The sequence below is a fragment of the Mustela nigripes genome, chromosome 13 (assembly GCF_022355385.1).
Source record: "Mustela nigripes isolate SB6536 chromosome 13, MUSNIG.SB6536, whole genome shotgun sequence".
Lineage (NCBI taxonomy): Eukaryota > Metazoa > Chordata > Mammalia > Carnivora > Mustelidae > Mustela > Mustela nigripes.
Window position 1 is genome coordinate 115,489,285 of NC_081569.1, and position 144,179 is coordinate 115,633,463.

The 144,179-nt window shown below is 40.8% G+C and overlaps 3 protein-coding genes across 6 annotated transcripts in view; all 3 read left to right on the top strand.

Moving 5' to 3' along the window:
* Positions 1-19,289, top strand: part of ATXN3 (ataxin 3) — a 36,327-nt gene extending 17,038 nt beyond the window's left edge. For both annotated transcript variants that reach the window (XM_059373499.1, XM_059373500.1), the window contains exons 7-11: positions 573-705; positions 1,582-1,748; positions 3,307-3,403; positions 9,517-9,623; positions 15,043-19,289. In XM_059373499.1, coding sequence (XP_059229482.1) covers positions 573-705; positions 1,582-1,748; positions 3,307-3,403; positions 9,517-9,623; positions 15,043-15,137 — 599 coding nt within the window. In that variant the 3' untranslated portion in view covers positions 15,138-19,289. The remainder of the gene's footprint in view (positions 1-572; positions 706-1,581; positions 1,749-3,306; positions 3,404-9,516; positions 9,624-15,042) is intronic.
* A 5,229-nt stretch (positions 19,290-24,518) lies between these two features.
* Positions 24,519-88,333, top strand: TRIP11 (thyroid hormone receptor interactor 11). Of its 2 annotated transcripts, none has more exons than XM_059373501.1 (21): positions 24,519-25,057; positions 28,958-29,019; positions 33,474-33,584; positions 36,710-36,988; positions 38,760-38,828; positions 41,386-41,551; positions 43,634-43,999; positions 47,029-47,069; positions 47,622-47,708; positions 50,913-51,125; positions 51,930-54,950; positions 55,858-55,998; positions 57,216-57,409; positions 60,723-60,886; positions 62,003-62,106; positions 66,245-66,344; positions 78,454-78,535; positions 79,353-79,467; positions 79,947-80,063; positions 82,037-82,181; positions 84,885-88,333. In XM_059373501.1, the coding sequence occupies exons 1-21, from the start codon at positions 24,922-24,924 to the stop codon at positions 85,103-85,105; spliced, it is 5,934 nt and encodes a 1,977-aa protein (XP_059229484.1). In that variant the 5' UTR covers positions 24,519-24,921; the 3' UTR covers positions 85,106-88,333. The 2 variants fall into 2 exon arrangements, with proteins under 2 accessions (XP_059229484.1, XP_059229486.1); XM_059373503.1 differs by having other exon boundaries at positions 28,961-29,019.
* Positions 88,334-99,575: 11,242 nt separating this feature from the next.
* Positions 99,576-144,179, top strand: part of FBLN5 (fibulin 5) — a 74,001-nt gene continuing 29,397 nt past the window's right edge. The window contains exons 1-5 of one of the 2 annotated variants that reach the window (XM_059373505.1): positions 99,576-99,633; positions 100,244-100,440; positions 104,546-104,600; positions 106,468-106,519; positions 108,383-108,637. In XM_059373505.1, coding sequence (XP_059229488.1) covers positions 100,424-100,440; positions 104,546-104,600; positions 106,468-106,519; positions 108,383-108,637 — 379 coding nt within the window. In that variant the 5' untranslated portion in view covers positions 99,576-99,633; positions 100,244-100,423. Of the gene's footprint in view, positions 99,634-99,954; positions 100,441-104,545; positions 104,601-106,467; positions 106,520-108,382; positions 108,638-144,179 lie in introns of those variants that run through there. The other variant, XM_059373504.1, reaches the window with a different exon arrangement.

Consider the following 144,179-nt stretch of genomic DNA (forward strand, 5'->3'; position numbering starts at 1 on the left):
GTTTCTACAGATGATTCATTTTACCCGTATTTCACATTATTACACACATTATCTGGCTGTATCCTTACAACAGCCCTCTGAGGAAGGTACCAGTATCATCAGTTTAACAGTGGCAAAAACTGAGATGTAGCGGATTACACTGATTCACCAAAGACCATGCTCAGTCTTGGAATTGGAAGAGCTAGGACCAAAACCCTGGCCATCTGATTCCAAATTCCTTGCTCTTACCCACTCCTTTACCTGCCTATTTGTTAGCATTTAGTGAGTAGTCTCCTTGGTCACACGTTCTCTTGGTAGGGCCCTTTGCATACATTATTTCATTTATTCCTCAGTCGCTCTATGAGATGGCTATCCCATCTTACAGATGAAGAAAGTGGGGCTTAGAAACTTTCAGTAGTTTGTCCTAGATCACCCTGCCAGTAAGTGTAAGAACCATTATTTGAACCCAGGTCTTTACCACCGTCAGCTTGTATTCTTTCCACTCTACTGTGCTGCCTTTCCATCTGCTGTCATTTTAAACCTATTTTTAATCTCTTACTAGCTGTTTTAGTGTATTTTTGCCTTTTTTTTAGGTTATTCTATATTTGTTGTTAAGGGTGATCTGCCAGATTGTGAAGCTGACCAACTTCTACAGATGATCAGGGTCCAACAGATGCAGAGACCAAAACTCATCGGAGAAGAATTAGCACAACTGAAAGAACAGAGGTAAAAGTAGGCCTGCGGTATGGAGTATACGATAGTATTTCATCACAAGAATTACACTTTCTTTCTTTTTCTTTAAAGATTTTGTTTTTTAAGTAATCTCTATATCCAGTATGAGGCTTGTACTCACAAGGCCGAGATCAAAAGCTGAATGCTCTAATGACTAAGTCAGCCAGGGGCCCCAAGAATTACATTTTCATGCTTACTTTGGGTGTGTGGTTCTTTTATTGTTGGTGATTTTTTTTCTTTTTAGACTTATTATATTTTTAGTGAAGTTTTTTGGTTCAAACTTGAATCGATTCTTTGAATTACTTAGTTAGCTTAGATCCAAATCACAGCATGATCTTTTTATTTAAAAAAAAAAAAAATTATTTATTTATTTGACAGAGAGAGAGAGAGAGATCACAAGCAGGCAGAAAGGCAGGCAGAGAGAGAGAGAAAGGGAAGCAGGCCCCCTGCCAAGCAGAGAGCCCGATTCAGGGCTCTATCCCAGGACCCTGAGACCATGACCCAAGCCGAAGGCAGAGGCCTAACACACTGAGCTACCCAGGTGCCCCAGCATGATCTTTATATTATGAGATGCTCTACCAGAAAACGTGTAATTCTTGACTTACATAGACTCTTTGGGGGGCAACTGGCTGGCTCAGTCAGTGGATCATGTAACTCTCCATCTCGGCGTTGTGAGTTCAAACCCCACATTGGATGTAGAGATTACTTAAAAAAACCAAAGGTAAGTGCGAGCCCCATGTTGTATGTAGAGATTATTTAAAATAAAATCTTAAAAAAATTATTTTAAAAAATTTTTCATTTATAAGTGTCTCTATTGTTCATCCAAAACAGAAGACTGATCTGCAGTTACTCTCTGTTTTTGTTCTTCAGAGTCCAGAAAACAGATCTGGAACGAGTCTTAGAAGCAAATGACGGGTCGGCCACGTTAGACGAAGATGAGGAAGATTTGCAGAGGGCTTTGGCACTAAGTCGCCAAGAAATTGACATGGAAGATGAAGAAGCAGATCTCCGCAGGGCTATTCAGCTCAGTATGCAAGGTCGCGATGTTTGGATGTGTACTTCATTTGTTGTTAAAGGGCTGATTCAGATCATTCTTTGTTCCCCTGGCAGTAAACGTACTGTTGGTAAAAGTTCTTTGAAAATTACTGCAAGAGCAGTAACTATGTGCATACAGTCAGCTAGCTTTCTTTTAGCTTTCTTATAATATAAATAACTTTTTACAACCTAGTTATGTTTTTATGCTGGTTTTTCCATTTGGTTATAACAAATGGAAGCACAACAATAGCACAACAATAAATGGAGCTTATTTAGCACAACTAGCACAACAATAAATGGAGCTTAATCTCTTTGGGCAAAAAGCAGGGAGGCCCTTCCTAGACCAGCTATTCTGTAAATGTATGCTGTTGGATACAAAGGAAGGCCTGGGCAGAAATATTTAAAAAGTCTAATTTAGGGGCTGTGCAACTTAACAACTTAAGCCCACTTGGATGGGTCCACCTTGACAGTGACATAAGGAGAATGAAGATGTATCCCCCAGGGAGTCCAGGCAGAGGGAATTGTCTGGGATATAGTTCAGAGAAGCTTCCTGAAAGGTGTGCTTGGTTTTTTTTGGCTGTTTTGTTTTCATCCAATTAATGTGAATTTGCCTTCTGCTTAATGAGATTACTCAATGGAATTTCTTAAATATCTAAACAAAATTGAAATTATGTTACTATGAAGATTATCCTTTCTATCCTGAATTCTCCTGCCTCCTGGCACATCTTGGAGTGCTTCATATGTGTGCAATCCCATTTTTGATTAGTAGAGCCCTGCTCGATTAGCCCAACAGTGAACAGACAGCAGCTTTTATAATTTTAGATATTTTGGGGACCTCCACTTTTCTTCCTGCTTTATTTCACCATCTTAGCAGGATCTCTGCTTGGTGCAGTTATTAAGTGAGAACAGGGACACACACTTCCTTGACTTGGTATACATAGCGTGTGAGTATTTTAGGTCAGAGGAATACATAGAATGGGTTTCCAGTCAACCACTTCAAGTTGTTTCTAGTTGCAAGGGCCCATTCGTTTCTGGTAAGTTAAAGAGGGCGCACACATGTGATGTTAATGACTCTTCCTTCCAGGTTGGCTGTTGGACTTACATCCTCACATCCGCTGTGTCACAGACAGGTGTGGACATGGATTATATTTGAACTGCCTTATTCAGATTTGTCCTTGAAAGTTTCAGAGCCTTTCTTATATTTATAGAATAGTAGCACAATATTTTAAGAGGAGAACTTTTCAAAAACTTGCTCAAATAAGTATAAACATAGGGTTGCTTAAATTGGTAAATAAAGGGTTGCCTGGGTGGCTCATTTGTTTAACTGACTGCTTTCGGCTCAGGTCATGATCCTGGAGTCCTGGGATCGAGTGCCACATCAGCTCCCTGCTCAGCGGGGAGTCTGCTTCTCCCTCTCACCCTCCCCTTTCTCATGCTCTCTTTCTCTCTCATTCTCTCTCTCTCTTTCTCAAATAAATAAATAGAATCTTTTAAAAAAATTCTTAGTTTTTAATCTTTTTAAAAAAATTGGTTTTGTATTCTGTTTTCTTTTGTTTTCAGGTAGTTCCAGAAGCATATCTCAAGATACTCCACACACCTCAGATACACATCTGACTTCAGAAGAGCTCCGGAAGAGAAGAGAAGCCTACTTTGAAAAGTAAAGTAGTTGGTACAATATTAAAATTGCATATTTAATGTGTGCTTTGTCTGTTGTGTCTACAGTTTATACGTGTAGAGCTTTGGTTTAAACTATTTTATTTGGATTCTCGCCTTTCAAAAGATTGGTTATACCCTGAACCCTGTGAACATCTGAGTGTATTTTTTTTTTAATTTATGATGAATGAACTGAAATGATAACTAGTTTTAGGGAAAACCTTTGCCTTGATACCAATTAAGTTTATATGAAATAAGGTGAAGGAAACCCATTTGAATTTCAGTCATCAAAAGAAAATGGACCAAAGCAAGAACAATGCCTGGTGATCCTCTGGATATGCTTCTTGGTTATCTGACCAATCCTGCAAAGTTCTTCTGTCACTTAACAGGAAAAAGAGCATTGTAGTCAGGAAACACACTCCCATCTCAGATAGAGGTGGTGGTTCATTGTTCTGATGGTCACTTGAGGGGTTATTGCAGGCCTATTGGCAGAGGGACATGGGGGAAAACTGTAAATTTGAATCATCAGCTCCCAAAATCCAACTGCTTAAGTGCTCTCAAATTAGAAAATAAAAATGTCATCCTTCCCAGTAATTACCATGCACAAGTTGTCTTCCCTTTTTCTTCTTTTAAGGATAAAACTTTATTTTTAAAGGTTACATAGTAAAGTAAAGGCTACACAGATAGGTAGATACTCAGATCCTCTGATCCCAGACCAGAAACCAGAAGTCCAGTGGCTGAATCTGGCCTGTTCACTGTGTTTCATCAATTCTGAGATGTATGTATTTTCACATTTCAACATAAGCATCTCACAGTCATAATTGGCAGTATTAGATGAATCTAAAATATTGGCACATTTTACATGATGGTGTAATGAAGATAATATTTACCTTGTTTTCTGTTTTGTTTTGTTTTTTTAAGTCACAGCTCAGAAGTATATGAAGGAAAGTTCTGATCAGCTGACAGCCTCTTACTGTGAGATATTTCTAGTCTTTATTCAGTGATAGATTAATGGATTTAATTATATAAAATTTCAAAATAGTGTTTATTAGTGTTTCACTTCCCTTCAAATTTTTAATTTTCTTACTTTTTAATTTTGATAAATTTCAGATATCTATAAAAGTAGGGAAACCAGCATAATGAACCCCTGTTTACTTAACGTTGCCCAGCTTTAACCAATGTCAGGCACATGGCCAGTGTAGTTTTCTGTGCCCCCATCGCCTCTGCTTTCCCCTCTCCTACCACCAAGCTAGGATTATTTTGTGACATCTAAATTATTTTATCCTTTCATCCCGTTTTTTTGGAATATAGTGAAATGTTATTGTCACACTATAATATTAATAATTACCACATGATAATTGTTAGTAATTCTACAGTATCATCAAACGTCTAGTTAGTGTTAAAAATAAGGGGTGCCTGTCTGGCTTAGTCAGTGAAGCAGGTAACTCTTGACCTTGGAGTTAAGTTTGAGTCCCACATTGGGTATGCATATTATTTATAAAATCTTTTTTTTTTTTTAAGATTTTATTTATTTATTTGACAGACACCGAGATCACAAGTAGGCAGAGAGGCAGGCAGAAAGGGAGAGGAAAGCAGGCTCCCTGCTGAGCAGAGAGCCCAATGCAGGGCTTGATCCCAGGACCCTGAGACGATGACCTGAGCTGAAGGTAGAGGCTTAACCCACTGAGCCACCCAGGTGCCCCAAACAGATATACTTTTATAGCAAAACTACGAAATTCACAAGTAGACCTAAGAAAAAGAAGATTTTTTATACTTTAAAAAACAAATCCCTTTTTTATTTTTTTTTAAAAATTTTCTTTTAGTTTTTTTGTTTTGTTTTTTTGTGGCAGTTGGGCGGGTTGAAAATGTGGAACTTTAAGATATTTCATCTTTATCATGGAGAGGATTTAAAATGTTTGAGAGTCATTGCAGCTCCTTCCAGCTTGGAGGTTAGCTGACTGGGTAGGAAGATGTGCAGTGATGGTTTCCAGCTTCAGTTTCATCATCTGCCTCCTGGTCTGACCTTGAAAATACTGCTGGGAACTTAAGGAGAACTAGAGAACGTTTTACAGTCACATTTTGCTGAAAAGAGTTAAGAGCTGACTTCTTTTTTTTTTTTTTTAATTTTTTTTTAATTTTAAAGATTTTATTTATTTATTTGACACACAGAGAAATCACAAGTAGTCAGAGAGGCAGGCAGAGAGAGGGAGGGAAGCAGGCTTTCCGATGAGCAGAGAGCCCGATGCGGGACTCGATCCCAGGACCCCGAGATCATGACCTGAGCTGAAGGCAGAGGCTTAACCCACTGAGCCACCCAGGCGCCCAAGAGCTGACTTCTTGATGTTTCTTTTCAGCATTGTCTAAGCATTCAGAATCTTGTAAGACTCATTAGTAAAGGAGCTGAGAAAAAATATTAGTCTCTAATATTAGGCCTTTCACTAGAATTCCTGATTACTTAGACTACAAGCTTCAGTCTTTGGGAACTGAGCTCTAAGGTTATTGAGCTAATAACTCTTTGTTCCTGCTGACCCTCTCTAAATGGGCCCTGGTGCTAACTTGTTATTCAAACAAATTTTGAATTCAAAATAAGGGTTTTTTTTTTTTCCATTCAAAGGGTTTATTATTCATTCAAATCGTTTTTTTCCCCTATACAGTATTTGAAGCTTCATGCCTAATGTAGTAACCACAGTATTCATGCATCAAGCATAAAAATACTGTTTAAAAACCTACTTGTTAAAAAGTCATAGTCAGTGGGGGCACTTGGATGGCTCAGTTGGCTAAGTGTCCAACTCTTTTGATTTCTGCTGAGGTCATGATCTCAGGGTTGTGAGATCCAGTGCTGCATTGGGCTCCCCACTCAGCAGGGAGTCTGCTTCTCTCTCTCTCCCTTTGCCCCCATATGCACATATGTGCATTCTCTCTCCCTCTCACTGAAATAAATCTTAAAAACAAACCAATAAAGTCATTGTTAATGAATACTAAGTAATATGTCCATAGCCAAGATATATTTTCCAGTAGTAATCTCTAAACCCATTACCTATTACTAAACCCCAAGTAAAACTTTTACATATATCAGCAATGTTACTATAATACCTACCTTAAAAACTCACAAATTGAGTGTCAAATTAGATAAAGTGTGTAAAACTATTGTGTAAAGTATTCCACAAATATCTTAGTTCCCAAGAATTTTTAATTCTTCTCCACGTATAGCTCTGAAATGATACAGATTCTTTCCTCTGTTACTAAAAAAGCATTTCCCAACAAAGAGGGAATTACTGGCATTGTCTTCGTGGTCATGGATTGCTATGATTTTTTTCATTGTTTAACACTTGAGCTCAGTACCCAGTGGCATGGCATAACAGGATTCAGTTTAAGAAACAAGCTAGTAGAGGTATTTTAAGCAGGAAAATACTTAGTACAGAAACTCAGTGCTTACCCAGTCTTAGGAAGAGCTAGAGGTATAGTCTTTAGGCCAGGCTTCCAGAATTCCAAAGACCAGCTTGTTTGAAGAGCTGTGTCCACTGCCCCAGTTGTCATCATGGGGAATTGGGATATATGGAGTTGAAGAACACACTGCTGTAGCTGTCATCCTAGGATCAGGAAGCTGCCACCACAGTTGCCTAGACATGGGAACACAAAATCTGGCCCCCACTGCAGCTGGCATGAAGCAGAATCCTGGCACGGCAGCTCCCTGACTTGACTTGCCAGCAGAGAACAGCCAAAGCAGCAGGAGGATGGTTGTGTCTCATTTCTGCGAGTGCTTAATTGATAACCAGAATCCTAGCTGTACAGAGACCTAAGATGATGTTTTTAGCTTTCTAGCCTCTGATTCCTAGGGCACATTCAAAGCCACAGTGAAAATGGTGCCGCTTTGCTGTTCAGACATGTTGCATATTACTATGTCATCAAATATGAAAAGTGTCAAAATTGTTTCAAGGTTGGCAACTCATTTACTTCTCACTTTTCATAAATTTAAAGTAGAATAAAGGTTATCCCTCTTAAGGTCACTGCCTCACCTACCGCGCTCCTGAGTTCTGACATACTGTCTTGATTGAAGGGGGAAAGGGCATGGAGAGAGAGCTGATGGGCCAGGATTTTCCTCCCGCCTCACAAGCCTGTCTCATGCACATCCCAGACTCAGGGTGTGCTGGTGGGAGCATCCTGCCGTCTTGGGCATCGTTAGTCCCGCATGCCTGAGAATAAACTGAGACAAATGTCGGTATACTTGGGTTTTCTTTGTTACTCATATTTAAAACAGAAGATTGAGACTCTAAGGGGAAAAAAGTATGCTATTCTATTAATAGTGTTACTGGTAAATTTAAAATACTGGTTCCTTTAAAAATCCTTCTAAACATTTATTTTTAAAGCTATGGCTTCTCAGAGTATCAGCTTTTTGTAAGGTTCATCTAATTTTCAACATATATGTCTGCATATGATGTGAAATAATTTGAAATTTATGTAAAAGCAGAAATAGTTAACAGAATTCCTTTATACCTTTTGCCCAAATTCCCCAATTGTTGACATTTCTGAGGGGTTTAAACGTAACTTGCAGACATGATCTCCCATTACATCTCAGTACTTCAGTATGTATTTTTTTATATACAAGGACACTGTCCTACATATTTATTTATTTTTTAAAGATTTTATTTATTTATTTGACTGACAGAGATCACAAGTACGCAGAGAGGCAGGCAGAGAGAGAGGAGGAAGCAGCCCCCTGCACCACCACCCCCATCCCCGCCAAGCAGAGAGCCCGATGTGGGGCTCGATCCCAGGCTCGATCCATGGTCTGAGACCATGACCTGAGCCGAAGGCAGAGGCTTTAACCCACTGAGCTACCCAGGCACCCCTGTCCTACATACTTAGATCATAACCACCGTGTTAAAAGTTTTAAAATGTGGATTTTTCGGGCGCCTGGGTGGCTCAGTGGGTTAAACTGCTGCCTTCGGCTCAGGTCATAATCTCAGGGTCCTGGGATCGAGTCCCGCATCAGGCTCTCTGCTCAGCAGGGAGCCTGCTTCCTCCTCTATCTCTCTGCCTACTTGTAATCTCTCTCTGTCAAATAAATAAATAAAATCTTTTAAAAATAAATAAATAAATAAATAAAATGTGGATTTTTCTGACATTGTTTTTCTGTCTGAAGAAATACAGGGAAAATTTATTTATTTATTTATTTATTTATTTATTTATTTTTAAAGATTTTATTTATTTATTTGACAGACAGAGATCACAAGCAGGCAGAGAGGCAGGCAGAGAGAGAGAGGAGGAAGCAGGCTCCCCGCCGAGCAGAGAGCCCGATGTGGGACTCGATCCCAGGACACTGAGATCATGACCTGAGCCGAAGGCAGCGGCTTAACCCACTGAGCCACCAAGGCGCCCCAGGGAAAATTTATTTTAATGCAATAAATGGTACTGAAACTTGATCATGCATCTTAAAGTTACATTCTTTCATTGATCAAGTATTTGGTGAATGCCTGCTAATGTGACAGGCACTATTTTAGGCACTTAGGAAACGAGATAAAGTTTGTGTTCTTGTTAGCTGATGCTGGAAAGAGGGAGACACAGAGTATCAGATGGTGATAAGTTGATGCCAGAAATGGAAAGGGAGCAGCGATGAGCTAATGAGAGTACTTGGAGATTGCTGCCGGTGGCTGGTCAGGAAAGGTCTCTCGGAGGACATGCTGAATCTCAGAGCTGGAGGACAAGGAGGAGCTGGCCATGGAAAGATCATGTTAATTTGCGTGGTAGTTGGGATGCTTTATATTCTCAAAGGTGCTTATTTTTAGTGACTTCAACAATATTAAGGATCTGTAAACCAACATGTTTGCATAAGAATAGCTACCAGCAAATGCTTATGTTGATGTGTTATTTTGTGGTGAAAATCTTTACCTGTTAATCTGATAATTCAGATTTTGTATCTAGGGCTCCTAGGATCCGCACTGTGATACTTTCAAGTAACATAAATCGGACTTATTGCTTTGGCATTCTTTTGTGGAGTTCGTGACAATGACTCTTGTTTTGTGGAACTTTATATTTTCCATGTGAATACTTTTTCTCATGGCATATTTATTCTTAAGGTTTGTTTTTTTAATGTACATTCACTTTTGACTGTTTCAGGCAGCAGCAGCAGCAGCAGCAGCAGCAGCAGCCGGGTCCTCCGGGACAGCTTTCACAGCCGTGTGAGAGACCGACCACAAGTTCAGGAGCACTGGGCAGTGATCCAGGTATGCATCTCTGCGCATGCTCTGACACAGGCTCCCTGTGATCTTGGCTTTACAGGCTTTTTTTTCTCCCCTCCTTAATATACTGAAACTCTTGTATAACTTCATAATCTACTAAATCCTTAGATTAAGAAGCAGGCAGACTAGAGTACTCAGTGAATATGTTTCTTTAGAATTACAAACAACAGGGCAGTCATTAGGTGTCCGCCTTTAGGTTGAATGATCCCAGGGTCCTGTTGGGCTCCCTGCTCAGTGGGAAGCCTGCTTCTCCCTCTCCCCCTGCTCATGTTCCCTCTCTCACTGTCTTTCTGTCAAATAAATAAATAAAATCTTAAAAAAAAATTATAAACAATACAATGCAATTATAAGTTGCAATTATAAAAACAATGCAACTATAAATTGCAATACTTGCAATTTAGAGTAATTAATAATTCTCCAAAAATTTCTCAGATATAATGGATACTAGTAGTTGGAAGATGAATACATTTTACCCCCTGAAAAACTAAAATGCCCAAGTATAGTCTAGAATTATTTATCAGGCCTTGGTTTAATAGGTCTTAAACTTTGGTCAGTTATTGGTAGTACAAGTTGAGTAAGAAAACAACTGTATGTGACAAAGGCCAAGAAAATTCAGATGGGCAAAGATTTGAACAGATCCTTCACCAAACATATGGTTGACAAAGAAGCCCATGAAAATATGGTCACTATTAATAATCATTAAGGAAATGTAAGTTAAAATACAAAGAGATACCATTGCACACCTTATTATAAGAATGGTTTAATAAAAAAATAAAATCGAGAGTACCAAATGCTGGCTAGGATCAGAGCAGCTAGACACCCATACATTGTTGGTAGGAATATAAAATGGTACAGAAACTTTGGAAAATGGTTTAGTATTTTCTTATAAACTTAAATGTACACTTAACCATATGATTCAGTAGGCCCCACTCCTAGGTATGTAACCAAGAAAAAAAAAATAAAACATAAGTACCCAGAAAAACTTGCAGGTGAATGTTCACAGCAGCTTCATTTTTAAAGATTTTATTTATTTATTTGACAGAGAGAGAGAGAGATCACAAGTAGGCAGAGAGAGATAGAGAAGCAGGCTCCCCACTGAGCAAAGAGCCTGATGTGGGGCTTGATCCCAGGACACTGAGATCATGACCCAAGCCGAAGGCAGCGGCTTAATCCACTGAGCCACCCAGGCACCCCACAGCAGCTTCATTTTTAATTATCAGAATCTATAAGTTACCTAACTGTGGTCCTTCAGTGGTGAGTGTATGCACAAACTGTGGTACTTGCAAACAGTGGACTACTATTTCACAATAAAAAGAAATGAACTGGTGCTTTTCCCTATTCTCCTGCTATTTACAGCTAATAACCGTGGACATTTATAACAAATGTAAGAAAATTCTGAAAGGCAGAGAGAAGACAGGCTGTATAGGAGGCTCAAGGACCAGAGGAATGACACAGTAATGTGTAACCTGGATTTTCTTTTTGTCTCACATATTCTGGACTTGGTGCTGAAGTAGCCACAGTAAGGATGAAGTAATAAAGCCTGTTCTGTATGGTCAAAAGGGACTACTTAGCAAGTAAAAACTTTGAGATAATAAATACTCTATTCCAGCCAAACAGGATTAGGTAAATAAACTGGCCTTACTGTCACCCCACGCCATCGACACAGACCAAGTAGGAGGATAGACTGGTATCCCAGTTGCCAGGAACGAGGTGTACCTCCTGCTTCCCCTGGCCAGGGTGGTGTCAGAGAAAGCCATGTGGGAAGCTGGGACTTTGGGTTCCTCCAGGAGACAACGGGGGGCTCTTTCCCATGGTGTCCATGGTTGTAGGGAGCCTAGACTTCCCCCCACCAATACAATGTGGAGGCATCCCTCTGGCTTCTTGCCTGGCTGGTTTCAAAAGAGGCCCAGTGGAGAATTGGAGTTAGTGATTTGAGGCACTAAGGAGGCCATACCCAGAATGTCGGTGAGAGGCGGTAAGGAGGCATTCCTGCCCCTTCCGGTCAAGGAGCTAGCAGTGGAGAACAGCGAGGAGCCAGAACCCCCACATGGGCACAGAAGTAATGATCACACACACGCTCCCTGTCTTGGGCTGCAGCAGGGCAGTGCCCCTCTCCCCCACTTGGTGCTATGTCAGAAGAAGCCTCCTAAAAGAGAAGATTTAAGTAAGACCTATAGTCTTACAAAATGCAACACCACAGATGTTTAGGATGTGATCAGAAGTGTTACCATACCAAGAGCCAGGGAAAATTCAACTTGATTGAGAAAAGACAGTTCATAGATACCATTACCAAAATGACACTGGTATCAGAATAAATTCTCACAAGGATTTTTAAAGCAGCCATCATAAAAATGCTACACTAAGCAATTATGAACATGCTTAAAATAAATGAAGAAACAGAAAGCTTCAAGAAAAGAAATAGAAGATGAACTAAATGGAAATTTTAGAGCTGAAAAATAATAATACCTGAAATTTGAAAGTGCAGTGGTTGGATTCAACAGGTAAATGGAAGGACAGAGGAGAGAATCCATGAACTTGAGGACTGTTGTCCATTCTGAGCAACAGCGAGAATTAGACTGGAAAAAATTAACAAAACCTGTGGGACTATAGTAGAAGATCTAATGTGCCATGGGAATCCTAGGAGATGAGGAGGGTGGGGCTGCAAAAATACTTGAAGACATAATGGCTGAAAATCCCCAGCTTTGGCAAAAGATATAAAACTACAGAATCAGGGTACCTGGGTGGCTCACTAGGTTAAATGTCTGACTCTTGATTTTGGCTCAGGTCATGGTCTCAGGTTGTAAGATCAAGCCCCATGTTGGACTCCACACTGTGCATGAAGTCTGCTTAAGATTCTCCCTCCCTCCCTCCTTCTCTCTCTGCCCCTCCCTGCCTAATAAATAAATTAATTAATTAAATAGAACTGCAGAATTAAGAAGCCAAGTGTAGCTCTGACAGTTAAGCACAAAGAAATTTATGCCAGAACATCATAGTCTAACTTCTGAAAACTGAACAAAAGAGGAAAATCTTGAAACCAACTAGAAAAATCTTGAAACCAACTAGAAACATCTTGCCTATAGAAATTTGTATGATAGCACATTTCTCACCTGAAATCACGGATATCAGTAGGAAGTGGCACAAGTTGTTTTTTTTTTTTAAGATTTATTTATTTTACAATCTTCAAGCATGCATGAGCAGGCAGGGGCAGAGAGAGAATCTTCAAGAGATTCTCCATTGAGCACAGAGCCTGATCTCATGACCCTGAGATCCTGACCTGAACCAAAATCAAGAGTCAGATGCTTAAACAACTGAGCAACCTAGGCGCCCTTCATTTTTCAAGTGTTGGAAAGGAAAAACAACCCAGGGGCACCTGGGTGGCTCAGTCGGTTAAGCATATGCCTCTGGCTCACGTCATGATCCCGGACTTCTGGGATTGAGTCCTGAGTCAGGCTCCCTACTTGGTGAGGAGTCTGCTTCTCTCTCTCCCTCTGCCCTCTCCCCCTTACTGGTAGTTTCTCTCCCTCCCTTTCTCAAATAAACAAGATATTAAAAAAAAGAAAAGAAAAAAAAAGGAACCCTAGAATTCCCAGTGAAAATTTCCCTCAGGAATGAAGAGAAAAATTAAGAGAATTTTCATTTGTAGACCCATCCTAAAATAATGGCTAAAGGAAGTTTTGTAAATAGAAATAATGGGGGCGCCTGGGTGGCTCAGTCATTAGGAGTCGGCCTTCCACTCAGGTCATGATCCCAGGGTCCTGGGATCGAGCCCCATGTTGGGCTCCTTGCTCAGCACCTGCTTCTCCCTCTCCCACTCTCCCTGCTTGTGTTTCCTCTCTCGCTGTATCTCTCTCTGTCAAATAAATAAATGGAATCTTTAAAAAAAGAAAAAACCAGAAATAATAAGAATTAATCTGGGAACATTAGAAAGAAAAAAAGAAGAGTAGTAAGAGTAAAAATATGGGTAAGCAATAGATACTGCTCTCCTTTTGAGTTTTCTAAATTATGTTGGATTGAAGCAAGAATTAGAATATTGATTTTGCTTTTAGTGTATATGTAGAAAATATTTAAGGCAATTACATTATAAATGGTAGAATAAAGGGAGGTGAAATTTCTATGTTTTTCAGTCATTCTGGAAAATAGTTTGTCAATTTCTTTAAAAACTGAACTTGTACCTACCATACAACCCAGCAGTTACACTCCTGGACATTTATCTCAGAGAAATGAACACTTAACCTTTTCATGCAAAAACCTGTACACAAATGTTCATAGCAGTTTTATTTCTCATAATCAAAATCTGGAGACAACCAAAATGTTCTACAGAAAGGCAGAGAAGTTTAAACAAGTGGTAGTATATCTATGAAATACTACTCAGGACTAAAAAGAAACCAGCTCTTGATACATGAGCAGTTTGGTTGTGCCTCAAGGGCACTATGCTAAGTGCAGGAAAGATTTGTTACAGTGTGGTTATATTTGTGTAACATTATAAAAATGACAAATTTGGGGGCACCTGGGTGGTTCAGTCGGTTAAGCATCCGCCTTTGGCTCAGGTTATGATCCCAGGGTCCCGGGATTAAGTCATGCATAGGGTTCCCTGCTCAGCCAGGGAGTCTCCTTATCCCTCTGCCTCTCCCCCTACTTGTGTTCTCTCTCTCTCTGTCAAATAAATTAATAAAATCTTCAAAATAAAAAATAAAAATGAAAAATTTGTAGAGATGGAGAACAAATTAGTGGCTGCCTGCAGTTAGGGAAGTTGTGGGCAGAGAAGTGGGTGTGAATCAAGGGACAGCAGGAAAGAAATCTTTGTGGTAGTTGAACAGTTCTCCGTCCTGGTTGTGGTGCTGGTGGTTACACAAATCTACACATGTAACGAAATAGCATAGAACTACACACAACTTTGTACCAATGTCAATATCCAAGTTTGGGGGGGCTGTAGTTCCTTAGGATTTAACTATTGGGTGAAATTGAGCCAAAATGTACACAGGAGCCCTTTGAACTATCTTTGCAATTTCCTGTAAATAAATTGTTTAAAAACAAGATAACAAAGGTAACAAATTATGTATATGTATGTACACACACACACGAAGTTTAATTTTTCATTTAGCTTAATGTACTTGTTTTGAAATATAGAATAAATGTATTACGGGGATTGACCACAAAGGGGCAGCATGTGCAAATTTGGGAGAGCAGTGGGCAGGTCCGGATCTGGTGGTGATGGTAGTTATATGGCTCCATCCATTTGTCAAAACTTATAAAACTGTAAGAGTGCATGTTACTTTATTTAAGTATTAAAATTTTTAAAAGGAAGCTATAGTAGTCAAATGTATTTTCTAAGAGCTTACCTTTTGATGACTTTGAGAATCTTCCAGAAACATCTGAGAGAGATGCTTGTTTTCTTTCCCAACAGGAGATGCTATGAGTGAAGAAGACATGCTTCAGGCAGCCGTGACCATGTCTTTAGAAACTGTTAGAAATAATTTCAAAACAGAAGGGAAAAAATAATACCTTTTACAAATCATTTAGATACTCATATTTTCCAACATTATTATTCTGTGTGGTTACAGCATAGAGGGTCCATTTTAGTAATGTGTCAAACAACGTTCAACAGAGGAGATAAGACTGTTAGGTGGTTTGCAACAAAAAGATGAGAAAGTGGAAAAATGCACCAGTTGTGGGACTAAATAGTGATCCTCCAAACACTAGCCAAAGAGGCATTTAGCAATTAAAGAAATTTAAAATAGTTTTCTAAATGTTCCTTTTTCTTTCTTGAGTGTGCAATATCTCACATGTCTAAAATTAGGGCATTTTTCTTGGATCTTTTTGCAGACCAACTAATTAGCTCTTGCCACAGAACTTTTTCCATACATGTTCTCATCTTTTCTGTTCAGGTTGTTTGACTCACTTTCCATTATCTCATAGTTGCTTTTCTTTCTCATTAACCAAGTTAACCTTTTAGGACAGTGTCTCTTTTCTGTGTTGATAGTAGTAACAGTTCCAGAAAGATCCGCTGCTTTCCCTCAAATTATGTAGCGTGCCCTTGGATGTTTCTCATGTTATTTCTCTAATCACAGTTTCTTTGCTACTTGGTTTTCCTTACTTTTCTACAGCTCTTTTGAAAGATGGTAATCTTTCTGGAGGTTTTGCTTTTTAAGCCCTCTAAGATGGGATCATTAGTTCATGATTCTGGTGCATTCCAAAATGCTGAAATCAACAAGTATTTGAGAATAAATGAGAATTTTTTTTTAATGTGTGAGCACATCCTTTTCTAGATGTTTTATAAATGTCTTCTCAATTATGTTAGACTGTCACAGCTCTGCTGTGACTTTTTCTCCTGCACCTTGATATTTCCTTTTCTCCAATTGAGAAAAATAGGAGAAGCACAGTATGTAAGCAAGTTTCCTTCTGTGTCAGACTTCACAAATAATACCCACCATGAATGTATGGGAGACAAAGTTTGGCTTTCAATTTAGTGGCAGCTTCATTTTATTCTCTCTTGTGACCGGAGCTCTCTTGTTTACAGTGGAGTCACGGGACATAGATGTCTGCTTCTGCTGCATATCTTGTAGTAGGTATTATTTTCTAGAGATGATGATCTGGAACATGAAATTAATCTACTAACAAAAGTACATTTACATTTATACTGTGATTTGACACTCACATCATGTTTAAATAGCTTAAGAATTACAGAAGTCACACAGTACTTAATGGGTCTGTAAATAAGAAAGCCTTTAGTTTTGATAAACATTCTTTAATTGGGATGCACAGAAAGTTTCTTGCTGTGTCAGTACAGTGGTATGATTTTGGTGAAAATTAACTATGTCTCTCTGAAATAGACATTTCGGATCCTGTCACTTACTCCCCATCCCTCATTCTCCACCCCCTTTGAAGCCCTTTGAAATGTTGAATTATTCATAAGCTGAAAGTTAGGAAATTTCAGCTAACAACATAGAAAATTAAAGTATGATATGTTGCCATAACTTGTGTATGGCTACACATTTTATCAGGGAAATTTTTTTGACCTAGGATTTATTGCTGAGTTGAAAGGAGATGAAAAAACACCTTTTATGATTATGAAATAGCTTTTTTTTTTTTTTTTTGGATAGAGACAAATTTTTTTTAGTCATTATTTTGTGCCAAATAACATTTTCTGAAGTTTCCCTTGCAAAAGTAGACTGTTTTACTTTAAAATCTAAAGTTTTCTTTTGAGAATTGAAAATGTTTCAGAAGAGTTATAAAACTTTAGAATTGCAAGGGACATTGGCTTTAGTACTGCTCCCTCAAGATTTATAAACCAAAATATTTTAAGAGTGAACATTTCTGTAGTAATCCCCAATATACTTGTCCTATTTTCCATGGATATTAGTTTTTACCTTATCCCATTGGAAAAATCCATTAAACTTTTCATACACGAATGAGTGACTTACCTAATATAAAATGAGAAAAGAAATATGCATTTGAAAGTTTTAACCTTAGAGTTTATAAAGTTCTTATATTACACGCCTTTCTTAAAGCACTTAAGGAAATATGGCATGTTGACCTTCATTTAGGGATTTTTTTTTTCCTCTGCAGCAGAGTTGAGCACACATTGAATACATTTGAATGTGTTTAGTTTATTTTGAATATTGCATTTGGCAGGCAGATCCAGAATGACTAGAGAACTGCCAAATTTTTGGATTGGCTTAAACTTAATTTAGATTCCATTCCTTAATTGATTGGCCAGTATGAAAAGATGCCAATGCTCATAATTATAGTATCAGAAAACTTAGTTATACAAAGTTATAGTTCATACATCAGGAACTGTTATTTACTGTAAGCAACCTGCAAGAAAGAAACAATGAAATTCACAGTAGCTGTCCTGCTCAGAACTCTATATAAAGATTTCCATTCTGTTTTACCAATTGGGAACACCTTAATGTTTAATATTTAAACTACTGGTATCATTTTTCTAATGTATAAATTGCGTTACCAGGATAAAATACGTACAGTGGTTATGCTAGTGTTTAAACACATTTTGGAACCACTTTCATATTTTGAGATGTCAAAAATATAATAAGTATTTATGTTTTAAAAATTCACAGTAGTTTAAAGAAATTAACAGTAGTTAACCTCTGCTCTAAAATCATCAATAAACATTTTTACAGTAATTCACATACAGATATTTCAGTAATGTAAATTGAAAAGATTGCTGCAGGTAAACTATATTTTAACTTTTAAGATCCTGATCGAATAATTTACAATTCACAGAATACTTAAGGAGGTGCTTTTTTTTTCTTTAAAACTTGATTTTTCTTAATTAAGACTTTATTCATGCCAAAGTTAATGAAAAAAGTTCAACACTGGTTGAGGGTCATTATAGGCAAAACTACCAATAGTCTGTGGTTTTTCATGTAATACTCAGTTGAATAAAGTAAATTTTATTCCTGTCAGAGCCTGAATCACATTTTTAATGTCTGCATGTTTGATACTCTTTTTAAATAGTATCATGCCAGTGCCAAGATTTACTAAATGTGTTAAAATTGGCCTATTGGGCCCACACAAATTTAAAGAAGATTGAGTCAGTGCGTAAGCAAAATACAGTGATAGAAATTAAAATATCTCCAGTTGAAATAAATCTCGATGTCAAGAGAACTCAATAATATTGATGCCTTCCTATTTAAAACTTTATGTGCAACTGGAAAGCCCAATGACCACTACTCTAAAAGTAAATAGTTTGTTGTATCTGGGCCCTAACAAGTACAGAGATATTATATATGTGACCTTAATTAAGAAAAAACAGATTGGATAACTAATCCTTTCAGCAGTGTCAATAATTTTTCATATTTTCAAAAAAAAAAAACTCCTTTATTCCTGGTCCCTTTATGAAGCAGCATCTTCTGCTAAAGAGATAAACTGGCTTGTATTTTTTAGTCTTACATTAGCAAAAATGTTTTGTTCCGTTTTACTTTCATGAATGAAAAGATTATTGACACAGTTGTTTAATTCTTGAATTTTTATTTTTTTTATTTGAAGATCTTTGCTTTTATTTTTGCAAAATGTTCTGGCATTTTAAGAATTAATACTAGTTACAATTTCTAAATTTACAGTAATTGGCATGTTTAACAATAGTGTATCAGTAAATATATTAAGACTGTGGATTCATAGACAAGGAATGGGAAGCAATAGTGAAATGTATGTAAAAATTCCTGACTCGTTTAGGAAGCACTTCACCTTCTTGCATAGTTCAAAGGTGAATGTCTCCAGGAACTTTTTTAAATTTTTTTTTAAAGAGAAAGATGTACATTGGAATGTGAAAAATTAATTTCTATAACACTGGACTACTAGAAATAACTTTGTAAAAATTACTGTTCTGTATAAACTATTTGAAATTCAAGTACAAAGAAAACACCTGAAAAGCATTGTCTTTTGGCCATGACACCAGTGCACTGTGGCGGTGCCATTTGCTCAGGACCTAACTCCGTAGCCCTCTCTGTGTGTGCCCTCCCTCCAAGTTCTGTTGCAGTTACTACACACACAGGTCTTCCTGTCTGGTCCTTAGAAAAGCCGGGCTTCCAAAGCACTGTTGAACACTGAGGATTCTATTGTTAATGTGGATGTTCGATGAGTTGTATTTTAAATATCAAAGATTATTAAATAAAGATAATGTTTGCTTTTTTATTTCTGTTTTCATTTGTGTTGATGGGTTAATTCCTAGCCTTGCTAATTAAGCAAAGGATGGTGGGAAGACCAGCTGCCTCTGCACCACCTGAGAGCTTTCCAGAAATGCAGAGCTTTAGGCCACACCTACTAACTCAGGACCTGTGTTTTTAACAAGACCCCCCAAGGAATCACATGCAGATTCAAGTATGAGAGGCTTGTTTTATGGGCAGTTTGTGACAAATAAAAGGGGTGGGGCACTGATAATCCATTCCAGCTCACTGCTGCCCAAGGGCCCACTATTACTGGAACCTCTCATCTTTTCTTAGAGATGCTAGGTCCAAAATTTTACTTGAAATCTGATTTTTAAATGGTTGCTCCATTGCTTCTATAACCCTGAGGGCCAAAATAAGCACGTTGGTAACAATTTTTTAGGAGTGCTGTTTTTTCCTCCTCCAACTCTGGACACCAGAATCCAACTGTAGTAATTCGAACACTTGGACGGATCGAGGGTTCTAGAATCCTCAAATCATAATGAGGGTTATATATCCATTTTATCCTTAATTAGGGTTGGGCAAGAATATTGAAATATAAAATGTTCAAACTGATTACATGAATCTTAGCAAAACCTCCTAGCTTTGTGCTTAGAAGGACCGTTTCGTTGAATTTGGATGCCACCAAATGGCTCTGATCTCATCAATACCTACTTGTGGGCCCCATGAATTTTAAGTTGAAGACCCATTTTATACGTTAGTTGATATAAAAGGGAATTTGAGGGTTGTCTTTATCCCCAAGATTTGCATGTTTGGGGACTCTTTAACCATTTTGTCACCAAAGGCTCAAAAGTTCATTCTTTAGGGGCGCCTGGGTGGCTCAGTGGGTTAAAGCCTCTGCCTTTGGCTCAGGTCATGATCCCAGGGTCCTGGAATTGAGCCCCGCATCAGCAGAGAGCCTGCTTCCTCCGCTCTCTCTGCCTGCTTCTCTGCCTACTTGTGATCTCTGTCAAATAAATAAAATCTTTAAAAAAAAAAAAAAGTTCATTCTTTAAGTAATTTGGGTTGGGCTGACCTACTCTCTCGACGTTTCCCCTTTACACACTGTGGTCCTAGCAGGCCTCCTTTGGGTCTTTCCCACCCCCCGGGTGCTCCCTAACATTCTCCTCGCTCCCTTCCCTTTGCTCGTTTGATATCCCTGCCCCAGAAGTCTGTTGGCCACCCCCTTGCTGGGAGGGCTCTTTCAACGGGGCTACCACCCTTTGCTGTGCCCTGTTCTCCCCCACCATCGTTCCAGTGCTTTCTGTGTTGGGAACGGCAGCCTGTCTCGGGCTGCTAGCAAGAAACGATCACTGTGGCATTCATTCACTCATTCAGCAAAACATCCGAGCACTCCCTGTGTGCCAGGCATGGTTCTGGGTCCTTGGAAATAAGAGTCATGAGTCAGATAATGTGCTCTTGTCCTTGCATTCTGGCTGGCTGTTACACAGAGGAAACCTTTCATGAGCATAACTTCACAACATGTAAAGAACTGTGCTTGTTCTGTGAGCTCCGAAGACAAACAGGGTGATGCACTGGAGTGTGATTGAGAGGGAGGACCGCTCGTTCTGGATGCAAGGAAAGGCCTGCGCAGAGGTGACCTTCACACAGACACCTGGTAACTCCTGAGGCGGCCCTGCAAAGGTGAGGGGCGAGAGACCGGCCTGAAGAAACGGCAAGCACAGCAGCTCTGAGGTGAGGGCTGGGTTGTGTCCGAGAAACGGAGAGAAGGCTGGAAGAGGCTAGCAGGTAGTGAAGAGAGATGGAATTAGGATGTAGACAATTTCTGTAAGCTTTTATAAATACAGATAAGTTTGTATTGTTCTATAATACCAAGCCATCTGCTTCCATTTTCTAAAATAGCCCCCACTTCTTTCTAGAATAGTCCCAAGACTTTTTAAAAAAAAATCTTTTTTTTAAGGATTTATGAGAGAGAGAGAGAGAGAGAGAGAGAGCATGCGTGAGTGTGAGCAGCGGGGAGGGGCAGACAGAATGAATCTCCAGTGGACACCCAGCTGAGAACAGAGCCTCACTCGGGCTCAATCCCCCGACCCTGAGATCATGACCTGAGCCAAAATCAAGAGTCAGACACTTAACTGACTGAACCACCCAGGTGCCCCCGAAAAAATAATCTTTTAAAAAGTTTATTAACTACATCTACCAAAGATCACGCCAGTGCTCACCTTCAGCAACCCCCAAAACTGGCTGTATTTTAGCATTAAAGATGCTGCTTAACATACCTGAGATCAGGATTTCAGGCAAGCCTCCCATTCCCCACCTGTGCATTTTGTTTTTCTACCTCCCATATCTATGCAATTGTTTTCATCACTATCAGACAATTATAGTTCGTTTTGAAATCTTGGCGTCATATTTTGGTTGGTAATCCACATCAACTGTAGCGATTAATACCCAGATATTACCCAGTTACTCTACGCCTTTCGTCCAGGACGCCATCATATTATGGTAAGCATGAGCAACAGTATCATTGCTCTTCACTTGGACTTCAGCCTTTAGATTTGGTGGTTGGAGAAAAACAATATAACTGACTTTATTAGCTCTAAGTTTTTTCTCTCTCAGCTCAAGAAAACCAGAGCTGATTGGGCACTACATAGTGTAAAGAATTTTTTTTTTCCTCTTAAGAATCTGCTTTCCGGCGGCACCTAGGTGGCTTAGTCCGTTAAGCCTCTGCCTTTAACTCAGGTCATGATCTCAGGGTCCTGGAATCAAGCCCCCTGTTAGGCTCCCTGCTCAGCGGGAAGCCTGCTTCTCCCTCTCATCCCCAGCTCATGCTCTCTATCGATATCTCTGTGTCTCTCTCAAATAAATAAATTTTTAAAAAAATCTTTAAAAGAATCTGCTTTCTGTATTTTTTTTTAAGATTTTATTTATTTATTTGACAGAGATCACAAATGGGCAGAGAGGCAGGCGGGGGCAGGGAGGGGGGAGAAGGCTCCCCGCTGAGCAGAGCCTGATGCGGGGCTCAATCCCAGAACCCTGGGATCATGACCTGAGCTGAAGGCAGAGGCTTTAACCCACTGAGCCATCCAGGCGCCCCTGCTTTCTGTATTCTTGCTTTACATACATGGATGGCTTCATTGCTAAGATCGATTCATGGTTCAAGAGAGCTGCTGCAGGCAGGGACCATGGTTACATCTGCATTCCAGCAATTAGAAAGCAAAAGGATGATGGAAGAAGGCCATGTGCCCATCCTTTTTTAAAAATATCTGTGTTTAAAGTGGGACTCGGATTCACGACTCTGAGATCAAGTGCCCCATGCTCTACTGAATGAGCCAGCCATGTGCCCCCATGTGCCTTTTCCTTAAGGTTACCTCCTTGAAGTTGCATATGCCATTTCCACTTACATTTACATGGGCCAGAACTGAATCACATGGCCCTTCTCAGCTATAAGACCTTTATTTGGGTTGGTCATGAGTCTTAGCTTGGGCATCCTAGAGGCAGACCCTGAGATGAGGTTTCCTGTGAAAGTTATTATTATTATTTTTTTTTTACGTGTTTCCAGGGGCACCTGGGTGGCTCAGTCAGTTAAGCGTCTGACCTCATTTCACATGATCTCAGTGTCCTGGGATTGAGTCCCCTCATTGAGCCCTGCATCAAGCCCTGCACTGGGCTTGCCGCTCAGCAGGGAGTCTGATTCTCCCTTTCCCTCTGCCCTACCCCTACTCATGCACTCTCTCTCTGAAATAAATAAAATCTTTAAAAAGAAAAAAAAAGTAATTCCAGGAAGAAAGGGAAGGGTAAGAAAGTGGAATAAGGAAAGGAAGCCAAGCAAGGGTATAACAATAAGCAAAGGCTTAATCCTGCAGACAGATCCGGTCGGATACAGTATATTCACATCTTGGAGTTGTTACATCGTGGCCAGGGAGCTGCATCATTTTATTTTATTTTTTTTAAAGATTTTAATTATTTATTTGACAAAGAGAGTAGGGGGTAGCAGGCTCCCCGCTGAGCAGAGAGCCCGATGTGGGGCTCGATCCCAGGACCCTGAGATCATGACCTGAGCCAAAGGCAGAGGCTTAACCCACTGAGCCACCCAGGCACCCCTCATTTTAAATACTACTACACGGGGTTGTCTCAGCATCTCTGGGAACACACACAGTTCCTCCGGCAGAGGAACACCTGTTGAGAGTGAAAGCACCCCAAGGAAAGGTGTGCACAAAAGAGGTAAAAGGATGAAGGGGTCAGGGGCCCCGGCATTTTCTGCTATACCACGCATCCAGGCAACAAGGGAGGGTTCAATAACTGTGTGTGAAGTGGAGAACACACTCTGGGAAACGATTAGCCACTGCTAGATGAGGCGACGGCAGAAGTGAGATGTGTGGCATTTTGGGCAAAGATGGAAAGTCTGTACAGGACTGAGCAGAGCTGAGGAGGCCGAACACTGTGTTGAAGAGAGGTGCACGCAATAGCAAACAGGAGACAAAAGCAACAACTATCTTGGAAGGTGGGGGTGAGATGTGGACTGAAATCAAGAGGATTGATTTAAAGTCTCCAAAACTAGCAGAGACCCCAGAGAGGAGGCACTAACCAATTAAAACAAAACAAAACAAAACAAACAAAACAAAACACAATGCTTTTAAATAATTTGCTTAACTAAAAGATATAGTTTTTTAAAGTGTTTGCTGAATGCCCAGCATAATGAATGAAACTATAAACAACCGATTGCAAAACACATCACTATTAATTTCAGAGCATCGGGGCACCTGGGTGGCTCAGTCGGTTAAGCATCTGCCTTCAGCTCAGGTCACGATTCCAGGGTCCTGGGATGGAGCCCCTTGTCCGGGCTCCCTGCTCATCAGGGAGCCTGCTTCATGCTCTACCTGCCACTCCCCCTGCTTGTGCTCTCTCTCTCTGATAAATAAACAAACTAATTAATTAATTATTTAAAGTGAAATAAAGTGGGTTTTTTTGCTTACACTTGCATAAATAAACCCATTTAGATAGTTTTCTCACAACGGCTCGGCCTGAAGCGCAGGTGCAGCGGGCGGGGACAGCCGCTTCACCCCTGGCGCTTGAGACCACTCCCCCAGAGGCCGAAGCCGGCGCGCTACGTGGAGGCTGACCTTGCCCTGCTCCGGAGGTTTGCAGCCCCAGCGAGGCGCTCTCGGTCCTCCGCGATCCCACGCTCCCTTGCACCAAGGACACGTCCGGCAGCTCCGCAGAGCCCTTCTACGCCAGCGCGGCGCCTCTCTATGATCCATTGCCGCGTTCAGAGTGGGTGTCATGGCGGCCGGCGTCGAGTTGGCAGGAGTTGCCCTCGGAACTGGGGAAAGTCCCTAAAGCAGAAGAAGAAGTGGCCTATCCCGGACGTGGGGAAGTCTTGGGAATGAGCAGAGGCTTCTCGGGGTTGACAGTGGCACCGGAGGCGGGCCCCCGGTAACGTGCCAGGTCAGGCCTCTGCGTTTCTAGGCAGAGTCCGGCGGTTGATGGGAGCCCCCCGAAGCCGGCGTTGCCTAGGAACCCTTCATTGTGTTATCGAATCTGGAGTGTTTTGATTTGGACTGGTTCGGTGAAGGCGGAGGCTCGAAGACATTTGGCGGGATCGTCCGACGACGCCGGACGCTTCTCTCGGAGCGGACCAGGTCGTTCTCTAAACCGCAGCGATGTCCTGGCTTGGGGGCCTCGGCTCCGGCTTGGGCCAGTCTCTGGGTCAAGTCGGAGGCAGCCTGGCTTCCCTCACTGGCCAGATTTCAAACTTTACGAAGGATATGCTGATGGAGAGTACGGAGGAAGTGGAAGGTAACAGCTGGAGCGGTGGGAGGGAGGGCTTTCATGGGACCCCGGGAGCGCCGGTTTGGTTCCCCTTTCCATCCGTCGCGAGTGCCACTCCTCCTTTTTTTCTTTCCACTTCTGTTGCCTCTTCTCAGCAGATTTTCTCTGGTGAAAGACACTGGAGTCCGGGGAAGAGTTCTGCCTCTTCTCCCACTGAATACTGTGGGAATCTCAGAGCAGAGTGAAACTGGTTCTACATCGAATGGTTTATTTTTGTTTGGTTCTTCCACGCCCACCGCTTACTTTGCCTTTACCTTGGGGGCGGATCTGATTTTGATCCTTTTCCTTTATACTGACACAGTTAAAAAGTATCCGTGCATGGCACATAGTCACCTTTTCCCTTCAGAGTTTTGTAACAATTGAAGCAACTCATTAAAATACTTAGTGAATCTTAAGCCCTTTCTGACTTGATATATTGTTAAACATGGCTCTAAGTTTTTCCTATTAGTTACCTTGTATTTTTGCTTATTCTGGTGACACAACGTTCCAGCTGAAATGTATTTTTGTGCCTAATTGCCCATTCTACCCATTATTTCGACAATAAAACAAGGAAGATATACTGCCTGTTCTTAGTAACTTTCACTCATTTTTGAAGTCCTTGTTTTGTTTTACTAATGAGTAGTGACCCAGAGTTACATAGTAATCGGTATTTAGGTTAATATTTTGATTTCTTGATATTTCTTTCCACAAGTAATACTTAGATCTAAAGAGTACTTTGTGTTTGTTTGTTTATTTATTTATTTATTAAAGAGTACTTTAATTCCAATGGAAGTCTGCCTCCACAGAGATGATGGGCTGGTCTTTTGGATGAGAGCACCTCCTTGGATAATTTTCTTATAAGTTAATTAGCATTATGGTTTAATTTTTTTTAATCCTCATATAATTGAAACTTCCCGTTTATTGGGTTGAAGTAGAGAAAGATAGTTTGAGAAGTATATTTAGAATGTTTGTCTTTTAGAAAGCAGAAGCATTGGAGAGCTGCTGAAGCCCATTTTACTGCTTGGGGTATACCTTGGGTGGGAGTTGCATCAGGTGGGACATGTTGGGGGTAAGAGTGAAAGGGATTCTCCCTCTTTGTGTTCGGTAAAGGGTCGTGTGACCTTGAAATTTAGAAAGGAGACGAGCTGGATGACATGGAAATGACTGGTCTCTCCTTGTATCCTAGTTAGGGGAAAACAGTTGGCTATTCCTAGAAAATATGCATCCCCCCACCCCCACCAACCTGACTGTCCCATAGGTTTAAGGTGGAATGCATTTGTTCTTCCTTCCAAATCTACTCCTATATTCTCATTCTTAATGGTTTCATCATCTGCCCAATCTCCTAAACTAGAAATCTTTGTCACCTTTGTGTTGCCTCTATCTTTTCCATTTCATTTCCAGTTGGTCACCAAACCTTGTTCATCGACTATGCCAGATTTGTTTCTTATATTTGTCCCTTCCTTTTTTACCCCTGTGTTCTTTGATTCACACCTCCCTTCTCTCTCCCATGCACTTTCTCCTTCCCACCCTGTCACACATTTCTCTGGACTCCACTCCCATTTTCTCGGTGTTGCCAATTTTCTAAAACATAGGTGCTGTAGAATCTTTTAGCTCTGTTCCTTTCAGAACATTCATTGGATGAAATCCAATCCTCTTAGTTTTGGAAGACAAGAAACCTATCCTATCTGAGATCAACCTCCCTTTTCTAATCTTAACCTCTAATTCCCTCCCCTTCTCTTCAAATTGCCATACAGATGCATGTTCACACACATAGGTGCTTGCACCCAGAGGTTTTGCCACATGGAACTTTGTGAAGTACCTATGCAACTCCAAGCCTCTGCGTGGAAAGCCCTTCCTTTTCTACTTCCTCCTCTGTCCTCCTTTGCTTGGAAAACAGTTTTTTCCTGTATGACCTTGCTCATGTGCCAGGTACTTGGTGAAACCATACTCATTCCATGGCAGGCTGAGTCTATTGCATGTGATCTTGAGGATCTCTGTGAGAGCACTTAACCATGTGGAGTTATAATTTACTTCTGTTCTTGATGCCCAAGGTGGGGACTGTGTATGTGTGTGTGTGTGTGTGTGTGTGTGTGTGTATAAATATATATAAATAATCCTTATATCCCCAGTATTTGGCACCTTCCATGATACATAGTAGATGCTCAGTAAAAAAATATTGCTGAGTATTAAAAATCTGCAATGCTTTTATTTTTTATAAAAATGCTTAGTAAAAGCATAATGTTTTTATTATTTCCCTTTCTATTAAAATAGGACTTGTTTAACACCTAATTTATTGATTTTGCAAATCATTTAAAGGGTCAGAGTACAGTTCATTTATTCATTTAACAACTATTTATTGGACATCTACCCTGTGCCAGCAGTGCACAAGATAACAGTTCCAACATAGCTCTGTTGGTACAGCTTGAAAGATTATCTGTATTTGCAATAGCAGAAAGTTGCTCTTGTACCAGAAACTGTACTGATTTATTCAGAGTTAGGAACTTGGGCTTTTCAATTAGACGTGGGTTGAAATCCCACTTCCATGCATTATAGATTGTGGGTCTTTGGCAAATTCTTAAATACTTAGCCTCTATAAAGCAGAATTTCCTTATCAAATAGAGGTAGTCATACCTATCGCGGGGTTGGGAGGATTAAATGAAATCATGAGGGTAAAATGCTTGGCAGATGGTAAGCATTAATAAAGAGTACCTGTTGTTTTTGTTTTCCCTCAGCAAGAAAGAATTTTTGGGTCTGCATAACATCCCCCTTTATCCTAAGAAGACCAGGTTTTTGTTTGTTTGTTTGTTTTGGAGGGAGGTAAGAGAGGAGGTCTGCGTAAGTCTATTTTTATTTCTCTTTAAAACAATTTCTGCTTCTAACAATAACCCTCCTAAACAGACTGGATTATAATTTGTTCTCTTCTGAGTAGCAATTAGACATTCCTGTCAGAGTTTTAAGCAAGATGTATGAGCAACCACAGAAGCAACTGCACCTGGTGATTTGCAAAACAAGAAGAGTGGGTTTGCCACTATTCTTTATTGGATGTCACTTGTATTTTCTTTTGATTTAAACTGTAAATCAGAGAAGTTCTTTCTTTTTTTTTCCCCCAACAGAGAAGTTATTTCTTGAGTATTAAAGTGCTGTGACTAATGAAAAATACTGGCACCTAGAAAAAAATCTTAACTGATGAAGATGTTCTGGTAGCATCAGCAGTGCCATTTTGATGGAGCTGACCTCTGATTCTGTGTTTTTTTTTTTAATTTTTAATTATGATTTTTTAAGTAAACTCTGCACCCAGCGTCGGGCTTGAACTCCTGACCCTGAGATCAAGAGTCTCACGCTGCACCAGCTAAGCCAGCCAGGTGCCCTGTCTCCGACTCTCCATTTAAATGAAAATGTACAAAAGCAGACTGAGCTCATCCCCATTTTAAATAGATAGTGCCCATGTTACTTGACCTAAGTGTTCTTTTTGTGCATTTTCTTCTTTATTTAGGGGTCATTATTATTTGATAGTATTGGGAGCAGAAGTTAGAAATAAGGCCTCAACCCCAGTTGTTTAAGTTTCATCTAAAATTAAACTAAACCCCCAGAGAGAATTAATTTGTAAAACTCAGTTTTCCATAATAAAATCTTATTGAACACTTCCAAGGGGGAAATGTAGATGTCTTACCTAGGTCCAGAAGATAGGCAAAAAAACCGATTTACATGATAATAAAGCACATATGTGACAGTAGGAAATTGTGATAAAAATCAAGTGGTACTGTCTTCTGAGTTTGTTCTCGATCAGCATACCGTTCTGTTGAAAGCTCAGTGAAATATATACTTTAAAATGCCTGTTTATTCACATGGTGTTTATCATATATTCAGTGTATGCTGTTTCTTTCGTAGCAGAATTACCTAATTCTAGAAGAAAGGAAATTGAAGCCATTCATTCAGTCTTAAGATCAGAGGTAAGGAAAATTAAAGACTGTTATTGAACTTAGATTTTTTTCTTTTTTGAAGGCATGGCAGTTAACTCTTTTTCAGCTCTCTGTCTTTATTACACTGCTTACCACTTTTATCTCTTCTTTGTCCCAGTTCTTTTTAGTGTTATCATCTTTCAGATGAAGAACACATTTACATGTTACTCCACTTTCTTCTTTAATATTCCTATCATCTTTTACATGCTGGAAAATGGCCTGGGGTAGAAGAACTAGTGACAGCATTTTATCTAGGAATTACCATGTTCTGACAGTGTGCACAATTGCAGTAGTACATTTTATTGAAGTATAATGCGAAGAATGCAATTCTATTTAATCTAGATCTTTTTAATTTGCTAACATGAAAAAAGGTGTGTATTTCTAAACAAAGAAGTTTAAAATATAGATCTAATTTTACCATTTTCCACCCATTGTTAGTACCTCATGGTAACTACCTCTGGACATTGTACTTAATGGAGACGAGGCAAACTTGGGAAGGGTTCAAAGGAAAGCCATAAAGAAAATGAAGTGATTTAAAATAGGATCTATTATAAAGTACTAAAGACACTCAACTATTTAGCTTATGGGTAAGAACCGTGAGGGAACACAATATTTCATTAAAAGGGATTTTTAGAGGACTGTGGTAAGCATGTTTTCCTTTTGCTAAGCTCATAAACAGAGAAAATTAAATTTAAAATATTAGAAAATATTTGCTGACAATCAGTTCAGGTCCTTGTCACAAAATATTGTGAAGTAAAATCAGTATTGAATTCTGGCCCAGATTACCAAGGTGGATGTAGAGGGACCTCTCAAGAGGGACCGTCTCGGTATTCTGTCTCAATGCAAGATGGCTATTTGGTGACACTTGAGACGTTAGGTATAATTACCTAATAAGTAGATGCTTCAGTGACAGATGAACTTAATAACTTCTTTCTTTGTACAGCCGAGAAAATTGTTCCTGTAATCCCTAAAGAAATTCTTGAGAAGGCACTGATTAATTAGTTCAGACCCACCCAGAAAAAGTAAATGGCAGAGATGTGTGTAGTGGCATTAATTTAGGTAAATTCTCCAGTGTCCATTTGGGGGAAAAAAGTAAGTAGGGTGAATCTGCTTAGTGACTGACTGCTCTCTGTTGAGCTTGAGAAGGGAGAGAGAATTCTTCTGTCCCTCTGTTGATCTCACTTCTAATCTCATGGGTTTAAGGTAGCATGATTCTAGTGTTTAGAAATATTTTTGGTATCATGCATCCCCAGATGAAAGCCACCTTTCTCATTTGATGCTTATTCACAGTATTTTGAGCTACTCACATGCTAGAAGAAAAGGTACTGTTGGATTCCCCAAGGGCTTTGTTCTCTAAGGTGACTTTGATTCTTGCTGTGTGTTGGCACAGAAGCACTTCATACCCTCACCCTGTACATGACTATGTAATAAGGGAATAAGGTGATTAAAGCCATCAGGAAACTAAAAAATATAAAATCCTATTTAGAAAGTCTTAGATTTTATTTATTTATCTGTTGTAGAGAAAGAAAGAAAACGAGAGTGGAGGAGGGGCAAAGGGAGAAGGAGGGAGAATCGCATACATGCTCCAAGATGTGGAGCTTGATCCCTCAACCTTGACATCATACCTAGCCAGAACCAAGAGTTAGCTGCTTAACCAACTGAGCCACCCAGGCAGAGGGTGTTTAGTATAGACAGAGGGCATTGTGTTTTCCAGAGGAATGTCTGTTTACAGACATAATATTTCAAGTGACTGAATTAGTTAGGTTTCTTCAATTTAACCTCTATGCCAAGAAAAAAAAAATCTCATCCACATTTACCATCTGGATCCAGAGAACTTAAAAATTTTTTTTTATAGTAAATCATTTTGTAAGAAAGTTACAGAAGTAGGAATAAAGTGATAGTGAAAAACTTCTTCAGAAATTTTAGTAAGAACTTATTTATGGCAAGGCCATATTTTTATTCCATATGTTTCTGGTTTTGAAAACATATATACTCAAAATAGACAGTGTCTGAATGCAGTTAACTGCTTTTTAACTCTTATGCATGAACTGAAATGTGTGTTATTTTGTAAATACCGATTCCAGATTTCATTTACATCTCTAGTAGGTTTCAGCTGATCATGACTTCTGGTTCTTGTGTCATTTAAACCAATATCTTTGCAAACTTTGATGGCTCATGGTTTTGTTGAAGAGACGATGACTGTCATCTTTGCTCCATAATTACAGAGCTAATTTATAAATATCAATTAGATTTATAAATACCAATTAGATATATAAATACCAGTTAGAATGATCAGTCCACTGAATTTTTTTCACTTTATGTCATCTTTTTCTTCCCAGGCACCTTTGTATACACACCTGCCTACAACATTTGTCCACTTATGGACTATATCAAGTAAATGTTGGTGTACAAATATATCCATAGTGAAAGAATACTGTCACATAGCCATTTAGTGAAGTGGGATGGTTCAGGTCCTTGTCACAAAATATTGTGAAGTAAAATCTTTTCCTATTGAATGATAGGAAACTTGATAAGTTTCCTTATCTCAGATAGATAACTTGATGAGAACACCATATATCTTTTTTGTTCTTAGAAATATATTGGGGGCACCTGGGTGGCTCATTCTGTTAAGTGTCTGGCTTTGGCTTAGGTCATGATCTCAGGGACCTGGGATCAAGCCCCGAGTCAGAGTCTGGCTCTCTGCTCAGCAGGGAGTCTGCTTCTCCCTCTGTGCTCAAGTGCGGTCTTTCTCTCTCTCAAATAAATAAAAAATCTTGTAAAGAAAATTAGTAAAAAGGAATACATTGTTCACTCATCAGTTTTGAAGTTTGAGAATATTCCTCTAGGATGCTTTTATTTGAAGACTTGGCTGGGATTTTACCTCAACAGCCTGCTCACCACAGCCATCAGACTCTAGAATGCTGTTTTCTGTCTCTTCATATTTGTCTTCTGGGTTGTGTTAATAACTGAAGTGTTTTCCTCTGTCCGTTTTCTTTTCTTTGTGGAAACCAAAGTTCTGAATTTTCAGATGTGTTCAATAAAAGTGAAAGACAACAAAACCAAAAAGACACTACAAAGTGGGTGTCTCTAGCTTTTTCCTTTCTGAAAGGTGTTACAGTACTTTGGGTACTGCAGTCTGAAAACTGGTTATTTCAGTCTTGCATCATTCTTCTGGGTGAGTCTGTCAGTCTTCTGTTTTCTTATTCTATAAGACTTTTTTTTTTTAAGATTTTATTTATTTATTTGACAGAGATCACAAGTAGGCAGAGAGGCAGGCAGAGAGAGAGGAAGGGAAGCAGGCTCCCTGCTGAGCAGAGAGCCCCATGCGGGGCTGGATCCCAGGACCCTGAGATTGCGACCTGAGCTGAAGGCAGAGGCTTTAACCCACTGAGCCACCCAGGCGCCCCTATATAAGACTTTTTTTTAGCCTACTTGAGAATAATTGGTGAATAATGATAAAATATATACTTTTTAGAATGACAAAATAGCAAAATGTTTCAAAGACAGAAGAACAAGGTCATTATAATTTCGTGAAAATTCTGTCAAGCTCACTGGGGCAGGGTAAGCTTCCCCAAATTCTAATAGTCGCTTAAAAGCTTGAACTATGGGGTGCCTGGTTCTCAGGGTCCTGGGATTGAGCCCCACATCGGGCTCTCTGCTCAGTGGGGAGCCTGCTTCCCCCCGCCCCTCTCTGCCTGCCTCTCTGCCTACTTGTGATCTCTGTCAAATAAACAAATTAAAAAAAAATCTTAAAAAAAAAAAAAAGCAAAAAACCCAAGTCAGATAATTAGCTGAATGAGCCACTCAGGTGCCCGAAAATTTAAGTAATTTTTTAAACATATTTTCAAAAATCTTAGAACAAAAGACTATGATATCTTGATTCATTGAGTTAGAATATTTTGTGTACTTCTGACTAGTTTTTGAACTGAGCTCTAGTATGGTTTTCAAATTGGAATTTTCAGAGCCACCTCAGAAGCCTGGCAGGTAGGTAGTATGAAGGTATGATAGGTAATATGAAGCTTTGGCCTCCTACTTATACTTCCATCAAGAAGTCTTTTTTAAAAAGATTTCTTTTAAAAAGTTATGTTTGGGAAGAAAACAAAAGTTGAAATGTGTAATCTAGTTTATTCATTAACCAGACATGGATTGCCTGTTATATGCTAGACCCTGGACACACAGTGATGGGGGAAACATAGATCATTGGACAAGATTTACTGTTTTTTTTTTAACTCTGGTTCAGAATTTTGCATAATCTCTATAAACGTGCTTATTACACTTGTAGCTTTAATTAAAACTATTTCAAAGGTCAGATTCTGAGAACTTCTGTATTTTATACCTTTTTCTGTATAAAGTGGTATGTTTTTCATGATGCCATGCACATAACTGTTACTGACATGTTTTACTTTTAGTCTTCTTGTTGAAAATACTTTTTTCTTTGTTTCTAGAATGAGAGACTCAAAAAACTTTGTACTGATTTAGAAGAGAAGCATGAAGCATCGGAGCTTCAAATAAAGCAGCAATCTACAAGTTATCGAAATCAACTACAACAGAAGGAGGTAAAAGTTATTAAAGTTCATAATTATTTCCTTGTAATGTTTTTAGGAGGGTTTTTAAGAGTTATAAATCAGGCTATCTACAACCATAAAAATATTGAAAGGGGGATGAAGCTAGTGATTCCCAACTCAGTTTGATACCATTATTTTAAGAATTTTAAGCTTTTCTGTTAAATTTGTATTTTATAAGCTAACCTTTATTTCCTACTTTCCAAAAGAGGAAAACCCTTTCAGTAAAGTATCTTCAGGTATCTGTTGCTTGTAATTTCTGATTTAATGAAACCTAATTTTTCCTCTGTTCACTTAAAATTGTGAATCAGTGTGATAATTGTTAATGGCATTTCGTTTTTAAAAATGATTTTGACTACCAGTGTTCATATATATTGAGTTGGCATTTATTTGACTTTCCATGAAAAAAGAATATTAAGTATATTAAGTTGAATTACATCGTTCTATAAATATTTTTTCCCTTTAGTTTATTAGAAATGTTTATTTTTGAATTGGCTTATCTTTTGTTTGCCATGCTGATAATAGATATTATATAATTTAAACAGCATTATAGTGAATTCTTAAAATACAGACGATGTCTCCATGTTTCATTTTGTTGTTGAAATATCTTCAGTGTTTAGTACATAAATGGAATTTAGTTCTTCTATTGAATTGAGCTATTTCTTGTTTTATTAATCATTGGGGTTTTCTTTAGTTTGTTGATTAAATATTCGTTTCTATCATAACTTCATATATGAGGTTTTTTAAAAAGGTTTATTTATTTTTATCACTTTTTGGCCTTTTGTCTAAGATCGAGTGTAAGATTTACTTATTTTAGAGAGAGAGAGAGAGAGAGCGTGTGTGAGGGGGGAGGGGCAGATGGAGAGGAAGAGACAGAATCTCAAGCAGACTCTGCACTGAGCATGGAGCCTGACACCATTCTCAGGCTCATGACACTGAAATCATGACCTGAACCGAAACCAGGAGTCAGATGCTCAATCAGCTGAGCCACTCAGGCATCCCCATATTTGAGGTTTTAAAATTTAGATGCATTGAGTTTTAGTTCTTTCAGTAACATACTGAGATGAAAAGTAAAAGCAAGCTGCATTACAGGTAAACATTTAAAGAAGAGCTTAACTTTCTAATCTGTTGGGAATTGATTTCATAAAATATTATAAAAATAAATTACTACAAAAATAAAATGAGTATAAAAAAGGAAAATTACAAGTTCTAGTTAAAGCTAAAAGCCCACTTTTAAGAAAGATTTAACAGATTATAAAATTGCTCTGTCAAATTGTTTTAAAAGACTATAAGCCTTATTTTTTAAACTTACGTACATATCACAGATTGGTAGTAAACATTCATGCCTTTAGTCCACAGACCACACTTTGATCAGCACCGACTTATAAAAATTACAGTAGTGTAGTAGTTCTCACCCAGGGGTTTATAGCTGAATCATCCATGATACTTTAAATCATGCCCTCCAGGACATTACGATTTTGGTTTACTGTGAAGGGGCCCTGGTATTGGTATTTTTCAGAAACTCCATAGGTGATTCTGATGCTTACATTCTAATTGGAAACACTACTGTGGAAAATCTGTGGTTTTATTTTCTACTTAACTATCGATATTAGAGGGCAAATAAAGCATTTTAGTTTAGAAATGCTTCTTTGTTACTAATTTGCATTTTTTAACTCAATAACTTGATATTAATATCAGTTTTAAAATGAGAACTTTCTTTATATTGAAATTACTCTTGGGGGCACCTGGGTGGCTCAGTTGGTTAAGTGACTGGGTTCAGCTCAGGTCATGATCCTAAAGTACCAGGATTGAGTCCACATCAGGCTCCCTGCCCAGCCGGGAGTCTACTTCTCCCTCTGACCCTCCCCCCTCTCCTGCTCTTTCTCTCTCTCAAATGAATAAAGACAATCTTTAAAAGAAAAAAAGTTACCCTTGAAAATAATTTTGTTTTTCAGAATTTCAGTATTTTTTACTAGAATAAAAGATAATATATGAATATACTTAAGGTCTACAGTTTTCTGCCATCGTTATGATGATCATATTCCAGAGATGCAGTTTACGTCATGTCATTTATGGGCAAATGAATGAAATGTGTATGTTACCCATACATTTTAGAGAAGGGGTTCTGGTACAAGAAACCTGTTATGACACTTGATGTAATTGTATTTGGTTTTTATTTGTCTAATTGCTTGGTTGTACATGTGTAGAAATATTGTTACTGGTCAGCTAACTCCCAGTATCATATTCCCCTTTGTGGCAGGGTGCCTGCTGAGGTAGGTATTTTACAGAAAGCTTATCTCAATTCTCCCTAGCTTACTCACTTTTATATTTTGAATAATCTCTCACTGAGTAATGATATGGTGTTGTGTTAAATCCATATATTTGTAATTTCTTTTGGACAATGAGTTGGTATTGCCAGTCCTTAGTTAAAACTCCACTAAAGGTTTCAGAATTTTTATATTATTCTTTCCCTGAGTAAGTCAAATTTTCACTGGCTCCTTTTTGCCAAGGCTAAAGCCAAGGCCTTTTACATTGTGTGATTTCTTTCTAAGACTCAAAGGCTAATAATAGCTGTTATCTAAGAATGAATTACTAAAGCATTCTTCCAGCTGTTGAACAGACCAGTACAAAGCTACTCCTGATTCATGGTGCATTTTAAGCCTAAATTCCACCATAATCAGTAACATCAGACTACTCCAACAGGTGCTCCAAAGAAACTTGCTAATTAATACACAGACTGCTGCAGCTTTCACTTTCCCATCACTTATGGTTTAATAATACAGATAGAACCCATGAGAATTGTCCATACCACCTGATACACAGAAGATAATAAACCCATGTTCAACTGAGAATTTCGTTGCTCCAGTTAACACACAAGTGAGATATTCTGATCTTTGTACTGTTTGAAACATTATCCCTATTTTAACTGGTAAATCATGTTTGGTTTTTAAATAAAGGTTTTCTGGTCAGGGTGTTATGGAAGACTTGGATGCAGCTGAAGGAGTTACCATCATTGGATAATCTTAAATTATTACAACTTTTAACATTATGGGTCTATAAAGATGTCAGTATGGTTATTTTAAACTACCTTCTCTAAAATACAGATTATAAATGTGTAGGTAGAAATCAGCCATCTTAAAGCAAGACAGATTGCGCTGCAGGATCAGCTGCTGAAGCTGCAGTCTGCTGCTCAGTCCACACAGTCAGGAGCTGGTGGAGGACCGGCAGCCCCTGCGTCCTCTCCATTCGGCTACCGTGTCAGCCAGCATGCTTCGGGTTTCCACGATGACGACATGGACTTTGGTGACATAATTTCATCACAACAAGAAATAAATAGATTGTCAAACCAAGTGTCAAGACTTGAGTCTGAAGTTGGTCATTGGAGGCATATTGCTCAGGTAGGTAAAGTTATCATGAGTCTCTGAAAACTGTTACTGAGGAAAAATAGTGGTTTTATATGTAGAGCTTTTAGTATCAGAAAGAAATCTGGATTTAAAGGAGAAATCATACCAATTAAAATTACCTTTGTGCTTCCCAAGTTGCTAGACATTCCCAATATCCAAAATAAATCTTAGAATGATCAGTTTGTCCATCTTATCTCTAAAAATGTAGTAGTTTTTAAAGTACCGTAGAATTGTAGATTCTCTGTCCAGCCTTTAGAGATGAGGATTTCACAGCCTATTTTAGAGCCTTGAAAATTGCATTCAAACAAGTAAATTCCTCAGGTGATTCTGATACACATTTTAGGAAACATTGCCTAGGATAAGATTTCATAGGGAAGAGGTGCATTTTTGGTATGTATATTTAAGCATATTTTGAATATTTTCTGTATTATAGACCTGTAGTAGGATATAAAGGTGGAAAAGGCATAATTGGGATCCTTCAGGGGACTCAAGTCTTTAGCAAGCCATACTGAAACTTATTTGTATTATATTTTACAAATGTTTCAATAGGTGCTATCCTATATATTGATCTTCATAACCATGTGAAGTATTTATTATCTCTGTTTTACAGATAAGCACAGTAAAAGTTTAATATACTTACTGTTGCCCTAATTAAGTTGTAATTTAAACAGGCATCTTTTGACTTCAAATACCGTTTTTCTGGTGGACTAAGTTCCTTTTTTATCCAGACAGTAGCTTTTGGTTCCTTAACACACTATATATATAGTAAATAAGTTAATAATGATAAATCGACTAAAAAATAAAAAATAAATGGAGAACATTTGGCTTTGAATGTGAAGAGAAGAATCCAAAAGTTCTTTTAATTGTCAGACCAAAGGGTGTTTTGAATTGAGATAGGGATCCTCTGGATAAAATCATTTAAAAAAGATGTTAACTGGGTTTTTACAAGAATTAATGTGGTTGGGTAATTTTTTGGAGGTTTAGAAATTTTAAATTTAGAATTTTAGAAATTTTGATTTAGGAAGCTGCTTGTTTATCATCAAATTTATATTTTGTTAAGCTAAGTAAAGTATTCTCTGGTGTTTTTCTTAACATTGGTTATTTTGTGAAGGTGTCTCCCTACTTAGATATCAAACTCTTAAAAATTATCTTTTGTTTTCTTTTCTTAGGAGGAGAGCATTGGGGGAGGGGCAGGGGAGAGTAAGAATCTCAAGCAGGCTTCATGTTCAAAGGGGAGCCTGATTTGGGGCTCAGTCTCACAATCCTGAGATCATGTGTGACTTGAGACGAAATCAAGAGTCGGATGCTTAATTGACTGAGCCTGGACGCCCTTTGACAATTATCTTTTATTTGTTATGTATTACTCACAATTGGACTGGGTTCTTTAAAAGGTGCTTGGTATTCTTAATCAGGATTTGCCTCGGAAATACTCCTTTAAAAAAATTATATATATATATGTATATACATGTATACATACATACATATATATATATATATATATATATATATATATGTGTGATTTTACTTATTTATTCGAGAGAGAGAGAATAAACAGGGAGAGGGAGAAGTGGACTCCCAGCTGAGCAAGAAGCACGACACAGGGCTCCATCCCAGGACCCTGGGATCATGACCTGACCTAAAGGCAGGTGCTTAACTGACTGAGCCACCTAGGCACTCCTGAAAAATATTTTTTAGCAAAATTATTTTGTAATTTTCTCTTTTATAAGAATGCCAGTACAATTTTCTATTTGTTTTTCTGATCTAGACTTCTAAAGCACAAGGATCAAACAACTCTAATCAAAATGAAATCTGCAAATTGCAAAATATCATTAAGGTAAGGAGGTTGTTGGAACAATGCCTTTTTTTAAAAAAGATTTAATTAATTAATTTATTTGAGTGAGAGCAGGAGAGAGAGAGAAGGAGCGGGGTGGGGGGAAAGGGAGAGGGAGAAGCAGATGCCCTACTGAGCAGAGAGCCCAAATTTGGGGCTTGATTCAGGACCCTGGGATCACGACCTGCATCGAAGCCACCCAGGTGCCCTGCAACAATGGCTATTATACATCTAAAATTTGTTTATTAAAAGTAAAAGTAAAATTTGCTTATTAAAAGTCTGGGATGCCTGGATGGCTTATTCAGTTAAGCGTCTGCCTTCTGCTTGTGTCATGATCTTGGGGTCCTTGGATCCAGTTCTGCGTGGTGCTCCCTGCTTAGCAGGGAGTCTGCTTCTCCCTCTTCCTCTGCCTACTACCCCTTCTGCTTGTGCTCACTCTAATAAATGAATAAAAATCTCTAAAAAAAGTATAAGTCTAAAGAAGGCTCAGTTATAAAGCTAATTATGTAGTTTATGATCATTTGTTTTTACCATTTTGTGTTTTCATCCTTTACGACTGCAAGGTATATAAAACTGTCTCTTCCAAAATCATTTGGTTTTGAACACTTGTTTTTTTTAAGTAGTTTATATTTCATTAGTGTCTACTTGGTATTGCATCTGGTAAAATTGTCTTTTTTTTTTTTTTTTAAGATTTTGTTCATCAGAGAGTCAGTGGGAGGGAGAGAGAGATAATCTGAAGCAGTCACTGCACTGAGCACAGAGCCTGTTGCAGTGTTTGATCCCATGACCCTAAGATCATGACCTGAGCTGAAATCAAGAGTCATATGATTAACCAAATGAGCCACCGAGGCTCCCCAAAATGATCTTTATTAAATATTTCCGAGGTTGCTTAAGTTTCAGGGTTTAGGGTTAAAGGATATTGACAAAATGTTAATACTGTTCATTGTAAATAATTTTCCCATAATGGTGGGATTTTGCTACTTTGTCTCAGTTATTATTTCTTTCTTTTTTTTTTTTTTTTTAAAGATTTTATTTACTTATTTGACAGAGACAGATCACAAGTAGGCAGAGAGGCAGGCAGAGAGAGAGAGAGGAGGAAGCAGGCTCCCTGCCGAGCAGAGAGCCCGATGCGGGACTTGATCCCAGGACCCTGAGATCATGACCTGAGCCGAAGGCAGCGGCTTAACCCACTGAGCCACCCAAGGCGCCCCTCAGTTATTATTTCTTTCAAGAAAAGTGTTAGTTACATACTTTTATCATATGGCAGTGAATTGTTTTTAGTGTATAAATTATTGGTATCTGGATGGCTCAGTCTAAGTGTCTTCCTTCAGCTCAGGTCATGATCCCAGGGTCCTGGATTGAGCCCCATGTTGGGATTCCTATTCAGTGGAGAATCTGCTTCTCCTGCTCTCTTTGCTTCTCCCCCCACACACCCGGCTTGTACTCTCTTGCATGCATGTTCTCTCACTCTTTTAAATAAAATCTTTAAAATTAAAAAAAAAAATTATTGCCAGGTATAGAATTTTTTGGTTTTGGTTTTACTATTATAATAATACTAATATGGGTATGCTCCCAAACTGTAAAGATTTGTGTTTGAATCCTGACTCTCCTGTTTACCATCTGTTATACTTTGAGCAAGTTACTTAATCTTTCCAGGCTTCCATTTTACCATCAGTATAGTAGATTTCATAGTACCTTCCTTGTAGGATCATTTTAAGGTTTAAATATGAAGCTGCTTGCCAAGTGCTGGCACATAAATAAGTGCACAGGATTAAAGAGTAATTTTACTGGTCTTCTCAGGAAATAGAAGCTAATTTATTGATTAGGATTCTTGGTTACAAGCAACAAAACCCGTCTCTGGCAAAGGAAAGCCAAAGAGGTTTTACAGGAAGGACCCAGGGTAGTCTGTTCCCAGGATTAAAAGACAAATTGAGCATTCTGGTCTTGGGCAGGACCGGAATGGGAATAGCATCAGGATCTAGATAGTGGGACACAGTGGACAGACTTTTCTGGGTGCAGCTATCATAATGCTTGTGGTCCTTTCCCCTTTTGAAAGACTAAGCTCAAGATCCAGATTCCTAGGAGAGAGATTGGTGGTCTCAACTTGGGTAGCAAGATATTTTTACTCATCTTCTGTTTCATTTTTTTTTTCTTGCTGGCATTCTGTCATTAAATAGAAAAACTGTTCTTAAGGCCCAAGAAAGAAGGGGGACCTGGGTGGCTCAGTTGGTTAGTGTCTGCCTTTGGCTCAGGTCATGATCTCAGGGTCCTTGGATTGAGCCACATGTCTGGCTCCCTGCTGGGGAGTCAGCTTCTCCCTTTCTGCTCATGCTCACTCTCTCAAATAAATAAAATCTTAAAAAAAAAAAAAAAAAAGACTCAAGAAAGAAAAGGGTAGAATTTTTCGGGAATTGTCCAGATTTGGGGTCTTTATTTAAAGACTTTATAATCTTAGCATGTTCAGAGAATTACTTTTAATATAGGCTTTTGCACAACAATGAAATGGCTTAGGTATATTGTTGACTATAAATGTAGTTTAATTTGCTTTTATTTTTTTAAGGAACTCAAACAGACTCGAAATCAGGAAATTGATGACCATCAACATGAAATGTCAGTTTTGCAGAACGCACATCAGCAGAAATTGACAGAAATAAGTCGTCGTCATCGAGAAGAATTAAGTGACTATGAAGAACGAATTGAAGAACTGGAAAACCTGTTACAACAAGGTTGTTCATTGTTTTTGTATTTTTAAGATTTTATTTATTTATTTGAGAGATCGAGGGAACACGAACAGGGGGAAGGGCAGAAGGAGAAGCTGGCTCCACACTGAGCAGAAAGCCCAACTCAGTGCTGGATCCCTGGAACCTAAGATCATGACCCAAGCCAAAGGCAGCTGCTTGATCAGTTGAGCCACCCAGGCACCCCAAGGTTGTTAGTTTTATTAACTTAATGGATTAGGTAACATAATTAGATGACAAACGTAGTACTGTAAAACCAACACACTGGTGTGAACTTGGACTACATTCTAAAGAATGAATGAATGAGTAGTTCTGTTCATCTGCCTGAAATTTGCAGTGGCATCACTGTTGCAAGATTATGCAGAAATGGAAAGGTCCTTTTGCTTTTTTGGCGAATAGTTACATGGATTTTTTTGCATTGTTTGATGATGATAGTTTGGTAATAAGTAATCAGAAATATTTTTCCTTTCTTTAAAACTCCTATAAATAGGTGTTTAGTGATTGATTCAAATAGTTTTCTTCAACTATTTATTTAAAAATGCTTTATTATGGGGGTGCCTGGCTGGCTCAGGAAGTGGAATGTATAGCTCCTGATCTTGGGGTCATGAGTTTGAGCCCCACATTGAGGGTAGAGATTACCTAAAACATTTTTATTCAAATTTTTATTTTGGTAATTTAACTTTTTGTGTATTTATTTTTACTTTTTATTTTATTTTATTTTTTAAAAAGATTTTATTTGACACAGAGAGAGATCAATAAGTAGGCAGAGAACCAGGCAGAGAGAGAGGGGGAAGCAGGCTCCCCACTGAGCAGAGAGCTCCATTCAGGGCTCGATCCCAGGACCCTGAGACCATGACCCGAATTGAAGGCAGAGGCTTAACCACTGAGCCACCCATAATTTAACTTCTTAAAAGACTTTCTTTTCATAACAAAATTGAGAAGGAAGTACAGAGATTTCCCATATACCCATGCCCTGGTATGGGTACATCATCAGAATGCTACATTTTTTATCAAGATGAATGTGCATTGACAGATCATGATCCCTCAGCATGTGTGTTTTACCTTAGGGTTCACTCTTGGTGTGTACATTCTCTGGGTTGGACAGATATATGACACATTTTCATCATTATAATATACAGAGTTGTTTCAGTGCTCTTAAAATCCTCTGTGCTCTGCCTACTCACTTTCCACCCACCCTCCCCCACAGTCTTTGTATTGTGTCTCTTGTTTTGCCTTTTCCAGAATGTCACATAGTTGGAATCACACAGTATGTAGCCTTTTCAGATTGATTTCTTTCACTTAGTAATTTGCATTTGAGTTTTCTCCATGTTTTTTTCATTGCTTGAAACCTCAATTCTTTTTTTTAAGTTTTTTTTTTTTTTTTTAAGATTTTATGTATTTATTTGACAGACAAAGATCACAAGCAGACAGAGAGGCAGGCAGAGAGAGAGAGAGGAGGAACCAGGCTCCCTGCTGAGCAGAGAGCCTGATGCAGGGCTCGATCCCAGAACCCTGGGATCATGACTTGAGCCGAAGGCAGAGGCTTTAACCCACTGAGCCACCCAGCCGCCCCTACACCTCAATTCTTTTTAATGCTGAATAGTATTCCATTGCCTGGATGTACTGGAGTTTATCCATTCACCCATTGAAGGACATCTCTTCCAAGTCTCGGCAGTTATGAATAAAGCTGCTATAAATATCATTGTTTAGGTTTTTATGTGGATTAGGTTTTTATGTGGTTTAGAGTTTTTAGTTCTTTTGAATAAATACCAGCGAGTGCAATTGCTGATCATATATAATGGTGTGTTTTGTTAGAGACTGCTGAACTGTCTTCCAAAAGTTTTGCATTTTGCCAGGAATGAATGAGAATTTGTACTGCTTCACATGCTCACCAGCATTTGGTGTTGTGAGTGTTCTGAATCTTGGCCCTTTTAATAGGAGTATAATGAAACTCATTGTTGTCTTAACTTTTTAAGTTTTTTCAAGTTAAATCTCCTAGTTGTATATAGAAAGCTACTTATCTCTCAGTAATTGACACTGGCTGTGCTTGATTTTCTGTTTATGTTCTAGGTGGCTCAGGAATTGTAACAACTGATTACTCAAAAATCCATGAAATGCAAAAAACTATACAGGATCTACAAAATGAAAAAGTAGCATCTATTAAAAAAATTGAAGAGCTTGAGGATAAAATTAAAGACATAAATGAAAAATTATTTTCTGCAGAAAATGACAGAGATATTTTGAGGAAGGAACAAGAACGCCTAAATGTTGAAAACAGACAAATAACAGAAGAATGTGAAAGCTTAAAACTGAAATGTAGTAAATTGCAGCCTGATGCTGTGAAGCAAAGTGATACTGTGACAGAAAAAGAAAAAATCCTTCCACAGAGTCCATCAGTGGAAGAGGAAGTGCTCAAACTACAGCAAGCACTGTCTGGTATAAAACATTTGGAAATTATCTGATTGGTGTTTATTGCATACTAGTTTTATGTTTTTAAGATTTTTTTCGTTTGACAGAGAAATTAAAAGTAAGCAGAGAGGCAGGCAGAGAGAGAGGGGGGAAGCAGGCTCCTTTCTGAGCAGAGAGTCCGATGCAGGGCTCGATCCCAGGACCCTGAGACCATGAGCCAAAGGCAGAGACTCAACGCACTGAGCCACCCAGGCGCCCCTGCATCCTAGTTTTTAAAGACAGACTGAGTACTTTATGGAAGTGGAGTATTCAGGCAGATTGGCTCTAGAAGTTGAGTAGAATTGTTTGGTTTTGGATTCAGTGCCATAATTAATGGATCACAAATAGGAATTTTCTACTAAAAAGGCTTTGTTGTTGGCTGGATGTCTCTCAACCTCCCTTTCTCATCCTTTATAAATTACAGGGAACTCATTCATGTCGGAAGCCATGTAGATTTCTGAGAAATATATATGTAGCTATTTACTGGAAAGAGGTATGGGCCTATTTCTGTTAGTCTGCATAGAACCAGATACTTTGTGGAACTCTAAAATTCCAGGCCCTCCAATTAGGGAATGCAATCTTCCTTGTTAAGAATTCTTTATTATTTTTGAAATGATGTCCTCTATCTAAGCAGACATGAGAATGATAAGAGCCATCAGTCCTTCATCGTTTTATTTAGTTACCTGTGTTATGTGTAAGAAAAAGTAAGTTAGTAAATGAAATATGCCAAATACCGGTGTTCATTCATGCCAGGAAAACATAATGGGAGCTCTTTACTGTGAAGATATATTTTATTTTGCACTTTTGTCTTCTCACAATACAAACTCTCACTTTATGAACTGGTTCATGCTCTGCTGGAGGTTTCTAGCCCTTGTGTGCTGTTCTCCACCCCCTCCCCCAATCCCCTTGGCGAGGTCTTTATCGTGAGCTCCTGACCCAGATGGCCAACTCTATAAACTCCAATTAGAGTTAGGTTCGATGTCACCATGTCCTCCTCCTCCTCTTCCTCTCCCTACCTTGGTGATTTACCAGTCTGCCAAAACAGAAAATTTGAAGTCACCACCTAGTGTGTCCTGTACGTTCTGTTTCCTTAGCTTCTCTGATTCAGTGATATTTCAGGATTGTACCCTAGAGGAGCTCTAGAGTTTCTTAGAAGGGCCTCTGTCTTGGGAGCTGCCATGATGGCAAAGAAAAGGTTATTCATTAGGGTTCTAGACTTCTCTCTCATTTGACTTTCGAGTAGCTCTGCTCCTTTCAAAATACATATTGGACGACTCATGGGTTTGTTTGCTTTAAAAACATTTGTTGTCCTAGTCCTTCCTCTTTTTCTCATTTCCATTGCTACTGAGTAACTTCAGCCAGTCATAATTTCTTTTGCCTGGTTATCTATAGATGTTACATTTTGTTTCTTTTCTTTCCTTCTTCTTCTTCTTTTTTTTTTTTTTTTAAAGATTTTATTTATTTATTTGTTAGAGAACATAAGCAGGGGGAGCAGCAGACAGGAGAAGTAGACTCCCTGCTGAGCAAGGAGCCCTGTGCCGGACTCATCTCAGAACCCTGGGATCATGACTTAAGCCAGGGGCAGACCCTTAACCCACTGAGCCTCCCAGGCGTCCTGTCTATAGCCATTTCTTAATGTAGGGAAATAACTGAGTGGTTAAGAATATAACTGAATTGGAATCCAGCTCATCACTAATTAGCTGATCTTGGGCAAGTTAATTAACATCTCTGTGCTTTGGTTTTTCCATCCCTATGGTTAGGATAACACTCCTATCTTCTTCATAGTTGCAGTAGTAGTAATGAGTTACTAGATGCAGAGTTCTCTTTAGAGTAGGGGCTATCCCATTTTAAGTATTATATAAGTATTAGCTGCTGTTATTCTCTGGTTTCCATGATTCCTTTAATTTTTTTTTTTTTCTGTCTGTATCCAGAAAGGTTTTTCAGAAACATGCAACAGGTTTAACCCCTGATCGTAGTACTTTATGGCTCCCTGTGAACGTCAGGATAGTCTTTCACGATCCGGTCCATTTCCCTCTTTAGTTTCACCTCTTCCCATTCATCTAACTTGCTAAGCATTAGCCATACTGAACTTTGTACATAGCTCCTAGAGTCAATGACTTTGTCTATTAGCTCTGTTGTTTTTGCACTTGCTGCTCTGTTTGTGTGGAGGGTGTCTGTTTCTCTCTGCTGAGTCTTAAGTATATTATGATTCATTGTGGATATTGTGTCTGCAGGGAGGTACCTGTGCTACTGCTTTCCTGGCCTGCCTTAGCCCCCATCCCCCCAATCTGGAGTAGGTGTTGGCCCTTTCTGCTCTAGTCGCACCTTGTGCTCCCTGTATCATACTGTGCAGGAGTCATGTGTTTCCTTTCTCTCTGAATTGAAAGCTGCTTGAGAGCAAGCAGGGACTAAATGTTTTCATCTTGTTCTCTAGCAACTAACTGATTTCATAGAAAATGCTTAGTGTTATCTGAAAGAAAGTTGAATGAATTACTTCAGCTGAACTAATGGTATTCTGTCTTTGTGTTCTTCTAGAACCACTTCTATATATGGATCCATCTGTAATACCAGCTTGAATGTTTTTTTTTCTCTTGTTATATCTAAGTCAGTTTAGAGAATTGAGAGGTTATTATATCATTACAAGAATAAAAAATACACATTTTTGTTCCATTTCCCCCCACTCTCAGTCCTTTTACTATTTCTTGCTATGCAAACTAATAGCTCATTTTGAAACATTGTTATTAATGTTTTTATCAAAGCAATAACTTCTGATTCATCCAGAATAGATTATAATTTTTTCTTCTGTTCCATAGGACTGCATTTTAATGGAGTATCTAACTGGCATTTATATTATGATTTCTTTGATATATCAAATAGAAGTATAAAACAAATCGTTTGAGCTTGCTGATTGTGCTTATAAATATATTTTATTTTAATTGAGTTTTATTCCTGAGTTTAATATAGGAGGTAATTATTAAGTTGAAGAGTTTTAATGTCATTCATTATTGTTTTTACAGATGCTGAAAATGAAATTATGAGATTGAGTAATTTAAACCAGGTAAACTAATTTTAAGAGAAAAGCTTTTGGCTTTGATTTATCAAGAAAAAGTATTTTGATTATTATAGTTGCTTATTTTGTGTTTTTTACAAATTCACTTGAACTTATCCTGGGAACTTGCATCTTAGTAATTTTATGTTTGCTGATTAATAACAAACTTCTTGAATCATAACTTGACATAATTTTAAAAGTTACATAATTTAAAATGCAAGTATATCATTTTCAGGATGACATTCTGTTTATAGATAGTGGAAGCGGATTTTCCACCACAGTGAGGAATGCGTTTTAATTTCCCTTAAGGAATTCAGAGAGTTGCTTCTATTGCTAATGATTATAGGCTACTTTGTAAATTTGTTTATTTTTTGAAATATAATAAAATTCTAAGAATATTTATAAAATGAGTGACTGGCTTTGGGCAGTCCAGTGTTGCTTGCCTATAGTTTTTATATATCACTGGAGAAATGCTGAGTACAAATGTATAGTAGTACAACTTGTGTACTTTTTTGTAAACTTGAAATTTATCTAAAAACACACTGTTTTAACATTTTGTAGGATAACAGTCTCACTGAAGACAATCTGAAGCTTAAAATGCATGTTGAAACTTTAGAAAAACAGAAGTCCTTATTGAGTAAAGAAAAGGTGGGTACAGTAAAAGTGGGGGACAGAATTAAAATGTGTGACTACAGGTCACAGCCAAGGGCCACTTTGTATCAAAATGGAATGTTTAGGTCTTGAGAGTCTTGAGGGTAAAACTGATGTCACTGATGCTTGTCAGACCAGGATGAAGTATTTAGGGCAAAGTTCGAGAATGAGAGGCTGGCCAGAGTTCACATTTACAGATAAGGGAACCGGTAGGCATACATATATGAGCAGATATATGTATAGGTAAAGTCTCTGCTTTGGTTTCCGATGAAGTCCTGAGAGCAGCAACACACACAGGTGGTTCTAGAGTCTGGAGTGGTGATAGTGGCATCCTACAGAATCTATTAACTGTTTCTCTGTCCTGGAACCTATCTAGTGTGGTAGAATTTCTTAATGGTGAGGTATGAAGAGGGATACATTCTCAGTGGCAAAGATAGAGGCTTTGTGTATGTTGGTAGCAGGTTTGGAATAAGGTTCTATAATGCAGTGTTGGGAATGAGGAGCGGTATTTTTATTATGTACTCGGTAATAATTCCTTGGCTAAGACAGGTGCTTAAATACAGTATGGCTGTGAGCTGATATTATTAAGTTATAGGCCAGTGTCTTAACTCAGTCGAAAAAATTGATTTTTAAAAAATAATACATACATTCACTGATGTATAAATTCAGTAATTCATATAGAAAACCTTTAGATGGTACAAATGGAGTATCCTTTGCACCTCTTTTGGTTGGCCTCTTTTTTTTAAAGATTTTATTTACTTATTTGAAAGAGGAGAGAGAGAGAGAGAACACATGCAGGGTTGGGGTAGAGGGAGAGGAAAAAGCAGACTCCCTGCTGAGCAGAAACCGCCCCCCGCCCCCCCCCCCCGACATGGGGCTCGATCCCAAGACCCTGAGATCATGACCTGAGCTGAAGGCAGATACTTTACTGACTGAGTCACTCAGCTGCCCCTGAAGGCAGTCTTTCTTACCAGTTTCTTGTATGTCCATCCTTCTAGACTACACTTATGATGTATGATTATATAAATAGCTTTAAAAAAATACAGCTTTTAGCCTCCTATACATACTATTCATATATGCCTTAACATATTTTCAGCATCATCTGCATTAGCATATACACAGTGTTTCTGAGAGGGATGCTGTCAGCGTGGAAAATTCTTAGTTTTGTGCACTGTTGTATGCATGGTGGGATCCTTGCCTCCACCCTTTCTGTTTACTAAAAACCAGTGTCTCCTCCTCTTTCTTAATTCTTATATTATCTCTATTTTCTCTGCTGTTTTCTGCTCTCTCTGCATTCTGCTTTTTCAGTTCCTCCTTTCTCTAACTGGCTAGGTATATTTCATAGTTTGCAGATCTCTGCACATATTTGATAGTATCTGTAACCTTGCCATGATATTTTTGGATTTGTAGCCATTCCTGATAGCTCTTGGTCCTTTCTTTCAATGTTATGTAAGCCTTCTTAACTTTTCCTGTAAGTTTCTCTGATATGGGTCTACTCACTGCTTAAGAACCTACCTGTAGGGCCATGCATGTTTTTTGTTTGTTTGTTTGTTTTGCTTTTTAAAAAATATTTTATTTATTTATTTGACAAAGAGATCACAAGTAGGCAGAGAGGGGGGAAGCAGACTCCCTGCTGAGCAGAGAGCCTGATTCGGAGTTCCATCCCAGGATCCTGAGATCCTGACCTGAGCCAAAGGCAGAGGCTTAATGCACTGAGCCACCCAGGTGCCCCAAGGCCATTCATATTCTTAACATCTACCTGAGAAAAGCTTGCAGTTCCCCTGATTGAACATATAACTATATTATTATTTTTTAAATTTAAACTCAATTAGCCAACATATAGTATAGTATATAGTATGCCATTAGTTTCAGATGTAGAGTTCAGTAATTCATCAGTGCCTATCACCCAGTTACCCCATTCCCCGACCCGTTGCACATGTAACTTTAGAAAGGCATTACAAAATGCTGTTTTCATTAACCGTAGTTCAGAATAAACTTCTGAATTGGAACTAAAGTGGGAATTTTGAGGGAGATGTTCCAGTTTTCCCTGGTCTCTTTGTAAGGTATGTTTTGTTGCTTTATTTGTAGATGTTTAGGATTCTTATTTGCTTTAAAGTAGAGTCCATTTGATATTTTCTATTGGTGAAAGAAGGCTTTAAACTTTTGTTGTACCACAAGCATCACATGAGAGGTTGAAACAGTGTTGAAGCATAGAGAACTGTCCCACTTCTGGAGTTTAGAGGAAAAGCATTAAATACCTCTAGAACAGAATATAAAATATAGTTTAAAAATCATACATATATAGATAGATAAATCTTTAGGACTGTTAAGAGTTGAGAAAGGGGAACCTGGTCTCAGGTTGGATGGCAAAGGAAGGAAGGAGTCTACTTTCTTGGGTCAAAGGAGAGTTTCTTTGTGCTGACAGGAGCCAGTAATAAGGGAAATTCCTTTAATGAGAGAAAAGAAACATTTTATTTTCTAACTGGAGAATGAATGAATGTTGACTTTTATAGATATTTATTTAGTTTATGGTTGTTGGTGACTGGACATTAGGGGGATGGAAGTGTAGAGAACCAGGACACTTGGGACATTTTGAAGAGACTGTGGGGTGAGAGAAGCAGCAGACAGAAGGGAAGCTGAGTGGGAGTGAGATTAGGAAGGCTCCCACATGGGAAAGTTTTTGTATAAAGAAGCTGGAGCTGGATGAACTTTTAACAGTCATTCCATCTTGTCTGGTGTTACAGAAATGTTTTTCTTTTTTTTTTGAAGATTTTATTTATTTGACAGAGATTACAAGTAGGCAGAGAGGCAAGGCAGAGAGAGAAGGGGAAGCAGGCTCCCCGCTGAGCAGAGAACCCAATGTGGGGCTCGATCCTGGGACCCTGGGATCATGACCCAAGCTGAAAGCAGAGGCTTTAACCCACTGAGCCACCCAGGCGCCCCCAGAAATGTTTTTCTTGAAGCTACTCATAAAATCGCACATGAGTGAAGGCTGTGATTTGTTGAATTTTATGTATCATTGCTGAAGTCTTATTCAGTATTTCTGACACAGGCCATCTGAGAATAGATTCCTGTGTGTCTGTGTGTGTGTGTGTGTGTGTGTGTTTATGCCTGTGTGTGTGTCTGTATATATATAAAACTTTTTGTTGTCTTCTTCCAATTGACAATATACATTGTTTTTCCCCATTTTTATTATTTAAGGAAGAGCTTCAGGTATCACTTCTAAAATTGAACAATGAATATGAAGTAATTAAAAGTACAGTTGTAAGAGACACGGATTTGAATTCAACACTACATGACTTAAGACTGACTTTGGAAGCAAAGGAACAGGAGCTCAATCAGAGTCTGACTGAGAAGGAAATACTGGTAGCTGAGTTAGAGGAATTGGACAGACAGAACCAGGAAGCTACAAAGGTAACATGATGTGAGAACCAGAGTGGCACACATTCTTTTTAGTACACTGAAGATTGGAATAATAAGTGAAAATGATGGGTGTGATTTAAACCTGTGATTTCATCAATATTTTGCTTCATTGATAATCTAATCACAGAGGCTGGCAAACTTCTTCTGTAAAGGGTTAGATAGTAAATATTTTTTGGCCCTGCAGGCCAAATAGTGGCCTCAGTTGTACTCAGCTCCGCTCTTGCGCTACGTAAACAATGAACGGTGGCTGTATTCCAGTAAGACTTGATCTACAAAAGCAGGTGGCTGGCCTGATTTGGTTCATTGGCTGTGTGACTCCTGCTTCAGTGATGAAAAATTGAAATTAAACAATATATATCATTTACTTTCTCTGGTTTTAAATTGTAGTCTCTAGGATAATGAAATAAATTTGCTGTAAGTTGTTAGTAATTTTGTTAAGATTTTTTTTTTTTAAAAAGATTTATTTATTTGAGAGAGAGAGAATGTGCATGCATGTAAACAAGGCAAGGAGCAGGGGGAGGGAGAGTTTCAAGCCAGCTCCGCACTAAGCTTGGAGCCTGACATAGGGCTCAATCCCACGACCCTGAGATCATGACCTGAGCTAAAACCAAGAGTCGGATGCTTAACCAACTGTGCCACCCAGGCGCTCCTAAATGTTGGGATTTTTAAAGTTTAGAAGGATTAGAAATATCTGAGGAGTATTCTTTATTATTTATGACATTTTACCAAATTTTTGTTAGGTACTAAAATGAGAGATTGTCTTAAAAGTGACCATTCAAATTATTTTTCTTTCAGCATATGATTCTGATAAAAGATCAGCTATCAAAACAACAAAGTGAGGGAGACAGTATCATTAGTAAACTGAGACAAGATCTAACTGATGAAAACAGGAGAGTTCATCAACTTGAAGATGATAATATGAACATGACTAAAGAGCTGGATGTGCAGAAAGAAAAGTTAGTTCAAAGTGAACTTGTTCTAAATGATTTGCATTTAGCCAAGCAGAAGCTTGAGGAGAAAGTGGAAGATTTAGTAGATCAACTAACTAAATCACAGAACAGTAACTTAAACATGCAGAAGGAGAACTTTGGACTTAAGGAACATATTAAGCAAAATGAGGAAGAGCTTTCTAGAGTCCGGGATGAGTTAACTCGGTCTCTGAATCGAGACTCCGGCAGTGATTTTAAGGATGACTTACTTAAAGAAAAGGAGGCCGAAGTCAGAAACATAAGGCAGAAACTTTCAGAAATAGAACAGCTCAATGGCCATTTAAACAAAGTTGCCTTTGATCTGAAAATGGAAAATGAAAAGTTGGTTTTAGCATGTGAGGATGTAAGACACGAGTTAGAAGAATCCATTGCTGGTAGCAATCAGATTTCTCTGGAAAGAAACACTTTTGTGGAGGCTCTAAAAATGGAGAAAGGACAGTTAGAAGCAGAATTGAGTCGGGCCAAGCAGAGGCTGGTAGAAGAAGCTAATAAATATGAGCAGATGATCGAACAACTATCTAAGGCACGTGATTTGAGTACTTCTGCTTTACAGCTGGAACAGCAGCGTTTAATAAAACTTAGTCAAGAGAAAGACTTTGAAATAGCGGAACTCAAAAAGAACCTTGAACAAATGGATACGCACCATAAAGAAACCAAGGAAATTTTATCCTCTAGTTTAGAAGAGCAGAAGCACTTATCCCAACTTATAAGTGAGAAGGACGTTTTTATTGAAAAACTTAAAGAAAGAAGTTCAGTGCTTCAGGAGGAATTAGATAAATGTACTGAGGCCTTAAGAAAAAATGAAATTTTAAAGCAAACCATGGAGGAAAAAGACCGAAGTCTTGGGTCCATGAAAGAAGAAAACAATCATCTCAAAGAAGAACTGGAACGGCTACGTGAACAGCACAGTCGGGCTGTGCCTGTGGTGGAGCCTAAGCCCCTGGATAGCGTTACAGAGCTAGAGTCTGAGGTGTTGCAGCTGAATATTATAAAGGGGAATCTTGAGGAGGAAATAAAACGTCATCAAAAGACTATTGAAGATCAAAACCAGAGTAAAATGCAGCTGCTTCAATCTTTGGAGGAGCAGAAGAAGGAAATGGCTGAGTTTAAGAGCCAGCATGAGCAAATGAATGTCACACACACCCAACTCTTCTTAGAGAAAGATGAAGAAATTAAGAATTTGCAAAAAACAGTTGAACAGATCAAAACCCAGTTGCACGAAGAAAGACAGGGTGTTCCAACGGAGAATTCTGAGATCTTTCAAGAAACAAAAGTACAGAGCCTTAATATAGAAAACGGCAGTGAAAAACATGATTTATCTAAAGCCGAAACTGAGAGATTAGTAAAAGGAATAAAAGAACGAGAATTGGAGATTAAGCTCCTGAACGAAAAGAATATATCTTTAACGAAACAGATTGATCAGTTGTCCAAAGATGAAGTTGGTAAACTAACTCAGATCATCCAGCAGAAAGACTTGGAGATACAAGCTCTTCATGCTAGAATTTCTTCCGCTTCCTACACCCAGGATGTTGTCTACCTTCAGCAGCAGCTGCAGGCCTACGCCAAGGAGAGAGAACAGGTATTAGCTGTTTTGAGTGAGAAGACTAGGGAAAATAGCCACCTGAAAGCGGAGTACCACAAAATGATGGATATTGTTGCCGCCAAAGAGGCAGCTCTCGTGAAGCTGCAGGAGGACAATCAAAAATTGTCTACTAGATCCGAGGGTGGTGGCCAAGATATGTTTAGAGAAACTGTACAGAATTTGTCGCGTATCATTCGAGAAAAAGACATTGAGATAGATGCATTAAGTCAGAAATGCCAGACCTTATTGACAGTTTTACAGACATCCAGCACTGGGAGTGAGGTCGGAGGTGTTAACAGCAATCAGTTTGAGGAGCTTCTCCAGGAACGTGACAAACTCAAGCAGCAAGTGAAGAAGATGGAAGAGTGGAAGCAGCAGGTGATGACCACGGTCCAGAATATGCAGCACGAGTCCGCCCAGCTTCAGGAGGAGCTCCATCAGCTACAGGCACAAGTTCTGGTTGACAGCGATAATAATTCTAAATTACAAGTGGACTATACTGGCCTGATCCAAAGTTATGAGCAGAATGAAACCAAACTCAAAAATTTTGGGCAGGAGCTAGCACAAGTTCAGCACAGCATCGGGCAGCTGTGCAGCACCAAGGAGCTGCTTCTAGGAAAACTTGATAGTATTTCGCCCCAACTCTCCTCCGGATCTTTGTCGCCTTCCCAGCCAACAGAATCTCTTGGCACGGTGAAGCCTGATAGATTGAGGGAGTCTTCGAAACAGGAGCTAGAAGAGTTAAGAAAGTCACTGCAGGAGAAAGATGCAACAATTAAAACGCTCCAGGAAAACAATCACAGATTGTCTGATTCCATTGCTGCTACCTCAGAGCTGGAAAGAAAAGAACACGAACAGACAGACTCAGAAATGAAGCAGCTCAAGGAGAAACAAGAGGTCTTACAGAAGTCACTGAAGGAGAAAGACCTCTTAATCAAAGCCAAAAGTGATCAGTTACTTTCTTTAAATGAAAATTTCACCAACAAAGTGAATGAAAACGAACTTTTGAGGCAGGCAGTAACCAACCTGAAGGAGCGGATATTAATTTTAGAAATGGACATCTGTAAACTAAAAGAAGAAAATGAAAGAATAGTAGAAACAAGCAGGGTAAAGGAAACAGAATATCAAGCGTTACAGGAGACTAATACGAAGTTTTCCATGATGCTTCGAGAAAAAGAGTTTGAGTGCCATTCAATGAAGGAAAAGGCTCTTGCGTTTGAGCAGCTGCTGAAAGAAAAAGAGCAGGTATGTTGGGGATGGAATTTTTATACAGGAAAGTTGGGGTGGGGAAGATTTTCCAGTGGGTTGGTTACTTTATAGGTAATTGTGTTTGAAGGGGAATGTGAAGTTGTTCATTCAGAAATACCTCTTTCAGGCTTTTGTGACTTCATTCTGAGTAAATTTTCCTTAGAGGAACCTGGAGGTTTCTCCCCTAAATTACTAGATCTTTCTAAACACTTTTAGCAGCAGGTTAATTTAAATAGAAAAAAAAAGACTTTAGTAGCAATTAATATTTTTCTTTAGAAAACAGAAGTGTTGAAATGACTTCCCTGTCTTTTCCTTGCCAGTGACTTGCACTTTCTGAGGAACAGTTGTGCATGCCTGATGAAGGAATGTGCACACACACAGCTCTCTCTCATACTCTTTTGATTGATTTTGGGATCTGTGAATATTTTGTTGTATAGAGTAAATTTGAAGAGATTGTGTCTTTTGAATTCTTTTGAAAACTTTTCTGATAACTTTTTCTTCCAGAATAGTTTGATTGTTTTGAAAAAGTTGTAAACATTATAGAGTTCCCTTATGCCTCACACCCAGTTTCCCTTGTTTGTTAACATCTCAGATTACTATGATGCATTTGTAACAGCTAATTCACCAATATTGATGTATTAACTGAAGTTCCTACTTTATTTGCCTTTTTTTTTTTACTAAAAAAATGACCACATGTCTTCTTTCTGTTCAGGGTGCCATTCAGGATAACACATTGTATTTAGTTGTCATGTCTCCTTAGGCTTCTCTAGACTGACAGTTTCTCAGACTCTGTTTTTGATGACCTTGATATGGTTAACTATATCTCAAAATTAATTATTTAATGAAGAAAGTGTGTCTTTTTAAAATGTATTTTTCTTAAGCTCAACTTATTTCTTTCCAAAAGGGCAAGACTGGAGAGTTAAATCAGCTTTTAAATGCAGTTAAGTCAATGCAGGAGAAGACAGTTAAGTTTCAACAGGAGAGAGACCAGGTCATGTTGGCCCTGAAACAGAAACAAATGGAAAACAGTACTTTACAGAATGAGGTATGCTTTTACTCTAAAGAAATTGATTGAAGCAATAAGCTTAGTAATCATTAAGGAAACTAGAACGATTTATCAAAATTAATTTCTCTATTAGGTGATTTTTTTTTCTCTCTTCCTCTGATGTGTTATTGTAGGATTTTGATCTCCAGGGGTATATATTATTTGTTTTCAAAGGTAAAAACTATGGCATATCTTGGGTATTAAAAAAAATTTCCCACTGATGCAGTCACTGTAGAAACAGGTATGCAGATTCCCCCCCAAAAATTAACCATAGAAATAACTTAGACTCCAATAGTCCATTACTGAGTATTTACTCCCCCAAAATGAAAACACTAAATCAGAAAGGTAACCTGCACCCTTATGCTGGTTGCACATTATTTACAATAGCTAAGATAGGGAAGCAACCCAAGTGTCCATTGATAGATGAACAGATAAAGAAGGGGGTATAAATGGAATATTTCTCAGCCATAAAAAGAAATGAGATCTTGCTGTTTGCAACAACATGGATGGACCTAGAGGGTACATTATCCTAAGTGAAGTAAGTCATACAGAGAAAGGAAAGTACTGTATGATTTCACTTATGTGGAATCTAAAAAACCAGTGAAACAGAGACAGAATCATAAACAAACTGGGAACAAACTGGTCGTTGAGGGAGGGGTTGGGTTTAGGGAGGATGGGCAAAATAGGTCAAGGGGATTTAGAAGTGAAAATTTCTAGTTATAAATTAAGTCAAATGGCTGAAAAATACGTCAGAAGTAATAGAATCAGTAATATTGTAATAATGTCTGATGACAGATGACAACTGCATGTACCATGGGAGCAGAGTGTAACATGTAGAGTTGTTGAATCACTGTTTTGTATACTTGAAACTAGTATAACCTTGTCTTCAGCTTAAGAAAAAATCTCACCTGTGATATATGAAAAAATGAGATTTTTCACTGGAAAATGTGATGTATCAAAAAGGCATATACTTGGTAGAATTCCATTTTTCATTAAAAGCCGTAGGGAATGAGCTCTTAGAAAATAAAACTTCCAGATGAAAGGTCAAGTTGACTTTCGGTGACTTTTTTCTAATATAAATACATCTTGCAATATAAGAAATTAGTATGTAATTAATATACTTCAATAATGGGCAAAAGATTTGATAACAGAGTGTCTTGTAGAGGGGAAAGGGGAACATTTTATAGAAAAAAAATAAAGAGGTGTTCTCTGCCTAGGTTCAACATTTACGTGACAAAGAAATGCGGTTAAACCAGGAGCTAGAGAGATTGCGTAACCATCTTTTAGAATCAGAGGATTCTTACACCCGAGAAGCTTTGGCTGCAGAAGATAGAGAGGCCAAACTGAGAAAGAAAGTTACAGTGTTGGAGGAAAAGCTAGTTTCATCTTCTAATGCAATGGAAAATGCAAGGTAACTTTTCCCTGTTTTTAGCACTCACATTAGTTGAACCCTCCTTGAGTGTCAGAATCAGAAAATGTTTTTCCTGGCTTACGTCATTTTACTCTTAAGAAATTCATTCTCTCCAAATGATAGATGAAGATACTGAAGGTAGAGAGGGTTAGTAAGTTACCCAAGGTCAGACCCAGAGTATGTTTGTGGGTTTCACGTTTGGGTCTGTAACTCTTGATACCAGAGCTGGCATTCATATAGCTCTAACTGAATCTTTCTTCTCCTTTTTTTTAAAAAATAATTTTATTTACATATTATTTTTTTAAATCATAAGTGTACTAGCTCTCTCTGAATCTTAACTACTATCCTAGATAATTGCCTCTCATTGTTTTAAGAGTTTAGACTTAAATTCTGACTGATTTTTTTTTTCCTGACAGATTTTAATTAGCTTTGTCACGCTCCCAAAGAACTAATTTGACTTATGTGATTTTACTCTTGATTAAATGATCTAAGGTTGAATAAGGTTTGGATATTAGAAGAGAGCGAGTAAAGGAAGTAGCACAGTGAAGTCAGCGTGAATTTACTCCTAGTTTGTTAAAACTTTTAAATTATTAGATCCCTGCTTACATATTTTTATTTTATTTTTACTAGAGTAGTAGTTTATTATAAAAGGCTTTAACTAGGAGCAGCAGATGGAGGAGATATGTAGGGCAAGGCATGGGGTAGGGGTGCACAACTTCCAGCTCCTTCCCAGCAAGCAGCTGCCCCCATAGCTTTCAGTGCTCATGAGACCAGAAGCTTTCCAGATCCTCTCGTTGTGAGGTTTTATGGAGAGTTCATTGTAGAAATATGATTGACTCCCTACTTATATAATTTAAAATTTTATTTCTCTCAATAAAATGTGTATTCTTGGGATGCCAGTGTCCTGGAATTGAACCCCACATCAGGCTCCTGCTCAGCAGGGAACCTGCTTCTCCCTCTGCCTCTGCTGCTCTCTCTGTTTGTGCTCTCTCTCTCTCTCACACATAAATAAAATCTTTTAAAAATAAGGTATTTTCTTCTCTTTATACCCTTTTTATTATAAAAACCTATTTGCACTTCAGGAAAATTACAGTCTTTTCTTCGAATTTTTGGGTTTTTATTTTCTCTAATTAAAATAGTTTCTGGGCTCTCTGCACCCTCATTAGACTTATTTTGCACTATCACCTACATCCAGCCAGACCGTCATCTTCATTCCTTTCACAGAGCTACTCTTTTCCTATTTCTTCTCCTTTTTCTATGCTTTTCTTTAAGATTTACTTATTAGCAGTGAATGCCTGTGGGGGGCACACACGTGAGCAGGGAGGAGGGTGGGGGAGAAAAATCTACAGGAGACTCCCCGCAGAGCCTGATGTGGGACTTGATCTCATGACCCTGAGTTCATGACTTGAGCCAAAATCTAGAGGTGGATGCTTAACCACTGACTGAACCACTGAGTCACCCCGTCTTCTGCCTTTTCCTTTCATATTCTTCTGCCTTGAGTGGGCCTGATTCCTAACAGTTTTTCTATTAGTCCCACCTTCTTCAAATAGCATCTCCTTTGTAAAGAATGCTTTAGTTAGAATCCCGCTCCTCAAATTCAAAACCAAACCCTGATGTGATGTTTCTCTTTTGAATCTGCTTAATCCTTTGTTTGAGTCTTTGGTAGCGCACTTACATTTTACTTTAGGGTACGTAAGTAATTGTTGACCCATCTTATATCTTACAGCTTCTCCCATCCAGTGAAATATAAGGCCACTGGGAGTGGGCGTGATGCCATTTATTTATTTATTTATTTATTTATTTAACATTTTAGTCATTTATTTGACAGAGAGCACAAGCAGGGAAATGACAGGCAGAGGAAAAGAGAGAAGCAGACTCCCTGTGGATCAGGGAGCCTGACACACGGCTTGATCCCAGGACCTTGGGATCATGACCTGAGCCAAAGGCAGACACTTAACCGACTGAGGCATTCAGGTGTTCTGATGACATTTATTTTGTACCCTTCCCACAGCATATCTTCTTACACAGTGTTAATAGATGTGCAGTAATATTTTTGAATGAGTGACTCAGATCTACAAGTCAGATTAATTAGCCCTTAATTAGCTGTAGTAATCCCTGGTGTTTATTAACTTTTTGAGTGACATCCTAGCTCATTTCATCCTTGCAATGACCTGTTCCATGGCATGCCAACCAGCAAAGTTGTATAAAATCCAGGAACACTTGAGGGCAGAGTTGTCTCCTGATTATCAATTTACTGCTTTTCCCACAAGAGGGTGCTGTTGGGTAACTTTCCTCAGAGTGCAGGGTGCTTAAAGAGCTTGAATGGACTGCTCCTGAATAAGAATTTATTAACTGGATATTAAAAACCCAGGAAAGACTATTGCAATATTTTGTTTGTAATCATTATACATTAAGGAGGTACATCAATGATATAATCCTGGGTCAGTAAATCTCTAGCCTATCCCTGATTTATTATTTGGGGCAGGTATAGGGGTTATTATATTGAATGTAAAGAGAAAGAAAGATGATAGTGAAAAATAATTAGTAATTAGAGCATGTTGTCAATGGATAGCCTTTGAAGACTTGGGAGTTCACCATAGTTGCAAGTGTCAAAAGCCAAGAAAGTTTCAAAATCCATTGCTTATTGGGTTGGAAGCTGGACAAAATGACTTCCAAGGTCCTTGCAACTTACAGTTTTTTGAAAAATTACATCTTAGAGTTTTAGCCTGAGAACAGAATGTTGCAGGCTGTTTGTAAATTTTTATTATACTGATATTTCTTGTTTAGTTCAGCTTTTAATCTTTAAAATGACAGCCATTTGTTCAAAGTCATTTTCATGGGAAGAATGAATTAACAAAAGAGGGAGAATGAAGATCGAACTCTTTAAGTTTCTTTGAAATCTAATGTGAATGCAATGAAATGTAAGGAAGGTCAAATTCATAGAGTCAGAAGGTAGAACAGTGCTTGCTGGGAGAAAGGGTACTGCTTAATGGATATGGAGCTTCCCCTTGGGAGGATGAAGTTCTGGAGATGGATGGTGGTGATGCCTGTACAGCATTGTGAATGTTACGTATATATTTACACAATTTTAAAAATGTAGGGAGGAGATTTCATCTTGTTAAAGTAATAGAAACAGTTGGACTTTTATTCTTTGGTGGGTGGGGGCAGAAAGAGAGAGAATCTTAAGCAAGCTCCGTGACACAGGGCATGATCTCACAACCCTGAGATATTACCTGAGCCAAAAGCAGAAGTCGGACAGCTTAACTGACTGAGCCATCCAGGCACCCCTGACTTTTATTCTTTTTGTTGGAAGCCATCAGGCCAGTTTGCAGGTGGAGTCACTGCAGGAGCAATTGAATGTGGTCTCCAAGCAAAGGGACGAAACCACACTGCAGCTTTCTGTCTCTCGGGAACAAGTAAAGCAGTACGCTCTGTCACTCTCCAACCTCCAGATGGTACTGGAGCATTTCCAGCAGGGTGAGTTGTGCAGTCGGCCTTCCAGGGAAGAAAAATTATTGTGTTATTGGGAATTCGGGCTTATTTCAGTGCTATTTTGAAATAGGCACAGGGAAATCTTTGAAAGGTTACCCCACTTGTAGGAGGAAAAGTTAAGTTGCCCTCAAAAAGTTAACATAGACTCCTTTTACAGTTAAGATTAGAGAATGCGACATAAGAATTATTAAAGATATGTTTTAGTATCATATCATGACCAATGAAGGTGAGAATTGGGGAAGGATAAGGATAACATAGGAAACATAGGAAGGATGGTCACGTGATAAAGAGGGGACCATGTAGGAGCAATACTTGAGTTTTGAAATATAGGTCAAAGGTTGAATCTACTTCATAGAGTTAATCATCAGTAATTACTGTCCTTTGAAAATACTGACTGACTTGTTCTTAGCTGTTCATATCCCTTGAGGTAACTACATTTCTAGTCCCGGTGGAAAATATTTCTCTGAAGACATAGTACCAATCACCAGAGAGGAGTATTCCTCTGATAACCAAGTACGCTTTTTCACATCTACCTCCCACCCTCCCATTTACCTCCTTTAGATCATTCATTTCCCCCTCTGTTTATAATGATTGGCAGTGAATTTACTACTGGTAGGGGCAGTTGATGGGGGATATGAGGGTCAAGAAGTAACAGGGGTTACAGTTTTGTGCTGAAGCAAAACTTTGAATTTGTATGTATGTTGATCTTCAGGCTTACTCATGGTTGAAATCTTGAATTTTAAGATAAGAATTCTCAAGGTCCATTGTACCTAATACTTTATAGAATGGGCAGGTGTACAAAGTAACATGGCCTTAGGGAAGGCTTTACCGAAGTGGAGTTACTTGAATGGAGTTCTGAAGGGAGGGAAGAGTTTGCATGATGATGAACAAAGTGGAGAAGGGTTTAGGCAGAGGAAACCAATCTCTTTAATTCCAGCTCACATGATCTAAGGCAGAGGAAACTAATCTCTTTAATTCCTCCTCACATGATCACATGATTTTCTTGCTGAGAGATTTGAATTGTTAAAATTTCAAGAGGTATAAAATTCTAATTTTATCACAAAATTGCAGAATACTAATGTAACTTTATTTTCTCTTTAGAGGAAAAAGCTATGTATTCTGCTGAACTAGAAAAGCACAAACAGCTTGTAGCTGAATGGAAGAAAAAGGCAGAAAATCTGGAAGGAAAACTAATGTCATTACAGGTTGGTCAAAATAATTTTCTCTTGTAAATATTATTCATGAACAATTAACTTGTTGAATCTGTATCTTGAAGAAATAATTTCCTAAACGATTTTAGTAAATACTGTTTGGTACTTGTTATCCTATGCTGGGATCCAGTGGTGAACAAAATTTCAGGACTTTCCCCGTGTGGCTTATAGTTTAGACACAACAAATATTAGATGATGGGAAATTTTAATTCTTTAGCACAGATGGGTATTTTTCTCTTTTCAGCAAGATATATCAGGCACTCTATTTCACATGGATTAGAATAATATATATAATAATCCTTTATATCTTTTTCTTTTGTGGTATAATCCTTTAAATACCATAGTCCTTTAAAGTATCCTTCTTTGGATGTTCCCCAGGTGACTCAGTCGGTTAAGCGGCTGCCTTCAGCTCAGGTCACGATCCCAGAGACCTGGGATTGAGCCCTACATCTTCCTCTGCCTGCTCGGCCTGCTGCTGCTCCTGCTTGTGCTCTCTCCCTCTGACAAATAAATAAATAAAATCTTAAAAAAAAAAAAAAAAAACCCAAAACTTTGTTATAGTTCATATGTAGAATTTTATAAAATATAAATATATATTTTAAAAATATACAAATATATATTATATATGAATATATATTTACATAATATATAATAATATAAAATGTAAAATATAGAAAATATTTTATTCCTAATAAAAGAAGACATATTTCCTTTAAAGTTTTGAAACTTTTATTAAATATTGAGTAGCTGCAGAATAGTATTTAGATAATACATATAAAATAATAGCAGTCCTGCAGCTACTTTCGTACTTGCCCACCCAGTATAAGAGAAGAATGTCATCCTTAGAAGTCCTGACGTGCCCTCCATATCTCATCCCCTTCTTGTTTTTTAAGATTTTATTTATTTATCAGAGAGAGAGAGTGCGAGTGCGCGCGCCCATGAGTGGGGGGGAGGGGCAGAGGGAGAAGCAAACTTCTCACTGAGCACGGAGCCAGCCTAACGTGAGGCCCAATCCCAGGGCCCTGGGATCATGACCTGAGCTGAAGGCAGACGCTTAACCAGCTGAGCCACGCAGGCGCCCTCTCATCCCCTTCTTATCATTTCATAGAGATCCAGTCTAGAATGTTATATTTATCACCCCTTGTTTTTCTTTATGGTTTTATCACATGTATTTGAATCTCCAAAAGATACATTGTATGGTTTTACATAACTTTGAGCTCTTTGTAAATGGAATTTTGAAATTAATATAAATTTAATAATTCTCCTAAAACTTGCTTTTTTTTTTCCACCTAATATTATATTCATGAGTTTTAACTGTGTCACTGTGTGTTGTTATATGTGCATGGCTTATTACTTTCATCACTGTATTTATTGCATGAATGTATAATTTATTTACTTATTTTACTGATAGAAGACCTTGCCATTGTTTGCTATACAAACAATGTGGTTCTGAACTCCCTTGTTTACATCTCCTGGTGCACATGTTCGGAAGTTTCTTCCAGGCATGTATCTTAATCGGAATTGTAGAGTCCTGAGATATATATGGGCACTTTCAACTTTATTCAGTGATGGCAAGTTATTTCATAGCAGTAGTGCTAGTGTTCTCCTACCATTGGTGTGTAAGAGTTCTTGGTCTGCATCCTTGGCAATACTTGGCCTTAGTAGAATTTTTAAGTTTTTGCCACTGTAGTGGGAAGGGCTATCATCTTATGGTCTTATTTTGCATTTGTCTGACTGCTAACAAGATTAAACATCTTTTAATATGTTTATTGACCATTTATGCTTACTTTCTGGTCAGCTCTTTAATATGTTTTAAAAGATACTTTATCTAACACTTTTAGTTGTTTCCAGTAGGTCTAGAGTATGTCGTCTGCCATACTGTTAGAAGTCCAGATCTTTTTTTTAAGCTAGCTTTATTTTTAATTTAAGATATAGCATATACTTAGAAAACAAATAAAATCAAAAGAAACTAAGAGGGAATTAGTAAAAATAAAAGCTGGAATTGGTGAAATAAAACCCAAACAAATGGTAGAAAGAATAATGAAGTCTAAATGTTAATTTTAGAAAAAAATCTTAGTGTAGTTTTGAAATTTAATAATTTCTTAAATAGAAATACTGTGACTGGGGCATCTGGGTGACTCAATCATTGGGCATCTGCCTTCGGCTCCGGTCATGATCCCAGGGTGCTGGGATCAAGCCCCGCATCGCTATTCCTGATCGGCAGGAGGCCTGCTTCTCCCTCTCCCACTCCCCCTCCTTGTGTTCACTCTCTCACTGTCTCCCTCTTTCTCTGTCAAATAAATAAATAAAGTCTTAAAAAAAAAAAAAAGAAATACTGTGAGGTTTAAAAAAAATTATTTGAAGATTTATTTAAATTTCCTTTATACTAAATTTAGTTTTGTGGATTTTGAATATTAAAAGTTTTATTTAAAATGTTTTGTTTCAGTTCCTTTGTGTATCAGTTAGGGTTCAACCTGAGAAGCAAAACCTATAGGGAGGGGGTATTGTGTACACACACACACACACATCTATGAGATTTATTATAAGGAATTGGCAGTGCGATCATGGGGGTTGATAGTCAAAATCCGAAGATCCCATCACAGGCATGGGCCAGAATGGTTCTCCACAGATGGTCAGGAAAGAAAATCAGAAGCAGGATATACGACTCAGTGGGAGGGGCTGAAGTTGCAGTCCAGCAGGAATTTTTTCTTTTTCTGGGGAAGGCTCATCCTTGCTTTCCAGGACTTTTAAGTAGAGCAGCCCCAACCCTGATTATTCATGCCTTCCTTATATTCAGCTGATTAGGTGCTTTGATTACATTTGTAAAGTACCTTCACAGTAACATCTAGATAGTGGTTGATGAGGTAACTTGGGACTGTAGCCTAAGATGACACATCAAAAAAACTGTCACTTTGCTTCAGGATGGTAAAATTTGACCTAAAATTTACATGGGTGAATACACAAAAATAGCCAAGAAGATTGAAAGGACAACAGTGAGGAGCGTCTTCCTACTAAAGATCAAAAGAGAGCCATTAATCAACAGCATATTGACTAGACTAGTCAAACAGAAGGAGAATCCAGAAACAGAGTGTAAGATGTATTTGAGAATTTAAAACCGAATCCTAAACTAATTTCAGTTTAATGAAAAAAGGTTAGATTATCTAATAAATGGTGTTGCCACAGCTGGCTGTCTATATGGGAGAAAACAAGATTGGATCCCTTATACCATATGCAACAATAAATTCCAATTGTACTAAAGCTCAGATTCTCACCTGGGAGTGTTGCTGGAAAACGGGACTATTTTTGCTCATTACAGTAACAGGAGATAGTGGGCAGGGCCAGGAATGCCAAAATCACACCCATTGAGAAACCCTGTTGGAAAGATTTAAATGTTAAAAACAAAACAAAAAACCTTGCCAGAAAATCTGGAAGAGTGCATTTAGAGTCTGGGGGCAGGGAGGAGCCTACCCAAGACTGAAACTCAAGAAACTGTGAAAACAGAGGGAGGACATGTTTGTATGCAATTTAAATAATTTTACATAGCAGTAGGTATCCTGCAGTCAATAGACAAATGGCAGATCTGGCAAATAATACTTGTAGCACTGATGACAAAGGGTTCACGTCTACTCTACAAGGTACCCTCAGAAACAGACAAGAGAAAGCTCATTAGACAAGGTAGGCAAATTTTCACAGAAATCAGCTCTAGCTGTCCTGTAAACATGGAAGAATGCTCAAATTCATTAGTAGTGAGGGAAATAAAAATTAATTAGTACTAATGAAATGTCATTTTATACCATCAGACTTGCAAAAATTAAAAAGACCATTTGTTGTATTTCTTGACCTTTTGTATCTGCTTTTTGTAGGGTTTATGCTCTTATTATTGTCCTTTTTAAAAAAACTTTTGTAACCATATCTTAAGTAGCATCCTCTTTTTTATTTAGTTCTGAGGAAGACAGTATTGTGCTGTAAAGTGTGGGCTCTGTCTTGGATACTCACCCTGTGAACTTGCAGGAGGTCACAGAGGCACCGCTTCATCAGCTGAATGGAGGAGGGTGGACTGACTTTGGCTTCCAGCTATGTAGTTTGTGAGGTGGTTTTTGTATGTACTTTTTAATGGACTTTTCTTCCTTAGGAGCGTTTTGATGAAGCAAATGCTGCATTGGATTCAGCATCAAGACTTACAGAACAGTTAGATTTAAAAGAAGAAAAAATTGAAGAACTTAAAAAACAAAGTAGGTGTTTCTTTATCATTTTTTGCCCGTATAACACCCGTGTTTCTGAATCAGATGTAGTCTTCCCCCTTGCGTCCATGCGGTTGAGTGAGACCAACTTCCACTGAGTGTGACTTCCATTTCTTTGTCCCATGACCAGCTTGCTTCAATTTTAATACGGTCCTAGTGAAACCAGAGTCGAAAGTTGGCCCTGGCTGTCCACTTAGTTTTCCTGTATTTGGAAGCAAGCCAAGTGTTGGTTGTCACTCTGTAGACCGTCACTGGGAAGCGATTTTACTGACCCAACTTTTTATGGTTAGGACTTCTCTCTGATCATTCTGTGTTCATCCATGGGATGTATTAGAACAATATTCTCAAGAAAAAAAGTAACTTCTTATGGAATGAATGTCTGAGTATAACTAGCTTTTTATGATGATAGATGGTGCTTTATATCTAGGCACTCACTATGTAATTGTGTGGTGCTTGCCACTTTCCTAAGGTGAGTGCTCTGCTTAGCATTTTCCATTGGGTCTCAGGTAATCAGGTGATTCATAATGCTTTGTTAAATCTAACAGCTAAGATTGCATGTCTCTGTTTAATCTCTGATTTAAGGGTCTGTGGAAGTTGAGCTCTTCTAGAGCTGCATTCAGTAGGTAATGATTTAAGGTGATCATGGAATCATGATACTTTTGGGTATCTGGGTTTGGCACAGGCAGTAGTTAAGGAATTAAGAAGTGCCACTTAACATAAAATAGAAATTAGAAATAGGCAAAATTAGGAGGTGGCACAGCAGAGATGCTGTCAGATGAAAGAAACAGTGACTTGGACACTAGGAAGGCATACAAGCAGAATTCACTGAAGCCTGGGTACCAGCAGATGAGCCAGAGGAAGTCGTCCTACCTCTAACAGCAGATAGCAGATGAGAGATTTTAGGACTACAAAAACAATAAGCTTCATCATGTGAGGTAGGTATCCTCAAGGTAGCTTGATTCTGAGCAGATTACTGCTCTTACTTTGTCAGGCTTGGCCAGCCTTGGAACTCTCAGCAGGGGCCAGAAATGGGCAGCAAGGAAACAGTTACATACTGAGTATTGTGGGTGTTTTATGTAACATATACTGCATTGTATTTAGTTTTCTCTTATTTACTCTTCACAAGCATTTCTAGAGTAGGTGATTAAGAGTTTCATTTTATAAGTCAATGAAACTGAGATTTGAGCTCTGATCTTCTTACCCTTGACCAAAGCTCATGATGTTTCCATGTTACTTTATTTTGTCCTGTCAGAAGAATGGTTATTTATAGTGTGGCTTGTATTTTGTTTTGTGTATCTTCATCCCCTTTAAAGATAGGGCAGCATCATTTATATTGTGCCCTAAATGTTGATATGGTTGCTCTTATTGGGAGGCCATATTTATTGGGAAAATGCCAGAGCATTATACTATAGCATTATCTGCAGACACATGGCCAGCTCAGAGAAGATGCACTGGTTACCCAAGAAGTAGCGAGAGAATTGACAGCTTAGGGTAACGCTGCACTAATGGAGGTGAACAGGCAGTGTTGTGAGCCAACTCATTGGTCCTGTGACACCCCAATGCATTGTGGCATGCTGCTGAATAATGTTTAAGGCCACATCCCTTTTTAGGTATCTACCTGAGTCATTTCCGGTAGATGATGCTAAGATAAAAAAAATGCCGTAACTTACTGTACTTGGTAAATTATTTTCAGACTCCCTGTACTCCTTAGGATTTGTTCAGGCACTCATTTAAACCCCCAGGAATAGACTGTTTCAGAGTTAGATTGTATCTGACAGGGCTTAGGTGGCTTAGGTCCCTATTGATATAAAAAATGACAATTGCCATTCAGTGTAAATGTATGGAAACTTCGGACTCATTATGTGGGGTGTATATTAGCTACAGGGAGCTCTGATTATGCTTACACAACTGGTGTTTGAGAGGACAGGCAAAAGGCCAGTGTTTCACAGACAGGAAGGGGAGTGAGGAGATCATTCTGTTGTGTCTTTAAGTCATTCTTGCCATTTACATTCTTTTCTCCTCTTTACAATGTTTTCTTTTATTACCTCAGTGCTTAATATTGCTTTTATATCTGTAAACACAAATGTGATTTTATTTTCCCAAAGCTGCACTCTTGATTTGATAATATAAATAAACCTTGATTGGCTTGTTTCAAAAGAATCACTGTATATTTTCTTTCATAGATCATTAAGTACTTTAAATGCTGATTGATGTTGTAACACTGTACTTTATTTTTAACACGAAACTTGGCCAGACAGCAAAAATATTTGCCAGGAGAAACAGTTTTGAAAAAGACAGATTGGCTTTTGTTGCAAGAAAGTACCTAGAGACTTAAATTGTAGAAGCAAAGTATTGTTTTATTTCTAAGCATCTGCAGACTGATGATTAGTTGATATGCAGTTTCAACATTTAAACAATATTGGGAAGCTTACTTTAAAAGTGGTATTTTATTCAAAATACTTGTTATGCTCTTGCTACTGGAGATGAGAAGATTCATTGTGGTCAAACGTATGAAAAGGGAGCCATTACATACAACACCAACATTAAAACAGTACATCGTTGATGATTTTGGTATTCTTAGTGAGTACATAATTGTGTATGTACTTGGAACTGTAGTTCTAGGTTCAGGTATTTACAGGCCTTGTATGAAAAAACATGAAGATACCTTATCAGGCATTAAGTAATTAATGAGAACCGGCTAGTTGGCCTCACACTAGATGCTGTGTGAGACCCTAGCTAGTAACATGTGGCCTAAGTCCCGCATAGGTTCACAGTGTAAGATAGTGGTTCACAGCAGTGGTCATGAGACATGCATATTTAACTCTCTAAGAATCTCTTTGAGTGTCAGGGGCATGCCATTGAAGAAGGAACTTGAGCAGAGCCCTATACTAGTAGAAGATTTCACCCCTAAAATATAAGAACTTCTGTCTCTCTTCCCCCCATAACCTCCTTTTCCCATAAAATAATAATGAAAGGTAACCCTAAGATCCTGTAGGTGCTATATTTTAGTAATGTGTCTGGTAGAAGAAATATTGCTTTCCTTCCTTCTAGAAATTACTCTTGCATCATTTTACCCGAAAGCATTTTTGTTCAATATGGTTCCAAAGACTCACTTCACACACCATCCTGTATTACTGATTTTTAAACTTAAGATGCTAGTCCTCTGTGAAGCAGGTAGGAGGACAGAATCTTTCTTTTCACTGTTTTGAATTGGTCAGAGTTCAAAATTTCCGTGGAATTGTCATTCATGGAAAAATACACACCTGTGGAATCCTAGAGTACTGCCGAACCATTTAAAGATGCATCTTTAAATCTGGCCATCTCTATGGCCAGATCTGACATTTTACTTCTTTGACTTCTTGTTCCCTACCATCATCTTTGAGATGAATTCCTGCTTAAAGGAAAATGATTAGATAAAATTGAAATGGCACAAAATAGTTCTCATTTTGATTTTGTGATACACAAAAATATGTTTACATAAAAAATACAAATTTAGATTCTAGCATTGTGAGTATCTTTTGGTATGTATGCCAGTATAGAGCTGCACCTTGAAGGGTCTCGTAACTGATTTTTGTTTTGTTTTGTTTATGTTGTTAGTTTTTAAAGACTATCTTTTAGAGCAGTTTTAGGTTTGTAACAAAGTTGAGAGGGAGGTACAGACATTTCCCATATAACTCCTTCTTCCTATTTTTAACATCACTTACCAGAATTACCAGAATGGTGCCTTTTTTTTTTTTTTTAAACCAAGGCTGAACCCAGTGTGATATATCATCTCGCCCAAAGTCCACGGTTTACCTTAGGGTTTACTCTCAGTGTTATATATTTTGTGGGTTTGGGCAAATGTATAAGTAACTACAACATTATTATAGTATCATGCAGAGTTTTTTTTTTTTTTAAGATTTTATTTTTATATGAAAGAGTGTGAGTGAGAGAGAGAGCATGAGGAGGGTGAGCGGGAGAAGCAAACTCCCCTGCTGAGCAGGGAGCCTGATGCCAGGCTCGATCTCAGGACCTCAGGATCATGACCTGAGCCAAAGGCAGACGCTTAACTGACTGAACCACTCAGGTGCCCCTCATGCAGAGTATTTTTACTGCCCTAAAAATCCTGTGTTCCTTCTATTCATCTTTTCCCCCACCCACCTCCACCCTCACCTCTGGAAACTACTAATCTTTTCACTGTCTTCATAGTTTGCCTTTTCCAGAACATCATAGAGTTGAAATCAGACAGTATGGAGTTTTTCTGGAGTAGTTTCTCTCCCTTCATAATACGCATTTAAGGTCCTACTCTGTCTTTTCATGGCTTATTAGCTCAGTTCTTTGTAGTGTTGAGTAACATTCCCCTGTCTGGATGGACCACAGTTCATCCATTCATCTGCTGAGGACTTCTTGTTGGCATCCAAGTTTTGGCAGTTACAAGGAAAGCTCCTGTAAACACATGTGTGCAGGTTTTTGTGTGGACATAAGTTTTCAACTCCTTGGTGTCAATACCAAAGAGTGCAATTGCTGGAACATACGGTAGTTTTGCAAGAAAGTGCCCAACTGTCTTTGAGATCCCATTTTGTATTTCCACCAACGATGCAGGAGTGTCCCAGACACTCACCCCCACAGCATTTGCTGGTGCCAGCGCTCCAGTGCGGCCTTCTCATAGGTGTGTAGTGATAGCTTGTTTTAATTTGCATTTCCCTGATGACATATCATGCGGAACATCTTTTCATATTCGTATTTGCTATCCATGTATCTTTTTTAGTGAGGTTAAGATTTTTGGCCCATTTTTTTTTTTTTAATGTTTTTAAAGACATTTTGGTGACTACTTTTAAAAAGTCTATAAGTTGAGAATGGAAAATTTCCTTACAGTGTTTTGTTTTGTTTTGTTTTGTTGATGAAAATCTGGAAGAATGTATAAAAATAAGCCCCAGTAAAGCTGGTATAATATGAAACATAAAAATATGTTTTAAAACTACAAATATAAAAGAGGTTTAAACTGTTTTCATGGAACTACCTTTATGGTTGCTAGATGGTGGAGTTTTTATTTTAAATAAAGACATTCCGTTTTCCAGGACATGATTTATACAAGAAAACATATAATGTCCTGTTGAACATAAGCCAAATACATTCCCAGACGCTTTGTTACCCAAACCTTTTGAGGGATTTCTTTATAGATGTTTTTGGCAGAAGTGGTGATTTTAGAGGAAACATATAAGAAATACCAGATGCAGTTTTCTGAATTGCCATAAATGGTTAAAAAATTATTTGTGATGATATAAACATCTGGGTATAGTAGACAATGCCAGGACTTTAGTTAAGAAGAAAGTTTGTATCAATTAGGTGAATAACAGCCCTTTTAAACATAATGGTTATATTTTAAATGTGTGTTCTATTAATTCTTCTAAATACAAAGGAAAAAATAAATTATGTAGAGATGTTTTGAGTTAATATGTTTTGTGTATTTTCCCTCATATGGACAGAGTAATTCAGAACATAAATCATTTATTCTTTTTGTCTTGTGTTCTGTTCTTCCCAGATACTCTCCCTTCCTAGAGAAAAATCATTTTTTCATTTAGTTATCAAAAATGCATTGTTTCCTGCTATGTCTGCAACACTGAAGTAGGCACTGAAAATACAGAGATCGGGGACTGGTACTTCCCGGAGGTTTAGAGTCCGACTAGAAGGGGAAGATTACATGTAATCACATACGTACAACCAGTTGTTTCAAAAGGAAGGGACCATCCATTCTCCTTGGTTATGGTGATATGAAGGGTAGAGAAGGCTAGTGAATGGTATACTTGACCTCACTTGAGCTATGAATTAGGTACAGCTAAGCAGGTGGAGAGTTTGGAGAAGAGTATTCTAGATTTAGGGAGGAATTCATATGAATCTATGCAGCTTAATCTGAAACTGGCTGAAGATCTGGTGGACTGGTCATAACCAAAGGAGAGGCGGTCATGGAAGTGAATTATTATGTGGAAAAAAGAAACTATAAGGATGGATCGCAAACACAAATTATTAAACTGGGGCCGAGGAAATAATACAAAAGAACAAATAGGACCAAGCAGAGAGAGTGATGAATTGGAGATTTTCTGAGGGAGGCCAGCAAATTCTCGGCTCCACCCGACTGTTGTAATGCGGGCCTGTGGGCCCAATGTTGCCAAATCTCCAGAGCTTTCAAGAGACCCTGGAAATGTAGACTTTTATGTGAAATATTCCAATTTTTTAATGCGATACCAAATTTAAAACACCCTGTGTGGGCTGAAAAAAACATTTCTTTGGGCCACAGTAGCCTGTGCTATTTGCAACAGGGAGCTTTCAGAAATGAGTTGAGGTTTCACCCATAAGCTGAGAGAGCCTTTTGTCATTATTTTCTACAGTGATGATGATATTCAATAAGTGTCAGAATTATTATAATGGCTTTACTTTTCTCTGACAAAAATTCCAGCCCTTTCTTTTGGGATATGGCTGTTCTGTGTGAACCTTTTAAAATTAAATATATAATTTGATCCACAGTATTCAGTCTTCTAAAAAAAGTTTTGTTTCAGTATGGAAAGCACAGTATAGATTATCTGAATTCATACTAAAGGATTGAGGGAGGCAGGTAGAGAGGGAAAATAAATTTGATCTGGTTACATTAAAAATATTTGTATAAGACCTGCTGTAAATGCCCATAGTCACTCTAATTTTATATTTACAAATAACCCAAGAGACCTCAATGTTGCTATTTTCTTTTTTAAGATTTTATTTATTTATTTGACAGAGATATCACAAGTAGACAGAGAGGCAGGCATAGAGAGAGAGAGAGAGAGGAGAAAGCAGGCTTCCCCTCCGAGCAGAGAGCCTGATGCAGGGCTCGATCCCAGGACCCTGGGACCATGGCCTGAGCCGAAGGCAGAGGCTTTAACCCCTGGAGCCACCCAGGCACCCCAATGTTGCTTTTTTCATGGAGTCATAGATCTGACCTAGTGAAGTTCAAATTAATGAGTTTATATTGTATTAATAAAGTCTTTTCATGTGATGTCAATGCTAGGAAGTGGAATTTCAAAAATTACTTTCGCTCATCAATTAATAATTACAGTTACGAATGAGAAAGCATTCACCATGTACTCTAGGCCTTAAAATTCTATGATACGGTTGAAAAGAATTGAGTTAAAAGACAAAGCAGATGCCAGTATGTCTTAACTTCAAATGTTAAATATAAGATGCCTTTAAAGAGTATTCTTTGGGAGCACCTGGGTGGCTCAGTGGGTTGGGCCTCTGCCTTCAGCTCGGGTCGTGGTCTTGGGGTCCTGGGATCGAGCCCTGCGTTAGGTTCTCCGCTCGGCGGGGTGCCTGCTTCTCCCTCTCCCTCTGCCTGCCTCTCTGCCTACTTGTGCTTTCTTTCTCTGTCAAATAAATAAGTGGAATCTTTAAAAAAAAAAATTATTTGGTGTTTATAAAGAAGTTGATCTTGTAGAAGTTGAAATTCTGTGATAAAAAGATCATCTAATTTCTAAACCTTGTTTTGATTATATTTAATTATATAAAGACGCTAAATTTCTTTATATTAGATTTAATGTATTAAGATTCATGTTGATTTTTTAGATAGCTAGTGCAGATAAGACACTAGACCCAGTTAATTTACCAACATATCTATAAATGAAATCATCTTTCTAACTTCTTTTCTTCCTTCTCTTGGCTTCTTGGTTAATAAAGAGGACAAGACAAAATGGAGGCAGAATTATCAGTGTTAATATTAACTCAAGTGATAGCATAATTGTATTGGTCAGGGGTAGGTTAAAAAGTGAATTCTTTAGTTATTTTAAGAAATCAGATGAGTGAGTACTAACGCTTAATATAGCACTTCACTGTTTAGAAAAGTCGCATTTAATCAGTAGATTCAAAATCCTTGGAGATTAAGCATGCATATTTTACAAAATAGGCAACAGCATCTGGCCCTGGTGAGAGGACCGTGATTCATATGCAGGTCTTCTGACCCTCAAGTCCTGTTCCAATCACCTTTCTTTTCTCTGTCAGATGACTGTTAAATAAATCTGACTTGAGTCTTGTCCAAGGGAGCTAAGTCATGCAACAGCCAGATGACTTTGTAAGGAGTGTGACTTAATTTTACGATGTGCTCTAAAGACAGTATTATAGTGCAGTGTTACTAATCACAAAATGTAAAGTTATGATGGACTTATTTGTTATAGTCAGTATGTTTCATGTTCAGTTTTGATTTTAAATCACATGGTGAGGACCACGGTGTCCTCTCGAGGCATTATGGAGAAGAGGCTGTCATATGGCAGGCTTTAGGATGGTGTATATTTAGGGTAACCCTTCCCCTAAACTAGACTAAATCTCAGTTGCTTTATTGCTCAACTTTAAAGCATATCCCCCTGCCTTTTATTTTCTTTTTTTAACTTCCAGAGAATTATTTTGGCATGTTAGATTATTTCACAGGGATATTATATTTGGCTAAAAATGCATTTCTGAATAACCGTTATTTTGTCTGCCCATATAAATACAGTTCTGATTTCAAATTGTGGTTTGAATTAGTGTTCGGTTTTTGTGGAGAAATATTCAGAATCTCTGATGGGAGGAAAATCAGGGTGCCTAGAGAAAAAGAGAAGTCCATAGGGACCTTCGAAGTCAGAATTTGACTTTCTTTTCTAAGCCTTTCCTAGTTAGTACCATTCTTCCAAGCCTTCCCTCCAAATTCTGAGGGTTTTTTTGTAGACTTTAATATCAGAATGTGTTTAAACTACTACTTGAATTTGAAACAGCCCTCTGCATGCCTTCAGGGATATGCAGAGTTATCAGTTTTCTATCACATTAGTTTAGGACTAACTTGTATTCTGATGAGTTTAAGAAATTTTTACCCTATTATTTTGGCCATTAGGATGTTTTGATCTTACCTTTCAGAACAGAGATTTCAATCAAAATTATACTGATACTAATGAATTTCATCAAGAAAATATCTTCGACTTGAACTTTATTTATTTTATTTTTTTTAAGATTTTATTTATTTGACAGAGAGAGAACATAGGCAGGGGGAGCAGGAGAGGGAGAAGCAGGCTCCTCGCTGAGCAGGGAGCCCGATGCAGGGCTCGGGAGCTTAGGGTTGCGCCCTGAACCAAAGGCAGATTACTGAGCCATCCAGGTGCCCCAACTTAATTTTTATTAAAGATTTATTTATTTATTTTGTGTGAGAGAGAAGAGAGGGGGGAATGGCGGGGGTGGGGGCAAAGTGAGAGAATCTCAAGCAAACCCCCTGCTGAGTGCAGAGCCTGATGCTGGACTTTGTCCCACCATCCCAGGATCATGACCTGAGCCAAAATCTAGAGTCAGATGCTTAACTGACTGAGCAACCCAGGTGCCCCTTGATTTGAACTTTAATAAGATAGATTTTTTTTTTTTTAGAATTTTTTTTATTTATTTGTCAGAGAGAGAGAGGGAGAGAGAGCAAGCACAGGCAGACAGAATGGCAGGCAGAGGCAGAGGGAGAAGCAGGCTCCCTGCAGAGCAAGGAGCCCGATGTGGGACTTGATCCCAGGACGCTGGGATCATGACCTGAGCCGAAGGCAGCTGCTTAACCAACTGAGCCACCCAGGCGTCCCAAGATAGATTTCTTGATCTGTTTTTATAGAGAAAAATTAAGCTCTTCTAGGTTATTTTATTAAAATTTTAATCAGAGCAAAATCAACTCTTTGCTCTGTCAATTATACTCTGAAGATGTCTATCATTCAGTTTTATCTTTCTTTTTTAAATAAGAGACAGTATATTATAGTGGTTACATTCTGGTTATGCTCCAAAGCAGTGCTATCCAATAAAAATATAATGCAAGCCACATGTTTAGTAGCCATGTTAAAGCAATTGAAGTTAATCTTAGTCACATTTTATATAGCTCAGAATATTATTATTTTAATATATAATCAATATAAAAAATCATTAATTTGGGAAGAAAGTAAATGGAGATCTGAGAGGAAGGGAAAGTGGAGGTAAATTTGACCTCTGTTCCTCTGCTACCTTTCCATGGTGGGGGAGGATGAAACAGAAGACTCTGCCCATTGTTACTCTGGCTCTTCCTGTAGTCCATGAGTGGGATGGTTAATTGAGAACATCGACAAGAGATTAATTTACTTGCTGTTCTTCCTCCGAATAGTTGAGAATTCTACTTACATTCAGAATGTAGTAATAGAAAGGGCCCAGATAGCAGCATGTGTTCATAGTATATACGTGCATGTTAAGAATCTAAAATGTCTTTTACTGACTCAGATTTTATAGTAATCTTGTTTTCTCTCTCTCTCTCTCTCTTTTTAATGTCCAAGCTTAAATTCCTTACTGGAAAGACAGGAAAGGAAACGTTTGTAGTAGATTTTCCGAACACAAACCTTGCTTTTATAATATGGTTATGGCAACCATCTCTATTTTGGTAAAGTTAGCCTATAAATGAATTACATTTTGCAATTCAGATTTTTGCAATCTAGAAGAACCACAAGTCATTGCAAACCGTTAAACTGGACATTTTTGTATATACGTTTAGTACTTTAACAGAATAGTAGGCATTGTGCAAGGGGGACCTGGCTAATCTGTAGGGTTCCGAGAAAACTTTGAGGAAGTGACCTAAGAACTTAGATGTGAAGGTGAATAGGAGTTAATAAGTGTCCTGATGGAAAAGAGCTTTTCAGGTAGAAGAAAAAACATATGCAGAAGTCTTGTAGTAGGAATTGAGAGTCCAGAAATAAACCATATATGTCTGATCAGTTGGTTTTCAACAAAGGTGCCAAAAGAAGAGTTTTTTTCAAAACGTGGTGCTGCAACAGCTGGGTGTCTTACATGCCCAAGAACAAAACTGATCCCTTCCCTTATACTGTGTGTGTAAATTAACTCAAAATGTATCATAGACCTGCATTTTAGAGTTATATTTATAAAAAAATCTTAGAAGAACACACAGGAATAGATCTTTGTGATGTTGAATGTGACTCTGAAAACATAGGTAACAAAAGAAAAAAGTTGAACTTCATCAAAATTAAAAACTTGTACTTCAAAGGATAACATCAGGAAAGCAAAATGACAACCCAGGAATGGGAGAAAATATTTGTGAGTCCTGTATCTGACAAGGGGACTTGTATCCAGCTACCACCAGTAAAATGCAGCATAATTCAAAGTCAGTTTTGTGGAAAGAGGTCAGAGTCTAGTGTTTGGATTGGAGTATTTCTTGATTTGAGAAGTAGAGCTCTGCTGCAGAGCAATCTCCTCTCTTCTTACAGAACCAAATTTGTAATCTAGCTTGGATAAGCATTTACTTCAGCTCAAATTATCCATTTCTGAGGTGTCAGGTACCAAAACTCCATGGGTCTGGCTGAGAGTTCCTTTGTCTGGGAATAGTTGGCCCTGTGGCATGGTCGGATTTATGAACAGGGTATCTCCTGTTGTAATTCTAGACTGTGCCTGTAACACTGCTTGGATTCCAGCTGTTCCAACAAGATTTTACAGATTTTGCTGCTTCTTTAAATAAGAATTATAAAATGAAGTAGTCCAACATTCTTCTGAATTAATCATAAAAGTTACAGTTATCTTGATTAGTATGTTAGAACCAGTGATCTGAATTGGGTTTTACAACCTGTATACCTCAGAATACTTTGTCCTCTGAGCTGCATCTGGAGCCATGCTCTTAGTTATATTAAATACTCTTCTTTGCTCACCAAAAACCAGAGTCCAGCCAGGAAAATGGAAAAAGGAAAATCTAAAATTGTCCTTTCCATTTCTCCCCCATTAAAGAGAGGCTCTGGAAATGTTTTATGCAAGGAAGCAGTGGTGAAAAATCTCTTTTTTGCTTTTAAGTTTCTGAAGAGAATGAAAACCTGTTTTTGGTGTTTAAATTTTCTGTTAAAGAATTGAATACTTTATTGGGGATAAACTGTGAATAAAAGCGTACTCTGGCTGTTGGGTAATTTCTATACCAGAAAGCAGTTCCTGAACCAAAGAAGAGATGGAAGTCATTAAATATTACTAATTAGAGTAAGTGTACATATTCAAAATTTGAGGTGAAGATGTTATAAATCTCATTGTATATTCATCCAGGCTATTTTAATCAGTTAATGATTATTTTTATTCACATGTTTTAAAACAGATGAACTCCGACAAGAAATGCTGGATGATGTACAAAAGAAATTGATGAACTTAGTAAACAGTACAGAAGGAAAAGTGGACAAGTATGCTCTTTTTAACTTTTATGTATTTTATGGAGACTACCTTTACAGGAAAAACAGCGGCTACATGTAGATGTTTATATGCGATTAAGTTTTTAAAAGCCTTTTCTTGTATGATGATGAGATGTAGGTCGTTTTCATGAGGAGTCTGTAGAATAACTTCTCTCGATTTTTTAAATGGATTTTTCCCAGCTCAAATTCTTTTTCTTAAAACCATACGGAAGAATTAAAACATCACCATGCTAGGAAGTACCTGAAATAAAAACTTTTATTCTTAGCAGTCTTTCTAGCTCCCTCTTGCTGTCCTTCAATAACGTACCTTGCTTCAGTGTATTAGGTCTGGAACCTAGGTGTATATGTAACATATCATTAATATTTTAAAGATTTAGATATTACTAGCAAATTTGTAATAAATGTGAGTGGGGAACTGTGAGCATACTTGTGGTGAAGGACGAGTGCTCTCCTCACCATTCGAGGCGAGGAGGGAGACATCGGGAGTGTCTTAAGGCAGAAGCCAGACAGACACTGAGTGTCACTGAGCACTGTCTCAGGTGGTCGATTCGATGGGAGAAAATGAGTGGGCGATAACTGATGTTATAAAAGGTACGCATTTTTAGATTGTTTGAAATGTCTTTGTTTAAAGTTGTCAAGAGGTTTTCTTTTTAAGTATTCCAAAATATTTTGTTGTTTAGTGTTTTTTGGTAACTTTTTAAAGTATAATTAAATACCTATATATTTAATGTTTATTGTGGTTTACACTAAATACGGGGGTAACTGGGATAACCGTTGAGTTATCCTGAGCTGTTCTTTATTTTCACAGAGTCCTAATGAGAAACCTCTTCATCGGACATTTCCACACGCCCAAACATCAGCGCCACGAGGTGCTACGGTTAATGGGAAGCATCCTGGGTATCAAGAGGGAGGAAATGGAGCAGGTAACTAAACGATGGAAAGCCATCCTGAATGTGTTTATAACTCAACTATGGCATCCCATAAAATTGTCTCCTTTTACTCTATATTATACAGCTTTTCCATTTTCTTAGTAAAGTGGAAATGGACCAGTTCATACTGGTGAGGAATATGGATATAGTGACTGTGGATATGGATATACGGATATGTATCTTCATATAGTGAAGAGGTGGATTTGTTCAACTTGTGTAATACTAGCTTTGTCACTTATAAACCACCTCTCCTATCAAAATGCTGACATTTGGAGACATGACAGTCTTCAACTCTGATTTAGTGCTTGGGATGACATTTTATTGTATTTATAGCCTCTCTCAGTAGGAGACATTTACTAGGAATTGGGCTTGAAAAGCATAGTGTGCTACCACTGAAATCAAGTAAAAGTAGTTCTTATTTTTTTTCTTTGCTTGTATTGATAATATTTTCCTGTTTTAAAATAATCTTTCAGTTGCTTCACGAAGGTCAAGGTGGTGTTACCAGGTGGATGACTGGGTGGCTTGGAGGAGGATCAAAAAGTGTCCCCAACACGCCTCTGAGACCAAATCAACAATCTGTGCTTAATAGCGTAAGAGACAGTTTTATTCTTGCCCCAAATAGGAGTGGTAAAATGATTGTGCGTCACATGCATTTGCAAAAATCAGATTTCTTTTTTAGATTTTTTTTTTATTATACAGCCCTTTTATTTTGGGGTTGTGGAAACTGAGATCCAGAGAGGTGATTATCTTAAGGATAATAAGCCCGTTTATTAATTAATTACAGTGCAATATATTTATTTATTTATTTATTTATTAACATTATTTATTTATTTGATAGAGAAATCACAAGTAGGCAGAGAGCGGGGGGGGGGGGGGGCAGGCTCCCCGCTGAGCAGAGAGCCCGATGTGGGTCTCGATCCCAGGACCCTGAGATCATGACTTGAGCTGAAGGCAGAGGCTCAACCCTCTGAGGCACTCAGGTGTCCCTGTTTATTTATTTTTAAGGATTTTACTTAGATATTGACAGAGAATACAAGCAAGGGGAGCAGCAGAGAGAGGGAGGAGCAGGCCCCCCACTGAGCAGGGAGCCCAGGACAGGGCTTGATCCCAGGACCCTGGGATCATGACCTGAGCCAAAAGCAGATGCTTAACTGACTGAGCTTCCCAGGTGCCCCAATAAGCCAGTTTAAATATTTTATTGCATTTATGTTTTATTCTAGCTTTTTATTTATACAGTACTTTTGTTTTTCACAGTATTAGGTACTTTTATATTTGATCATGCTGCTATAGGCACAGAGTCATTTATCTTACTACTAAATTATTATGAGATTCTTAACAAAGGAGGTTTTCTTTATGCATGTGTGTGTCTGGTCATTGAGCACTTACTGAGCACCTGCTGTATACCAGACTGTTCTCAACTTTGGGGATGCAGCAGCAAACCAGAAGACAAAGTGCCTGCCCTCAACAAACTTAGATCCTGGCAGGAGGAGGCAGTTAATAAACATGAACACACAGTGCCTGGTAGTCTGAATGAATAGTAATACATTGAGTAAGCTTGGGGGCACCTGGGTGGCTCAGTCGGAAGGACATGTGACTCTTGATCTCGGGGTTGTGAGTTCAAGCTCCATGTTGGGCATAGAAATTACTTAAAAACTAAAAAACTTAAAATAAATTGAGTAGCTCTGTGAATTAGAATATGGAGTTTGCCTCTTTATTTTACTTTGTTTTCTGTTTTTGTTTTAAAGATTTTATTATTTATTTGACACAGAGAGATATAGCGAGAGAGGGAACACAAGCAGGGGGAATGTGAGAGGGAGAAGCAGGCCTCCCACGGAGCATGGAGCCTGATGTGAGGCTCGATCCCAGGACCCTGGGACCATGACCCGAGCTGAAGGCAGATGCTCAATAATTGAGCCAGCCAGGCTCCCCTACTTTGTTTTTTAATAAAGAAGAAACTGAGGCTAGGTAACATACCCAGGACTGTTTGAAGATTAAAAATATACCTTATTTTAAATCAGATGGCATGAAACTTACTTTAAAGGAAAGTTCTAGGGGTGTCTGACTGGCTTAGTTGGTGGAACAGGGGTTGTGGGTTTGTGCCCCATGTTGGGTGTAGAGATTTCTTAAAAATAAAATCTTTTATACTACATTATTTTAATCTGATAATTGGTGAGTTTTTGCTGTATTCATTGACCAAGTATTACTGTTTAATACTTGTTTTTTATATTGTGTTTCATGTCCACGTAAACAGTTACTAAAATGATTTAAGATTTGGATGTCCTAAGTGCCATTGATGGCAAGAAATCTCAGTTTCCTTGGGTAGCTAATTATGACTAAGTTCTGTAAGAAATGTTGTCATCAAACAATACTGATTATATTGCTGAAGGTTTTAGTGGATAAACTTAACTAAAGCACTAGTAGTTTCCATGGTTCATAAAGCTTAATTATAAAGAAATGATTCAGAAGGCACGATTAGTTTTTTTATATTTAGAGTTGCTACATTTTCTTGGTTGTAGTGAGTATAATTTAATATCTGCCTAAAATAACCCAAATATTTCTTTAGTCTTTTTCAGAACTTTTTGTTAAATTTCTGGAAACAGAATCTCATCCATCTGTTCCACCACCAAAGCTTTCTGTCCATGATATGAAACCTCTGGATTCACCAGGAAGGAGAACAGCAGTTACAAATGTACCAGAAAGCTTTAAAGGTAAGACCAGATACTTACTTTTTCTATAATTTAAAAAAGTTGAATGTTTAATTTATGATTGTTTTGCAGTGATCTTAACTAAATTTTTAGTGTTTTTGAAAATGTGCAGTGACTTCTTCCAAAATTCCAATAAAGCATTAGATTTTGGCTTCATATATTCTGTAGCAATCTGATATTTAATTAGCTTAGATTAACCTAGACAATATGAAATATTTTTCCTTTGTATATTAGAATAATTCTTCTCTCTACATAAGCCACTTGGAATTATTCTTGGAAGTGCTGGTGAACCAGTATACCTTTGCTTGGTCACCTGTTTTTCTCTCATACTAATTAATGGTGCTTATTGCTAAATTAGAGTTGGAAGTATAGTTTATGTTCAGATTGTGTCAGTTTCTGTTATAAATTTTTTTTAAGATTTTATTTATTTGATAAAGATCACAAAAAGGCAGAGAGGCAGGCAGAGAGGGAGGGAGGCAGGCTCCCTGCTGAGCAGAGAGCCCGATGTGGGGCTCGATCCTAGGACCCTGGGATCCTGACCTGAGCCGAAGGCAGAGGCTTTAACCCACTGAGCCACCCAGGCGCCCCTCTCTGTTAAAAGTATTGCTGTGATGAACATCCTTGATAAATTTTTGCACACATCATTAATGTTTCCCTTAAGATAGATTTCTGAAAGTATAATACCTACATGTAGACATTTCTTAAGAATTAAAATATAACGGCAAATAAAAAAAGTGTAGTTTATAGTTAGAGAAAGGTTTTTTTCCCTGTGAACATCTAAGTGTTACATTCAATAACCAAACCTTGGTATGTTAGTAATAATTACAAGAGCAGTTTAGTAAACTGGCTTAGACATCCAAGAATATATTGATGCATTCTTACACCTTATACTTGCCTGGAAGCAAATGGTTTCGTTGTTCTGGGATCTGTATGTATGGTTTTCTATCTCACTAGGTTATAAGGGCCTTACAAGGGAATTACGTCCCCTATATTATAGACATGCAGTGACTTTTCTTGAGTTGAAAAGGAAGTATAATCCATTAAACAATAAACATTATTAGAAAGTCTCTCTTTTATTTGAAATCTTTGTATTTTAATACAGACTAAAATCTTTACTAGTTGGACTATAAAGGTGTGTTATATACTCTTAGGCTTATCTCATATCAGATACTTAAATTTGGATAAAATATTAAAGAATTTATATTTCAGAATTTTAAAAAACTCTCTTAAAGTCTAATTTAGCTGAATATTTCTATTTTCCTGAACTTTTATATAAAGAAAAATGGCAAAATTTGTTTTGATAAAAGATTTGGCTCCTAAATTCAATAAAAGCTCTTCACTTTCTCTAACAGCTATAGACTATATACTAAAAACACTTTATTCTTGGGGTGCCTGGGTGGCTCAGTTGGTGAAGGGTTTACATTCTGCTCAGGTCATGATCTCAGGGTCCTGGGATTGAGCCCCACATCAGGTTCCTTGCTTAGCGGGGAACCTGCTTCTCCCTCTCCCTCTGGCACTCCTCCTGCTTATACTCTCTCTCTGTGTCAGATAAATAAAGTCTTTAATAACAAACAAACAAAACCACATTTTTTTCTTGCTACACTAGGTCATAGCATCTTCAGGTGGATTCCAAAACTCATTATGGTAACGTCTCCTACTCCCTGTCCTCCCTCCCCCTCCATACCTTCCGCTTCTTCCCTCTCTTCGTTCCTTTTCTCTTCCTCTTATCAAGACATGTGCCCACCGTGGTTTGGAATGATCAGAGACAAAAGCCAGTGATGTTCGGAGCAGCTGGTATAGGATTTACATTAAAAAACAACAGCGGCACCAAATGAACTTAGTCTTTAAACCTGGACTTGGAAGCGTGTGGCAAGGGTCAGAGCTTACTGAGGAGTACTGGAAGCTTTTCCAGAGTTTGGAAAGTTACCATTTAGAGGGAAGGAAAGCTTGGGAACCCCGAGTGCTCAACGTTAAGTTGATTAGATGAATTTGTCTCAGTGCTTTCTTTGTTTTAGAAGCTTTTTTTTTTCTTTTTTCTTTTTTAAATTTTTGGTGGTACTTGTGTCTTAGGGAGTTAGTCGTCTTGGGTAATAAAGCAGAATTCTAACCACCAGGACATTAGAGCATTAACAAATACCTATTCCAATAAAAAAATGAGTTTCAGCATAACTTGATAGAGAAATAATCTAACAGAGAATTGTTTCAAACTTCTAAAAAAGGATCAGTTTTTTCTTTGGTTAAATAAATATTAAACTTGATTTTTATCACTGTGGATTGGTGCCAGTGTTTTTCATGGCCCTCATAATTATTGGGGGAAAAGGAGTTTTCAAGTCCTTCAGTCTTTCAGGTGAGTAGTTAGAAAATTGACATTGTAACGTAGAAAACAGCACCTGAAAAGCCGTCATTAAAATAAGTGAAGTTCAATCAGTTATATAACTGGTATTTGAGTATCAAATAATATTAATGTGTTTAATAAAGCGTTAGTGTGCATACAGCTCTTCGTCCCTCCCGTTCTTTCTCCATTCCTCTCGCTTCCTGTCTTGTCTTTTTTAACCCTTTTTATGTTACAGACCCTGCTTAGGGGGTCCAGACCCAGCAGCATAGGAATTAAATTTATTTGGGGGCCAAATCTAGGAACCTAAAACACATGTATAGTGTTAATTGATAATGTATAGGAGACTGAATAACTTGCATTTTATCGTCTAGATACCACAGAATCCAGATCTGGTAGAAGAACAGACGTGAATCCGTTCTTGGCTCCCCGCTCTGCGGCTGTGCCTCTCATTAACCCAGCTGGACTTGGACCCGGTGGGCCCGGGCATCTTCTTTTGAAACCCATCTCAGATGTGTTGCCCACATTTACACCTTTGCCAGTGTCACCTGACAACAGCGCCGGAGTTGTGTTGAAAGACCTTTTAAAGCAATAGGTGATTCCCAAGCCAGAGATAACATACAAAGCACTTTAAAGAAACCGCAAACACTATATGTATGTACTCTCTCACGAAGTGGCCTTTCAGAAAAAGTCATGTATTTGTTTGCAGTTGTATATTCTCTAAACTTAATAAAAATATTCTTCTTGCGTTTAGAAATTGCAGGTGTCACAGGAGGAAGTGTTTGCTATATTACATGCTTTTTTCCTTCTCTGATTTGACCTAATTTAAGCTAGAAACATTTGATCTTTCATCTTAATTTATAAAAAATAAGAAAAATATAAAGATAAAAATTTGTAGTAGCTATATATCAGCTCTTTATCTCTGATTTTCAAGCTCATTTAAGCTAGAGTCATGTGGCTATCTTTTAAAGATAATCAAGAAATTTACAAAAAGGAGAAAATAATAGTAGTGGCTTATCTGTATAGTGCAAACAATTGATCTGAAGTATATATGGGTCATTTTTTTTTCCCCCCTTAAGCCCTCCTGAGAGGACTTGGTGTAGACAGGCCAACAGCAGGGTTGTCCCAGGGAGATCACAGGTGTCCTGAGGTGGAATGTGCGTGTGTTTGGTTCTTTGCGGTTGTATCACATGCGTGGATTGATGTGATCAGTGCTGCGGTGCCCATGCAGATACCCAGCAGTTTCATCAAGCCTTGGAGCTGCCCTGCTCCTCCTTCCTGCCCGTACCTGCCTGACTCCGGCAAACACTGACTGCTCTCCAGCTCCGCAATTGGGTCATCTCAAGAGTGCTGCGTAAATGGACTCAGGCAGCATGTAACCTTTGTGAGGGGCTTTTTTCGCTCAATGTAATTCCCTGGAGACCCATCCTCATTGTTACGTGTATAGTCATTTGTTCTTTTCAACGTTGAGTACATCCGGTGGGGATGTGATTTAGTTTAAAGGGCCAAGGTATCTTTTTAAAGGTATCATCTCAAAACCGTTTGCTCACACACGTGCGCACAGCTTTTAAACGTGTTAAGTCAAAAACAGCTGTGCTCTCGTACCTACAGTTAGCAATATCACTGAACCGGAGACTCCCTGCCTCTGTCTGGGGTGGGGTGGAAGAGGTTTGTCGATCCAGGAGTCCCCCATTCTCATCCTCGTGGTCACTGAGGGTAATGACGTCAACCCCACCAGCACTGGGTGTTCGCAACCTAAGAGAAGGGAGTAGTACTTTAATTTTTCACAAACCCATCCTAAAAAATCTTTACCTGGAACTTCATTTTATCAGGATGTTCGTGTTTTTATTAGTCGTTGAGAGTTGTACATTTATGCGAATTTTGTAAATTTCAGTATGCCTTGAAAACAGAAACATCTGTATAACAAGGAAAGGTGAAAATAATACTAATCCAAATATGTAAATAGGCCTGGTCCCGACCAGGACTCAATTTGTTTATTTGTAAATTTTGTTGTAACTGTCTACTGTATTTAGATTGGGGGATTAGAAGTCTTCATGTATGGATAGGTAAAGCTCGTTTTTTCTGAAATGTTCAGTAACCAAGATGTCGCTGCCTCAGCATCACCTGTCTCCCGAGCTAATGTATTTATATATATCGCTGTTCTTTGTTCAGTCCACTTTAAAGGAAATTGTTGTACAGGTTCTATATTAGAACTGTCAAACTGCCTCATTGTCTGTTTTGCCCATTATTATTTCTCTATGAAATTATTACCCTTAAGTTTTATACGATCCTTCCAAAGACGCTTTCACTGGCCATCCTAAATTATGCGCTGCTTGCCATTAAAGTTTCATTTCAGTGTGGAGCATCTAAAATAAAAGTTTCTAAGTTGGGAAAAAAAAAAAAAAAAGACACATGATCATTTTGAAGAGAACATGCAAAAAAAGTTTCATTTTAATTTGAAGAAATTTAAAAGTTTCTTTTCATTTGAAAAGGAGATGTATGCTACATACTTAAGTGTAGCATATCATCGTATTTTAAAGGCCATTGAGGACATTTTGAGCATCTCCTTCCTGCCCTCCCCCACCATAGTTTCATGTAAGTTTGAAAGCTGTTATGGGTGGATTGCATATCTAAATATCACAGCCTGTCCTTTCATGGCTGCTATTTAAATAAGTATGTGACCTTGTCCTCAAGCTGTGGTACCTAATGTTTCAGTTGTATCATAGCTGAAACTATAGCTCACTGGTATGCACACCAAGTGTTTGTTGATCTAAACCAGGCATAACTCATCTACTTTTCTGAAACCAAGTTGTGTCAGAGATGAGACATCTGCTCAAGGAATCTTCAGTAACCATGCAGTGATGAAGCATATAATTGTTATGTTAGCAATAGGACCTGGCAAACGGTATTTTTACTGCAATATTTTAACTACAGTACTTTTACTGTTTACTTCTCTCTAAACTTTGTGGTTGAATTTTGCTTTAGCTGCCAGTTTTTCACAACATTCCTATTGGTTTTCAACTGCTATAATATAGTAGAAAAGCCATCCAGTCATTGAATTTGATTTTAATATAATCCTGTATCATGGTTGGTTGAGTTTTAGTCCCTGGCATTATCAATTTTTCAAAGAAAACAAAAAAAGGAAACAAAACCAAAATAAGAAAAACGTGGGGGAAAAGGAATGACTTTCTGAAAACCAGCCAATTAAAATATTAACTATCCTCTGCAAATAAAGCCTCTCATTTATTTTAACCTTTGAATGGTTAATTGCAAAGGGCAAAAAGACTCAAAATACTTACCCCATCAGTAGATGGAAAACAAACTTCATCTTCAAGGTTAGGGGAGTGATAAGATTTAGTGGGGGAGTGCCAGTATGTGTCAGACTTAAAGCATTTGAATCTGATTTTTCAAGCCAATAAAGTTTTTCATATATCAGTATTTAAAATGTCTTCCATCCACAAAAATTGAATATTGTAAATATCAAGTATAACTGATAATTTATTTTATATATTCCTATGGAAAAAGTAATGGTATTTTAATGTTCTGACATTTGTGATTATTTGCCAGTCTTTACTTTTTAACTTATTAAGGTTTCTCTAATTAAACTTGATAAGTTGTCCTTTGGTTTTTAGGGAAATACCTAAATGTGGGGAATTTACAACCCAACCTTAATACTGGGCTGTGTTTTATAGAGCTAAAGTCAATGCATTTCTGAATTTCTCAGGAGCACTGCAAGGTTAAAAAAAAAAAAAATACTCCAAATAAAAATGATATATGTAAGTTGGCAATGTCTTTATCCACAATAAAAAATTTTTTTAGCAAACAGCTGCTGACTTTTTCTTTAGAAGGGGGAGAAATGACTTACACATGTTGTTTGTAGCAGCAGTTGATGGACTATGGAAACTAATTTCTTCAGGCGCTCACCGGATGTTGCCTTAGGATGCTGTGTGAGCCTTGGAAATGTTAAGTATGAATAATTTAATAGATACCGAAGATTTTGCATGAAAAGAGGATCTGAGAGATTTTATGCAGCCTTTTAATTTTCTTTTGGAGGTAGTATGCATCATTGGGCTCTTGGTTTTTCAGCAAGATAATCTCAGTTATGTCTTCATCTTTTCTGAGATGTGGAACTTGAGTATTTTTAACAGCGCATGTGATGGTAGTATTGGAAGGAGTATGGTTTTTAAAGCTGGGAGTTGGAGTACTGATTTTGACTGATCCTTTCTCTGTGACTTTTAACAAAAATGTCTTGTCGATGGGACTGATTTTCATCATTGAACACCCACATAGTAAATGGTCAGATGACACATTTATTCACAATATTAAAAGAGTAAATGTACCACTTGTGGGAATGCTTTACTTATAAAGCCGATAGTTCTACACAGATTTTAGAGGTTGTGATTATTACTGCCAAAAAGTGGGTAAGAATGTCAGGTGAGGGTATTACTGAAGACCAAGGGTTGTTTCAGGAAGGAAGGAAGAGGTCTAAAGTGTGAAGTGCTTGTTGCCCTGCAAGGTAGGTTTTAAGAAGAATCCATTGGATTTAGGGGCCAGTAAGTTGTTGCTTTGAGCTTGAGCCACGTTCATGGAATGGCGGAAGCAGAAGCCATAATTGTCAAGTGGGTTGGGTCGGTGATGAGCAAGTAAAGATGTGTTTGTAGGCGACTCTTTGAGAAGTCAGACTACGAGGGAGAAAGGGAACATGAGTAGATGAGTGGGGTGGAGGGAAAGTCATGTTAGACTGGGAGGCTGAAGCCTGTGTGAGTGCTCCTGGGAGGACACAGCTTAGCCCAGACCAACAGGCTGAAGACCATGGAGAGACTTCTTGGGAAGGGGGAACTGATAGAAGTGGAACGCGGAGGGTTGGCCTGAGAGAGGGAGGCTGCCTCTCTTGGGACAGGAGTGAGGAAAGAGAAGGCAGATGGCAGGTGGAGTGGGGTGGAGGGAAGTTGTGGGAACTTAATTCGATGACACTGAACCTGAACCTTGTTTTCCTGTCCTTAGGACTTAGGTCATGTGAATATAGGATATAGCGGAATGGTTTACAGCATGCCTTTGCCATAATAAATCCAGTGAATTAATCACCCATTATAATTACAACAGTATTTGTCTTGGAGATAAAAATGCAAGAATGTAAATAAAGAAAAACTTAAGGCAAATATTTGACCCCTTAACTGGTTTTCTGCCTTGGTTCTTCCTGTGCATTGGTCTTTCAGGCCACTTGGGGTTAAGAAATGAATGATTTGCTCTATCTTGATACCATAACTGAGATCATTTTCATCTGTGACTGTTTTCACAAGAGTCCTCTTGTGTTCAGCTCCAGCATCCTTTGACCCTCAGAAATTAAATCTCGATTGAAAACACAATTAACTTAATGTAAGAGTTTGGTGGGGTTGTTTCCTAGTTATCTTTGGTCTGTTAGAAATATAAGCAACATGATTTTTTTCTAAAACATGTGGCATTTGGGGATGCCCGGCCACCTCAGTCTGGGGAACGTTTGATTCTTGATCTCTGGGTCATGCGTTTGAGCTCTTCTCTGGGTGGAGATATGACTTTAAAAATAAAATGCTTAAAAAAATAATGCTGAAGGGCCTTGTGTTGTGAGACACTTTCCTCTAGCAATGGGGAATCAGCCTCAAGCCCTTCTTGACCCGGGGCAAATGCAAACACTTACCAAAGGACAGTCTATCCCAGACTGAAGGGAAACATGCTTTCCTTTCAAGAAAAGACTTGGAAAAGTCATAAATATTTGCTTCAGGTTTCCTGCGCAGCTCCTTCCATCGAGGTGTGTCTAAGGAACCCATGCTGTCATCTGTGAGTTAACACATTAATCCCTTTAAAAAAGGGGATTTGCCGGCACTCCCCGTGAATAAAGAGGGTGATGGAGATGGAGTTACAAGTTCTAGACTAATGAGGTAATTTTTTATTTTTGGAAAACTTACTTGGAATGTGTAGTCTTTTGAAATTTTTGGAATCCCCTCAAAGTCCTCTCCCTCGAGCATTTACCACCCCACGTGTAGCTGTATTACTAGACGCAGCCGAGATGCACGTGTTCAACCGGGGCCCCTCTCCCTAGGCTTGCCCTTGCCAACTTTAGCTTCTGTGCTGAAAAATATTGATGATGGTAAAAATCAATTATCCACAGAACTGCTACTTGAGAAATGAACATTTCTGTTTTTAGAAGACTTGTCACTTCTATTCCCCTGCTCACCACCTCCCCCCTGCCCCAGGACATTAGTTTTCCTTGGTGAAAAATAATTTTCTGCTGTCATCATTTAATGTGTACGTGTGTGTGTGTGTGAGAGAGAGAGAAATATTTCAAACACATAAGAAGAGACAAGGATATTTAGAAACATCTGGTATAGCAGTGGGACAAGGTCAGCCCATTCCCTGGAAAGAAAAAAAAAGTAGGAAACCAAAATGGTCAAAAAACAACCATTTGAGGTCCTGGTAATTGACCAGAGGCAGGCAAGAAACTGAAAATTGTTGATTTTTGAAAAACATCTAGAGCTTCAGATAAGAACCACTGGAGTCTGTAGGCCTTCCTGCCTGGGGCTCCCCCAAACCTCCCAGTTTTCCTAGCACCAAGCTCATCAGGAAAGCTGCGAAAGCTAATTATGCAAACCAGGAGCTTTGTTGCCCAAGGGGGCGGCCTGCTGGTAGGGGTGTGGACTCTGCACAGACTTTGACTTTGTTGGTTGAAAGTGCTGAACTTGGAAGCAAACGTGGAGAAAAGTCAGCTCTGTTTGTCTTGAGATCGCAGTTCCAGATAGGGCGAGGGGCCGCCCTGTGGGAAGGCAGCGGGGAGACTAGAACCGAGAAAGCCATGGAAGGACTGGCCTCAGAGCATTTCCCAATCTGCGCCCGGCCACGTAGGTCATGCAGGAGCAACCTGTGGGACGCCAGAGCACAAGATTAAAAAATAAATAAACAAACAAACAAACAAATAAATAAATAAATATGAAAACAGCAGAGACACCAGCAGCTGCATTCTCCAATGGGGGAGACCAGTTTCCTCAGTTCAAATAAAATTAGGTTTTTAAAAAAAAAAAAATCAGAAAAATACATCGGAATACCATAGTTGCTCCAGTATAATCCAGGTTGTCCAGATTTCAAGAAGAAAATTGTGAGACAAAGAAGAAAGTATAACCCAGTTTCAGGGAAAAAGGCATCAGAAGAAACTGTGTGGGCCCGATTGTTGGATTAGTCCACAAAATCTTCCAAGACAGGATGGCAAGGACAGAACTTAAAGTATGTTCAAAGTGCACAGATTTTATTTGTTTACTTATTTGACAGAGGGCACAGCAGGGGTAGCAGCAGGTGGAAGGAGAGGGAGAAACAGGCTCCCCGCTCTGCCAGGAAGCCAATATGGGGCTTGATCCTAGGACCCCAGGATCATGACCTGAGCCAGAGGCAGATGCTTAACCCACTGAGCCACCCAGGCGCCCCTTCTTCCTTGTTCTTTATTTTGAAAGCTTTTTCACAGTTGCACATCTTGAAACTGCTTAACAAGTAAGGAGTCAATTTTGTTGCTTTTTGGAGGACAACAGAGATAAAATAATGCATGATAATTCCCTTCTTGAATTCTCCAAGGTGCACTGTTAAAATTTGCCATTCCAGGGGTGCCTGGGTGGCTCAGTGAGTCAAGCGTCCGTCTGCCTTCAGTTTAGGTCATGACCTCAAGGTCCTGGGATCAAGCCCTGCATCGGGCTCCCTGATCACTCGGGAACCCACTTCTCCCCCTTCTGCTCCCCCTGCTCACACTGTCTCCCCCTCCCTCTCTCTCAAATAAGCTTAAGAAAAATTTGTCATCCCATCTGGATGTACAGGAAGACTTGCAAATTCTGTCCTATGTTTGCTGTTAAAAGTCCTTTCTTTTGTGCAATATGATGACATATATAATAGTGTAAATTTTTAATTTTACTTTGGCAAAATTCAAAGTTGACAGATTATATCATTCCCTCTAATTTTTGAGGGTGTTGATTTTATTGGTCTGATTAATTGAGGAATTTGGGAACTGCTAATCTTACGTGGATTGTGAATAGGAAATGAGATAATTGGAAAATCATGCCATCATAAAGTCATATTAAGTTTGCCCTAACCTCAATCCATATAAAGTGTCTAAAACAGACACAAAAACGAAATAGAGATGGCAAATAGACAAGTGCCATTAGCTGTTTTTTTGGGGGTGCAGCTCTGGGGCCCCATGACAAAGGGTGTGGCTTGCCTGAAGTCTTTTATAGCAGAGATCCCATATTTTACATGTGGTTATATGTTAAAACCACAGCGAGTTAAAATAATCCATAAGAAAAGCCCAGGTGTTTTCACAATTTGCTGAATTTCCTGAGAATTCCAAGCATGTGCAGAAAATTCTAATGTCTTTGAACAAGTTGGTTAAAGTACAGTTAGAGACCCATCGTCATCAGGGAAGAAACCCTGAAAATCTGGGTTTCAATTTTTGTTATGCTCCTAATCCTCTGATCCTGGGTAAATGAGTTGCTCTGGGCTTTTGTTTTCACATTTGTAAAATTAAGGGGTTACAATAAACGATTTAAGAGTTTTAGGACTCGGTCCCCTCCTCCAGGCAATGTCCTTTTTAATATCCTCAAGACTGGTGGGGGAACTCTTTGTGCCCTCCCGTGGTCAATGCAAACTTAATGGCCCTATTGAGAGAGAGAGTTGGGGAAGAAGTTCCAAACCTTTATTGAAGGCCTCCTGTGTGTTGGCACCTTCCAGATACTTTATGAACAGAATTCTATCTTTATTGCAGCATCATGTGGTTATTTTTGCCCCCATTTTATAGCTGAAAACCTGAAGCTCAACAAGGTTAAAGATGTACTTAGGGTCCTATATTTTTCAGGGTTCTCCAGAGAAACAGAACCAAGATTTTTCTTTCTTTCTTTCTTTCTTTAAAGAATTTATCTATTTATCAGAGAGAGAGAGCGAGCGCAAGCACGGGGAGCAGCGGGCAGAGGGAGAAGCTGACTCTCCAGTGAGCAAGGAGTCGGATGTGGAACTCAATCCCAGGACCCTGGGACCATGACCCGAGCTGCAGGCAGACCCTTAACCCACTGAGCAACTCAGGCGTCCCAGAACCAATATTTCTAAAGTTCACTGTATGCTCAGCATAAGCATGACGCCGAGGGCAGCAACCGTGAAGGATGGGATTAAGACATCCAAATACATAAAAATGTAAAAGGTACATGTTTCAAAAATTTTGTGAGATGAAAAGGCAAAAGACAAACTGAGGAAACTCTGTAACATGAATGACAATGGAGAACTATCTTTACTATAGAAATAGAAACAAGTCAAGGGAAGCAGAGACACAACTGAGGCTCCTTAGGGTTTCCAGCTGAGGCAGCTGCTTATCCTCGGATGTCCATTCTCTGCGGTCACAGCAAGAGAACTCCAGAGTCTTAGGTAAGTCGGTTCATGATCTCTCAGGACACAGGCTATATCTCCCAGTGTCCCTTGCAGCTGGGTCTACTATCAGCTTCTATACTACTTCCTGAAACGTGAGTTTGGTGGTGGTGGTGGTGCGCCATTTTGGACCAAGTCGAAGGAAGTCAACACTCTAGAGATTGCCAAGCAGCAAGAGAGATGGAGCCTGAATCTTTGATACCTTAAAGGGATACAGCTGCCAGAGTAGCCCTAGACCACCATCCTACAGAGTGTGATGTGAGAACACGTTGCGGTATCTCTATTAAAAAAAAAATCAACACAAACCACCACCACCAACAACCGCAAACTAAAAACTACCACTAGTCTATAGAGTCCTTTTGACTTATTAGTTCACAGTGAACTCATTTCCTTGATGTGGTGCGTGATAAGTCAAGAGGAGAAATGGATTTGGGGGAAGGAGCCCATAAGAAGTTGAACATGAGTAAGAGAGAAGCTAGGGATGGTGAGAGGACTTTATTCAAGAGTTATCAGCATAACTGACTGTTTATGAGACCTATGTCCCATTAACAGCTCTGGAACCAGTGACTATGCCCACGAGGGTAGTAGGAAAGACTACTGAGTCTGGATCTAACTTTGGGAGACCCTTTCATGAGTGGAGAGAGAGAGAACGGGGGCTGGAGAAAATGCAGTCAGGGTCATAGTGGGAAAACCAGGATAACTTGAAACCCAATAGAGGAGAAGATGGGTCATTAATGGTCAAATTTTTCAAAGGGACAGAGAACAGTTAGGAGCGGAGGAAAAGTCATTGCATTTGGCCCTGGGATCACTGGAAAACTTAGGAAGTACCATTTTGAGTGAATGGTGGGGCATGGCCAGAGGTCTGATAGCCAAGGTGGGAGTAGGTGGTGAGGAGGTGGCTGACACATGGGCTCACTGACGAGCTAGAGAGAGAGGAGGAGGGGGAGAGCAGGATCCACAGAACATCTGGACAATAGAAGTTTCCCCCTTCCCCAGGTTGGGAAGACACAGCCCAGTGCCTTACTTGGGCACTGTCAGTTATTTAAGTTTTCTGACCTTTTGGGGCCAACTTTGGATAATATAAGAAGTGAAAGGCTTTGTTCATGTTACGAAAATAAGAAGAGAAGGTAATAATGGGAGGACCCATGGAGTTCTGGAGCGTTTGCGGGGAGCTAGGAACAAACCAGCCATGTAACCAGCAAGTCGGAGAAAGCAAATCTTGATAACTGAAAAGCATGAGGAAAACTAGAGCCAAACAGACTTGGTTTGGGCTGGAATTTGTTTGTTTGGTTTTATTGTCTGCATGGCCCTAATCCCTTTGGGTCTTGTCTTCATCTGCAGAATGGAGGGTTTTCATAGGTGGTTCCTATGGTGGTCATAGAAGAGAATTTGTGTGGAGTCTAGCATGATCTAGACATTCAATAACATTGTCTTCCCTGTTTTGCCTTTGCATTCAGAAAGGCACTGTGATGTAATTATTTTTGGACAGTAAAACATTAAACAGATTAACAGTCAAAATGTATCATTAAATGTATAATTTTGTGAATCCCCCCCCCATTTGAATATCATCTTAAAAAAAAAAAAAAACCAACAAGCAAACAAACAGAAAACAGCCCATCTGTATTCCAACCTATGGCACAGTGAGGACTTGAGCTTTCCTGAGCCAGGAAGGTCCCATTCAGTAGATGATAAACTCTTAGAGGCTCACTACCATGTACATTTTGTGTAGTTGTGTCATAACTTTGATTGTATTTGATTCTGATGATGGCAGGAGGGGCAGATGTTGGGATTCGGGATGTAGCAACTAAAAAAAGGAAAACACTTAGGGAAGTGATGGTCCCTAAGGAGCCAGCAAGATTCCCCTTAGTAGTTCATGCTCAGCAAACTCCATTCCCTTTTTTAAAAACATAATTGCTGGATTGGGAAATGCTATAGATAACATGTGTTTTGATGTGTTTGATGACAAAGCCTCTTACCAAGTCTTCATGGATGGGGACATGTACGCTGAGTGGGAAAAGTTGGTGGTGGCACCCCAAGTTAGACAATCAGCAGTTGCCTCAAAATGTTGAAGACAGTTCTCTTTCTTCAAATCTGGGCCAACTTGGACAGAGCACATCACTCCAGCACGAGTCTTAGTGTTTTATTGATAACTCTGACAAAGTCAAAGAAGTCACGGTCAGCAGACGCCTAGTTGTCGAAGCTGGGGGTGACACTTCATATTTTACTCAGTAAAGTTCATGTTGGAAAAGATCTTGGACAATGGATGACAGTTTAAGAGGAACACATGGAAGACCTCGCTCTCCATGAAGGAGGATCCGCAGTCCAAACACAGGACGAAGGAGAGGGTGTTAGCCTGTACCACGGGTTGTTTCTGCCCATGCCCAATCAGTATGGACCAAGAGGCTGACGCAGCCGCGGAGGAGGAGACTGGGCGGTGGCAGCAGAGTCACGTGACGTGGGAGGAGGCGCCCTTGAAAGAACGAGGGCTGCTGCTCCTGGGGAAGAGGACACTAGCACTGCCAGGAGGGGGAGCTGTTTTCCCGAAAAGGAAGCTGGAAGCCATGTAGAAGGGGGAGTAGGCCAGGGCTGCAGAGGGGAGCAGCACATAGGAAAGGAGATGTGGGCTCAACTCAAGACAGAACTTTCTAACAATGGTGACCCTGGCTGTTTAGTGAAGTGATGATTCCCTTTTGTCCGTGGAAGTGGATAATTCGCTGGTTACTAGAGATATCTTGGAGGAGATTGTATAGGGTGCACTGACAGTCATGAGGATAACCAACTTTTATTTTATTCTCACAACTCGGAGGGGTAAATATTACGTCTCTTTTGAAGATGAGGAAACCGAGATGTGAAGAGGTTAAGTGACTCCCCCAAGGTCACCCAGTAGGTAGATGGTGAAACCAAGACAAAGACCAAGACTTTCAAGCAACCCTCTCTCCCCTCTTCCAACCTTGGAGTTTTAGAATAGAAACAATGTCTGGTCCAAGATGGGTCCCTGGGCAGTTTTGGTTTCAAGATCCTCAGTTCGCTCAATTTTTAGAAAACAGGTATATTGATTTTCTCTCCCTCCTTTTCCTTCAAGAAAGTTGATACTCTGAGTGAGGTATCTGGACTAAGTCATTTAAAACTCTCCTTTACTGCCCAAATAGCGCTACGTAAATAGAATATATGTTTATTTTTATTATTTTTCTTTAAAAAGAGACAGAGAGAAGTGGGGGATCGCCAGAGGGAGAGGAGAGAGAGAATATATATTTTTTTAAGATTTTATTTATTTATCAGAGAGAGAGAGGGCGGGAGAGAGCGAGCACAGGCAGACAGAATGGCAGGCAGAGGCAGAGGGAGAAGCAGGCTCCCCGCTGAGCAAGGAGCCCGATGTGGGACTCAATCCGAGGACGCTGGGATCATGACCTGAGCCGAAGGCAGCTGCTTAACCAACCGAGCCACCCAGGCGTCCCAAGAGAGAGAATCTTAAGCAGACTCCATGCCCAGTGTGAAGCCTGATGTAGGGCTCAATCTCATGACTTGAGCCAAAATCAAGAGTTGGACGTCTAACAGACTGAGCCACTCAGGCGCCACTAGTATATGTTTAAATTAAAGTAACCTAATATTTTGAATAGGTAGTATGTGCTAATGGTACAAAATTCAAATTATACCAAAAGGTGAGCCTTGAAAAGAAAATTTTTCTTCCATTCTCTTCCCCAGGCTGCCTATCCAATTTCCTTCCCAGGAGACAAACTACACCAAGACTGTCCCATGTATCCTTCAGGAAGTGTCTTTTCTTTACATACATAAGCAAGAAGTCGTGTATATTTTTTTTTCTCCAATGGTGGCATGCACTAAACGCTTTTACAACTTGCTTTTACACTTATTAATATATCCTATGGAACTATTAAAAATTACCAATATTCTACCATTTTGACTTTGCTGGAAATCCTTTAATACCAAGCACACAAGGAGATGGCTCAGCCCTTTTTAAAAAAAAAGTTAATAAAATGTTAATATACATGAGACTTCATGAATCCTAAGCAGATACTCGTCTGTGTAACCAGGACCCAAACTACTAATTCGAATGTTATCAGCTTCCAGAAGTGCTCCTCAAAGGCACTACCTCATTCAGAATTGTAGATAAAAGAAGTTGTCTAGTGTGTACTCTAACTCATCTAGCTTTTCTTGTTGGTTGCACAATAGTCCAGTTTGGAAGTCCCCTCCTTTATTTCACCCTATTGGTGCCCGACTGATGGATGTTAAGGCTGTTTATAAACTTCCTCGGTTGGGATAAGTGAACAACCTTGTAAATATAATGTATTTTAAAAAATGTTTGATCATGGGAGATTTTAGCCCATAGAGTAAATAGAATAGTATAGTAGACGCTCAGTTTTGGTAACTATTAGTATCCTGACATTTTCGTTGAACGCATTCCTATTTTTATATTTTTAAAAGATTTTATTTTTATTTAAGTAATCTCTGTACCCAACACGGGACTCAAACTCATGACCCTGAGTTTAAAAGTGGCATGCTCTTCTGACTGAGCCAGGCAGGTGCCCCAAATGCACTTTTAGGGTAGGATTTCATTTACTTACTAAAAAGGTGGTCTTTGAGAAGGCTTAACTATGTAAGTTAATCAATGAATTGATTGTATCAATGAATAGGCTAACTATGTAGACTTTGGTGTCTCAGTTGTATCAACGAATAGCTGTGTGACCATGGGAGAGTTAACTAACCTCTCTTAATCCCACTCCAGTGACATGGAGTCCTAATCCCTGCAGCACACAGTCCTGGTGAGGAGATAGGACCGCATCAGGGCCTTTCCAGCTGTAAGTAGTTCTTTCTGATGGGCCCAAGGGAAGATGCAGGTGGGGAAGGAGGGGCTTGGATTACTGCCAATCCCACGTTGGTCTTTTTCTAGAAGGGTGTCTTTGGGAAGACTTCATCTCAGGAGAAGTTTCCAATGCTTAAAAAACAAAAGAAAACAAAACAAAAGCAAAAACAAAAACAAAAACCAAAAAAAACCACCAAAAAACAAAAAACAAAAAACACAAAGAAAGGAAGAGAAAGAAATAATTTAACAATCCCCTCCTCCCTGCGCCAATACAATGAATGTGAAACACTGAACCTTATGCTTTATTTTTATTTTTATTTTTTTTAAAGATTTTATTTATTTATTTGACAGAGAGAGAGATCACAAGTAGGCAGAGAGGCAGGCGGGGGGGGAGGGGAAGCAGGCTCCCCGCAGAGCAGAGAGCCCAATGTGGGACTCGATCCCAGGACCCCAGATCATGACCCGAGCCGAAGGCAGCGGCTTAACCCACTGAGCCACCCAGGTGCCCCATGCTTTTAGGTTCTTATCCATCATTCTGCTTTCCCCGAGGGTCCTTTTTTGTCTTTTCAAATCATTTCACTTGTTAAAATCCCCTTCGAGCCAAGGAACGCTTTAAAAAAAAAATTATAATTTTTTCATCTTTATTGAGATATATAAGACGACATTGCATCCGTGTACGGTGGACGGCGAGTACGGTGCCTGGACACTGTTTAATTCAAGGAGGACCGTGTCCCCTGAGAATCAGGGGACGAGGGCGGGGCGGGCGCGTGGGCTCGGGAAGGTTTGCATTGCACAAGCCTGTGTCTTGCATTAGCCTCAGCCAGATTCCATCCTCCTCCTCTTCCCCACCCCCTCGTGCTCGCCACCCCTTCTTCTAGAAAACCGTGAGTCTCCCGTCGCTTTTCCCAGGCCTCTGCATCCTTGGGTCTGACTCCCCAGTAAATCCTTAGATTCGGGTCCCGGTCGCTGTGTCTGTCCCGAGTTCGAGTCCTCCGTCTGCCGGAGGATGACCTTCGCGGGCGTCCCCGGGCTCCCCAAGGGCTGGGGTGCTGGATCCTCCCACTCCCCCACCCCCGCCTCGACCCGGCCGCCTCGCCGGCCCAGGCACCGCCGTCCTCACTGGGTGGGAAGTAAAGGGTCAACGGGCCCTCCCAGCCCCCCGCCCCCCGCCCCCCTGCACTTGCCCGCCAATCGCCTCCGGTAGAGATGCGGGGAGCGCGAGTGCGGCTGCTCCGGCGGGGCGGCGGGCCGGGGCTCTCCTCCCAGCCCAGCACTGGGTCCTGGCAGACGCCCCAAGATTGTTGTGAGGAGTCTAGCCAGTTGGTGAGCGCTGTAATCTGAACCAGCTGTGTCCAGACTGAGGCCCCATTTGCATTGTTTAACATACTTAGAAAATGAAGTGTTCATTTTTAAAATTCCTCCTCCAATTGGTTTAATGCTGAATTACTGAAAAGGGCTAAGCAAAACCAGGTGCTTTCTCTGTGGGCTCTTCAGTGGCTCGGAGGACCCAGGCTCTCCCCTTGTCCTCCCCACGACTGGCTCGTCCCCCTGGAATAAAACACGGGCGAGCCCCAAGGGCCCAGAGGGAGCCGAAGTTCAGGGCCGGCTCCGAGGTCCCGCGCTGCCAGCTCCTTTTCTTTTCCCCTTCGCTGCTCCTGCTCGCACATCTTGGACATGCCAGGATTCAAAAGGTAGGTTCCCCCCGCTCAGGACCTTTTTTTCCTCCAGGGTCTGGAAACCTTACTAAAAACCTGATGGGTGGAAAATGGCTATGGCTGGAATTCAGGCTGTGTCAGGATATTGGAAAAGGCATTAGCTAGTGATGCAATGATATTGTTAATTACAAAAAGCTGCGCCTCTGTAATTTCCATCTTGAAGCCTTCTTTTGGGAGTGGGTATTTTATAATACGGCTTCAGAAGTCAGCATCCAAGGGAAGTCTGCAAAAACCTCAGAGCTTGATGCTCACCCTTACTTTACTGAAAGGGCAGCAAATTCGTGTGGCATTTTAGGATATATATATATGATATATATATCATATATATATAAAGCTGGGAAACCAATTACTAGTTCACTAGCTATTATTTTGCTGGACTGGCTGACTGTTGGACAAGTGGACGGACTAGCCGAACATCCCGAAATTGGATTTGCTCTATGTCTCTGTGGGATTCACAAAGGGCATGCGACCCAGAAGTTTCAAGCCAATGAAAAGTGGGGATTGCAGACAGAAATACATGTAAGCAAATGTTTTGCTGTTCTTTAAGGAAATTGCAGTTTCAGTCAAGGAATCCTTAAACCTTGAAGAACTTTATCTAGATTATATCGGCATGGTCTTTCGTAAACTCTTGAAAATGTCGCTGCTTTAGACAGATGAACTGTGGGTGTGTTGGGGGGGTGGGTGTGGGCTGATGTTGTACCGGGGACCAGCACTTCTCTGACAGGTAGCCCTGAGACTCAGTTGGCCCCTCTGGGTTTGCTTATGCTTTGGGCTGGTGCACAAAATGGGTGGACCCACCTGTTTTTGGAAAGTTCTGGGGACCAGTTATGAGATCCAAGTCACCCCTAGAATTTCTATAGTTTCTATAGTTCCTATATCTTGAGAGCTTTCTGGAGTTCTTCATGACAAGGTGTAACTGTTCGTGAGACCGTGAGAATAGCAGGGCGTGGGTTCCTTCTTTTTCGGAAAAACCTCTCAATGGACTGGCCTGAAATTCACTGGGCCCCCAGGACTCAGCTGTGGCTCATTCAGGAGGCCAGGCTTGAGGCTGGACCTTTCCGAGGAGACCTGTCCCTCCAGCCAAAGGGAACTGGGAGTCGGAGAGTTGGGGGAGAAATGGGGTTAGCATGCCTTTTCCACTAGCTCCTGGAGCCCACTGCAGTCAGGCTGTTCTGTCTCCAACATAAACGAGACAGGGTTTTATAACCAAGCGAAAGGAAACTTCATGTGAAGAAACAGGAAAACATTGAAATTCATAATATACAGCTTGGAAAATAAATTTGTTATTGTTCTTTCATTCCTTCCAGATATAAATCTGGCTGTCGCAAATATCAAAAAACCCTGGGATTTGGCTCTGCACTTTATAAGGTCAGAGCTGTCTCCGGCGTTCTAGAACCTGGCTCACACAGGCACTTAGACACAGTGAAAATGTGTGGACCCTCGGGGTCTTTATTCTTTGGATTGGGCACCGGATGAAGGAAGTGGGCCTGTGTCTTCTAGTACAAAGTCAAGGTTCTGTTCTCCCTGGATGTCAGCTCAAGTCCAGGGCCCTCCAGCTACCTGGGGTTGCTAATTCAGATGAGCCTTGTGTTCCTGGACTGAGTCAGCTTTGTCATCTACTGAACATTCTTTTAATGAAGGGAGGGATTATAAAGTGGAGGTATATGTTGATATAGCAGTTCTTCAAGTTCACCTCCTCCGGGAAGCCTTCTCTGATCTTCCTGTCCCTGCCTCCAGCCTGGCTCTCATGGCGCTCACTGGGTACTTCTCTCAATGCCCTTACCAGTGTGTATTGATGTAATCAATTCCCGTGGCTCTCCAGCCTGCTCCCCAGGGCAGCGATGGAGTCATGGTTTTGTTGCTCTTCTGTCTAGGGTCCATGCTTGTAAATAGTAGTTGCTCAGATAAATCACTATTGAGCTGAACAATAATAACACTAAATAGCTCTTCATTTACATAGTTTTTTTTTATACCATCATAATAATTTTTTTTTAAAATTTATTTATTTGAGAGAGAGAGAGAAAGAGAGAGAGAAGGAGGAGGGGCAGAGGGAGAGAGAGAATCTCAAGCAGACTCCGGACTGAGCATAGAGCTCAATTCTGGGCTTGATCCAACAACCCTGGGATCATGATCTGAGCTGAAACCCAGAGTCGGATGCTTAACCAACTGTGCCATCCAGGTCCGCCTAAACCACTATAATCATTTAAAAAAATTTTTTTTTTACTAAATCCTTTTTTAAAAGATTTTATTTATTTCTTTGAGAAAGAATGAGAGAAAAAGCATGAGCAGGTGGGGGCAGGGGGGAGGGGCAGAAGGAGAGGGAGAAGCAGACTCCCCACTGAGCAGGGAACCGGATGTGGGACTCATTCCCAGGACCTGGAGATCATGACCTGAGCCGAAGGCAGACGCTCAACCAACTGAGCCACCCAGGCTCCCCTGAACCATTGTAGTCATTTTTCAGTAGCATTAAGTACATTTCATGGTCTTGTGCAGTCAGTCTCTAGAACTCTTCTCATCTCGCAAAACTGAAACTCTGTCCTCGTGAAACACTAACTCCCTATTCCTTCTTCCCCTCCGCCCCCGGCACCCACCATCCTCCTCTTTGTCTCTAGGATTTAATTTAATTTAATTTTTATTTTATTATTTATTTATTTGACAGAGAGATCACCAGCAGGCAGAGAGGCAGGCAGGTGGGGGGAGGGGGAAGCAGGCTCTCTGCTGAGCAGAGAGCCCGATGCGGGACTCGATCCCAGGACCCTGAGATCATGACCTGAGCTGAAGGAAGAGGCTTAACCCACGGAGCCACCCAGGCACCCCAAGTCTCTAGGACTTTAACTGTTCTGCGTCCCTCATGTAGACGGGCACATACGGTATTTGTCCCTTTGTGACTGGCTTAATTCACTTAGCATCACGTCAACGAGGTTCATCCATGTGGTAGCTTATGCCAGAATTTCCTTCCTTACCAAGGCTGAATTATACTCCGATCCACCTTTGGTTTATCCATTCATCTGCTGAGGGACCCTTGGGTTGCTTTCAGCTTTGGGCTATTGTGAGTAAAACTGCTGCTGTAAACGTGGGTATACAAATATCTCTTTACATCCCTATTTTCCCTCTTCTGGGGGTTTCCCCAGGAGTGGCATTGTTGGATTGTACGGTAAATCAATTTTTAATGTTCTGTGGCGCTGGCACACAGCTGCCCCATTGCACCTCCCCACCAGCCCTGCACGAGGGCTCCAATTCCTCCACATCCTGGCTAACACTTGTTTTCTTGCTTTTTTTGATTAAAGCTATCCCGAGAGATGTGAAGTGGTATCTGTATTGTATTTTTCTTTATTTATTCACTTTAAAAAATTTTATTCTGTATTTTTAAAGCCTTGTGCCAGCCGTGATTTTATTAGCTAGAAGCGTGTGGGTGATGAAGGGTAGAAGACACAGGCTCAGGAGAGGTTTGGTGGCTTTGGAATGGAGAGCCGGCTTGACCTGCAATTTCTAGACTCCTCCTCCTAAGCTTTCCCTCTGCGTCCATTCTTCCCCAGGGTGCCCAGGTCCCCCAACCCCTCTTTGCCATTGGGGCCTATGTGATGTGTGCCCTGGGGTTAGGAGACTTTCCCGAGACATCTCTCTTCCGTAGAACTCAAACGCTGCACGTTGGTACTTTCCTTGCATCTTTTGAGGGTGCTATGGTCTCGTTTACTTTTCCTGTTTCAGAATAAGGACACTGAAAACTTTGCAAGAAGTAAAGACAAAGCAGCTGGTCCGTGCATGGGTCATGCCACAGCAGTGGGTTTTAGATTTTGTCTTTGAAGTAGCAAAACCTTTTATTAAAAAAAAAAATGTCATCTAACACATGATCCCAACACATAAAACTAGTTAGAGAGGCATGGTTTTACGTTGGATGGCTGGGGGTATCTGGAGTCTGCTTTGACCTCTGGAGCAGGAGCACCCCAGCCCCCCAAATATATACACAAGTTGGAGTCCCCATTGTAAATGCACAGGCAGCCTGTGGTCCCTCTTGGTCCCCAGGTCTGGATTCTGGAAGTAACTTGGGCATTTTTATCTCTCAACCTGTTTCTCTCTGCAGGATACTTACTGTTACCATTCTGGCTCTCTGTCTTCCGAGTCCTGGGAATGCACAGGTAGGATTTTAATGTTGTGTCTGATCTAGAAGCATGTTAAAAATCAGGGTGAGAGGGTCCAGCCACGCATTTTAGAACCCCAGAATTTACAGTTCACCAAAGCTGAGCCCCGCCCCTAGATGAAGGTGGGCTCAGAGAGGTGGACCCTCGCCCCAGAGGCGGGGCTGGGACTCCAGGGTTCTGATTCCCAATCCAAGACTTTGCATCGGGCAGCTGCTGTCAGTTGTGTCCTCCCAGGCTTGATTTATGGTAAATGTTAAAAAGTCAGAGGCGCTCTAGGGCTTCTGGGCAGTGGTGCCCTGCCTGCTTGTGGCCCACGTGGGTCTGCGTGTCTCTGCAGACACGCAGCCCTGGTGGGAGGAGGCGGGTCCGCCCTGGACTGACCCCCTCGGCAGGGGTGTGGACAGGGGGTGGGGAAGTCAGGCTCCAGCAGGGGTCTGGGAGAGGCCCGCAGTGCCCAGACTTTATGAAGCCAGTTTGTGTCAGCCTTTGAGAATGTGGGCACGTCCCTCCTGCAAACTCAGAGCAGCCTCTCTGTTTCTGGCTCACAGATGAGAGAGGCCTCACCTCGGGGCAGGGCTGAGGGACCACAGGCGGATGGGGGAAGACTTTTTCTCTTCCTATTAAGAATTTCAAAATAGATTCAGGCTCTTAGGGATTAAAAAGGAGCCTAGGGGGAGTAACAGAGACTTGGAGCTTGGGGGGCCCTTGGAGTCCTCTGACCCAGCCTCACGGTGACAGATGGTGACATCCAGACACGGAGAGGACAGGGGTCCTGGTCCTGTGGTTACTGCGTGTTAGGCACTCCGCATCCATGAACATATCCATCCAGTCCTTGCAGCCACGCAGAAGTAAGCGCTGTCGCCCCCATTTTACAGGTGAGGGTGTGGAGGCCGAGGAAGCTGCGAGCAGTGGTTACAGTTGAGGCATTGAAGCGAGGCTGGTGGGCTTGAACCCTCGCTGGTGCATAGCTGGTGAGCCAGGCCTGGACTCCAGTCTCCTGGTTTTCCCGAGCCTTATGGCACATTCTCCTGGCTCATTTGCTCCCTTTCTTTTGCCCCAAGGCCCTAAGACTCCTGACCCCACTCCCACAAATGCAGGCTGAATCCGTCATCTCTCAAAACCAGCCTACAGTGCAGGAATCCAAACCTTGGAAGGCACAAGGAAGGCCAGGGTTGGGGTTCCCATAGTTAGAAACATTCCTGCTCTGCCTGTTCCTATAAAATGCGGACTTTTGGCCCCCATGACGTTTTTCTAAGGCCTAAAGTTGTAAACTCAAATTGCACATGAAGACCACAACCCCAGGGGACCACTGAGACCTGTCTATTCCTAGAAGCATCTTTATGTAATTGTCTTGGCGAGACTGCAAAAGGGGGATTTTCCCTATTCTACTTTTCTTACAAAACAGGCTGCATTGCTGTGTAGTTTCAGGTGAGAGGGTTAGGTTAGGGAATGTCACGGGGGTCCCGAGGAGGGGAGGTCGAATAGCACCCAGGGCAAGAGAGTGATTGCCCTTAAAAGCAGTCCCATCTGCTCCTATAAAGAAATGAACTCGGGATGTGCCTCGTTATCATGTGGGCCAGATGTGATTACTCCTGTGTCTCATAACTGGGGCAGGAAACAGCCCTCAAATCTGCTGGTAGTGGGGGTTTTAAAGTGTAATGCTAAGTGTTAAATGATTATAAGAAAATACTAAAAAGAAGGGGCAAATAGGACTTATAATTCAGGTTTGGTGTTACGGATGCTTTTTTTTTTCTTTACTGCATTTCTCGAACTTTCTGTGATGTCCTTGTAATACTTTTATAGTTTAAAAAAAAAATGGTAAGGACCATGACTTTACCTCTTTCTCCTCTCTCCTTCCCGGCAGCAACAGTGCACTAACGGCTTCGATCTGGATCGCTCGTCAGGACAGTGCTTAGGTACGAGGGACACGGAGGATCCTGCACTGGGTGGGGGCATTCGATGACAGACCGATGGTGGGCCTGTGTCTTTCCCTGCTGCTGCTTGATATTATCAAACCTGTATTGGCCTGGGTTATGGAAGAAAACAGTGCCTGTCAATAACACCCATTTATCAATCACCTGCTTTGTGGCCCACCCCAGGAGGGGGCAAAAATGAGCATGGATTGACCTGTGTCCCCAAGGGGCTCTCCATCTGTATTAGTTTCTGATGGCTGCTGTAACAGACTGCCACAGACTTAGTGGTTTAAACAACAAAAATCTATCTCCCAGCTCAGCTCAGAAGTTATCCATAGATTTATCTGTAATTATTTATAGGTCTGAGGTTTTAGAGGGATTTCCCAGCCCAACTTCAAGGGGTCAGCAAAGCTTTTGTTTCTTTCTAGAAGCTCTAGCAGAGAATCCATGTCCTGGCTCATAGGTATTGTTGGCAGAATTCACTTTCTTTCTTTTTTAGAAAAATTGGGATATGATTGACACATCATGTCATATGAGTTTCAGGGTTACAACTTGTTGATCTGATAACACATATATATTGCAGGATGATCCCCACCGGAACCTTTGCTAACACCGCCATCACATCACATAGTCACATTTCTTTCCTTATGGCAAGAACTTTTAAGAGCGTCTCTCTTTTTTTTTTTTTTTTTTTTTTTTTTTTTTTTTTTTTTAGATTTTATTTATTTGTCAGAGAGAGGGAGAGAGAGCGAGCACAGGCAGACAGAATGGCAGGCAGAGGTAGAGGGAGAAGCAGGCTCCCTGCCGAGCAAGGAGCCCGATGTGGACTCGATCCCAGGACACTGGGATCATGACCTGAGCCGAAGGCAGCTGCTTAACCAACTGAGCCACCCAGGCGTCCCAAGAGCGTCTCTCTTAACAATGTTCGAGAACCTAATACAATATGGCGAACTGTCCTCGCTGGGAGGGCTGTGAACTCCCCGGCACTTATTCAACTTATAAATGCAAGTTTGTGCCCTTCACCAGCCTCTCCCAGTCCTCAGCCACCATGTCACTCATGATTTTTATGAGTTTGGCTTTTTTGATTCTACATATAAGGGAGATCATACATGACTTTCCTGTGACTTATCTCGTGTAGCATGACATCCATCCATGGACTGCTACAGAACGGGGCATCAACCTCAGCATACTTCCCTTTCCCGAGGTGGGAGTTGGTGCACGTGTCTCGGTTGAGCTGTCTGGGGTGAGCGTGTCTCCCCCACAGGCCTGGACACGGACCTGGACACAGACCTGTTTGCTGGCACAGGGCGAGCTGACTTGCCAGTAGGCTTCCACTTTCTTTGCAAGGAACTAGCTCTCAGCCAAACCTTATCTTCCTTGATGCAAGGGATTCCCTCCCCCACCCAGCTGTTTTTTGGAGTAGAAGAGGAAGTCATCATGAGGTCCAACCCAGGGTTTCCCGGGGGTCGTATGGGTACATGGGAGCACTGGGCTGTTTTTAGATGGCACGCTCACAGATAAATGCTCCATTTTAGTATTGATACATACATTTTTACTGTTACCTTCTACTTATGTTGATTGGTAGTGTCTACTTGGGTTTCACATGTGGGTGAGATGATATGGATTTTGTGGCTGGGGTGCAGATTGTGATGTGGTCTCTGATGGCTGATGTCTGGGTGATGCTGGTCAGTGTGATTTAGTTACACCAACGTTTGAGGGTCCCCCGCAGTGATGTGCCAGGGTGGCCCTCCGTGTTTGGGAGCAGATGCTGGTAAAGAGTGGCTTTGGGATCCTTGGCTGAACTATGTGCCATGCGCTGCCTGGCCGGGGAGCCCCTGACCCTCATCCTTTCTTTGGCATTTCCAGATATTGACGAATGCCGGACCATCCCTGAGGCCTGCCGAGGAGACATGATGTGTGTTAACCAAAACGGCGGGTACCTGTGCATCCCCCGAACAAACCCAGTGTACCGGGGGCCCTACTCCAACCCCTACTCCAACCCCTACTCGGGTCCGTACCCAGCAGCGGCCCCACCGCTCTCAGCTCCAAACTACCCCACGATTTCGAGGCCTCTCATCTGCCGCTTTGGATACCAGATGGATGAAAGCAACCAGTGTGTGGGTGAGTAGCGCAGGGTCTCAGGCTCCTGTGCTCTGGGAAGGTCCTAATCCAGCAACAGTGAAGTCCTAACCAATAAAGCAATGACTTACTTTCTACAGAGTTCCTTTCTGCTGAGTGTCCTGTGTCTCCAGGAACCCCCCCCCCCCAGGAGTAGCTTAGATCGTTGTCACATTCTGGTTCTCATCTAGAAAGCTGATTTGTTTTTTCTTTATTTTCATCTGTCTATCACCTATCTACCTAAAGACTAAGCTTATATTCTCTCTGTTTGATCATAAATGCATCTGGTTTAACTTAGTGAATCCCAGAGAGAAGATCTAGAAAGGACCAGCACTTTCTCTTCAACACTCCTCACCCTTGAATGGAATGTATACTCTTGAAATAAAAGAAGTCTTGAAGGCCATGGCCAGCTGTTCTGGAAAGAGAGTGGGTTCCTTGGGTGGGTGCCAATGTTCTTTTGGCTATAATGAGCCCCGCTGATGGGAACTCACAGCGAGAATAGACCTCTGGGAGGAAGGCGACATCACATGGCATGAGTCCCCAAGGGGGTTGGCAAGTGGTTTGACCAGTGCCCTGGTGAGCTTTGGTGTCTGTTGACCAGTGTGGCCTTAGCGGAGCGCTACTGGGGATCCTTCCTTGGTTGCTCTGATGGTTGGACCAAGAGCTCTGTGACTGTTTCCAGCTTCAGCAGATGGTCTAGAGTGGTGATGGCTCCAGACCTTTTTGATCATGCACCTCGTATCCAAGATCTTTTTGAGCTTGGAGCCCCATGAGATGCGTATTTATAAATTACATACATATCCTGTTATACTAATATGGTTTGAGGAGTGTAACGCATACATTTAAGACTAGAACATCTTAGAAGATGTGATAAAAATAAATGTGAGTGAAGTTCTGATACGTCCCTTCCCCAAAGTCCTGGAGACCACCGGTGTGCCTAGTGAGATTTTTGTTGGTCCGTTTTTAGGGCTCTGAAGTATTAAGCTGTTAGAGAGTCTGGGTTGGCTATCTCGTAATATCTTCTGTTCTTGCAAATGAGTGTGCATTTCCATTTGGATACATGGATATAGTATGCAAACCAGTGTCCTTCAGAGCCGCAAGGGGAAACTGGGTGCACCTGGGCCCAAACTTCTCCATTCTTACTGGTTGCGAAGGACATGGGGTGTATGTGGGGGGGGCGAGGGGGGAAGATAAATAGAGGTAGAGAGGAGGAGGGGTGGGGACCGAGGGGAGAGTGAGTTAATGGTCACTCCAAATAGAGATGAGTGGGCAGAGGCAAAGAGTGTGGGGTCCAGCCAAGCCACAGACACAGTTTGGTGGAGAAGGAGGTAGTGCCCTTCCCTATAACGAGCTGCCGGAGCGCTGTAACTGGAAGGGACTTTACCAACTGAACTTCTGCTTCCTCGTCCTCTAGGAAAGGGAGCACGGACTCCAGCAGGTTAGTCATGACAGAGGTAGGATGGTGGGTTACAGGACTGACTACCAGTATCTACCTTCCTAACTGGGCCACGTGACCTCTCTTGTCGGGTAGTAAAGAAAGGATCCCGGAAAGAAATGCAGAGAAGGAGCGGTTGGGGGATGTCTGGGTGGCTCAGTTGGTTCAGGGTCTGCCTTTGGCTCAGGTCCTGATCTCAGGGTCCTGGGATGGAGCCTGGTGTTGGGCTCCCTGCTCAGGGGGGAGCCTGCTTTTCCCTCTGCCTCTGCTGCTCCTCCCCACTTGTGCTCTCAGTCTCTCTCTCTCTCTCTCTCAAATAAATAAATAATCTTTAAAGGGAAAAAAAAGGAGAGATTGGAGTAGAGCGCCTCTTCCAGGATGTCCTGTAGGGCTGGATGCATCGAGTGCAGGATTGAAAGTGAGGAAGGGGGTGTGATTATCCATTGAGGTGCTCCAGGATTTTGTGAGGGGGCCTCAGGGTGTTCTGCCTGATGTCTGGGGCCATCCCACAGACCCCTTTGGGGAACAACTGGGAACTGCTGCACCACTCCCCGAAGCAGTCCCCTCCCTCCCACAGACTTCTTTCCAGGAACTCAGGGCCCTTAAGAAGGACGGGGCTGGGAAACCTATTCATCTCCTTGTCCCCATGACGTCATGCAGTTTCACGGTTCCTAACCTGTCACGCGGGAGACGTGGAGCCTTCATAATGGCCCTTTCTGTAAGAAGAATAGAGTCAAGGAACCCTAGCGAGGACTGGCACCGGGCCCACCCATTTCCAAAAAGTTCAGCATTATGCATTCATAAATCCCGAGTTCTTTCTAACTTCCCTTCCCTGCACCCCACTATTTCCTGACGTACACAGGTCCTTCTGGGCATTGTAAGAGGTGGCGTCACAGGGGAGGGACAAGAGAGGAGACGAGGAAGGGTGTCTGCTTCCACCCACTGTGCCCTCCAGGATGCAGGAGGGGGGCTTGAGAACAGGCAAAAGGGAAGCCAGGCGCAGAGATGGCCGAAGTGGGGGCGGGGGGGGGCGCAGGGGGGCGCACACCAGGAGAGGGCATTGTTGATAAAGGAGGAGGTGGTGCGTGGGGGGCTCTCACCACCTGGAGGAGGAGGATGTAGGTCTGAGCTTGTGGAGGAAGTGTGGAACCAGCGCTGCGTAATCGGGAAGAACAGGGAAACATTTCTGAAATTTGGGTGTCCTAGGAGGGAGGACAACCTCTTCAAAGGAGTCTTCTCCTCGCCATCAGGATGAAGCTGATAAGCCAGAGTGATGAGAGCAGCGGTCAGGAGAGCAAATGCTTCCCCAGGGCTGGGTGCAGGAGTAGTTACATGTGAATTAAGAGCCCGAGCCATTTGGAGAGGTTAGGAAATCCAGCCAAAGAGAATGGGGATGAACCAGGGTTTGAACCCATTCAGCTCCGGATGAGGCTCAGATTGGTCAAGGTTTGTTCAAAGCCTCTGAGAGAGTCTGTGTTGGAGCCCTGATTAAACACAAGGACCTTCTCTTGCTTTTTTTTTTTTTTTTTTTTGTAATTAAAGTTTCTCCTGTAAAGAACCTAGACAAAAGCAGAGACCGTAATGAACACTACCTACTTATCACTGTGTGGCTGTAATTGTCAGCACAGACCGAGCCTTGCTTGTCCTTTACCCTCCCCCAGTGGACTGATCAAAGCAAATCTCAGGCATCATGTAACTTTATCCTTAAATACTTAAGAATGTATCTCTCACAGATAGAGATACATTCTCTATCTAGAGATAGAGATTCTTAAAAAAAAAAAAAAAAAAAAAGGGGACGCCTGGGTGGCTCAGTGGGTTAAGCAGCTTCCTTTGGCTCAGGTCATGATCCCAGCATCCTGGGATCGAGTCCCACATCGGGCTCCTTGCTCCGCAGGGAGCCTGCTTCTCCCTCTGCCTCTGCCTTCCACTCTGTCTGCCTGTGCTCGCTCTCGCTCGCTCTCTCTGACAAATAAATAAAATCTTTAAAAAAAAAAAAAAGCCCCAACACTGTTTGTTATCAAACCTACAAAAATCAACAATAATTCCTATTTATCATTAAATGTCCAGGTGGTGTTCAAATTTCCCTGATCATAAGTGTCTTCCTTTCCCCCTTGTTGGTTTGTTAGAATCGGATCCAAATGATCCGATGATCCGATCCAAATTACATTTTGTTGACAAGTCTTTTAAATTTCTCTTAATATTTTTTGTTTCTCTTGCCACGAGGCAAGAGAACTACAAGGTGGGGTTCTTTGTCCTGTACAATTCCTTACATTTGGGATTTTACTGATCACGATTTTGGGTGATTTTTAGCATATTCCTTCATGTCTTCCGTTTTTCTCTACACTGGTAATAGATCTAGAGACCTGATCCAATTCAAATTAAATATTTTGGGCAGACTGCTTCATAGGTAATACCATTATTCTTTTGTCCTCTTTCTGCCCTGCTTTCTCCTCATGAACTCTGAGACAATTTGCTTAAAGAAGCAAATGTACCTTTTCACCGTGACTTCCTTTTTCTGAGTTTTGGACCCAGTCTCAAAGAAGCAGTTTCCTCCATTGTGTCCGGATTAGAATGTGGCCTGTCTCTGCAGGCCAGGCAGGGCCAGGCTCTGTGCACTTGTTCCTGGTGCCCCAGTTTCCTTCTTGACTTCTCTGTTTTGGGTTCTGCCTTGGAGGCGAATAGATGCTGTTCCTTCTGGAACAAAATTCAGCCTCAGGTTTGAGTCCCCCTCCACCGTAGATGTAAATTGGGGTCACCTGGGACACTTACAGAGTGAACGGTGACCCAAGAGTTAAAGCTCATGAACCAAGCAAGTTTTGTGTCATCTAGAAAACTGGCCTTTTGGCTTGTGGGTGCTCAGCCCTACGGCCGAGGGTGGTGACTCATGGCTGGTTAGGATGTGTCCTCCAGATCCTGGACCCCTGGGAGATCAGTGGCCAGCTTCTCTGGCGATGGAGAGCCAGATGGACATGGTTAGTCATCAAGGAAGTAAGAGCGGCTCCAGGGAAGTCTTACCTACCTAGATGCACCGAAGATACAGAGAAAAGATAAAATCAAAGGCATACCAAGGATTCTGAGCTGGCCAAAAGACCTTGCAGAAGCAGGATGCTGTGGGGTTAATGGTATGGCTGCTGAAGGTTCAGGAAGAAGGGAGCTGAGCTGAGGGCTGGAGCTACCATGGTTTGAACCCCCACTCAGGAACCTTCCTATCATAGCATGCTGCCTCTGAGAACATCAACTTCAGCCAAGGTCCCTGCATGTGGATGTCCCTTATTTATGTGTGCTTGTCCCCTTTGGGGCTCAACTTGTCACCTCTCTTGGTGGACAGTCTTAGTTCTGGCTTTGCCAGTCAGCTTGGCTTAGCAGCAAACTTAGGGACTGTACTGGTGACAGATGCTTATGGAATGTTCTGCGGTTGACCAAGCAGTCTTTTACTAGAGCCCAGGGACTGAAGGGGATCTTCTGGTCGTTTGTGAAATTATTCTCCTTCCTGGCCCAGGGATTTGTATTGATCAAAGCGTTTGAGTAGCGAGGTAGGCATTCATAGGGATCCTTCTAGAAGACGGATGTGCTAGCCCGAGACTTTGTGTTGAGTTAGTCTTCCTGAAAGCCAGCCAGGTTTTATTCAACTGACAATAAATGTGACCAATGATAACAGAGCACTTGTTGGGGCCAGACTCTGCTCTGGGCACTGAGGGGGCAGGGTGTCTGGGCATGGCTGCGGGCTCTCTCCAGAAGTTACCGTCAGGAAGGGAGATTGGACACAAAAGAAGCTGCTAAAATACTAGGTGGCCTGTGATAGGTCCCTGAGATGGTGAAGAGAAGGCAGAGATGGGCAGGCTGTGCCTTCTGGAATGGAGAGGGCTGGAACTTGGACATCAGACTGGCCTTGAGTCCCATCCTGGTTTGGTCACTTCCTGGCTGTGAGCCTTGAATCTCAGTTTCCTCATCTGTAAACTGGGCATGACAAGGTCTGGCTCACAGAGAATGTGAGGAAATACCTTGTCCAGTGTCTGTCTGTAGAATCACAAGGAAACCATTCATCAAGAAAGACTCAAGGGTCTGGCGATGACAACCTGTGTGTAGAAAGATTCATAGAATCTGAAAATGCACTGCAAGCCTCATTCTTTAGAACCTTTAAAATGACCAAAAACTGAGCTTGGTACACACCCATCCCACAGACTTTGCAGGATATGGCCTAGTTCCTTCCCTCATGAAATTTCAGTCAGGTTCTGCTTCAAGACTCCAGCAAAGCCTGGGTTTGTTTAAACTGTGAAACGGAACAGTGAGAAGACTTTCCAACCTGACATTTGTTCCCAGCAGATAAGGCAAGGACAGGAGCACTGGAAACTTCACTGAGCCCTCCACGTGGCGGCTCCTGTGGGCTTTTCTCCCAATTTTTTTATAAAGGCTTGGGCAATAACTTGAAACCATGTCCTCAGGGATGAGACTGGAAGGAAAATGCAGGGAATGCAGGTCACTGGGTTCCTTCGGCTGCCGAGGGCACGGGGACCAGGCAGGCCTGGCAAGAAGTGGGACCAGGCTTGAGTCAGGGGCTCCGCAGTTGGGTTTGCTTGTCAACCGGGCCTTGGCAGACTTATCCCCGTGCACCCCGTCCTGCTTCAAGTCTTTCCTAGTCACTGGTGGGGATAGGGAGTGAGCAGAATAGGGGGGTTTACAATAAATAAATAAATAAAAACTTTAGAAAAATAAACGTTAAAACTTAATTTTTAAAATGAATTCTCATATTGTTTGAATCTGTTAGAAGGATGTATTATTTTTGTTTTAAAACCACCGCCCCCCGCCCCCCCCCCCCCCCCCCCCCCCGCCAATTTTTTTAAAGCTTAAAGTGAGACAGATGGCGTGGGAAAGGGACCAGAGAGGACACTGAGAAGAACGGGACAGATTTGCTATTTATTAGCTGTGGGGCATAAGAAAGTCATTGGGCCTTTCTGTAAAAAGGAGGGACAGGAGGATAGTAAGAATCTGAATGTGGGGTGTGCGGCTAGAATTCAGGGATCCGTTGTCATGTTTTTTCTCATTAACGTCTAGTGAAATTTGTCATTGTTGTCCATTATGGAGACAGTAGGCTGTAATGCCTTAGTGGTCCCTGTGACAGTATTAACACGAGAAGCACAGCTAGTCATACACCATGTTATAGCTGTAACAGTGACTCTGAAGTGTCTTGAAGTATTTGGCGTATCTTGAAATGCCATTTTCATTAATTGCTACTTCAGAATTGTACAAGATAGTAGGCTGCTGTCCTGTCTTGTTATGTAATGCCCTGATAAGGAAGCATATATGTTTCTACAATGCACATTTATTTTTTAAACTATTTTGTTAATTGCCTTTCAATATAATTGGTCTCCCTGTGAGTTTAACTCCATGCAATTCAAAGCATTCTTCTGAGAAGGGGGTCCAAGGGCTTTATCTGCCTGTAGAACAGGTTTGTGGCACCCACACCAAAGGCTTAAATTCCCTGGAGGAGATAATCTCTTGGTCTCTTCCAACTCAAGAATGTTCCACTTTTCTAAATCCTCCCAGTCCTTAGGAAGACAGTCTGGATTTTCCCTTCATGTGTTCTCATCCGGATTGCTCTGTGACGTGGTCCTTCTCGACTTCAACCAGCACACGTGCTCAGTGATATCTGCCAGGACTGAGTCTGTCCTCCGTGTGTGAGGAAGTCCCTCTCTACCCACAGCTGCCACTGCCTTCCAGAACCAGCCCTGGTCTGTAGGGGTGAGGAGGTGCAGCGAGCTGACCACCCCCCACACCCAGTGGGCACCCACGAGGAGACCTGCCCAGCCCTCAGTGCTTTGGAGAGTAGGCACGTCCTCAGTGCCTAGTATACCAATTTTCTCAATGACCTACAAATTTTTCTTGGCTCTCACCTTATGTTCCTTGGTCTGGTCCTGTTTCTTTCAATTATGTTCCATTCAGGAATTAGCCAGTTGTGTGTGACAAGCAAGTGGTGCTGCAACAGGATGGAGGAAGTGTGAACTTTTAGCAGCGGGGCAATTCAGCCCTTGACGGTCATGGCTAAGGTGGGTGTATAACCAGCTCTCTGAAGAGTGTCTGCAGGAAGGTAGGAGAGTACCGTTACCTGTCAGGGCCAGGGCTGATCAGACTGTGCAGCCATGTGTGCTTTAAATGAGTGGGAGGAGCGTCCTTTGGTGCTTCCATAAAGGTGTTGTGCGTTGAGATGGAAGAAGGTGATGGTATCTTCTCTTTTGTCATCAAGCTTAGTGATAGATTTCTTTGCAAATGTCCTTTTGATGAAAAGTAGACCAAGTACACCACTGGCCAAATTGAGAATGGACCCAGTCGCACAGGTTCTGTATCTATGTTGGCAGTTTCCACAGATATTCTCCCAGGCTCTTATCTGCTTGTATGCCTGGTGTTGGAAGGGCATCTGTCGCTCCTGCCCATGCCCCAGCATGATGCAAGAGACAGAGTGATTTGGGAGCTCTTTGTGCTCTCAGAAATGGATTAAATGAGATAAAGAAGTAAAAATAGCATAGGAGTGCAAAGTCTAAGTTTTATAGAGTGTGTACATGAGTACGAGAAAATGATTAAAGCAGTACATTAGTAATCACATTAATGTCATCAACAACAGCCTCATGTAGATATCGTCTGAAAGGCTCAAGTTGTGACATCTGCTGTTTGGGAAAGAAAGGAGATCTTTATTTTCTTGAAGGACCTGGAGGGAGAAGTCATCAGGCCGAAGAGCAGTGGGAGTTAGTAAGATGGGGGCAGGGAAGAGCAGAGGCTTTAGATTCAGACATTTGGGGTTCAGATCCCATCCTTGCACAGTTGCCGGGCTCAGGGTATTAAAACCTTTGAATGTCCCATCTACAACATGGGAAATTAACACGTTTCTTATGGGGTTGTTTAAGAAGTTTAGCGAAGGAATGCAGAGTGTCCCCTAGTCAGGCGTGCAGTCCCGGAACAGTAGTCACTGCTGTCACTCCCTTACCATCTGCTCTCCCCACAGGAACAGGGCTCTGTTGGCTTCACATCTTACCAGTCCTTACTGGGTCACAATGGGGTACACAGACACAGGGCTGCTTATCCTCCCAAGTTTGGGGAGGGAGAGTGGAAGGGGAGGGAGACAGAGAGGGACTGCCTTTCAGATTGTGACTGCTGATACTGTCTCCCCCTCTCCACTCTGACCCCACTCAGCCAGACAGGCTGCCTTTGATCCTTTCTCTGGGGCCTCTCTCAGCTCTGGGAGCGCCGAGGAGGAGTGACATGATTATGTGTGTTCCCCTCTCTCTTTGGCTGCCAGCTTCTCTGCACACATAGACACGGAGACAGAAAGGCCACCTTCAAACCGCACTGGCTGGCAGGCTGGGACTGGGGCTGGGCTGGGGGGCTCCTCAGACCATCTTCCCCAGCAGGCCAGCGTCCCCCCTTTTTGGTGGCAGAAAGCTCACAGCTTCCGGGCAGCCCCCAGTTGTGCGGCAGAGGGCAGACAGGTGTCCACATGCACTCCTGAGGATGGGGGTATCAGGGCTTGGAGCTGTGCGTGGGGTGCCTGGTGAGGGCTGGGAGGTTTCTTGGTTGTAGGCGTGGCCCCAGCACGCACTGTTTATCCACAGCATCTGGCAGAGTGGGCTCTTAGCAAATGACTGTCGAATGAATGAATGAATGAATGAATGAGTGGAGAGAAAGGGAGTGTGAGCACTGTTAAACCCAAGCAGTGAGAGAGGAACCCTCACTCATTTCCTAACTCAGCCTCTCATCACTCACTCCAGCACACCCCCCTGAGCCCAAGGCTCCTGTTTGTCTTGGAAGCAGAGGAGCGTGTTTGGGGAAGGGTCTTGAGGCCATCTCCTTGGGGGCTGGCAGAGAGAGGACATTCACAGGATTCCTTCTCTCCAGAGGGCCTCAGACATCAGACTGGATGTCAAGGACTGACCTCCCATTCCCCTCTGGCTCGTCGGAGCTGGGCCAGAGGGGAGATGGGGACAGCCAGTGCCGGGCCCTGCCCCAGGCAGCCAGCATCCATGGACTCCAGGTCAGGGCTGGGGAAGCAGCGAGCCTCGGGGGACTCGTCAGTGCTGTCTGACTTTCCCTCATACTAAGACATTTGTAGAACGCCAGCCAGAGTTGATTTATGAGTTTTCACATATTTCACAGGTCTCAACACATCCCCCAGGAATCAATGAGGTCAGACAGAACAGACTTTGCATCCGGAATCAGTATGAAATTGGCATCTTCAACTGTTCCCATGGGAAGGAGGGGATAATAATTTGAGGGGAGATTATATTAAGCAATGCAAAGACACAAAAAAATCTGACTCGGCTTCATTCCCACTGGGGAGAAAGACAAGTCATCTGTTTTCCGCATTTGAGCTGGGTGAGGGGTGGCCATCTCCGCCGGGGCCCCTGTGACCACAACGCAGCAGGACCGGACAGGGCCACTGGGGCGAGTGATGAACTCAGAGCAAACAGCAGTGACCACAGCATCCCGCCCCGCGTCCTCCGGCTCATGCCCCGTAACTACAATACATAGACTTTGGGGATTATTTTTTAGCAGCTCTCTATCCAGCAGGAGCTCGTATTTGTAGCACCTGATAAATATTTGTTGAACAAGCCAAAAAGCTGATGTGGTGAATTGTATGTATAGGATTGAAATGAACCGGGGAAATCGGGTGTCCATATAGATTAGTTTTATCATTAATAGGCTATCATAAGTGGAGTGCCCGCAAAGAATAGGAATTCTGCTCTGGGAATGGGTGCGATGCCCTTTAAGAGAATCTTTGGAGGACTGAGTAGGGTTTTCATGTGGGAGACGGGAAAGGACTTTCTGGTTTGAGGAAACAGCTCAGGTACAGGCATAGAGGCAGGAATACCAATGAGAGCTGGCCTTGGTCATGAGCGCAGGGGTCACCTGCCCATTCTTGATACCCAGTGTGTGGCTGCAGCATGGCTGTGGGTGGGAGGTGGGGCCGGCATGGAAGGAGAGATAAGACCAAGAAAATCGGCAAGAACTAGATGGTGGGGGCTTTGAATGCCAAGCCAAGGGCTTGGGCTTTGTTCATTGAACACAGGTTTTTGAGTGGAGGAGGGGTGTGACTTTTATTTGAAGAGGATTCCTGGTTGAGGGACCTGGTGGTCTGGGATCCACATCCGATCTTAGTCCTGCCACAAGTTCAGCGGGTGATGGTAGCTCCATCGCTCCTCCTTCTGGGCTCCACTTCCCCATCTGTGCATGCAGGAAGGCCCGGCCAACAGTCTCTCAGGCTCTGTCCAGCCCTGACCACCCAGGAGGATGAAGGGCTTACTTACCACAACCAGGTGGAGCATAGCTTCTGGACGCAGGTAGATTCTGGAGAGAGTATCTTTCCCCTTGAGGCAATGATTTTGCATTTGACCTAAGCTCTGGGGGCAGGGAGGGACTCATTACTGGGCCATCTCTTAATGCTATCACTTCCTTTTCTCAGAGTCCGGGTTGGAGCCTTCCTGTGAGCGGGAAGAGTGAGCCCTTCTCTAGTCCCTCCAGAAAAGGGGCCTCCAGGGATGGCGATGAAATCAGCTCTGACCATGATGATAGCCTGTGGCCCTGTTCCGTGGGAAATCTGGCAGCGTCCTTGTAACACCTGGGGGCAGTTTGCAAGCAGCTGGAGTAAAACCCAAGTTCCTCATGAAGCCAGGCGTCCTCTTAGACTGACCAGTGGGGTGGAGAGGGAAGAGTTTCACAATCAGGCCGTTCTGGGAAATACCCCCACCTCAGCCCTCCAACACAGACCCTTGTTCCAGAACCATCTCCCTCTTACTTAGCTCCGGAGGGCAGGTGTTGGTCAGGCACCCGGTTGGCACCTTGCTGCGGGAGGCTGGATCCTGAGGTTATACCCTTAATCAACTCCCTTAAAGGTGGTAATTCCCACTTGAACACTGCCTCCCCCTTTCCCAAATGCTTTCCCATTCACTCACTCACTGATTTCTCCAACAGTCCAGCAGGCAGGCTCAAGGGTTGTTTTCCCTGTTTCACAGAATACTTGGAAAGGCTCTGTGACTGTCCCCAGTATCCCTCCCTTGGTCCGTGGGAGAGGCCGACCTGAGCACAGGCTTGCTGACTTTCAGACCCTGCTCCTCCCTAAGACTCCCCGGATGCTCCTGGTTTTGTTCGTTGGTTTTAAATTTAAATTCCAGTTACTTAACATCCAGTGTAAAATTCGTTCCAGGTCTACAGATAGGAACTCCGCACGCGGGGCTCCTTGCAGCCAAGTGCATGCCTTAGTCTCCATCACCTATCTCCCGTGTCCCTCCCAGCCCCCTCCACTCTGGGGACCACCAGTTTGCTCTCTAGAGTTAAGAGGCTATTTCTTGGTTTGCCTCCTCCTCTCTTCCTCCCGTCCCTTTGATCTCCCCACTTTGTTTTGTTTCTTAACTTCTACATAGGAGTGGAATCATGTGGTATTTGCCCTTGACTGGCTTATTTTGTTTAGCATTATACTCTCTAGACCTATCCATGCGGTTGCAAATTGCAAGGTTTCATTCCTTTTTATGGCTGAGTTATATTCCACGGTGTGTATAGACCACACTGGTTTTATCCACTCATCAGTTGATGGACACTTGGGCTGTTCCCATAACTTGGCTGTTGTAGATCACGCTGCCGTGAACATCCAGGTACGTGCATCCCTTTGAATCTGTATTTTTGTATTCTTGGAGTAAATACCTAGTAGCATGATTACTGGATCATAGGATAATTCTATTTTCAACTTTTTGAGGAAACTTGAAAACAGAAAAAATTCTGTTTTCCAGAATGGCTGCACCAGTTTGCGTTCCCACCAACAGTGCAAGAGGATTCCCCTTTCTCCACATCCTCACCAACATCTGTTGTTTCCTGTGTTGTTGGTTTTAGCCATTCTGACTGGTGTGAGGCAATATCTCATTACAATTTTGATTTGGATTTTCCAGACGATGAGTGATGTTGAGCATCTCTGCATATGTCTGTTGGAGATCTGGATGTCCTCTTTGGACAGGTTGCTCTTGGTTATTTACAGGCCTTGCTGGCCTCCTTTTTCTTCCTCAAACATATCAGGCTCTTCCCTACCTCAGGGCCTTTGCACTTGCTGTTTCCTGTGTTGGAACTCTCTTCTGGCTCTTCACCTTGCTGGTCATTCTCCTCTTTACAGGTTTCAGCTTAGTTTATAGGTCACCTTCTTAAAGAGCCTTTCTTTGCTGTGTCCAAAGCAACCCTGTGCTTACTCTTCATCACAGCCCTCGTCATTGTTATCTGTCCCAGACCTGACTGTGCGCAACTTCAGATTGCTGGGTCCCAACCCTACTGATTTAGTAGGTTTGAGTGAGGGCCTGTGCTTTCAAGTGATGCTAATCCCTCTGGTCTGGGGACCACACTTTCAGGACCACTGATTGATAAATATATTTTAATTAATTAACAAATTATTTTTATTGAGGTGTAATTGACATGATATGAATTTTAGACAAGCAGCGTAACAGTTCCAGATTTGTGTGTATTGTATCTTCCATGTGTAGTTAACATCCATTGCAGCACAGTCACGAAACTATTTTTCTGGTGGTAGGAATTTTTAAGATCTACTCTCTCAGCAACTTTCATATAATATGGTGTTATCTGTAGTCACCGTGCTGCCATGACTTCCCCATTAAGTAATGGGGAATTTATATATATATACCTGGAACTTTGCACCTTTTGACCTCTTTACCCATTTTGCCCATCCCCTGCTGTGGGCAATCACCTGTCGGTTCTCTGTAACTATGGGCTTAAGTCTGTTTGGTTTGTTTATTTGTTTGTTGGTTTTCGATTCCACCTATAAGTGAGATCACGTGGTATGCGTCTTTCTCTGACTAATCTCACTTGGCATGATGCCTTCACAGTCCATCTGTGTTGTTGTAAATGGCAAGATTTCTTTCTTTTTTATGGCTGATATATATAATCTATATGATATATATGACATATATGATCTATATGTATATAAATATATACATATAGATATACATTCATACACACACACATATATATATCCCATCTTCTTTGTCCATTCATCTGCTGATGGACATGTAGGTTGTTTCTGTGTTTTGGGTGTATTTATTGTTTCATTATCTGTCTGACCTCTTATTTTGTTTCCACTGTGCTCCCAGTGCCTGGCCTGTCACTGCTGCTTGATGAGTATCTGTTAAATGAGTGTTGACTGAAGACGTGGTTGGGACTCCTTGCTTTATAATCATCCCACACCTAAGAAGGAAGAATGTTAAACATTGACAGAAACCCTGGGAGTGACTCAGTCTGATCGCTTCTTCTCTGTTATCTTTTTCTTTAACCTTTTTTTCATGCTTGACGTTTTTCTAAAGGTCAATATGAATTTTGGTATAAATTGCATAGACAGTTAAATCCCACGTGAGTGAGTTGGGCTTACTGGGCTCAAGGAGGGTTGTTAGAAGCCCAACCAAAAGCCGCAGGACATCCAGCTAGTTGTGGGTGTTTGAGTCTCCCCTTCTTGGGTCTGTGCTGAAACCTTGACACTTAGCTCACCTGTCTTCATGTGGGGAAGAGCCACATATTCTCCCTCTTCTGTCTTGAGGCAAATCATGGGAGAGCAAGCTGTGGTGAGGCAGAGTGAGGGAGTGCAGGCTCTGACTGTGGTTCGGGCCTTTCTTCTTCTGTGACGAACACACTGGCACAAATGGAAGAAACCTTGATCTTGGGCTTGTCAGCGCCATGTTCTCACAAAACATGGGCCCCAGCCAAGGCACCACATCTGTGAGCCCCTTGGGAACTTTTTGAGTAAGTGAATTAAAATTTTATGACTGATTTGCACAGAACACTTCTCCTAATTCCCAAATTGGTACTTCCAGAACCCGCAAGGGTCTGAGGCCGCCTCCTACCCTTTAGTTTCAAAAAAACAAAGTTGAGAGGTTGCCAGATTGGAATTGAGTTTTGACTGTAAAATTTGATCTCCCCTGGCAAGGGAGCTGGGGATGAGATCTGAGATGGTTATGGATTCCCTGAAAGTATTGCCGGGTCCCCGGGGAGTAGGGAGGGAGGGCTTGGACCCAACTGGCTGACACTTCATCCTCCGTTTGGGGGTAGGGATCTTTCAAGGGCCCACAGGAAGTGGAATGTGTACGTTGGGGTGGGTGGGTATGTTTGGGGAGCAGGTTGCCAACTCTTGTGGAGATCACCCATGGCCACTCTGGACTGTGTGTATCATGGGTGTAACTGATTCTGCCCAAGGGAATCAAGGATGTCTACATCAAGGATGTCTACATCAAGGATGTCTACACAGAGAAGGAACATTTACAGTTCAGTTGGGAAACCGGGAGACCTGATGTCATTTGCAGAGCTGGGAAAAATCCCATGCTCTCTGGGCTCCTCATCCCAGGCAACAGTGCTTAGCTGCAGAAAGACGCTGGATCTGGAAGCTGGGTGACCCTGGGCAGGTCACTTCTCTGTGGATCTCATCTCCTTTAAGAGCTGAGTGATCTCTGAGGCTTGTTTAGGTGGCCATGTGTGCTGATGTCCCGGGACAACGAATGAACAAGGCAGGCTCTCTGATTCGGTTGCCTGTGTTCACTGTGATATTCTAAGCCATTTGATCTGGCTAGTGATTGTCAGGATGAGGTGAGTGAGGGCACAACATGAACTATCTTTTAAAAATGAGCTCATGGCGGAGGCCTCGGCAACCTCAGCCAGAGTCTGGTTTCACAAGAATTTGCCCCCACCCCAGCTACACGGATGCACCATGCTTAACCATCTTTGTAAGTCATAGATCTCTGTTCTTTCCACACTCAAGATCCATAAAGAGTTGTAAGTAGAACAGACTTGTCTGCTAGCATTATCCCTTTCTGAAGACGGGGGGTGGGGGATAAAAAGGCAGGAAACCCTGGTACTTTGGCAGGCAGATAAGCCCACAATGGGGTTAATATAATAGAAATTATTAAGACAACAGTAGATAGCACAACTTGGCTTTTAGTTCTCATGAGGAGGGAAGGCTTGCCAGGACCACATTCCAGTACGGCCTACTGACCATGAAGAGTGTGTGGGCTTCTAGGATCAAGCACAGTGAGCCACATGCACACTAATAGGGTCTTATCAACGAGATCCCTGAGAACACTGAGAGGAAGGAGGGGGGTGGGGTGGTCCCTTTCCCTTTGGGAGGCTGGGGAGCAGTCTCCAGGGTGGGAGATGTCCAGGGACCTGGAGAAGCACACAAAATGTAGTAGTGTTCTTGGGAGGCCATAGTGAGTACCACAGATGGGGTGGGGGGTGGAGTAGGGGAGTTTAAACAACAGACATTTCTTGTCTCCCAGTTCTGAAAGTTAGACACAGATCAAGTCTGATCGATGCGTCAGTAGGGTGGGATCCTCCTGAGGTCTGTGAGGGAGGGATCTGTGCCAGGCTTCTCTCCTGGGCTTAGAGGAGGCTGTCTCCCTGTCATCTTCCCTCTGTGTGTATCTCTGGATCTGAATTCCCCTTTCATATGAGGATACCAGTCACAGTGGATTAAGACCTCATTTTTACTTAGTTGCCTTTAAAAAGACTCTATCTCCACACCCAGTCACATGCTGAGGCACTAAGGGTTATGACTTTGGTATATGAATCTTGAGGGACACAGTATGGCAAAGTCCTGTTCCTTCAGCAGGACCCTCTGAGGGCAGAGACCACTGGAATGCCATTCTTTTTTCTTTTCCTTTCCTTTCCTTTCCCTTCCCTTCGATCCTTTCTATCTCTCTCTTTTTGTTTCTTTCTAAAATATTTTATTTATTTATTTGAAAGCGAGAGAGAGAGAGAGTGTATGAGTCAGAGAAGGGGCAGTTGGAGAGCTGAGCAGGGAGCCTGAAGTGGGTCTCAATCCCAGGACCCTGAGTTCATAACGTAGGCTGAAGGTAGGCACCCAACCAAATGAGCCATCCAAGCACCCCAGCCATTCTTTTTTCTTGTCTTTGTTGGCCAGCCCATACATGACTTCTTCTATCACTCCATCCATCTCAGACTCAATTTGCTCCCCAGCCTGCCGTGAGTTCCCTGCTTGTATGCACCTCTGTTGGGGCCTGTGTCGTCATCTACTGTAGACTTCATTAGAAATGTGTCTGTGCGCCCTACACATTCAAGTCCCATGTCTGAGGTGTCTCTGTCTCTCTTTTGTACTCCTCACTTCCTGTCTTGCATAGAGAGCACGTTCGGTAATGTTTGTTGATCTTGTCAATGGGTCAGCTGTCCCAGATAGTTGGGCAATCAGGGACAGATAAACAGAAAGATGTTGCAGTCAATACGGCAGCAGCAGCAGCACTGTGCCTCTCCTTGGATTCTGTGCACTCAGGGACAAAGTCAAGCTCCTGGATTTATAAGGAAAAGAAGCTCTTTCTACCCTTCTATCTTCCTCTGGCCACAACGGGTCAACGGAGGAATCTGCAGACTGGGCGCTCGGCATTCTTAAACCCCCAGAGTTCAAAGAGAATGACTTGTTTGGCCAGTCTTGAAGAAACTCTTCAATCATTTCTTGAATAATGGCATTCTTTTGGCCCAGATCTATGGATACTCCTCCCTCCACCCCCAATCCGGTGACCTTCTGTCCCCTTGTTTCTTGGCTCCAAGTCTGGGTCTGTTGTAAAGAGCAAAGCAGTTTCAGCAGAGCGAGGGGGTCCGTCCCACGAATCCACAGCCGCACGCCCCAGAAAGCCTGACTGTGCAGAAACAGCTGGGTTTTGGCAGGCGGATTTTGAAAAACAACGCTAATAATTTAAAAGCATTTTGTTCCAGAATAGTATATGGAGGAAGAAGAATGTACTGTCAGATAAGGCAGGTCACTCATTTTGATAAAAGCAGACTCACTTGAGGACTCGTTCTGAACCATGTTCCCGCACTTTCCACTTTTACTCTCCTCTAGGAAGTCTTCCCACCTGGTTCCTGGGAGATAGGTGTGCCTCGGGATTGGTCCCTTCAGCTTTTGGCATGGTTGGCAGGGACTTGGGATGCCTGAGTCCTTGGACCAATCACCTTTGCTCTCCCCATTGTACCTCACACACTTCCAGAATTTTCTGTGTGCCTTGACATGGAAAATGTTGGGAAGAGCTACTTTAGACCGATGTGTTCTGCAGAGATTTCTAGGAAACCCATTCACTTTATATTACTCTCGATGCTCTGGCTTTTGACAGCGAATGCCAATATCAGGACTCTGCTGTAGGGCAATTTGATTACACTGAGTGTTCCATTGTGGTTGCATAGCAGAGGCCCAGCTTAAAGTGGTTTAAGCAAAATAATCAAAGAGCAAAACATGTACACATGCACATACACCCCCCCACATGCCAATATAATTTACTCTTTCCAAAACTGAAAAGTCCACGAGTAAAATTAGTCAGAGACACGGTGGGATCCAAGGATTCGAGTGATTATCATATGAACTTGGATTTTTCCTCTATTTCCTGTCTTCAAATACAAAGGTTTCTTCATTTTCAGGGTAGGGTTTTTCAAGAAATAGTCCCGGGCAGCTGTAGGCTTTTGTTTTATCCATTTAGGAACCCAGAGAGAATGCCTCGACCCCTAGAATTCCAGCGAAAGGATATGGTGAGGCTCTGGGGGTCAGCTTGGCTCCCATGCCCGTCCCTGAGCTCATCACTGTGACAGGTGACATGGGAGGCTTCAATTTACCAAGCGCATGTCACAAGGAAGTCCCACCCTGGAGCCAGCAGTGGATCAAAATCTACCTGGAACGCATGCACCAAAAGGGGGTTCCTCAAAGGGAAATTGGGGATCCGTTACCAGGTGAAGGGGGTTTGGGGGTTTGGGTATTGAGTGGGCAAGAACTATACCTGGGATCCTGACTTCCAAATGGAAACAGAAGAACCAGAAGTCCTGTTGGTCACTTACAAAATGAAGCATAGCTTTTAAGAGCTTTTGAAACTGAAATGATGGCCCAGGGAGGCACCACTGCTTCATGGCTGAGAAAGAAAATCTGAAGAGCAATTGAATTACACTTTTCTGAAAATGGACCAGTAACATGTTAGGAGTGCAGTACTGAGGTATCAGAAATAGACTAGAATCTTCCCTCTGAGTGTTTAAGGGAGAAGCATCCATAGAAGCAGCTCAGGGCCAGGGCCAGGATATTTGGGTCTGACCCTAGCACTGTCTGTCACTAGCTGTGTGACCTTAGACAAATATCTTAAACTCTCTGATTCTCAATTTGCTCTTCTATAGAATGGGAATAACATCTCCAGCCCTGCTTATCTCACAATATTATTAGTGATGCTGTGGAGCCCTTAGTTCTTCTAAAATCTATAGGACTAGAGAGGTGAACCAAGAAACAGACTTTTTTTCTTTAAGATTTGATTTTTAAGTAATCTCTGTATGTGCGGCTTGCACTCACAGCCCTGAGATCAAGAGTTGCGTGCTCCACTGACTGAGCCAACCAGGTGCCCCCAAAACTCTTCACCACAGAGAACAAACTGATGGTTCCCAGAAAGGAGGTGGTGGTGGGGGGTACAATAGGTGATGGGGATAACCGGGCGGGCTGCGGAGGGGGGGCACTTTTGGTGAACATCAGGTGATGTTTGGAGTTGTTGAATCACGATATCGTAAACCTGCAACTAATATCATCCTGTAAGGGCAGTAACTTGAATTTGCATAAAAACTGAACAAAAACCCTCCAGGACTAATTGTTTCCAGAGCATTTAAAAAAAAATGGTCCATGATTTATCAGAATGTATTGTCGCTCTTGTCAGTCTGTTTTAGCAAACCACAAGCAGAATTGTGGAAAGGATTTATGTACTCTTTGCTGTATACATAACATATAACATATGTAAACCAGAAGCTTATTAACGATGTACTTGGGAGAAACCAGCACCCACCCAAGAACCTGTGCGCTTCTCCATCACCCCTGCATTTCCTTCCTAGGTCTTCAGAGGCTTGTTGGTTTCATTGGGCCCTTAGGTTTCTAAGATTCCCCTCCATTGTGTGTAGCTGCAGTTTATTTTTTGCTTTGTTTTGCTGCTTTGCTGTGAGGCCATGGTGTAGCCCAATGTATCGAATCCCTCTTTTGTCAAAAGACATTTGGGTTGTTTTTAGTTTTTTTGCTATTGCACAGAATAATGCTATGAATATGCTTCTGGGTGCCACACAGCTGTGCGCTAAGGTATAGAAACTGCAACTTTACAAGATAATGCTTTATTGTTTCTCGAAATAGTTACACCAGTTTACCCACAGATGAGCAGCGATGAGCGTTTTTTCTGATCTACAGTCTCACCAACGCTTGGCATTGATAGACTTATTGATTTTTTTCCCCAACTAATAGTTGTAAAATGTTTTATTTGTCATGCTCTTAATTGCATGTCAAGGCTACTAATGAGAGGCTAATCATCTTTTATTTTTATTATTTATTTTTATTTAAAAAATTTTAAATTTAAATTCAATTAGTTTACATATAGAATATTATTAGTTGCAGAGGTAGAGGTCAGGGATTCATCAATTGCTCATTCCATCCATCATTCCAGGGCTCATTCCATTACATCGCTTCTTCATGCCCATCACCCAGTTACCCCATCTCCTTCCCACTCCCCTCCAGCAACCCTCAGTGTATTTCCTAGAGTGAAGAGTCTTTTATCATTTGTCTCCCTGTCAGTCATCTTTTAACCTAGGTATTGGCCATTTGTGTTTCCTCTTTTGTGAAATTGTCCGATCCTATATTTGCTCATTTTTTATAGAATTCTCTTTCTTTTTGTGCTCGCGATTTGTGTGAGTTCTTATATACCTGGCTACCGATCCTTTTCCGGTTGTATAGATTGCAAATATCTTCTCCCAAGTTGTGGCTTATCTTTTCATTATCTTTATGGTTTCCTTTTGAGCAGCAGACATTCCCAATTCTACTGTAGTTGAATTTATTAATCTTTTCTTTTGTAGTTAGTGTTTTTGTGAGGGCTTCCCCACCCTATGATTGTAAATATGTTTCCTTATATTGTCTTTTGAAACTTTTAAGGCTTCGCCTTTCACATAGAAATCTTGGATCCATTTGGATTTTTTTTGTGTAAATGGTGAAAAGTACAGATCTGGTTTCATGTCTCTCTAAATGAACAATGAGTTCCCTTAACACCTTTTTTTGGATAGTCCCTTCTCTCCCCATTACCTTGTGATGCCCCCTGTTTTACCAATCAAGTCCGCACCTGTGCTATATTTTTTTAGGGAGGGAAGGGCAAAGGGAGAGGGAGAGAGAGAATCTTAAGCAGGCTACACGCAGGGTGGGTGGGTGAAGTGCCTTCGAACAAAAACAAAACCAAAAACACTCTGTTGAGATTTTGGTTGTAATTTATTGGGTCTTTAGCTAAATTTGAAAAGAAGTGATAGCTATATTTTTCTGAGTCTTTATATCTTTGAACATCAAATCTCTTCCCCTTGTAAGGTATTTAATATCTTTCAATAAGGTTTTATAATTTTCTCCAAACAAGTCTTGCACATATTTGTCAAGATTCATTCCTAGGTTATTTGTTGCTATATTAATGGTATCTTTTAAAAAATTAAGTGCTCCCTTTTGTTGCTCATATATAGAAATGCAATTTATTTTTGAATATTGAACTTCTATCCAGATGGATTGTGAAATTCTGTTATTGTTTCCAAATCTTTGCAGAATCTTTTGGGTTATTTTGACAAACACACTATCTATCTTTATTTCTCCTCTAATTTTTATGCCTTTAATATATTTTTCATGTGTTACTGCATTGCTGGTATCTTTAGAATAATGCTAAATATAGGTGTGGCAGTGGGCATTCTTGTCTTTTTCCTGATGGTATAAGAACTGTGAGTAATGACCCTTCATTAAGAATGAGCTTTGTTGGGCGCCTGGGTGGCTCAGTGGGTTAAGCCTCTGCCTTCGGCTCAGGTCATGATCTCAGGGTCCTGGGATCGAGCCCTATATCGGGCACTCTGCTTGGCAGCGAGCCTGCTTCCTCCTCTCTCTCTCTACGTGCTTCTCTGCCTACTTGTGATCTCTGTCAAATAAATAAATAAAAATCTTAAAAAAAAATAACAAAATTTGCTTTAAAAAAAAAAAAAAAGAATGAGCTTTGTTGGGGCGCCTGGGTGGCTCAGTGAGTTAAGCTTCTGCCTTCGGCTCAGGTCATGATCCTAGGACCCTGGGATCGAGCCCCGCATCAGGCTCTCTGCTCAGCAGGGAGCCTGCTTCCACCCCCCCCTCCCCCGCCTGCTGCTCTGCCTACTTGTGATCTCTGTCAAAAAAAAAAAAAAAAAAAGAATGAGCTTTGTTGAGTTTTCTGTTTTCTTTAAAAAAAAATCATTAGTAGGTATTAAATTTTATGATTTTTTTCCCCTACAACTGTTAAGATAATTATGTGCTTTAAAACCTGCATATGTTGGGAATTACACTGATTTTATTAAGCCACCTTTCATTTATGACTAGAATAACCAATTTAATCATGTTATAGTATAATTTGCTTAAAACATACTGCTGGGCTTGTTTGGCTAATATTTTGCTTAGGAAATTTTCCTCAGTGTCTATATGTTAAAATGGCCTATCACATTCTTTTTTTTTAAAAAAAAGATTTTATTTATTTATTTATTTACTTACTTATTCAGAGAGAGCAAGTGGGGGAGGAGCAGAAGGAGAGTGGGGCGGGGGAGAGAGAGAATCTCCAGGAGATTCCTAGCAGAGCTCAGAGCCCACCATGGCACTCAATCCCACAATCCCAAGATCATGGCCTGAGCTGCAATCAGGAGTCAGATGCTGAGTTATTTATATTATATTATATTATATTATATTATATTATATTACATATAATATATATATATTATTATTAGCTTGGTAGAGTGAGATATTCTTCTCTTTCTGTTCTCTAGAAGGCTGGAATGATCTATGCATGGGAAGTTTGTTGGAATTTGCCTAAAGATCATCAAGGTCTCTTGGTTTTGTTTTTTTGGCTTGGTTGTGTTTTTTTTGTGGGAAGATTTTTAGCTATTAGTATTATTTCCTTAACAGTTATGGGCTATTAGAACTTTTTATTCCTTCTTAAGTCAGTTTTGCAAAATTATGTTTTTCTAAGAATTTGTTCTTCGAAGTTTTCAGATTAATTTGCATCTTTTGGAGCATTTTTTGTATTATCCTTCGAATCTCTGGTGAATCTGGTAGTTCTGTTTCTATTTTCATTCCAAATATTGTGTTCTTTTTTAAAAAATGTTCAAGTCATATTCATTTGATTAGCCATTTTCAGAAAATCAACTTTTGGTTCTGTTGATCTCTCCTATTTCTTTTATCACTTTTTGCTTTTTATTTCATCATTAATTTCTGCCCTTTTGTTTGTTATCTTCTTCTTTCTAATTTTTTGGATTTCTTTGTTCCTTTCCAAACTTCTTAAGCTGGATGCTTAGCCCACTAATTTTAAACCTTTCTTCTTTCCTAATATTAGCATTTAAGACTATTTATTTCTCTCTGTGTCCTACAAGTTTGGATATGTAACATTTTCATTGCCATTAAGTTCTAAGAATTTTCTGGTCTATTGTGATTACTTCTTGTGGTCCATAATTTGTTTAGTGATGAGTTTTCAATTTTACGCATTTACGGGAGTTGGTTTATTTATTTTTTTGTTATTGAATTACACTTAGTTGCATTGTCAAGAGGGAATATGCTTTGTGTGATACTGATTCTGCAAAATTATTTGGAATGTGATTTATTCACTTTGGTATCCATAGGATCGAGCATAATGCCAAAAATGTAGAAATTGCTGGGTAAATGTTTGCTGATCTGATGAATGACCAATGAATGAATGTCTAGTGACCATTCAGGGGATTATCCCTTTCTGCTCCATTTGTCCATTCCATATTTCAAAGTAGCCTTGCAAATAAGCACCAAAAATTTAATGGCCCTCCAAAATTGTCTTCCATCTTACTCACTCCCTTCCTCCTTTGGCCTGGGAAGAGGACCCTGAGTGAGTGGATGAAAGGATGCTTGTAAAATCAGTAGCATGAGCCCATCAGAGCGAGCCTTAAATGTAAACTAGGTCATTGCTGGGACGCCTGGGTGGCTCAGTGGGTTAAGCAGCTGCCTTCCGCTCAGGTCATGATTCCAGCGTCCTGGATCAAGTCCCACATCAGGCTCCTTGCTCAGCAGGGAGCCTGCTTCTCCCTCTGCCTCTGCCTGCCACTCTGTCTGCCTGTGCTCGCTCACTACCCCCCCCCCCCCCAATAAAAAATTAAAATCTTAAAAAAAAAAAAAAACAAAAAAACCCTAGGTAATTGCTTTCCCATTTGTTTCTCCGGTGACCTGGAGGAAAGTATTTCCTCTTTGATAGTAAGTCTCTAAAAATGCACGTACAGTGACATCACCTCCAGCGGAAATCCTTATCTCCCTGTAACTAAACAAGAAAGGGCAAAACAGACGTAAATGTAGTTAGTAGTGAGGCTATTTGAGTTCCTGATGTGTACTTATCTATATGCTAACCATCTCCACTTCATTTTTATCCCTTAAAATAACAGGTGGGTAGTACCTTGGACTCGTTTAAGAGAATATAGGTAGATAAAAACATTTCACTGAAAAAAGGGTATTTGAAGACAAAGAATGAAAAATGCATATCCATTCTGCACTGGTCAACAAATATTGATTAAATAAAGGAAGGAATGAACTTTCCTTATTTTGATGAGTACCTTTTCTCCCTTTTGAATCAATACCACTCAGGCATATGATGGAGAAAACAGTGAATCATTAATTTCTTTGTCTTCCTAAGCTTTTGAGAGGCCTTTCAAAGATGCTTATTACACAGGTCTTGAAAGGGAGATAGAGGGAAATATCCAGACATTGTTATTTCAGAGTAAATCTCAGGAAAGATGGCAGTGTTCATACATCATCACAAGATTTATATATTGCAACAACAATTCACATATTTCAACAATGTTCATGTGCTGTTACAGTGACCATCCTGTGTAATAATGTTGATATATTGTAATAGACACTTGACGCGGGCTGATCAGAAAGCTGGTAACTCAGTTGTGCTCCCTTTACTTTTAAAAGTAAAAAGGACATTAGGTCAGAAGCCCTTCCTCATCTAGGTCACCCTTTTACCTGGAGTTTTCTCCCTACTTTGCAATAGTCTGGTCTGCAAAGTCCTGTCCTCATTTTTATGCAGAGCCAAGTGTGGGCATCTCCTAGCCATGTTTGTATCTTTTCCTCATGCGTCCTCCAGAGGGCCTCCTTAGCTCTGCATAGGTGAGAGGTGTAGACAGTGATGAGGATAGGAATGTCATTTGGAGCCTTAAAGGATTCAGATTCATCAGCCTTTCCAAATAGAAGAGACCTCAGACTCTGGTTTTCGGAGGAGTAAACAGGCTGAGGAAGACTTGCTTGAAGGCTACCGTTGAGCTGGTGGAGCGTTCCGGACTAGAACCTGGCTTTCGATCCTTCTTTTCCCTTTCTTTAGGAGGTAACCTCTTTCCCTCTCTTCCCTTTCTTCCTCCTCCTATTTCTTCACATGAAGCTGTAACAATTAACCTTGACGGAGGGCCATTTCCATGCCAGGCACTGATGTAAAGGCTTTAGTTGTACAGGCATCCTCCCCAAACCCCAGGAGTTAATATTCCATGGGGAAAGCCAGAAAACCAAGGCTTTTAGAGGAAAAAAACAAACAGAAAAACAGTTGTTTAACACACCAAAATAATAATAATAATAATAATAATAATAATAATAATAACAGTGGCAGCAATAATAAAAATAGGACAGCAGGATTTAAAAGGGTTCTAACTCCAAAAGCCTGTCTTCCCACCAAACTCTGACTTCCTTTGAACTGAGTTACTGAGCTATGAGACACACCATGTCAGAGTCTAGACAGCTTTGTTTCTGTTTCCCTGCCTCCCTCCTTATGTCTTCTACACTTCCATCTTTCTTCCACTCCAGCCCCTTTCTCAGGATTGTCTGCTCCCATGTAGGGAGACTCGAGTCTAGTTCACTGTGGAGAAGAGGGCTACAGAGCAGATGTGGGCTGTTGGGGCTGCGGGTTCAGCTTTTCAGGAACGTTCGATACGCTTCTTCACTGGGACTTGATTTCAGATTGCAGGTCGATTGTGTCTTTAGGTAGAAAGAGCTCATACAATTTAGGATGAAATTAAATGAGGAAATAGACTTTGATTTATAGGTATGAACGTTTCTATTGTGGCAAAATCATAGAACATGAAATTTACCATCTGAAACAGTTTTAAGTTCACGTTCAGCACAGTTCAAGTGTTAAGTATATTCACAGTCCTGTGAAACAGATCCCCAGAACTTTTAAATCTTGCAAAACGGAGACTCTGTACCCATTAAACACTGACTGCCCATTCCTCTCTCATCTCAGCCCCTGGCAACCACCACTCTACTTTCTGTTTCTGTGAATTTGACTACTCTAGATATCTCATATCAGTGAAATCACACAAAATTTGTCTTTTTGTAACTAGCTCTTTTCACTTCATGTAATGTTCTCAAGGTTCATCCATGTTTTAGCATGTGTCAGTTTGTTTCCTTGTTAATGCCGAATGATAGTCCATTGTATGTATATGCCACATTTTGTTTATCCGTTCAACAATGAACATTTGGGTTGTTTTCACCTCTTGGCTACTGTGAATAATGCTGCTGTGAACATGGGTGTACAGACTTCTTTTCAAGACTTTAGTTCTTTTTATTTTATTATTTTTTTTAAGTAGGCACTGTGACCAGCATGGAGCCCAACACAAGGCTTGAACCCATGACCCTGAGATCAGGACGTGAGTTGAAATCGAGGGTCAGGGGCTTAACTGACTGGGCCATCTAGGTGCCCCTCAATTCTTTTGTGTGTATATATATATACATAGGGTATATAGGGTAATTCTATATTTAATTTTTTTTGAGGAGCTACCAGACTGCTTTCCACAGTGTCTGCACCATTTTACCTTCCCACTAATAGTGCACGGGGTGGGGGGGGGGCAGATTTCTTCATTCTCACCAATACTTTCTTTTCCTTCTTCCCTCCTTTCTTTTTTCCTTCCTTCCTTTTTAGAGCAGCCATCCTAATGCGTGTGAGGTGAGCAATTAGTTTTTGAATGAATATTCTGTGCCAGGCACTAGGCTTAGAGTACAGGGCTACAAAGATAAAGACGTTGTAGACCCTGCTCTCGAGTCGCTTGGTTTTGTGGTTGGACTAGCCCAGTATTTCTGCAGAGACGCACATCTGCTCCCTCATTGGCTGGGATGCCTCTTACAAATACTAATTCCTGGGACTCTCTCTAGATCTCTTGAATCAAGAGCTGTATTAATTGCAAGCCTCAAAGCTGATTCTAATGCATACCATTGGGCTAGATCAGTAGTTAATCTCGCTGACATTAAAATCTGTCTTAAGGGGTGCCTGGGTGGCTCAGTGGGTTAAGCCTCTGCCTTCGGCTTAGGTCATGATCTCAGAGTCCTGGGATTGAGCCCCGCTTCAGGCTCTCTGCACAATGGGGAGCCTGCTTCCCCCTCTCTCTCTGCCTGCTTCTCTGCCTACTTGTGTTCTCTGTCAAATAAATAAATCTTTTTAAAAAATCTGTCTTGAACCTCTCCAGTGGTTGTAATTTATCTAGTCTGGGGCGGGCTTCTAGAATATATTTTAGAGCTTCCCAGGTGATACAAATGTATAGTCAAGGTAGAGCAACATAGGACTGGATGATTTCTAAATTCCTTCTAGCTGTAATATTCTGCCATTGGCAGCATTGTTTAGTTCAGCAAATACTTATTGACTTGTTTTGTCTGTGCAAGGCTGTGGGTCAGCTAAGGTGTGGCGGTGGGCACCAGATCAGGCTCTAAAGGAAGGCTTGCGTTGTGTCCTGCCCCATCTGTACTGACCACCAGGATAACCTTAGGAAAGTTCCCAAACCAGGAGAAGGTGGGATCATGGAATTCTAAAGAAGAAAATCTTAAAGAAGAAGGGGCAGGTTGACCGTGCCAAAGAATACTGAGAAGTAGGAAGGATAAAGACTAAACCATTGGATTTGACATTGTGGAAGTCAGTGGTAACCTTGGAGAGAGGCTCTCATAGGAGTAAGCAGCTGAAAGTCTCATGGGAGTGAGGTAGAGAGAGAGTGGGAGGTGCAGAGGTGGAAGTGATTGCAAGCCGCAACTTTAAGCAAGTCTGGGGCAGAGGGGCTCAGAGATTTGTGGCGGAACCTGGGAGTTACCTGGGGCCATTGTTTTTATTGTTCTTTATGAGAATTTCCTTCTTGACTGCTAAAAAGCATTAATTATGAACCCAGCTAGGCAGACTCTTACAAACAGACTCTTGACTCAATCATTTAGAATCAAGGACCACATTTTTTCGGGCTCAGCCTATTGTGGTTTTTAAAAAATATACGGAAGTCAAATGGTTCTGATTGAAGCAAACTCAGAGAGCTCATCAAAACATAAAACTTAATGCTGGGTTCTACAGACTTGCAAAGGGCTGGGGCTTTGGGGGGAGTCCACTGAGAACCAATACAAGCACCCACACGTGGGAGAGAATGACTGTGTTTTTATTTTTCCTCCCCATTGTCTTTTCATTTATTTTTTCCTTTCTTTTCCTGTTTCCAGTTCTTTCTGCTCCCATTTCTTCCTCCTCCATTATCCTTAGGCTGGCATGTGACCCTTTTGCAAATGGACTCCTCTCCCCTTCCCCACTGCACTCACTGTGCTCACCCGTGCCTGTCCGCTCACGGTAATGGCTCATGGCTCTCTGAATGTGCTATACCTTGCATGCCTCTGTGCCTTTGTACATGCTGTTCCTCTCTGACTTTTGTTTCAGGTATACAACATAATGATTCAATATCTGGGGACACTGTGAAATGATCACAATTGATCTAGTTACCCTCTGTCACCATGTAAAGTTACATAGTGTACAATGCAGTCTTATTGACTAGAGTCACATTGCCTACATCCCTGACTTCTTCTTCTTCTTATTATTTTAAAAATTTTATTTACTTATTTGACAGACAGAGATCACAAGTAGGCAGAGAGGCAGGCACAGAGAGAGGAGGAAGCAGGCTCCCTGCAGAGCAGAGAGCCCGATGAGGGGTTTGATCCCAGGATCCTGAGATCACGACCTGAGCCAAAGGCAGACGCTTAATGACTGAGCCACCCAGGCATCCCTAATATTTGCCTTTCTCTGTCTGACTTTATTCACTTAGCATAATATCCTCAGAGTCCAACCATATTGTCACAAATGGCAAGATTGCGTCTTTCCTCATGATTGAATAGTATTCCATTTTGTGTGCGCATATACCATAACATTTCTTTTTTTTTTTTTTTCTTAAGAGACGTATTTACTCATTTGAGAGAGAGAGAGAGAGAGACAGCATGTGTGTGAGCAGGAGGAAGGGCAGACAGAAAGAATCCCAAGCAGACTCCCTGCTGAATGGGGAGCCCGAGACAGGGTTCAATCCCAGGACACTGAGATCATGACCCAAGCTGAAACCAGGAGTCAGACACTGAACAGAACCCTACTGTAACTTCTTTATCCATTAATTCGTTGATGGATACTGGGTTGTTTCCCTATCTCGGCTATTGTAAATAATGATACCATGGACAGGGTGTTGCAAACATCCTTTCAAATTAGTGTTTCCACTTTCTTTGGCCAAATACCCAGAAGGAGACATGGATCATATGTCAGTTCTATTTTTAATTTTTTTTTGAGGAACCTCCATACTGTTTTCCACAGTCACTGCACCAATTTATATTCCCCCCAAGCAGGGTATCAGGGTTCCTTTTTCTCCACATCCTCACCAACACTTGTTATTTCTTGTCTTTTTAATAATAACCCTTCTGACAGGTGTGAGATGATATCTTATTGTGGTTTTGATTTGCATTTCCCTAATAATGAGTGATGCAGAGCATCTTTTCATGTGCCTAGGCTATCTGTACATCTTCTTTGGAAAAATGTCTTTCAGATCCTCTGCCCAGTTTAAAAACCAGATTATTTGCTTATTCATTTTTGTTATTGAGTTGTATGAGCTCTTTGTGTATTTTAGATATTAACTCCTTGTTGGAGATATGATTTGCAAATATCTGCTCCTATCTAGTAGACTGGGTTTTTTGTTAATTTTTAAAAACTTTTGTTGATAGTTTCCTTTGCTGTGTGCAGTAACTTTTTGTTTGATATAACTTGTTTATGCTTGCTCTTGTTGTCATTGTCTTTAGAATCAGATCCCCAAAAAATAATACCCAGAGCAATGTTAAGTAGCTTACCATCTATATTTTCTTGCAGACGTTTTGTAGTTTCTCATCTTATATTCAAGTTTTCAATTTTTAACTCATTTTGAGTTAATTTTTGTGTATGGCATAACATCGTGGTCCAGTTTCTTTCTTTCCTTCTTTCTTTCTTTCTTTTTTTTTTGCATGTGGCTCTCTAGTTTTTCCAGTACTATTTATTGAAGAGACTGTCCTTTCCCCATTCTATATTTTGCTTCCTTTGTCATAAATTAATTGATCATATATGCATGGATTTATTTCTGGAGTATCTGTTCTGTTCTGCTGACCTGTATGTTTATTTTTATACCAATACCACATCATTTTGATTTCTCTAACTTTGTAATATAGTTTTAAACAGGGATGTGATGCCTCCAGCTTTGTTCTTCTTTCTCAAAATTGCTTTGGTTATTCAGGATCCTTTGGATTTCCACACAAATTTTAGGATTGTTTGTTCTATTTCTGTGAAAAGTGCAGTCAGGGTTTTGATAGGGATTACAATGAACCTTTGATTGCTTTGGGTGATATGGAAATTTGAACTATATTAATTCTTACAATCAGTGAAATGGAATATCTTTCCATTTATTTGTAACTTCTTCAGTCTCTTTCATTAGTGTCTTGTAGTTTTCAGGGCACAGGTCTTTTGCCTCCTTGGTTAAATTTATTACCCATTATTTTATTCTTTTTGAAATTGAAAGTGGGATTGTTTTCTTAATTTCTTGTTCAGCTAGTTTGTTGTTAGTGTATAAAAATACAACAGATTTTTGTATATTGATAATGCATTCTGCAACTTTACTGAATTTGTTTATTCTTTTTTTAAGAAAGATTTTATGGTTGTTTGTAGATATGTTTGTATGTATTTATGGAGAACATAAGGTAGGGGAGAGGCAGCGGGAGAGGAAGAGAGAGAATCTCAAGCGGACTCCATGCTGGGTGTGGGGCTTGATCCCATACTCCCCAGACCATGACCTGAGGTGAAATCAAGAGTTGGATGCCCAACTGACTGAGCCACTCAGGCATCCCTGTTTATTAGTTCTAACCATTTTTTGGTGAAGTCTTTGAGGTTTTCTGTGTATAAAATCATGTCTCCAAGTAGTGACAATTTTACTTTTTCTTTTACCACTTGGGTGCATTTTATTTCTTTTTCTTGCCTAATTGCTTTGGCTAGGACTTCCAATACTCTGTTGAATAAAAGTGGTGAGAGCGCATCTTTGTCTTATTCCTGATCTCAGAGGAAAAACATTCAGATTTTTACCAATGGATGTGGTAAAAATGTGGGTTTATCATATCATATATGGCTTTTACTTACTATGTTTATTATGTTACATTCCTTATATACCTGCTTTGTTGATAGTTTTTATCATAATGAATGTTGAATTTTATGGCCATATGACTTTTGTTTTTCATTTTGTTAATGTGGTATATCACATTAATAATGTTGATTGATTAATCTGCAAATGTTGGAACACCTTTGCACCCCTGGAATAAATCCCATGTGATCATGGGCTATGATCTTCTAATGTATTGTTGAATTCAATTTGTTAATATTTTTTGGGGATTTTTGCATGTATGTTCATCAGGGATATTGGCTTGTAATCTTTTTGTGCCATGTTCTTGTATGGGTTTGGTATCAGGTTAATGCTGGCCTCATAAAATGAGTTTGGAAGTGTTCCCTCCTCTTCAGATTTTTGGAAGAGTTAGAGAAGGGTTAGTATTAAATCTTCTTTGAATGTTTGGTAGAATTTACTAGTGAAGTCATCTGGTCTTGGACTTTTGTTTGTCAGGAGGTTTTAGATTACTGACTCAATCTCCTTGTTAATTTCAGTCTATCCAGGTTTTCTATTTCTTCATGATTCAGTCTTGGAAGATTTAATATTTCTAGGAATTTATCCATTTCTTCTAGGTTGTCCAACTTGTTGATGTATAATTTTTCATAGTAGTCTCTTATGACCTTTTGTATTTCTTTGGTATCAGTTATAACTTCCCCCTCTTTCTTTTCTGATTTTATTTATTTGAGTCCTCTCTCTTTTCTTAGTGAATCTAGCTAAAGGTTTGTCACTTTTGTTTATCTTTTCCAAGAATCAAGCTTTAGTTCATTGATATTTTCTATTTTTTTTTAAGCCTCCATTTTTTTCTGCTCTGATCTTCATTATTTCTTTCCTTCTACTAACTTTGGACTTTGTTTGTTTCCCCTTTAATAGTTCCTTTGGGTTTATCTAGGAAGGCTTTCAGAGGAACTCTGGGCCAGCGTGGATCCACGCTTCAAGTTTAGGAGGGCAAGGCCACAGGGAGCCCACCTTCTTCTGGCTAACTCCTCTTCATTTGTATTAGGGTACAAGATAAGCTGCTATAGCAAAAAGACCTTCCACACACTAGTTTAGATAAGAGAGAATTTAAATCTTCCCTTATATTACAGTCCAGAGTCAGGTAGTTCAGGGCTGGTAGAGTGGCTTGGCCAAAATCAGCATGTGGCTCTGTCTTACTTCTGGATCCAAGATGGCTGCTCTGGCTCTTACCATTACACCTACATTCCAGCCAGAGGGAGGAGAGAAGTGACAAGGGCACCACACACTCATTATTTAAAGTATGACTCAGATGTTGGGATACAATATTTTTATTTATGTTTTGTTGGCTGGACTTTAGTTACATAGTCCCACTTCCCGATAAAGGAAGCTGAAAAAAATACAGTCTTTAGTTGGAAGAATGGATATTGGAGGACAGTATCCAATTGTGGCAGTCTCTGCCACATCATCTGTCTAGATCCACCCAAGTATCTTCAACCCCAGGGAGCCTGTTCCTCCTGGAAGTGACCCCATTCTTTCTTCCAGCATGACACTTACCATACTTAATTGGAATTATCTGGTCCCTTATCTGGTTCCTACCACACTATAAACAGACATGACCCAGGTGTCATTTATCCTTGAATCCCTAGTACCTAAAGCAGGTGGGTTCATGGTGAATAGATGTGGCATGCATGAATCCTGTTTAGCTTTTTATTGCCACTGTGACTTGTGCACTTTGCTCTTTATTGGTGGGGGTGCCAGAGTGGTCTGGCAGGTCAGTCTGTTGGTTGGCCGCACGTGTAGCTCCTTCCTCTCCCTGCCTTCCACACTAGAGAAATCCGGGGATTTGCTAGGGACTGCAGAAGGGTGGATATAAGAGGAAAGCCTCTATTCTATGGGCTAGGTAAACACGCAATTTGGAAAAGTGTTGAATTCGTTCAAATATTTGTTTTAGGCTCAAGTGATAGAATCCAACTCTTACCAAGGCCAAAGGGCGGTGGAGAGCAGGTGTGACAATTTCAGCCCTGGGCTGTTTGGGATGAGGCCTTCACTTCTAGGCTCTCAGGACATGTTGTCCCCCTTCCTCCAAGAGACAACACCCCTAGTGTCCTGTTCCCAACCCCTTTGGTCTCTCCATTCTTCTCTCCTCTTCCTCCTGTCTTGAGGTTTCACTTCTTCTTGGGTTGTAGCCTTGACAGTTGTCCTCTGGTGTGCTGGGGTTGTCTGCTAGAGATGAGAACAGGTTGGGGGTAGGAGAGGAGACATAGTAGGTTGCTCTCAGGATGAAATATCTAGATTGTTAATCAATTGCTGGTGAATCGCTTATAGCTTGTTATGTTGAAAAAGCCATCTGTCACTTTTCTCCCTTGTTCTAGGGTTCCAGACTAGGTGTATGTGAAGGAATAATTCCTCTACATCATTGTTCAGTGTCAAGACCTGCCCTGCCCTCCCAGATTTGGGACATTCCCAGTCCTTTGTTCTCATAGCTCTCTGCAACGCCCTTCACACATTTGTTTCTCTTCCACGGCAGTCTTCCCCACTGGCCAGCAAGCCCTAGGTGCACAGGTGTAGTGGCCCAGTTTCACAGATAAGAAAGCAAATGCAGAAGGTCAGTGACACACACAGTGGCACCCTGGTTAGTTAGTGATGGAGTCAGAAGTGGTGGCAGGGTTTTTGAGCTCAGGTTTTTGCCCTGTGGGGAACAAAACACATGCAGATTTTGTTATCAGGTTCTGGGAGGGACCTGGCAGGGAGTGTGTGTTGCTGACGAAAGGCTGATTACCTGGGGTGAGTTTGCACACCTGGGCATTTTCTCAGGCAGCACCAGGCTGAGGGTTTTGTCCTGAGCCCGAAAAGTGGATTGGATTTCCTGGTTGTGCCCTCAGAGGTCCCATTGGAGCCCATTTTCAGGCCAGAACGAAGGTGTAGCTTTTCCCTCCTCTGATGTTCCTCCTTCTAGTGACTGTTGAAAATACACTTTGTCCTTGACTGGACATTCAGCAATCTAGGAGAAGAATGGAAATATACCTTATTCCATCAGGCCAAGCACATCTTGCATCAAAGCCTTTGGAGGTTGAAAACACTCTTGAATCAACCCTGGGATGGGCATGACAGGCAGAGGCTTGAGACTCTACTGGAGTTGGAGCTTTCTTCCAGATAGCCTTAAATTCATGGGAATGAGATACAGGCCTCAAAAGGAATGGATGATTGAACTAGTTTCATCCCATGCCCTGTGGCTTGACACACGTACCCTTTTGCTTTCAGAAAATTCCAAGAATGAAGGAGCTTCATTCAAATATAAGTTATTTCCATACTCTCTCCATCATGCCAGGCACTGTGTTAGGAGCTTAAGATACAGACGTGAATAAGATTCATTTCTGGCTTGCAAGAAACTCTCAGTTTGGGGGAGGGAGATGGGCCATCGGCAGCCCATGACGTCATTCCAGTATGAAGGGCTATAAAGCTAGATGTGCTTAGCACATGTTTGAGTAGTAAGGTAGGCTTATTGTGCTAGGTTGCTGAGGTGCCAAAAGAAAGCTATGACATTTCTAAGGAGGGGGCTGTAATATTTGGAAGAGGAGAGCCACACGATCATTTTTATGTCTTGGATGGTTCTGGAAGTTGTGTTTAGCTTGCTGTCAGGGGGAGAGACTGGCGGCTGGCAGACTTGTAACAAGGTTATTTCAATCATTTGGAGAAAAGGCTGTGAAGTCTTGGAGTCTCTGGGGAATACAATAAAGAGGGGGTTCTAGCCCGGGCTACTAGAAAACAGTGACGCCCTTAACCATGGCCTTGGAAGACGATCAGGGACAAGGAGATCACAGAACTGTGGCACTGAGGGTGACAAGGAAGTCAGAATGTGGGACAGGAATAAGCTCAGAGGGGACAAGGGAGAGGAGACTGTGGGGCAGATGCAGGGAAGATTGTAAGATTCAAGGGCTGTAGGATTACTAGGCCATGCTTGGGGAAAGGGGTCATCTGCATCAGAGGAAAGACACTGTCCTTTCTTCTGATTGGAATCTTTTGCACTTTTTGTCATCCCTTTGGAGCAGTATTTCTAAGAGCTTTGTTAATGTCTGGGAACTGAGTTTACTCATAGAAATAAACTAAAGTTGGGGAGGGCTTCTGAAGGCACACAATGCTTTCACCCAAGGCTTTGCTATATACCCAGGAGAGCCTTCCGTCTGGTGCAGACTAAGCTGCATACTTGTTTAAGAAGACTCTAAAAATCCTAATAGTATATAATAACCCGTGGGTTGGATCGTAGAGGAATATCCAGTTAGGAATCTTTGGCTTGATATTTGAATTTCAGTTCTTTCCTGGACTCCCTTGAACAGCCTCTGAAACTCTGAGCAGCTTGCATGGATATAGAACCAAATACCACGATAATCTAGCCCCTTGCCACACAGAATGTGGCCTCTGGGTCACAGGAGCTTGTCAGAAGTGCAGAATCTACCAAACTGGACCCTGAACCTTAGCAAGTTCCCCACTGATGCATATGCACATTCAAGTGTGAGAAGTATTGGTCTGGCACAGCGAGTTCCAGATACGGTTTTGCACTGGAATCATGCAGCTAACTTTAAACAAGCTTTCCAAGCCTCAACCCCAGACATTCTGATTGAGTCAGGCAATTCTCTTGGGTAGCTAGGTTTG

Bases quoted from the DNA above. Each gene is read 5' to 3' on its own strand.
- TRIP11 (XM_059373501.1), top strand. From the start codon at position 24,922: ATGTCCTGGCTTGGGGGCCTCGGCTCCGGCTTGGGCCAGTCTCTGGGT. The intron at 47,070-47,621 runs GTAAACTAATTT...AACATTTTGTAG, and splicing joins GATTGAGTAATTTAAACCAG to GATAACAGTCTCACTGAAGA. The intron at 60,887-62,002 runs GTGAGTTGTGCA...TTTTCTCTTTAG, and splicing joins ACTGGAGCATTTCCAGCAGG to AGGAAAAAGCTATGTATTCT.